We start from the raw sequence: 144,179 nt of genomic DNA, 5'->3' as shown, positions 1-144,179 counted from the left end.
AGCGCGCAGGTCCGAATGTGCGCGCAGTGTGTTCGTGCGGTGCTGACAGTCTTATGCAAGCCGCCCTACACAGAGCCACGATGTCCGACGCTGCTGCTCCAGCAGACAACAACGGGGAGCCCGGATTAAACGGTATGTACAGCCGGACCCCGTCGCTGTGTTGTTCTGACATCTATAAACTTGGTTAAAGAAGCCTTTGAGTTGTATGTATTGGTGTTTTTTGATACTTTTAATTATTTTGCTCAATGGAAAAACGCTTTTTTTAGTTACAGGCAACGCTTTTGTGTCATTAGACGGGGAGAGGGCGGAGTTTGCAGTAAAACAATTGCGTCATGTTGATTGACAAGCGTTCTTTCCAATGACCGTTGAGGTTGTGTGTTGAGGCTGGTCCTTAAAAGGTGATGGACTTTAATTTAAACCAGTAGTTTGACTCTACGTTGTCAGGAGGCTGGCCAAAGCCGATGTCAACAAGGCGAACTAGAGCAACTCGAAAAATGGAGATTGTGGATGCTCGAACCTCCTTTTATTCGTTTTCCAAATATGTAACATGTACATGTTTTTTTCTGGCGTGGTAAGGAGAGAGGGCTCTAAACAGTGTTTTATTTATATTTGTTTGACATGTGGCAGCGAATTAGTCTTTGTTTAAAAATGTGCGAGGTTGCAAACAAACTGGTTTGGCCTCTGACCACATTGATTAACATAACTAGTAGCTATTTAATTCACTTAGTAGAAGAAGAAAAAAACATGAAATGCAGTTAATATAACTTGAAAGCGAAAAGGTAACGTCTACGTTAGATCCAGACCATAAACAGAGTTCAATATAGTGCTTTTTATAGCCCATATAAGCTCATTCTGTTGGGGGAGACAAACATTTTGGTCGCAACATTAGTGGAAATTTCCAAAAGACGCGCAAAAGTTGCTAGGAGAATAATAAATCTTGCTGACATCCCTGTTATGCCTCTGAAATGCAAAGAGCAGACTGCTAAATCTCGCTGTCTAAATATTCCGACCAAGTATTGGGGAAGATATACTCAAACTGCCATAAAATATAAACAATTGATATTACTGTAATGCTAGTTGAGCTACGTGCGCGCTGTGACCAAATCACTTTCCCCAGAGCTGTGACCCTAGTTGAGTTCAGGACGCCAGTTGAAAAATTCTACTATGGAGAAGGCTTGGGTCATGAATATTAATCATGTACTAATCCAGTAAGCCTTACTGATTGGCTGAAAGGCAGACGTTAGATGTTGAACGTTATCAACTGGCCAATAAACTAATGGAAATGCCTGTTCAATGAATATTTATTAAGCTACGTGATCGAACGGTGAAGCTTCAAAGCAGTGTGAGCAGAACTTAGTTAATATTCATGAGCTAAAAATTCACCATAGCAGTATTCATAATTCTATTTCTAGCAGAGGCGCATGTGTTCCAAACTGTGTCAATGGAAAGTGTCAGAAAGTAAGTCAAGAAATAGAATTGAGAATGCTAGTTTAGGGGAATGAGTCATGTTATTTTGAGATCGTGTAGCAGCAGTTTGCTTCATGTAAAGTAGACTAATCGTGGAGACACGTCATTGGGAAGGGTGTTTGAAACTTATGTTGGCTCATGGAGAAAACTGGGTTTAAAAACAAATAACAAAGTTCATATATGAAAAATAATAAATATTCTGATGCGGTCATCTGCATTTCTCCAATAAAACACACTGAAGGGGAAAATAGTCTACAAATAATCAATTAACCGTTGTTATTTCTTAATGTAAATAATAATGTGGAATTATCAATTAATAGTGTGAAAATTACATTTTGGCTGCATTGGCCTCCAAAACATTCACTAACATTACAAAATGAATTTTAAATAATATGTGTCACTGTATTCGTGTTCATTTTGCTGAATGCGTTGAATAGTTTTGCAATTTTTATTCACAGGAGCTTTTCAGACTTTGTTTTCAAACTCTGCATTAAGGTAATTTTTCTTAATAAATCCTGTGTCCCTTGAGTTTTTCATTCACTACATTTTGAAACTTCCTTCAGCACCACAGTCTCATTATCATAAAACGTTTGGTGTCCCACAAATTAGGCAGACTTTCTTGGCCAGATCTCAATGTAGCTTTCAAATGCTATAGTGCTGAATGCTAGTGTGCTAGTGGGAGATTCTTGACATCTTGGTGTTAGCCAGGTTGGTTTGGTGTAACAGATGGCTCAGTGTTTTGCTTGGTTTGACAAATTTGGATCAGTCTGGCTCTGTACTAGACATGATGTGTACTAGAGGACGTGTGAAGAGAGGCTTGTTGAGGCAAATCTCACAAAACCTGTCAAGAACATTCGGTTAACATTTCTTCCATAAAGTGAATGGAGGAGACTGTCTGTATATAATAATATTACATATTCATTTTTATGTGATTCAATTTTACCCTTCTTCAAATTAAAAGTTGTTAATTATGTTCTCTCCTGCATAAACTAACATAGTCTGGTAATTTGCAGTTTAGTCATAAACAATAGCCTTTAAATATAACATAAATGGTTCAAATTTATTTTCTCATCAGAAGTTGAAAAATATCTATTTAATAGAGGTATTTATATTGGTGACAATCATTATTGGGAGTAACGCATTACAAGTAACCCAAGTTATCCCTTTTATTATCTGACAGCTCTCAAAGAACGATCTGATTTTACGTAATTTCGAACAAACTCAGGCCAAAAAAAATTGTTTGGATTTCGTTTCTAGAGTTTGAAACACCTTGCCAAATCTAGTAGAAGAATTGTCTACAATTCTTCTGCAGACCAGAAAGCCAGCACAGCTCAAAGGTTTGTTTGAGCTGCACCCTCTATTGTACAGGCTTGAATTTACCTTTCCTTGCGTTTCAGTTTTGGTGTGAAAAGACCTTTACATTTGCCAAAAATAGAACTTTTATTAAAAAACAAACAAACAGGCCCTGTCCAGGTGAAAAAAGTAACTTTCCATAAAAAGTAACCAAGTAATACAATTACTTTTTACAGGAGTAACGCAATATTATAAGGCATTACTTTTAAAAGCAACTTTCCTCAACACTGGTGACAATGTGACTGATTGTTTAATTATTTTTATATATAAAGTTAGTGCATAAGTCAGTAAGATTATTTTAACGAAATTAATACTTTTATTCATCAAGGATGCATTAAATTGATCAAAAGTGACAGTAAAGACATTTATAATGCCAAAAGATTTTTATTTCAAACAAATGCTGCATTTTTAAACTTTCTAATCATCAAAGAATTCTGAAAAATGTGTTTCCCCTAAAATATTAAAGGCACAAAATGTAAGATTTTTGTATTAAAATATCCACACAAAAAAACCTAGCACGGTTATATATTTTGTTGACTTGTACCTATCCAAATGTTTCCAAGAATGTTTAAATTCAGAGAAAAAAGCCATTTTAACCAGGACACGGACCATGTCTGTGGGTCGCGTATAAATGACATCATATCCCTCGATTTCTGATTTACTAGTTTAATCAATTTCTTGGTTCACCACGAGTACTGCGTTTTACCATGCCTAGTATCGATCTACTGCTAATATTTCAAAGTAGCTGCAGAGCAAAAGCACAGAGTAGCATTATAACAGGCTAACTTAGAACACGCTCAAATAATATATCTAATATGATAAACAGCGCTGCATTATCCCACATACACATGACCAGAAAAAGCAGAAGCGGACATCTGCGTCATAATAAAAATAATAAGCGACCTCTTGAGGGGAAAAATTACTTAAAGCAATAATAAATTGCTTTAAGTAATTTAAAGCAATTTATTATTGTTTTATCAATTATTATTGTTTTTTCAATTTATTACTGTTTATCATATAAGTTTAGTAATATGATAAACAGCGCTGCATTATCCCACATACGCATGACCAGAAAAAGCAGAAGCGGACATCTGCATCATCATAAAAATAATAAGCGACCTCTTGAGGGGAAAAATTACTTAAAGCAACACAACTGTTAAACGTATGCTTCTTGTATGTATATATCTATCAATCCACCCAGTATATATTAATGTAATATTATAGGGAAAATCTTACATGAATCATAAAGAAAATGCACTTACTTATTGCAATAATGAGAATTTGGGGTAAAATGTGCTTAATTGTAATCACATAATACAAAAAAAATTATTTTCTTTTTGCAAAATATCGTTTCGTATTTTTTGTTGTTGTAAGAGTCACCCATCTTACCACAGATTTTAGTGCAACATGGCCACACATCTATCACTTTTGCAGTCCTGATGTGAGCATAAGCCTCTGTAATACTATCATACATCTGATCTTTTGATCTATGTCTGTTTCCTGATGACAGCTAAAGCAGCATGTTCCACCGTTGGCTAGAATGTTCAGCTTGCCTGCTGCCAAAGCAGCTCTATTTGTGTCGGTGGATTGAGACAAAGGTCAGTCCACTCTGCACGTCCCTACCGATGGGAAGATGGAGTTGAGTAAAGTCAATGCAGGAACCATGTCACATGATCCATGTTTGCTCAACCCAGGGAAGTCATGTGAACCTTCTTTGTGTTCCTCTTTTTGTTTTCCTGGAAGTGGGGCTTTGGCTCGCTAGGCGTTCAGTTTATACTTAGCTCATCCTGGTTGGTCAGCAGCGTGTAGCTGGAGAACCGGAGCAGTGTGTTAAGCCAGTGGTAAATAGAGGATTCACTGTGCGATAACACAGAGGTTTCTGATGAGGCAGCACAGCAGATGTGGGTAAAAGGGAACACTGAAAGCTTCCCGTGTTCATCCCTATCTCATGGATGAAAGGAGTCTGTGTGTTTGTGTTTGTATTTATCAGGCCGTCTCCTGAGGAGTGTGTTCCTGCTCAGACTCACGTAGCGCATATATGCGGCGGTGAGGTCAGGTGTTAGTTATATATCAGTGGGCTTTTAATGAGCCGGAGAGGGAGGCATTTAGTGCCCTTTCACCACACAGTAAATAGAAGTCAAGCCAGACCACCATCGACTTACAGGGAAATCCCACTGTCTGCCTCGATTAGTCTCAGTGCCTCATTGAAGTGGGGATACCGTCACATTTCACCTCAAAAACATTAACAAAGATGCTGTAGAAGTGCAGTTTATTATTAGTTCATGGTGACTAAGTTGTTAACTAATGAATTAAGTTTTTATCTGGTAGTCCAAGATTTGAGGTCTTCTACATTCTAACAAAATAAATTTGAAAGGCACAATATCTAAGATTTTTTGGGAGTAAAATATTAAAAGTTCCATATTTTGTTGACTTTGTGTACTTACATTATTCTAAATGGTTCCAACAATGTTTAAATCCAGACAAATTGGCAATTTTAATCAGTGTAATGTCCGTGTCATTGCGTCGCCTGTCAATGACATCATATCTCAGTCAGCCACATGTCTGTGTGTGAAATGCTTACTCTAATGCATAGAGTAAGATTAACATAAGAGACAGTGGCGGACTGCAGAAAATAAACATAATAAAAATAGCAACCTAAAATGTCCCAGGCTCTCGGTGCATCCTGCTTCATACCACAGTAACGTTAATAAAACATTAGCTCATCCATGAACAGGAGTCCTGTCGGATTGCTTTCCACTGGCCGTTAAGGTGAAGATGACAAAATCCCATGATTCCACGTTCATTCGCAGCGTCATCAAGCTATGTCTTTGTTATTGTTTTGAATAAGCGACATTTAGCGATGAAACTTACATACTGTGCCTTTAAGTAGATGTACTACTGTCTGTGGTCGAGCCAGTAAGATTTTTTGATGTTTATGAAGTCTCTTAAACTCAACAGTTCTGCATTTATTGTAAAACATTTATATTGTGAAAAAAGGATTCTTGGATAAAGAACAGCATTTATTTGAAATTGAAATATTTTCTAACAGTATATAGATTTTTTGGTCAGTTTAATGTTTTCTTGCTGAGTCTTACTATGTTTATGCTTTTAAAATGTAAGGAAAATTACTGAAAATAATTATACACTTTTGGGCGTATGCACATTTGGGCGGATGCACAAGATCGCCTACATGAGTTTAATTATAATTTTATTAGCACATTAAATAATCAGTGCTATAAACACAGTTACATCTTTCCTATAGCTGAGAAAAAAATCACTTGTATTGATTTAAAAACTTTAGTACAATCAATCAGGACATGTTCTTGTATTTCAACGCCACTATTTAAAAAAAAAAAACGTTTATCTACATACACATTTTGTCATTTAGTCGTTACCGACTTAATTTAATTTATTAGTCTTTTGCCATGTCAGAGCGCCACATTTTTAAGATCAAGTTAAAGAACCTTTAAAAACTTTTATAATGTAACAATAACAAAAAATTCCCCCATAATGGTCCTAAAAACAGGTTTCATTTTCTTTGAGCAAAGAATGATTTTGAGGGATGAATTATGAACCAAAATATGAAGAGATTTGGTCCATACATATTTTACCATAGCTGAAAACATTTTATTAAAAATATTTCGTTTTTTAATTTAAAAAAAGTTTTATTACTGTTGTGATGTCTTTTTTAGGGTCATGGGTAGAGCTTGAGATGAACAGAAACGCAGCATCTCTCTCGTCCTCCAGCTCCTCAGTGCCGCCCCCTCTAGACCAGGTCGTAGAGGAGGATGATGGGATGGTGGGGGGGCTGGAACACGTTCCCTCATCGTCTTCCATCCACAATGGAGACATGGAAAAAATCCTACTAGATGCCCAGAACGAATCCAGCCGCAGTAACTCATCATGTGACAGGTAGATAACATATTAAATCAAAAATGTTAATTCTGTCATTATTTACTCACCCTATAAATCAAGCCTATCACAAGTTTGAGTATTAGCAAGCGTGGTTGAGTAAATTATGACATAATTTCTTATTTTTTGGTGAACTATCCCTTTAAGATATTGTTTACATAGTCCACATGCACATATGGCATTGACAAATGTTCACATCTTGAGTTTAATGACCTCATATAGATAAAAATTTGTGCTATAAACATCCATAAGAGATTACACTTGGTCACACTGATCTCATGTTGGGTCATAAAAAAACCCTCATCTCACTTAAACTCAGTGAATCATTTGATTCAGGATGTTTACTGTAGGATTACAATGTTTCTTTCTCATATGCAAACAGACTTAATTCCTCTTACACACTACAAGAACGATTCACACACACAAACAACTACATTTTACATTGTAATTCCCAATCCTGTATGACCTTTTTGTGCTGTGAAACACAAAAGGAGATGTTTTGAAAAATGTTCAAGCTGCTTTTTTTTCCATGCAATGAAAGAAATTGGTGATTCATATTGACATAAAAGGACAAAAATTTCTTAACCTACACACAATCTGCTCGCCCCCACAGCCCTCCTCGACCTCACAGTCCTCAGGATGAAGGGCAGATCATTTTCGACGTAGACATGAGGAGGGACAGTCAGGTACTTCCTCTTGCGAACATTGTGGATCATCTAATTTATGGAGCGTACTCTGGCTTATCTTCATTCCCTCTCTGTGTTTGTATTTGGGTGTGTGTTTGTGTCACTCAGGAGGAAGTCATGGAGAAGATCAGAGATGATGACATCTTAATGAAGGATTCAGATCGGGTGGCAGACTGGTCGAGTAGACCAGAGAATATTCCACCCAAGTAAGAATAGAATTATTTTAGTATCATTGTATGCTATTACAGTATGTATTAACATTTAGAGCATGGTGCAGGTGCACTTAAGGTGTGTCCAAATCTACTTATGCTAGTTTAATGACGAAAAAACAGTTGGCAAACCAGCCGCATGGTCCAAAGGGTTGTACCTAGTCTCTTAATGAGTCATGGGTGTATTTTGGGCATCATGTGCAATCAACCAATCAGTCTCATCTCCCGTTCCCTTTAAAAGCCAATTGAGCTTGCACCATGGCGGATTCGCTATTTATGGCGGAATTTGCGAAAGGAAAGATGAACGCTTCTCCAGAGAGGAATCTTTTATTTGTAATATTTAAAAATGTTTGTCTTCTGCTGTGCAGTAATAATTGTAATAATTACACACACACCCTGTGTGTGTAATAAGCAGAGTTTTAGGTTTACATCAAGTTTTAGTTGTACAGCATTTTAAACTAAATTCAAAGGAGAAATTTTGAATTTTTTTCTTAGAGTTTTTAATATTTTATGTAATTTCAGTTGATTTATTATAATTCAAGTAACAAAGTCTATATTTTTGTATTGTTTTAGCTTTCGTTTTAATTAACTATAATAACCCTGCTGGCATACAGATATTTCCACAGGTCCTGATCAAAGGTTTAAGTCAAAACTTAGTGAGCTAGTTCAATGTTTGTGCCTAAATAGACAGCATTCTGATTTTGCATGCTCTTCTAGGGTTGCAACTGTCACTCACACAGCAAGCTAATTGCGATAACCGCTAACAGTTGATGTGTCAATTTGGGTCGCATCCTATCCGATTACATGGAGAGGACGGGGTTTATGACCTATGCTGTAGCCAGTCATAACAGGGCAAGCAAAATGCTTTGGCTTTACTTTTAAGGTCCTGAGCTGTTGGAAACCACTCCATATCTACTAGTGCACTATATCAAGTGTCAGTCATTTTGTTGTGGTGTCTGAATTCGAAATAAACGACTTAATTCCCTACATTTGTTCACTACTTTATACCCGCAATACATTTTGATTCTGAAGCACTATTTCCCTAAATGCAATGCAGAGAGGGCTGAGAGAGCACGCAAAAGAGCGAGAGCGAGTGAGTTCAAACGAGAGATTACTTTACAGCTTTTCTTATTTTAACTCGCTTTAACATTTATTTCATGCTAGTTCTATTTTTTTAACCATTTTTGTATTATTAAACATTACTTGATTAAAACATCTTAAAATATAGAGAGACAATATTATATAGATGAATTTTAAAATTAAATGAAATTATATTAATAAGGGAAAAAGTTTTTGTATTACTTTAATATATTATTTAGGCATTATCTCATTTTTAATGTGTTTTACTAACAGCCAGGTGTTGTGGCCTTGTTGTTAACTCAAAAAACTGTAAGGAAGTAATGATAATTTGGTGGAAGATTTAAAAATATTGGTTAATCATCTGTAGGTAGTGTATCTATTCTAATGTATTCATAACTGTTGCCTGAGGGCACTCTTATGACCATATAGTGAACTATAAATTTAATAAATAAATACATGAAATAATTAACATTTGTTTCTGTGTGTTTATTTTTGTTTGCAGTTTAAAAAAAAAATTGATTGAACACTAATTAATCATGACAAACCTATTTACATACAATCGATGTTACCACAAAGCTGGCACGGAAGTATGTATATTACAAAATATAGTCATTATGATTGTTATTAATATTATTTTATTAAGTAATCCATTTATGCGATAGCTCCAGCTCTCCGGTGCAAAGGTCCTTGAGTCCGAAATTCTCGTCGGGAATATTTGCGTGTTAAAAATAAATACGACCTCACGTTGTGTCGATCACATTTAAACACTTACTCGTATGTCATGAGAAGTGAATTCTGCATTTTTTGCATCCGTAGCAAGCATTTTGAGAGGGTTTTTACAATTCAAAGCCACCAGATGACAAACACAAAAAAACGCATATGAGACCTTAAGCATCCGAATTCACGCTATATTTTGCTCACTCCTTGCATATAGTGCCCTTGCATTTATTATACCCTTTTGTAATTTTTACTGACTTTTATTTAAACATAATTTACAAATCTATAATTTCCCAAGCTCTATTTGTGATCATTTTCAGCTGAGCTTTTCAAAATACATTATGGGATTGTCTCCTGCAATGCTGGCAAATTTAGACAGTGCTTATGTCAGGATTATGCCAAATATATGATATATGTATGATGCTGTTTTGGTGATGATGTGTTGGATTTATCTCTGTGACAGGGAGTTTCATTTCCGCCACCCTCGGCGTTCAGTGACTCTCAGCATGAGGAAGACAGGAGCCATGAAGAAAGGAGGCATCTTCTCTGCTGAGTTCCTCAAAGTGTTTATCCCCTCGCTGCTTCTGTCCCACATCCTGGTCCTCGGTCTGGGGTAGATAAAACGCAATCACACCTCACACTTAGTATAAGCTGCTTTTAAGTAGCCTAAACAAACTCCAAAACAATTATATTGTGGACAACAAACTCAATTAACTACATCTGAAAAAACAGAATGATAAAGATTACACATCTTTCCATTGGCACAAATTGGAAACTCATTTATGACTTACAATTCCAAATTTCCCACTTGTAAATATGACTTCACTCAGAAATGCGCTATACCATGAAATTTCGTCAAATCTCGCAACAATTTTTTTCTTGAAATAGCCCAGTACCTTGAAAATACATGTCTTTTTCTCAGTGGACCAATAATAAACATAAGCACCCTGACTTCTGGAAGTTGCACATAACCAGCCTTTCGCTAGAAAACCTGCACACACTATTTTAACATTTACAGCGTTGTGACCTTGTACATGTGCTTGCGAGTGTGTGTGCGTGGTTGTATCTTGAGTGTTATTGTAATTTATATACAGTAGTTGACCATTTTATGCGGTTTTAGTAGTTACTAGTGTTTATTGGTTCGGTCCCACTTTATATGAGGTGGTCTTAACTACTGTGTGCTTGCATGAAAAAATGAGTAAAATGTACTTTTGCTGATATTGAGGTGGGATATGGGTAAAGTTAGGGACAGGTGTGGTGGTGTGGGTTAGGTGTACGGGAAGGGTCAGCAGTGTACAGATGTAATTACATGCAGGTCATTTTTAAAATGTAAGTACAATTTAAAAACATATGTACACAATAAGTGCATTATATCAAATGCCTAATTTAAATGTTAGTACATAGTAAAGGCCACCTAATATAAAGTGGGTCCATTAATTCTCGTTTGCAGTATTCAGATTTAAAGGCCCAATATGTACGAATGGTTTATTAAAATATCCGTAAACACCTAGAACAATGTTTTATAGTTTGTTGACTTGTGCACTTACATCAATCCAAATGTTTCCTATAATGTTTAAAGAAGCAATTTTAACCAGGACACGGACACGGACCGTGCCCGTGCGTCAGCTATTAATGACATCATACATGTGTTAACCTTGATTTCCGGGAAATCATAGAAACACCAAAGACACTTTAATATGTTATGTGTTTTATTAGACAGGTGAGCAGCTGTTTGGATGCATTCATCAACAGAAAACGAAACATTCTTATATAGCTCAACACAGTTAGTCTTCTTGTTTAAATCTAGTTTTCTTGGTTTACCGTGAGTACCATGTTTTACCAAGCCTAATCGATCTAGGTTAGATGGTAAACCTATTGGTCTAGGTTACTGCAGTGTGCAACAAGTGTCTCATAGTAGCACAGAGTAGCATTATAACATAACTTTCAACACACTCAAATGTATCTAATATGATAAAACAGCTTGCCTGCTGCATAATAAAAGCTCTGCAAAATCTCAGGGTCATCAAGCTACACTAAGCGAACTTTAGCAGGGAAAAATGAATTAAAATTAAAATAAATCCTTGTTAAATTGTATAAGTTTAATGATTTAAATGTATTAGACAGGCTTTTTGATTACATACATTCAATTTAACCATTAAAATGGTAGTCCAAAAAAATTTAAAACAGAATCCAGAAACGTAAAAAAAATAAAAATGTCATAGAGCTCTAGTCTAGATAATAATAATAGAATTGAATCATGAGACCAGTGACGATCCACACCCCTATTGTGAAATCTGCAAATCTGTCCTCAAACTAAATTCCCTCTCAATCAAATTCCTATTGAAACCTCACAGCGCGTGTTCATATTACACAAGATCATTCACACACCCCTAAAAAATATGTAGCTTGACAACAGTGTAATATTCCACATATAGCGTGCCTGACTTTTCAAATTTCTCTTTCTTTTGTCTTGTATCTCACACTCTATCTCTAATGCAGGGTCTATATTGGGAAAAGACTGACAACTCCCACTGCAAGTTCCATTTGAACACAAATCCGATCAAGTGCCTCAGGCATGGCCCAGGTGGATTAGGGAGAAAGTAGCAGTGTGTACGAAGAAGACTCCTGCTGCCCCTTTATTCATTCTCAGCCACCTTTTTTCAGTATTTCCTTTATTCAGCCTTTGAGAAGTATTAGTGATAAACATCTCTTCTTTTCAAGCCCTTTCTAATGTATACATTTCTGTATCCCTTTTTTAACAGGGAAGCATTTAAGTTAATTTTGAAAGTATTCAGGGCATTGCGTGAACCCAAACACACATACGCTAGCTCTGCATTAGCTCGATTCGGCTAGAAAGCGGCGGTGTGTGTGTTTATCACCCCTTTCTGTTCCGATCACATGCCCCAAGAGTGAGCCACTCATAAAGAATCCCCTCAGTTTTCCCCCTCAAATAGGATCAACCAAAATATAGTGACTTAATGAATTTATATGAGGATGCCTGAGTGATAGCTAAGATTTGATTTATTACTATAAATGCTATCCATTTAGTTTTTATTTTATTTATTTACTTCATGGACTGAATGCCGGGATGATGGACTTAGAAGTTTTTTGGGAAGGCCAGGGCTCTCCGTAGACCCCAAACTCATCTGGTGTAGACGGGAAATGAATAGCTCAGACCCAATACACGTTTATGACTGTATCGCATGCAATTTTATACCAAGTTTTGCATAATTTTTTACACAACCCTGACAGAGACAGCACATGTTACATTGAAATGTCTGATACATATATTTTTTTAATATTTCATCTCATAAAAGTAGATAAACACCAGTCAGATGGGGCTAACGGATCCCTGTATGGAGAAAAAACAAAAACGCTATTATTATTTTATTTGTCCTTGTTTTTCTATGTTTGTTGTGTCATTTTGTTTGCCTATAGTTTCCTTTACATACATATCAGGACCCAGTGATTCATAACTAGGCTTCTACAACACTGCCTGTTTCACAACACCACAAAATGTACCATTAGCATTGAGCTGGATTGGATTCAAATCTAAGAGGATCTTGCTAACAAGGACAACGGCTTTGGTGTTTTGCCATGCCGCATAGCTTTGTCTAGATTTTTGATACGCACTCTCATACTGATTTCTAGCATTTCCATCATGTTAACTTAAAAGGCAACAGTGCAAGGAAACCTTTCTTCAATTATAGGGATGGTTCACCCAAAAAACAACAACATTCTGTCATTATGTTGTCAACTTAATGTCATTCCAAACCTGTATGATTTTCTTTTTTCGGTGGAGCACAAAAGAAGCTTGAACAATGTCCGTGCTGCTCGTTTCCATACAATTAAAGTTAATGGAGATAAACTGGAATAGCAGGTACATTTTGCACTTGGACTTACATAAAGTTGAATAACGATGGCAGAATTTTAAAATTGACCTCACACACTTACAGAGACATAGTCACACACATTTAGTGAACACTAACACTCCAGCGTGTCATGTGACCGTGTTGTCATGGACACGCCCCAGTCCTCATCGTTAGAAACGGGATTTGTGTTTTCAACACTGAAGTAAAATTACTCTTTAAATTATTATTTAATTATTCTATAAGTTGTGTTTTGTCTCTTATTAAGTGTATTTTGGATGTGTGAACTTGTTTCCTTTTTGTGTTCATTATCTATTTAATTACTTCTCCTTGAACACAGCTGCCAAAATCAACTGAGAGCTCAACTCTTATGAACTTTGTGCCTCGTCTCCTTAATCATGTTTGATACGGCATCCTGTCATCATTTCCTGTCATCATGTGCGTGTTCTGTGCCACAAGCTGTTCCTTTTTGTCATTTTGCACCATCTTGATTGTGAATGTGAGTTTTGGAAGGTTTTTCATATGCTATGTTTGTTTGGATTTTTTTTATCTTTAACAGATGAGGCAAACTAGAAGAGAAGGTACAGGATAGTTAAAGGGGTTTTATTTCTTTTGTTTATATTGGCATTCAAGTTGTAAAGTGGAGATACTTTCTTCAGACTGCGATGTGTTGATAAAATTGATTGAGTTTATTGATTTGGCAGACCTTTTTTCTTCCCTCTTGGACAATGACAAAGTTTTAAAATTAAAATTTAAAGAACAATCTGCATTTCAGACTGTTATTGTGATATATATATATTTTAAATTTTTTACTTCACATATAACATTGAATGACACACAGGCTATGTAATATTTCCATAACGTTATTTAAGTCATGTACCAAAATGCATGCATGTTTTTTTTTTATTTTAGGGGTTCAAAAAAAAAGTTATGACTTTTTTTTTTTCTCGCAATTTAAAGTTTATATATCGCAACTGAGGAAAAAAGTCTGAATTGTCAGGAAAAACTAGCAATTATCTTGATTTTTTTTTTTTATTGCAAATAAGTTTTTTTTTATTTATTAAAAAGCTACCTGTTGTAATTGTTATATTTTCCAAGGATCAGCATTCTCCCCTAAAAGTGATCGGGCCGTAAGTCATAGAGACTTGAAACTTTGAGTGCTGGTAAACAGTGTTGCCAAGTCTGCGGTTTACCTGTGGAATTGGGCTAATTTAACACTGTTACCGTGGGCTGTTTTTTATGTCTGCGGGTTAAAGCTATCCCAATTATGTGATATTTAGCCCCGGGAATATCTGTCCAGGAACCCTGCTAAAAAACACATATTTACCCCCCGGAACGCAATCTTTTAATTTACCAGGGAACATCCGTGGCTATCCACGTGTATCCACAAAGTAACCACGCCCTTAATTATGCAGAACTTTAAGGTTTTATATAATGTAAACGAATAAGATATATATAAAAAATCCACCCCCTCTCAGTTGTCATGAAGGGCAAAATTAGCTGTATAGACCACAACCACAATTTGTACAAGGCTGTAAACATGTTTTTTTCTGCTGTAAAGTTAGGAATTTTGACATGGGGGCTCAATGAGATTCTGCTCCCTGCTGGAGCCTGTCCCTGTGGCCAGTCAATGAATTACAGTTTAAGTCACTTCCATATTGGCTTCAAAAGAAACTGGTGGAGGTTGCCGCTTGGTTTTGAGGAGCAATTGGGTAGGTTTCGATGTGAAAACCTGGCAACCCTGCTTATAGTATTCGCAGCCTACAATATACAACTGTCTTTATCAGGGTGCCATGTCTGTTTTTGAGGACATTTGTGTCTCTCATTAAGCATGACCGCCATCAGCCAATAAAATTTGAGCATCATTAGACAAGGTTAACGGAGGCCAGTCGGAACGAGTAACCCAGTGCAGAAATGTTCTATGGAGAATGAATATCAATAATGACCACAAAAAATAAAAAAATTCTATTCACAGTCACTAAGGGGAGCCAAAATGTTTGATGTGACTGGGGCCACTTTTCCTTAAATGGCTATAATTCAAGATCGAAAATGTGTATGAGCTCAATCTGAGGTCACAAATTGTGATGGTTCGCCACAACCATTAGTCCGATTGACTTGAAAATCGGCATGCAGTATATTTTTGGTGCCATGTCTGTCTATGAGGACATTTGTGTATCCCATAAAACATGACCGCCATTGGCCAATGAAATTTGAGCATTAATTAGACATGGTTAAGGGAGGTCAATCGGAACGAAACTTTTATCTCACAATTCTTTCTTTTTTTCCTCATTTGCAAAATATAATATGAAACTTAGAGAAATAGTCAGAATTGTTTTTATTACGACTATATCTTACAATTCTGACTTTACTTAAAAATTGCAAGTTTATCTAGCAATTCTGACTTTATAACACGCAACTGCGTCTTATGCAATTCAAAAATGCGAATTGTGCGATAGAAATGCTCGTCAGCGACATGTAAATGCGCAATTGCGAGAAAAATAGTCAGAATTGTGAGATAAAAAGTCACAGTTACCTTTTTATTTTGTGGAAGAAGCTTCCATAGTTTAAGAATAGAATTGCATGTTACCTGCGGAGTTGTAACCTCTTGGGTATTATTTTTTATGTTGGTCAGTGCAGTGAATTCACATGTTCGGCATCAGGAACGCGTGGTGAAATCTTTCGCCCTCTTGTGAAATTCACATTTACAGCACAAGTCTTATTGCTCAATTCTGATTTTTTGCTCAGATCCGATTTTTTGTTTGGCTGTTCACATTACCTTTTAAAATGTGGCCTAAATCTGATTCGAGTGTGAACTGCTTAATGGTTTCAAAATAACCCGCATGTGCAAAAGAACAATATCAATGACATCAGACGCAGCACGCTCTTACACTAAAGTTCGGGAGGTTATAGAGGAAGTATTTTCGCTTTATTTAAAAATGTTTGTGTGATGGAAGCTATAACAGTAATGAGCAGGTTCTGAAGAGTAGAAGAACAAAAAGAAAGAGAGCAAAATTGGTTATTTTGGCCTTTTGTCACCTTCCTTTGGCACTGAAGCCACGTTTTCCTGTGCCCCGTTCTTCCATTTCGTGTGCTATTTTTTCAGAAACGGAGCGATTACGGTATGATCCTTCTAGTTTAGCTTGAATTAAAGTATCTTCCCATGTACTAATTAGGTCTAACACCTCGCTCTCCCTCCAATGACTCCATCGCTGTTCTCCATATCTAGTCAAGTTTTTAATGTTACCGTCTGTGCCTGTTGTGTCTAGGGCTAACTCGCCGGTGCATAATTGTGACATAGATTGACCTAAAAGTCGCATCAAATCCGCCTTGGTTGTTCACACTGCAGTCGCATAAAAAAATCTGATCTGGGCTAGATTTGAGTGTTCACACTACCTCTGAAGAAGTCTGACCTGGTCACTTGACCCCCCCAAAAAAATCAGATTTTGGCCACTTTTGCCTGCAGTGTGAACATTTGCTGAACAATGGTAAATGTGACCACTACCGATAAGAATAATAATAAAGAAATTAAAAATCCTACAACATCTGCCACCAAGCTACACATTCTTTTCTCCGTTTATGGACATTTCCTGCCAAATCCGACACCCTCCACTCAAAATGATAATTGTAATTGGATCAGCTAAAGGACCATTTTTTTTTTTACTTATTCAGTAATATAATTTCAATTTTACCTTAGAAATAGTGCTCATTAAACTGTCATCCATGCACAATTTTGTCCTTTTTTATTATTTCAATAAAAATACAAATAAACTTTTTGCTGTGCCATCACAATGACTGTTGCTCATAGAATAGCCACCCAGCAATGCTAGCAACCAGAATTAGCCTGTATTAGAGCTGGAAGCACACGTCTGGGAATTCGACCCAAGGTCAGATCTCCCTCGGCTCTATAACAGTTCACACACCGAGCTGTTGCTGATACTTCTGTGAGATGATTACTTTGGAGCCAGACCAGACCAGAGACAGCTAGAGTGACGTCTATGCACTGTAAAAAAATATTTAGAAAAAAAGTTTCCTGGTTGCCTTAAAATTTTGAGTTCATCGAAATTAAAAATTTGAGTTAATACAATGAACATTTTTTTGAGATTCGACAACCTTTATTAAAATATTATTAAAAGATTTTGTAAGCATATTGGGTAATTTTGTGTGTTTTATTTTTGATGATGCAGTGAAACATGTCAAATAGTGCTATTTTCATGATTTATCACATTTTTATGTGGTTCAGATACAATAATATTTTGAGTTTCTATTTATTAAACAAATTTCCTTCATTGTATCAACTCAAATTTTTAATTTCAATAAACTCAAAATTTTAATGCAATCAGGTTACTTACTTTTTTAAGTTAAATCAACCAAATTTTTTACAGTGTGGTCCTTTCATCAACTATTTGTCATGTTACGCAGCTCTCAGTTATTATGATCGAACTACATTCCTCCCATTAGTGTGGCTTATTTTCTTGTTGTAATATATAGGGTTAACCAGACTCAGCTTCTCCTAAACACGAGTTTGGACCATTCCTGCAACTGCCTGGCCTTACATCTGACTCATGTTTCTTGTACAAGTTTATGCCCTCATCCTACTGTGTATAGTAAATGCCTGTTATGTTCGCTGTCATCTGAGATAATGTGGATTTTCACAGTTCCTTGATTAAGTTCCTTATGGATATCGCAGGGTTGAATGAGGGCTTCTTATATATCATATCTGTCGAAATGCTTAATATGTCCTTTGATTGGTTTTACAACAGTGTGCAGAAAAGCAATTAGCACTGAATCCATTGTAGCCATTGATTTTTTTGCAAATTCATTTGTGCTATATCCTCGAGGGGTGCTACATTTGCCTACAGCTAAGAGGCTGTAACCAATTTACCGACACTAAAGCGCCCAAACTGCCTATGTGAGTTCACCTGGTTTTAATTTAATTAAATATGAATCAAGTATAGATGGAGTTAGCAGTCTAAAGCTTTCCTCAACTGCCCTCTAGTGGCGCATATGGAAACTGAAAGGTGTGCCTCATTCTAACCGAGCTGGATATTGTATCTGTATTCCAATATCTTGTGGTATCACTGCTTATGGATACAGTTGCCTACAGATCTTTATTCAAGTTTGCCCCTGCCAAATGATGGATGAGTCAGCAATTGCTGCAGGACGTTTTCTTCAGCACAACACAAATAGAATCAACGTATTTTTCTTCTTATGAATTAATCAATGCCATATGGGAACAAGAGGTAGGCTTATTACATACTCACAATGTCACATTCACATTAGCTGCTAGGGAATAATAATAATAATAATAATAATAATAATAATAATAATAATAATAATAATATATTATAATTATAATAGGTCTAAATAATAATAATTATATATATATATATATATATATATATATATATATATATATATATATATATATATATATATATATATATATATATATATATATATATATATATATATATATATATAAAACAATCCAGTGCCCATAGTCGAATCAAAATCAGAAAACAGTATAGTTTTATCCAGTGACGTCGACTGACATAATTTTTTATTTTATTTTATTTTTATTTTTTATCCGTTACATATTCACACTGCCTAATTATTTGAGTTTAAAACTACTGAATACTTTGTCACACGTGGGAACTTTAAAAATAATAAAATAACGTATATCCTTAAAATAATAGATTAATGTAGTTCCTGTTTGAATTAGTGTAGCGTTGTCCTTTGAGCGTTCCTCGCAGTAACCCATGGCAACCGCATAGGCTGTAGGGGGAGGAGTTGTAATTGAATTTCCAGTCTTGTGATTGGCTGAAACAGGTGTCCTGAGGTTCCGTAATGAATGATGACTAAAGTATGCATGCCTGTGTGCTCCAACAAGGCCATTATCTGAGCCACACAACGGCTGCGTCTGAAACCTGGAAAATGCTGCCTTCGGAGGATACATTTGAAGGCAGGAATGCATCAATCCACGTCCAAATCTAATGTTTGCTTCACTTCCTGTCTCCTGTCCTGAGATACTTTTGAAGGCAGCATACATGTATCCTTTGCTGCCTTTGATATATACCACAATCCTGTGCTTTCCATTCAGTGACAGTTGAGATGGGAAAATAAGATGGCGTCCGAAATTTGCGTTTGCTGGTCAATTTGTGTGTAAATGTAGGCTATGTTGTTTTTTTTTACAGGTATTTTCCACTTCTGATGTAATTTCTAGCGAGAAATTATGTAGTAATTAAATATGTGTTTAGTTCTCACCCAAGCTTGCTCTATATTTCAGTAGAAGTCTATCCGAAATTAGTTTCGTGAGGTGCCTTCGTGCAACAAATGCTACCCTATTGCCTGATAAGGCAGCGAGACAGCGACTCAGCTGTTTAGGTTTTTGGAAGCAGCCAACCTCTCCCTTTAATCAGAGGAGTGTTTTGGAGTAGTTATTAAGTTTTATATTTGCAGCATCAGTTTTATGCATGCATGTCTGATGTTAGATTTGGGAACCGAGTTCATCCTTTGTTCCTTTTGTGACACAAATGTCTCACTCTTCTCTCCTCAATCCAACAGCCTGCAAAGACAGTAGCTAATGCAGCAACTCTTTTGAGCGGGTAACATGTTGTTATGGAAACTGGGCTCTCGGAGCTATTATTGCTTTGGAGAAGCGAACAGAATGTGTCTCCAACTCTCCACCAATTGTAGCCTACCAGTTGCCAGCCTACTCAGCAAAAACGGCAACATCAGATTTGTGAGCAAAATAAACTGGCTTTTTACTTGAAAGAAAACTATTTTGAATAGGATCAGTAGTTGTTGCTATAGGCCTAGACCAGAGCAGAGCCACGTGAAGCAAGGCTGAGAGAGATAGGGTATTTCAATGGTGTCCACTGTAAAAAGCTTTACAAAGCTATTTTATCACTTATTATTTTCCACAGCTCATGTTGTTTGTAGTTTTTTGTCTAAATATATATGTTAAATATATTTTTCGCAGTGTTTTGTCAGTCAAACAATCGCGGAAAACCATTAAATAACAGCACAACCCACTGAAGAGATGTCTATCCTTCATAGCCTCGCTTTCATTCCCGTTAAAAATGGCGCTGCCAGCTGTGAATACAGTGCGAAAAAATTGCGATCTGAATAAAGATTATTGGAAGAACCCTTGTGAATTTTTTTTTAATTTATTATAAAGGATTAAAAAATCACCCAGAAATTTAAATTCTGTCATTTATCACGCTCATGTCCTTACAAACCCAGACAGCTACGCAACCCCAATTTTTTGACGTTTCAAACAGTTCATAAAGAAACCGTAAAACTAATCCATATATGAATTGAGCTGTTTAGTCCAAATTTTCTGAAGACACTCAATCGTGTTATATGATGAACAAATTGAATTTAGGCTTTTATTCACATATAAATTGATCAGAGAACATAAACAGAAGTTCAACCAAACCTGTTTAAAACGAGAACAAATCTCATAGGTTCTTGCGGAAGCTCAAAAGTGCTGCATAACACGAGAATGAACCTTATTGTTCCAAAAATGAGACCACAAAGGTAGCCTAGAAATCTAGACGCACCCTAGCGGCAGCAAAAATAATCTGCCGCAAGTATCATCTAGCAACTCTCAAATCACGTCTGAGCTGTACAAACCAAACTGTGGTCCGGCCAATCACATCGTGTATAGAGTCGGTGTGCGGGGCTTAACATAATGGCCGAGTTGCGCTTTAGTAAACAAGCTGGCGAATGGCATTCTTTCGAAGACTTGGAGTTAACTTTTCTCTGAGAAAAGAACAAAGAACAGCACTGAAGTCATTCTTAAAAAGGGAAGATGTGTTCGGAGTTTTGCCGACTGGATACGGTGAAGCTTTCAACTGCTTCATCTTTGTTGCTCTGTTTGGTGTAGCGCTATCCTATCGCGTGCCGAGGGAGTTTGAAAGACAACCGTTTATCCCGCCCCCCGGATTGAGCCCTGTCAATGGTGAGTTTCCAGACCAAACTAACTATAGCAAACTATACAAGTTTCCAGACCAAACATCTTGATGTGGGTCTGGCTTGTCAGGCTACCAAAATGGACTCTCATTATCCGATTCTTTCTAGCTACACAATACCCCTATCAGTTGGATCACTCACTACTGAACCACATATTATTATTTCATAGCGTAATGTGTTTTCCTGCTTTAAATGAACCAAGAACTTTTACCCCCATTTCCCCGGTTTAAACCTAAAGCAACTTAAACCTTAAAATATTGTTTTGTTTTGTGTCAAGATGCACACCGGTAATGTGTTTTGTTCTTTGTTCTTTTTTTAAGACATCTTTATAAAAGCTTAAATGCCCTAATTGAGCTAAGGCTTAATCCTGGCTAAATCCAAGCCATGTCTGTAAATCTGGGCCTTTCTTTTAAAGATGAGGCTTCATTATAGTTATTGGCTGATAGTTTGTAAATGACACAGTGCAGTTATAGAATAATTAGACATCACATTTTGTTGTAGCAGGGGTATTTTATAGAGAAAATAAATTAATAATCAAATAAATTACCAAATTGTTGTCAAATACAGATGTGTTTTTAATATTGTGATATATTATTACAATTCCAAATATGTGGTTATTATACTTTAAATTATCATTTATTTCGTTGATGCAAAGACTTTTCAGGATGGTTACTCCAGTCTTTAGTGTCACATGATCCTTCAGAAATCATTCTAATATTCTGAATTATTATTACACAGTTCTGCTGCCTAATATATTTGATGAATAAAAGGTTCAAAATAACTGCATTTTTTCAAAATAAAAACATATTTTCAAATAATATAAATCGCCTTTACTATCAATTTTATTCAAATTAACACATCCTTACTGAATAAAATGATTTATTTATTTCAAAAAAAAAAATGACTGACCCCAAATTACTGACCAGTAGTGTATATTGTTGTTCCAAAAGATTTCTATTTTTAAAACATTTGCTTTTGCTTTTATTTTTTTATATATATTTTTTTACTTTTTATTCATCAAAGTATTATAAAAAAAGTATCACAGGTTATGAAAAAATATGAAGCAGCAGAACTGTTTCCAACTTTGAAAATTAATCATCATATTAGAATGATTTCTGAAGCATCATGTGACACTGAAGAGTGAAGGAGTGATACTGAAAATTCAGCTTTGCATCACAGAAATAAATGACAATTTAAAGTATAATAAATTGAAAATCAATTATTTTAAATTGTAATATATCACAATATTAAAAAAAAAAAATCTGTATTTTTTTGATCAAATAAATGCAGGTTTGATGAGCAGAAGAAACTTCTTTCAAAAACATTACAAATAGTAATGTGCTCGCCTAAAGGATTATTAGGAACACCGGTTCAATTTCTCATTAATGCAATTATCTAATCAACCAATCACATCGCAGTTGCTTCAATGCATTTAGGGGTTTGGTCCTGGTTAAGACAATCTCCTGAACTCCAAACTGAATGTCAGAATGGGAAAGAAAGGTGATTTAAGCAATTTTGAGCGTGGCATGGTTGTTGATGCCAGACGAGTCGGTCTGGGTATCTCACAATCTGCTCAGTTACTGGGATTTTCATGCACAACAATTTCTAGTGTTTACAAAGAATGGTGTGTAAAGCGAAAAACATCCAGTATGCGGAAGTCTTGTGGGCGACAATGCCTTGTCGATGCTAGAGGTCAGAGGAGAATGGGCCGACTGATTCAAGCTGATAGAAGAGCAACTTTGACTGAAATAACCATAACAACCGAGGTATGCAGCAAAGCATTTGTGATGCCAGAACACGCACAACCTTGAGGCGGATGGGCTACAACAGCAGAAGACCCCACCGGGTACCACTCATCTCCACTACAAACAGGAAAAAGAGGCTACAATTTGCACAAGCTCACTTAAATTGGACAGTTGAAGACTGGAAAAATATTGTGATGTCCATCCCTTTATGACCACCATGCACCCACCCACCATGATGGGTACTTCCAGCAGGATAATGCACCATGTCACAAAGCTCAAATAATTTCAAATTGTTTTCTTAAACATGACAATGAGTTTACTGCACTAAAATGCCCCCCACAGGCATCAGATCTCAACCCAATAGAGCATCTTTGGGATGTGGTGGAACGGGAGCTTCACGCCCTGGATATCCATCCCACAAATCTCCATCAATTTCTGGCACGTATACTTTAAGGCAGTTCTGAAGGCGAAAGGGGGTCAAACACAGTATTAGTATGGTGTTCCTAATAATCCTTTAAACAAGGTTTATATATTTATATATAAGGGTGATTAAATTATGGGAGAATTTTCATTTTTCGGTAAACTATCCCTTTAAATCCTTAAAGTTCTTATACATTTCCTTTCCTAAGCGATACATAATACAACTGCCAAATACTGTACGGCCATCTGATGTGTGCATAAGAAAAGCTCAGAGGGACCACGCAAGCTCGTCCACTTATAATATAAGTCATATAAACATTGAATTTATATCCTCCGTGATTGGTCGTGGCTCGGGCGTGTGGTGCTGAAAGGACAGCGCCCTTAACTTTAACCTGCATGGGCGTGGCGCTTCAACTAACGGAGCAACGGGTCTTTAGAAGAAAACAATAAACATTACGAGTCATTATCCATTCAATGACTAAACATAATACACATTGCTCTTTATTTACCACCTCAACCGCGTGTTCAACAAACAAATGGTGTGGACGCTAACAGGATATCACACAATGGGCATTAAATGACAACTCATCCGGGGAAAGAGCCCTCAGATATGGACACATTACATCTTTAACCCTCAAAAAACCGCATCGCTTCCGCTGTTTCTCCCCTCATCTCTCCAGCAGAGCGTCACCTCATCCTCCGTCGGTCTCACTCTACTGTACGGTAACATCCATGAGATTTTCTTTAACTGTCTGTCTATCTGTCGTTGCGATATAATGCTTTTAAATCCTGATGCGTTGCGTTAAATAACATAACATAGCATCATTTGCGTGGTTTACAGTTATTTGCATAAATTCTTCATGTTTTCTATTGTTCAACATGAGTAGGCATCATTTCTAAAGGGTTTTTCATTAAGGTGTTTGCTAGTTTAAATCATATTATATGCAGGACTGAATAGTGTGCATAATGAAATCTCATAATGACAACCCATTTAGTCAAATTTCTATCATAATGTTTTATTTAATTTCTGATATTTTCACCCAGTATGATATTCTTAGAGGATTCTTATTTTAATTATCTCATTAGAAGAAAAGAAAAAAAATCAATTTGCATTTAGGAATTGTAGGAACCTCCTCGCCTCACATGTGATGCTGTTTCTCACCTCCCAATGGAAAAACTAACGTTTAGTGCCCACTGAACTCTCTAACCGGTGGTTTACATGCCTTTGCGTCCATCTGACAGTATTCACTGAGAGAAATGTCTGCTGTCGGAGATTTGCCTGGGTTCTTCCAGAACATGGGAAGCTCCAGCCCCAACCAGCCACGGCAGAAATTCTGTGGCATGTTCTGCCCGGTGGAGGGTTCGTCAGAGAACAAGACGCTGGACTTTGACTCGCTGTCCTCAAGGAAAGCTCGGGTGATCGAGAGGCAGAAGGACGTCTCCAAACCACGGAAGGTGGAGATCAGAAGAAGTGCCGGAAAAGAAATTCTGCAGAACCTAAAAGACGAGGTAAGAGCTGCAGGGATTGTGCACTGTCATGTGGGTGGAAGCAGTCTGATTGCATATATCAATCTTCAAGCCTCCTATGCTTATAATAACAACCAGTTCTCAGAAAGCATATTGCTTGGAGTATATTGATATGCCTTAAATATGCCAAAATATTGTAGATAATAAGGTAAGGTGGTTAGTAGAATCCAGGTTACTATGAATACTGTTTAAAATCATTAAAACGTTTTCAAAGTGAACACCCAAAATGGTTTGTGAATGTTTTTGTTCTTACGTACAAGTACCGGTAATATTCCTTGCTCTTTTTAATTACATGATTTTTGTTATTGATCTATAAATTTGCAGTCCAAATGTTAACTTATTGCTGCAGGGATGATATCAATACCTGGAAAACTCGTTCCCTCCAGGTTTTCCTGTTGAGTTTTTATATTTCAAGTTATGAGTAAAATAAACCGGTAAACATAACTCGACTATACTATTTGCGCTACAACGCTTGGGCGCTTTGCTGCAGTGTAATTTACACACGCCCACCAAATCGGGTTTTGACCACTTCATTAGGTGCAACATTCGGGTTCCAGAAGTAAAAACTCCATTAATTTTCTCCATAGGGAAATTGATTTTCAATGATAATTTATAAACCTTTAAAGCCAGCCTTACTGTGAGCTACGAGGTTGTTAAAGCTACTCAATGTAACTTTTCCGTCCGCTAGAGGGCGCCTATTCGGGTTTGAGCGCAGAATCTTGGGACGTGGTCTTCACCTCACACTCGGTGGAAAAAAATCGGGATAGGACTCGGGCAGAAATCATGTTCATGGATGCGATTATTGACGTTACTGTAGTGTGAAGCAGAACAGAACCGAAAGATGTGGAGCTGAGCAAGGCCGCTGGAGCGATTGTTATGCAAACACACAGCTCGCGAGCAGTGGGACTTTTATTATGACGGGACACAGTCGCTGGCACCATTTCCACTTTTCCAGTCATGAGGTAACGCAGCTCTGTTTATTATATAAGATACATTTAAGTGTGTTTAAAATTATGTTATGATGTTATTCTGTGCGTTTGGTCAGCGGCTGCTGTGACACTTGTTCACACTGCTAAGAGTAAAGCGCAGAATAAAACTGCAGAATAAACTCAGTTTCTGCAGAATAAAACCGGACACCGAGGGTAACACAGATATGGTGTAATTGACAGGCGACTCCCTCAGACGTCCTGCTCCTTGGTTAAAATAGAAATTTTCTCACAATTGACAAATAGTTGGAAACATTTGGGATATTGAAAGAACTTAACTGAACAAAATATATAACACTGGCCTGGTTTTACTGCAAAAATACTACATAGTGCACCTTTAATTGATAGTATTTGCATTTGTTGAAGTCGACAGGCCATATTATTTTAGCTTTGTTTTAAAATAATCATGTTTAACAAAAAAAACTACATTACCCATGATGCTGTACAGAAAAATACACCAATCAGGGTAAACCAAGCAAAATGCAGCTCTCTTTAGCTCCGCCCACTCTCATTAAGCACTGTGAATTATGTTATGGTGTCGGTTTCCCTACACTCTCAAAATATTTCAATATTTCACTATATAAGCATATTTTGCAATAATACAATCAACATTTTTAAATGTGTAGTGTTATATTCCTCCATCATTTTTAATTTGATTATGCTGTTTGCAGTGCTTCATGGGATTGTAGTTCTTTCCCTTACTAAAGCTGTTTTGTATTTTTTTCCGATTTGCAAATAATTTTTTGCTTTAAATGAAAGTTTGAAGTGTTGCGATTTACCTCATAGCTGGTTGGTATAGTTCACGGCTTATAACTCTTTTAAAAGATGCCTTTTTTGAATCCCTATGGGAGAAATTAATAGGAAAAGCCAGTGCAGCTGGAAAAGTGGGTGGGCACTGTTGCACTCTATTAACATGTTCTCTGAAATTCTTGATTTCTGATTGGTTAATTGCAGCATCCTGTTGTCAAACATTTTGTATAATCTAGTGCTGGCAAATCGATTAATCGCGATGAAGTTTTTGTTTACATTGTGTGTGTGTGTGTGTGTGTGTGTGTGTGTGTGCGCGCCCTTGTTTATATTACATTGTGTGTGTATGTGTGTGTACACACACACACAAACATATATACACTCAATGCCAATTTATTTATTTATTTACATAGATTTTTATGATTTTTTATTGATTATTATCGTAAAATATATTAGTTCTGGATGATACAAAATGTGATCACTCTTTGTTTTTGTACAGTCAACAACCAGCTGACTGTACAATATCCCCTACTTATTTTTAAGGTTGTTGCAGGTGAATAAAACCATGAATTATTTTAAGGCTTGAATATTTTCTGTTGTTCTCACAGTAAAAAGTTCAAGGATGCATACAACTTCAGTGGTCATTATAGACCTTATGTAGCCATGCCCCTTTTTCAGATCGGCGCTTGTTGTGTTCTGTCTTCCGGTTTGCATTTCCACAGTATAAAGGTAAGATCTTTCAGATTTATGATTTAACCGCTCACTTTAAAATCGTTCTGGTCTGCTGACATTTGTTAGATATCTGCTTCAAACATTACAACGCTCATGATAACTTTGGTTAACTAATAAGTGAATCCTTCTCTAATTACTCTTTGACAGCCATGCAATATAAATATACAGAGTCACTGCAAAAACTGGTGCATAAGATCAATACTACACAAAGAATATGGTGCAGAAGGTCTATAACTCACAAAGGTTTGTAAACTTAGAAATAAGGTGCAGCCCTTCTAGTTAATTTTTTAATAAGGAAATGTACAATGGACTTTACAGTCCAGTTCTTGTTCCCAAGAGTCCAGTAATTCAAAAGGATGTCTGTGTGGGCATTGGTATCTGGATGTGGTAACCATAGCTACAGAGACAATGAAGCTGAACGATGATGAAGTATGCCCCAATAGGGCTTTGAGAGCAATACCTTGGGAACTGTTAAAAAGCTCATATGCCTGTTTTCCCTCTTTATATTTAGAATTAACCTCCTTATTCTCATAAACCATAGAAGAGAAAGCTTTATAGCCATTTCACTGAATGTTCTTACTGCTGTACATGATACTAGACAAAAAATGCTATGTCACCCATAGCAAACAGGAAATTGTTCTGTTTGGCAAGGGTGATTTAAAGCCACTCCTTGGCTTTTCCTCACTGACAGGCCGTAATGACCGCAGAGATCAATAGCATGTTTAAGTCTACTGCATTGAGACCAAAGTAGCCAGAAGGACCCGGATGTTGAGCTGTAGTCTTTGCGGATTATAAGGCAAAAGATTGAAGTTAAAAGGCATTGAGTGTGGTCTTATTACGTAGTATTCTGCATTGCCTGAGCTAAAACTGTGCAAACATGTTGTGTTACTCATAATGGCAATCTGAGGCCATCACATTTATTTTATTTGCTTATTGTGCACAAAAATGTATTAGAAAGCCATTTTCAAAGAATATATTCAAAGTAAAAAGCAAAAAGCATGATTGTTTCATGAATAGTCATTTTCTTAGGGTTTTGAATAAAACAATAAAACAAGCCTTTTAATACGGTCAAGAAATGTCAAGATCTAAACGGATCAAATGATAATCTCATTTATAAATTAAAATATAAAGATGTATTATTCTGGGCCTATATCACAAATAATTATTATGAGTTAATAATATGAAAATGCTTTACTGCTATTTTTTTCTTTTTTCTACGAGAAATTCAAATAAGATTTCTTAGGTTTCTTAAGATTATTATTATTATTATTATTATTATTATTATTATTATTATTATTATTATTATATGTAACTTTTTACAACCTTTTTAAGATTTTTAGCCTCACAAGTGTATACATGAATTTTAATTCAGAAATTGAAATGTTTATTTATTTATTTTTTATGTAGGCCTACACATTGTTGAGGCCTATTCAAATCATTATCTTTATAAATCGATTTTTTATGTATTTTAATAACTAGTAGTTAATTAATTGTCCCCGAAAAAAATGTCACGTCTTTGACCTATTTATTAAACTGCATAATCATTAGCATCCAGTTTAATATTCATTGCTGAAACAGTTTATTTTTTTCCATCAAAAATAATTGTTTTCATTTCGATCAGATCAGATCATGAAAACACTGATGTGATGTACCATTAAAACAATTGTCTGAAACATTGGTCACCCTCTCTGGACTCACTCAGAGGAGGAGCTGCTGGCTATCCAGGGCGGGGTTGTGCGCATGCGCGGTGCTCTCCGCTATGAAAATCTCTCGTTTTGTCTCAGACAGTCTGGGTGGACTTGGTGCATCAGTGGAGAGGAGATATTGGGCACAGGTCCTTTGTCCTTTACATTTCCAGCGCTTTTGCCTCTTCCGTTCGCCGTTCGTTTCTCGAGGACTACAAAAATTGTCCTAAACCAAGCCATTTCCCCTCCCAAACAGATCGTTGCATCCACTATTACTGTGATAACGTTAACGGTTCATCAGAGGGAATAGAGCATAACGAAGATGTCTGGCTATCAGGGCAAGAAGAATATTCCCCGCATAACCGTGAGTTATGGAATATCTTCTTTAATCATTCGCTAAGTATAAAGCATGTTTAGTGATATTTAAAATCCTGATAATAAATGTGTTTGATTTGCAATGCTGATTCGAGCTGAACGCAACGCTCCGCTACAGTTACGTTACTCAGGTGCTTGAAACCGGTTAACTTGTATAATTTTTAAGCGAAATTCAACTGTCAAGGTCGATAATATAGTTATTGAAGCAGTAACGTTACTGCAGCACTGGTCTGAGATTCACACCCCATCTACATCGCGACGCAACAAAACAGAAACGTTCCCTTTATAATTAATGAAGCTGTTTGCACCGTTAACTTGCTGACTGTTACAATGCATAACGAATTAAGCATATGTGTATCTAATAATTGCATCAAAACATCCCATGGTCAAATCTGTAGTCTATTTCACCAATGACATTTACGCGAACAAAACATGTTTGAGGGAGCGGTACAGGATAATGGAAAAACGCATGGCAAACCTGGGGGAAATTATCATATTTCCTTCCTCAGTACAGTAGGCTTGATTTATAATAGGTGCACTTCATGACCCATCTGCATTTTTTGTGTGTGTGTGTGTGCATTTGGCCAAGCCATGCATTGATACAACTGTGTAGTGTCACAATAGAATAGCCATTACCGTGCATCCCCACCCCTCTGATTATAACATGTATGCATGACATCACAATGCACCTAATTTGATCTGTTTTATTGTAATACATGCTGCAAATAGCTGTTTGGAGACGGTCGAAAGGAGCTCCCACTCGGCTCGGCTGGGCTGGTGGCGGGTGTGCCTTTGTTTCTTTTCAAAGGAAGCACTTTCAGCTGAGGTTTTGGGGGAGAGCTTCAGGACAGCCTTTTAGATTCTCTAAGCTATGTTGAATGAGAAGTAGGTGGGCTGTGGTTTCCATCCAGCGCGTTAGGGAAACCACATCCAGCTCTTACTAAGATCTAAGAGGCTGGAGGAAACCCAGTCCGAGGAGGCTACATCCCTATAGCACGTGCAAGATTGCATGCTAAAAGATTCAAATATGCAGCAAGGAATGCATTCGGATAAGAAACAAGGGGACATATTGCGAGAAGAATGCCCTGTTTGAAGCCTCATGGAGAGAAATGCTTGTGGAGTCTGTGCCACACCCCTATTACAGTCTTTTAGTGTTGCATCTGTGGCACATCGGAAAGTATGGGGATTGAACGTTTCGAAACAGATCTGTCGATTGACGTCCCTAGTGCAAATGTCTCCCGGTTTTGATTTTGACTTGTTGCGTCTGTTAACTGTAGTCACAGCTTGGCTCCATCAGTCATCACCTCTTGTTCTCCCTGTACTGTAGTGGAATTCATGTGCAGTCTCGACCCGAGATGGCTCACCGCGGACCTCCCAAGCACTGTGACACAAAGATCCTGTGCATAAATATTCTCCTTTTAAAAGCTTCAGCACAATTGGGTGATTTGTTCTGGTGCTAGTTGTAGAGCGCATGTTTAAAAGCAATTGAAATGGCCATGCAAATGACAGACACAAACTCAGATTGACCTTATTAGAGCTGTACTTCCTGACTTTTGCCCACCCTCCTGCATAAATAGATACAGGCGTGGTTTGATGCACACATAGTTGACACACAAGCATATGGCAGCATGGCTGGTGTGATGTAGGCTGGCTGGAATGGTTGACGGGTGGGTCTGGGCGGACCAGCTGCATTGGTCAGCTGCGCAGACAGGCGGAGGAGAGTGACTGACACCTTCTTGTGCCTCATTAAAGATGAATGTTAGCTTTAAGTCACCACCTGCCTGGTCACTTTTAGCTGTAGTTATGAGGTCAGATATCAGTAAAGAATTTTTATGGTCATAAATTCATCAACCGCATAGGTAAATTCACTTATTTTCTTGTTAATAACTTAATGGCGTTGTTGCATAATCACGTATTAATAACTTGACGAATAATAGTTCTGTTACATTATTGTTTGCGAATTTTTCAGCATAAGCAAGAAGTATTGTAAAAGACAAAAATAAATAAATTGTCAGTAAATATTTATATTCTACATTTGCTTCAATATTTATTTATTTACTAAAGATGAAAGATAAAGTTTTATTTTTGCCCTACTCAATTATTTATAAAGTAAATACATATATCCCATTTTAAAAAAATCTGTATTTAGTACATACATTTATTTAGAATGTTTTTTTTTTTATATTAGTAGTATAGTTAAATAAAGTTACCAAAACTTGGTAAAGGAAATAAAATATGAATATTTAGTGTGTGTATATAATTATTATTATTTTATATTTATTTATATTTATTATATTTATTTTAAAATGAGTCTATCATCTATATTCAGTAGGCTAAAACATTTTTAAGTAGATAAGTAATTTATTTACAATATTTGTCTATAAAGGTTATATTTTATAAAATACAAGTTTTATTTTAAATATTTATCATGGTTATGGAGTTATTAAATAAATTACTTTAGTAAAGTAAATAAGTACACATTAAATATTTGAGTAAATAAATATTTATTTATAATATGACTATCATCTGTATTTAATAACTATGTAAGTAGATAAGTAATATATTTACAATATATATATAAATAAATGAATAAATGAATATATATATATATATATATATATATATATATATATATATATATATATATATATATATATATATATATATATATATATATATATATATTCATTTACGAAATATAGATGATATTTTTATTTTAAATATCCATAATGGTTCTGTAGTAATTCAATATATTAGCCTACTTTAATAAAGGAAATAAATACATATTAATTAAAATAAAATATACGATTTATTCAGTAATTAAAAAAAAATGTATTTAAAACACAGCTATTATCTGCATTTAGTAAATCTATGAATAGTAAATAGTAAGAAGTACTGTATAAATAAACATAAGAAATGTATTAAAAAAAGACTTAATCGTCATTCTTTTGCTTGTAGTTTTTTTTTAAATGTACAGTTATTGAATCTACAGTGTAAATGATGTCCAATAAAACGTACTCGGTTACTTTCGTAACCTCGGTTCCCTGAGAGAGAGGAACGAGTATTACGTATGGGAAAAACTCCTTTTCTCGAGAATGTGAAGCAAAACTTTTAATAAAGGTATCTATGTAAAGCGCAGTGAGCTGCACGGCCATAGCCCAGCGCGAGGAGCGCTCTGATTGGCCGGGCTGCGGCAACTGCAGGAACCTATGGTGAGGCGGCTGAGAGGAACGAACCAATGGGGGGCGTTCCAGAAGCCCGCCGAAAAAGGTGCTTATATTTGCATACAGGAGGCTATATAAGACCCTAATTCGCCATAGGTGTCAGGTTTTAAGATCGACTGAAGCGATACCTGAGAAGCATAAACACGGCACGGAACGTAATACTCGTTCCTCTCTCTCAGGGAACCGAGGTTACGAAAGTAACCGAGTACGTTCCCTTTCGAGAGAGGTTCCTCGTATTACGTATGGGAACACAATGTAAAGCGCCGTGTGTGCTGACTGACCCAGTATACCCAAAGCACATGTTATAAACCCCCGAGACACCGACAGAGGCGGCTTATAAGGGGAATGAAGAACCGGAAGAGTCGGTTCGTTTGAACAGCTGATCGGACATAGTCGGATCTTATGATGAATGAATAGTGCTTAAGGACTAATGTGTACAGGCCAAAATGTAAGGCAATCTGTTTGCCAGGGTCAAGATAGAGCCTAGATGGAGAGAAGCCCTGCTTGTAGAGCTGGAACCTCCAACTTGTAGAATCTGATAAAAGTGGACGGAGAGGCCCAGCCTGCCGCCGCACCGATATCTTCCAAAGAAATGTCACACGACCAAGCCCAAGATGAGGCCATGCCTCTAGAGGAGTGGGCTTAAATGCCTGTAGGACAGGTTAGGTCCTGGACCTATATGCTAGTGGGACTGCATCCACTATCCAGTGTGAGAGACTGTTTCATGACAGCACAAACTTAGTGCGGCCACCGAAGCAATGAAGAGCTGATCCGACTGCCTGAAGGGGGCGGAGCGCTCTAGATACAATCTCAATGCTCTGACTGGGCAGAATAGGTTTGCGTCTTATTCTCTCTGAGACGCGGGTTAAGCAGTGCAAAGACCTGCATACTGAAGGGGTTGATAGCACTTTCAGCATAAAACCATGCCTCGGTTTGAGCACAACCTTGAAGTTGCTGGACCCAAACTCAAGACAGGAAGGGCTCACGGAGAGTGCAGGTAAGCCACCCACTCGGTTAACCGAGGCCACAGCCAGCAGAAAAACGGTTTTGAGTGATATGTGCTTCAAGCTCGTGTTCTGAAGTGGTTAGGAGGGGGAACCCTTCACGGCCTCCAAAACCATGGCGAGGTCCCAAATAGGGACCGAGGTAGGGGCAAGGCGGGCTGAATCTCCTGGCCCCTTTAAGAAAACACACAATAAGATCACTTTTCCCTAGTGAATGTGCCGCGATCGGAGCGTGGCTAGCTGCTATGGCGGAGACACACACCCCGAGTATGGAGGGGGGACGACCCGCATCCATTAGCTCTTGGAGAAAGCGAGCGGTTCCGCCAGTTCGCATGAGTGTGCGTCGATGTTTCGCGTAGCACATTGGTTAGAAAACCACTGACCACTTCAAAGCAGAGCTGCCAGATAGCAGGGGCTCTAGCTTCCGAAATAGTGTTCATAACTTGTCAGAGAGGTTCCCGGATACCGTTGATGGGCCATACGTGGAGGGCCCACAGCTCGGGATTGGGATGCCAGACCTTCCCTTTCATTGGCAGAATAGGCATGGGGCTGTGTCTGACAGCTGAAACAGTATGGAGAACCATGTGCGGTTCTTCCAAAGTGGGGCTATTAAAAAGCACAGGCTGCAGCTGGATCGCGATCGGAGGGAACATATAGAGGGAGTCTGGGCCAACATGGGCCAGGGCATCCCTGCGTTTGCAGAAAAAATATTGGGCAGCGTGTGCTGTGCGAGCTGAATTGTTTGCGGGTAAAGGGACCATCCCCCTGGGGACATGGGTCCTCTGGATAACATGTCCGGACCCTGATTCAGAATACCTGGCACGTAAGCCGCCCTTAGGGAGCTCAGATTGTGCTCTGCCCATAAAAGGAGATGCTTAGCCATGCACGGTTCTTATGCCGTAAGTCTTGAGTCTATGACAATGACTGTACTGATAAGCCTGCCCCTCGAAGGCGAATCTCAAGAATGGCCTGTAGTGGGGGTGGGGGGGTTATCGTAACGTGAAGTATGCGTTTTTCAGATCTATTGAGAAAACCCAATCCCCGGGGCGAATGTGCGCGAGGATTTGTTTCACCGTCAGAACCTTGAAACGAGCGTGTCATAAGTGCTTTGTTCAGATGCCTGGAAAATGGGCCTGAGACCGCCACCCATTTTCGGCATGAGGAATTAGCGACAGTAAAAACCTGACTCGCTAGCGTCGGGTGTACTGTTTTCACCGCTCTCTCCTTTAACAGTCTCAATGCCTCAGCGAGAAGCACGTGACTGACACTGCTTCTTACAGAGGGCTCGACCACGGCTTGAATCGCGGGGTCTGCGAGCAAAACTGTAGCGAGAACCTCGTTTTATATGTTCAACACCCAATATTATATACCAGGAATGGCCTGCCAGGCCTGGGCTCGTAAAGCCAGGGGTTGAATTAGATTCGGGGGCTGGCCGCTTAGTAATAGGGGCCTGTTAGCCGGGTTGCTTGTGCTGTAACACTGCTTGTAACACTGTGGGGATAGTGTTAGTTTTGGCGGTGCAGGCTTTGCAGTGGGCGCACGCCTCACATTTATATTGTGTGTGCGAGAGTGAACTTTGTGAAAAGTGCTTGGGTGCAGGAGTGCAGACTGTAAAGTGGGCACATTTCCTACATAGAAAGCTCTTTTGTGTGTAGTGTAAAAAAATGTACACAACCTACGTAGAATACCCACGGTGCAAACCAGTGAGCAAATCCACAGGGGTAAACGCACACAGCATAGTGTGCAGACGAGCGTGTTTAACACAGGCTAGTTGACTGCAATATTTCATCTCCAGTCACTTAACTTAAGGGAACTGGGAGAATGTAAGGAAGTGCGGGTGGTATGTGAGCCATTCCACAATGCCGTTATGCTCTAGTCTAGACTGAAAGCGCGCATGCAGACAAGCGTGTTTGACCACAGGCTAGTTGACTGCAATAAGGCTAGTTGGCTTTATATGGTGTAATCCGGCCGCGGCGGGATTTATTTGTGATTTTGTGAGGCTGAATTAACAGTGCTTATGTAGGGGTGCACACTGTGTAGTGGACACTTTGTCTACAGTGTAAAAACCTTTCCAGCCGCCTGAATAAAGGGGACTGGAAGTGATAGAGTGAAAAAAGGGCTTAGCTTGGCAGCCATTTTCCGACGCCCTTATGCTCTGACAGTGAGCGCGTGCTATGACGTAAGCCGCGCTCTAGTCAGCAACGCGCTGTGGAAGGGGCGCGCGCTATCATGACAAGGCAGCCATTACAACTTCCTTGGCAGTAAGCGCGCGCTGCAGCGACATTGTTCTTGACATACCCAACAGCCCGAGCTCGCTCGTCTAACTTACTCTAGTATTCTCTGTCCGCAGCGCTTCAGCACGGCGGCGGTAGAATGAGCACGGCGAGAGCTTCGGCTCGAGTTTGTTTATTCACTCTAGTATTCTCTGTCCGCGGCGATAGAGCGACAGGACGAGAGAATTGGAAGCGTGAGGTAAAACTCTGTCCGCGGCGCTTCTAGCACGGCGAGAGCTTCAGCTCGAGTTTGTTTATTCACTCTAGTATTCTCTGTCCGCGGCGATAGAGCGACAGGACGAGAGAATTGGAAGCGTGAGGTAAAACTCTGTCCGCGGCGCTTCTAGCCCGGCGAGAGCTTTGGCTCGAGTTTGTTTATTCACTCTAGTATTCTCTGTCCGCGGCGATAGAGCGACAGGACGAGAGAATTGGAAGCGTGAGGTAAAACTCTGTCCGCGGCGCTTCTAGCACGGCGAGAGCTTCGGCTCGAGTTTGTTTATTCACTCTAGTATTCTCTGTCCGCGGCGATAGAGCGACAGGACGAGAGAATTGGAAGCGTGAGGTAAAACTCTGTCCGCGGCGCTTCTAGCACGGCGAGAGCTTCGGCTCGAGTTTGTTTATTCACTCTAGTATTCTCTGTCCGCGGCGATAGAGCGACAGGACGAGAGAATTGGAAGCGTGAGGTAAAACTCTGTCCGCGGCGCTTCTAGCACGGCGAGAGCTTCGGCTCGAGTTTGTTTATTCACTCTAGTATTCTCTGTCCGCGGCGATAGAGCGACAGGACGAGAGAATTGGAAGCGTGAGGTAAAACTCTGTCCGCGGCGCTTCTAGCACGGCGAGAGCTTCGGCTCGAGTTTGTTTATTCACTCTAGTATTCTCTGTCCGCGGCGATAGAGCGACAGGACGAGAGAATTTGAAGCGTGAGGTAAAACTCTGTCCGCGGCGCTTCTAGCACGGCGAGAGCTTCGGCTCGAGTTTGTTTATTCACTTTAGTATTCTCTGTCCGCGGCGATAGAGCGACAGGACGAGAGAATTGGAAGCGTGAGGTAAAACTCTGTCCGCGGCGCTTCTAGCACGGCGAGAGCTTCGGCTCGAGTTTGTTTATTCACTCTAGTATTCTCTGTCCGCGGCGATATCGCGACTGAACTAGAGAAGAGGAAGACTGAGGAAAAACTCCGTCTGTCCGCGGCGCCTCCTCAGCGCGACGGTATAGTGACGAGAGCTTCGGCTCGAGTTCGCCTATTCACTCTAGTATTCTCTGTCCGCGGCTGTAGCGCGACGGAATGAGAGAAGAGTGAGGACAACTCTGCGGCAGCGGCGGAAGAAGAGCCGCGGCGGCGGCAGAGTGAAGAGAGCTTCGGCTTGAGTGTGCTCATGTCCTCTAACATTCTCTCTTTCCGCGGCGCTATTCAGCGCGACGGGACGAGAGCAGAGGGAGAGTGAGAAGAGCTCCGTCTTTCCGCGGCGCTTAACGACGCGGCGGAACGAGAGAGTCCTCGAGTAGAACAAGCCTGTAAGCTCTAGAAGTGGCGTTGCAGCGGCAACACATACACAAACACTTATAACACTCAACATAGACACAGTTTAAAGGATATATAACGCCGGATGGCGTAGCTGGAACGGCAGAGAAGGCGGAGAGGGAGTCCGTCGTCCTCAGCTGCAGGTTCCGCTGGTGCCTTTTCAACGGCGGTGCTTCTTCCGGAGACCAGCGAAGGTATCGCTGAAGGAGATAAAATCTGACACCTATGGCGAATTAGGGTCTTATATAGCCTCCTGTATGCAAATATAAGCACCTTTTTCGGCGGGCTTCTGGAACGCCCCCCATTGGTTCGTTCCTCTCAGCCGCCTCACCATAGGTTCCTGCAGTTGCCGCAGCCCGGCCAATCAGAGCGCTCCTCGCGCTGGGCTATGGCCGTGCAGCTCACTGCGCTTTACATAGATACCTTTATTAAAAGTTTTGCTTCACATTCTCGAGAAAAGGAGTTTTTCCCATACGTAATACGAGGAACCTCTCTCGAAAGGGAACCCTTCTCTGCCCAGTCATCTGGTTACCATGGCAACCACCGCAGCTCCAGTGCTACCCAGTGACCTGTCCCAGAATGCTCTGCTGACCTGCTGTTGTGTCTCATTTTCACGCCCAGCACAAAGCAAATCTCGGACTCGTACCTGCAAAATAACATATTCATAATGACTTCATAGGGGGATAAGGCACCGTGTACCCAAACATGCAAGGCACACTTTCAGTTTTCTTTGAAAGAGGATCATATGCGGATCAAGCTGGCAGCTAGATTCCAACTCAACTAAATCTGTTTCTAAATAAGTGAGGGATGGAACTGCAAGTTAAACCCCGAGACTGGAAGTCAGTCAACTTGGATTATTATTTCTCATGTGCGACTGAGCACAACATATCGCTGAATGATTCTGTCCTTTATAAGTTCATACTATACTATTGATATTCATGTGACATTATAATGTTATGCTAGCATGTCTGTTCAAACTCACGTTATCATTTATGGCAAGCAGTGGCCATTATTATAAACATTAACCAGAAGACTTCCTGTGAGTGTTCTCACGCACTAGATATCCAGCATTGTGACTCTGGAAAAGGTCCAAAAACAAGCACCAGTTGAGTTTATGGAGTCCTTGTTTTTTCAGACTTCCTCTAGTTAACATTATGACCTTTAAGATGATGTCACAATGCTTTAGCCCAGCATGGGTGGCTGTGATTGGTTGATGTGTGCACAGAGAATAAGGAAATAGATTGCACTGATTGTTGGCGTTATGTAATGTGTGTTATGAAGCAGCTGTTCAGTGTGGCTGATCGCCAAAGCCACTTGCATGGTCCCAGAAGCCCCTCTGAAAAGATATGTCCATTAAAAGTAGAATGTGTTCTTCTTCTGTAGAAGCTGAGGGTTTGCCTATTAATTAACTCACTAAATACTAAAGGAAATAAAGCATCGTTTCACCGTTAATCTGAATAAGTTGGTAAAACTCAAATCATTTGAGGTAATCAGTTACATCAAAATTTCAATGACATTTTTAAATAAGCAGAAGTTACATCTGTTTATTTTGTACTCGGACATTTTAATTGATCTTGAAATATTTAAGTAAGCTAGGTCATTCATTTAATTTCAAATGATCGTGTAATCTCAATTTAAATATTTTTAGTAAAGTAAACTTAGCTTTAAAGGGCTGGCTGCGTGTTTTTTTTTCTAGGCTTGGTTGTGTTTATGGGGCGCAGTATAACATGTCTTGATACGTCTTCTTTTTTTTTAACGCCATATTTTTTTTATATTTGACCTTTATTCCACACCGCTGTCTCCACTGTCCTTTGAACGGCTCATTTGCTTCCTGCTTCTATGAAGCCGATCCCTCGGGAAAACTCAATGGTCTTAGATTGGTTAGATCGCCAAATGTAGTTTCCTGTATTTTTATTGGCTAAAGTGCCAAGCACAGGTTGTCCGTAAACGCCACGCCCCTTACCATTACGGGCAGAAGTCACATCTGGGGCAGTGTTTATGTTAATAGCAAGGGTTTATGATGTCACCAACCTGGGAAAAAGCTCGTTGTAGTCCAAACCGGCCGTTTTTGTAGTTAATAAACTGCCGTAACTTTAAAAGACTATCTCCGTTTGCTTTATTCTTTCAGCGCTGTAACTCTGCAGATACTGCTTATGCTCAAGCAGCAACATTACACAACTAACTAAAGTTAAAAAATTGAAATTGCATGCAACCACCACTTTAATTAACTAATTCAGTAAATGCTAACTTGCTAGTTGGTAAGAATGCTTTGAAAACATTAGCATAGCAATTGCTGAATGAAGACAGCAATATAGAACATTTTAAAGGATTAGTTCACTAGTTCAAATGAAAGATCCTGGCTCTTCCAAGCTTTATAATGGCAGTGAACGGTGCCCTTCTTAAGCGAATCGATTGGTTTTTGTGGGAAAAATATCCATTTTTAAAACTTAATAAAGTAAAATATCTAGCTTCCGCCACTCTGCCTTCCATATTCAACTTACGGAAAAAGCTTAAATGGTGCAACATATGACGTCAGACACTTTTGTTTCATTTTGAGTTACACATTCTACGTAAGTTGAATATGGAAGGCGGTCTGCCGGAAGCTAGATATTTGACTTTATACATACTTAAATATTCGTCTTCCAAAAACCCATCAATTTGCTTCAGATGACATTTATTAAACCCATCGCACAGACGTTCTGACATGGAACTCACATTTCAAATTAGATTATCTGGCTGTCGCATTGTTTTTCTGAGAAACAAGTAGGTGAGTTTAGCATGCTTTCTAAATATTTGCAAATATATTATGGTATTTTTATGCTTTAGTACAGTCAACAACTTACATACAGCACCTTAAACATATATCTGTTCCCAAACCAAGCATGTTCCACTCGTTACCATGATGTAAACCCCCCCAAAAAAACACACAAAAAACATTATATAACACTTCATTTTAGCATTTACTCGAGTGCCATGGCAAAGCCTGCTGGGAAATAGAAATATCAGGCCAGTTTCAGTTAAATTCAAATTTGTTGAAATTAGTCGAAATAAGTTAATGAAACTCAAAGCAATGAAACAATCCAGATTACTTCAAACGTGTTGGTTTTGTGGACTCAAAATAAAAATAAAATGTCCTAAAAACATTGTTTAAGTTTGCCCTACTCAAATCAATTCATTTTTTTGAAGGTTAGGGTTTAAAGTATGTATCTGGTGTTGTTTTCTTCTAATGTTGTCCGTAGATGTGTATAGTAGGAGATGTCAGGTCACTGGAGTATTTTCTTTCATCACTAAGTGAATCAGGGTAGGGCTTGGGAAGCCACCCAGGGCCTCATGTTGCTGGGTTGCCAACAAGCACGCAAAGAGGCAGAAACGCAGACAGAGCCGCCTTTGTCCCCGTACGATGCCGAAGGCCTTGTGACTGGAATTGTTCCACTGCTCCCCTTTCAGAAAAATGAACGTTCTTCTGGGGCTCTGAATGTAAAGAGAACCCTTGGGTGGTGGCGTCCGTACCGGGGTGTCGAGCCAACTTTACCCTTCATACTGTAGAGAGGCATAATGCTGAATGAAAAATAAAAAGAAACTATTTTTATCTTATTCATTAATTGCTTGATGGGAAATTTATAAAGTACAAATTTGGGACGCTTTTGGGACTCGAGCGAACAATTATTCTTTATTCAGTACTTTATTGTACTGTGCATTTTTTTTGTTTTTGTTTAATGCAGTGTGACACTGCTTTCTTGTAGCATTTTATTGTTTGGACCTAATGAACAAATATGCCCCTTTCATTGAATTCAGTGTTTTATGCTAGATTAAGATGATAGTTTTATGTTAATATTTATGTATATATTTATTTTTGCATCAATCAAGCATGTATGTAATTAATTCAGAAAGTTTTTTTTTTTTTTATCATCTTTGTGTTGAAAATAAATAAATAAATGTATTAAATTAACTTATTTTCATGTTAATCACACTACTATTATAGTATTATTGCATAATCACTTATTAATAACTGGCTTAACATATACAAGTTCTGTTACATTTGTATTTGCAGTTTCCAGGTTTTTCAGTATCAGACAAACTGTAAAAGACCAAATTAAATACATTCGGAAGTAAATAAATCTTTTATTTTTATTTTTTATCAAAGGACAAGATTTAAAAAAAACAATGTATTTGTAAGTAAATAACTAACAACTCATTGTTGTTCACTCACTTGTACTGTATCATATTTTTCATTTACTGACACGTAAAAGACAAACCAATAGAATTCGAGTGCAGGCTGTGAAGGAGCATTTCATTGGTTTATCTGCTGAACGAACACGCCCCCTTCACAGAATGAGTCAGTGTTTTTAGTCTGATCGAGACTGGTGAATGAACTGGGACATCTCGCTCGTGAACGAACCCAACAATTGAAACATTGAGAATGATGAGTATCTGCTTGTAGTAGAGTCAGTCTTGTTACAAGGAGAGACAGTTGGTGAAGCAAATATGAATGTGTATACATGTGTAAAAATGACCATACACAATTTTGATATAAACCTAACTGTATAGGAATTTTGTAGAGATGCATATTGAAATAAGACTTCTATAATTTTTTAGGTCTTATGGTTTTATCCAATTGGTTGAATGAGTTTTATTGACTCATAAAACACAAAAGACTCAACCTACTAGTGTTACCATGTAACCTGTTGAAAGGGCCACTAAAGGAATCAGTGCATCAGAACTAATCATTTTGGTGAGCGGCTTCAAATCACTTCACTCACTTCACTTTACAATTCACTGAGATTAATCAAAATCCCCACCACTGATGCATTACATATTAGACTAGAAATAGCAGTTTCAGCTCTGGTTGTAAGAGTGAATCAGTGTCTTCAATGTTTATGTGAGCACATTGTAGCACAATGACAGATAAATGTTCCATGGTGAACATGTGTTTAGAATTGTGAAGGCCACAGAATTGAGTGATGATTCTTATAAAGAATGTGGGTGACTCTATACTGGTGCCTTATAAGCTCCGATTTACTGGCTCCTGTTAAATTAGTATTTTTGTAGTATATTACGTTTTATTCTCATAAGTGCTGACTAATGTTGAGTGTATATTTAATTAATGCTTCTAACACCATCTTCACCTTGCAGCAGTTTTTCGTCAGTGTCGTGCCAAGGTGAATCGACAGTTTGCACATGTACTTTGATAGAATACTAAGGTGACTTTTATCTTTCTTTACAGAGTGACCGTCTTTTGATTAAAGGGGCTAAGATAGTGAATGATGATCAGTCATTTTGTGCCGACATCTATATGGAGGATGGCCTGATCAAGTGAGTATAAGGGATTGCTAATCAAATGAAAGGAATTTAAATATATATACAGTGGGTACGGAAAGTATCAGATACCCTTAAGTTTTTCACTCTTTGTTATATTGCAGCCATTTGCTAAAATAATTTAAAGTCTTTTTTTTTCTCATTAATGTACACATAGAACCCCATATTGACAGAAAAACAGAATTGTTGACATTTTTGCAGATTTATTAAAAAAGAAAAACTGAAATATCACATGGTCCTAAGTATTCAGACCCTTTGCTCAGTATTTAGTAGAAACACCCTTTTGATCTAATACAGATTAATACAGTCTTTTTGGGAAAGATGCAACAAGTTTTTCACACCTGGATTTGGGGATCCTCTACCCTTCCTCATTGCAGATCCTCTCCAGTTCTGTCAGGTTGGATGGTAAACGTTGGTGCACAGCCATTTGCAGGTCTCTCCAGAGATGCTCAGTTGGGTTTAAGTCAGGGCTCTGGTTGGGCCATTCAAGAACAGTCACAGAGTTGTTGTGAAGCCATTCCTTCGATATTTTAGCTGTGTGCTTAGGGTCATTGTCTTGTTGGAAGGTGAACCTCAACCCAACCTGAGGTCTTGAGCTCTCTGGAGAAGGTTTTCATCCAGGATATCCCTGTACTTGGTTGCATTCATCTTTCCCTCGATTGCAACCAGTCGTCCTGTCCCTGCAGCTGAAAAAGACCCCCACAGCATGATGCTGCCACCACCATGCTTCACTGTTGGGACTGTATTGAACAGGTGATGAGCAGTGCCTGGTTTTCTCCACACATACCGCCTAGAATTAAGGCCAAAAAGTTCTATCTTGGTCTCATCAGAACAGAGAATCTTATTTCTCACCATCTTGGAGTCCTTCAGGAGAGGCTTCAGTCGGGCCACTCTGCCATAAAGTCCTGACTGCTGGAGGGCTGCAGTGATGGTTGACTTTCTACAACTTTCTGCCATCTCCCGACTGCATCTCTGGAGCTCAGCAACAGTGATCTTTGGGTTCTTCTTTACCTCTCTCACCAAGACTCTTCTCCTCCAATAGCTCTGTTTGACCGGACGGCTAGCTCTAGGAAGGGTTCTGGTCATCCCAAACGTCGGATCATGGAGACCACTGTGCTCTTAGGAACCTTAAGTGCAGAAGAAACTTTTTTGTAACCATGGCCAGATCTGTGCCTTGCCACAATTCTGTCTCTAAGCTATTCAGGCAGTTCCTTTGACCTCATGATTCTCATTTGCTCTGACTTGCACTGTGAGCTGTAAGGTCTTGTATAGATAGATGTGTGGCTTTCCTGATCAAGTCAAAACAGTATAATCAAACACAGCTGGACTCAAATGAAGGTGTAGAACCATCTCAAGGTGGTATTTCAGTTTTTCTTTTTTAATCTGCAAAAATGTCAACAATTCTGCGTTTTTCTGTTAATATTGTGTGTACAAGTACATGAATGAGAAAATAATCTAATTAAATGATTTATAACCAAGAGTGAAACATTTAAGGGGGTCTGAATACTTTCCGTACCCACTGTAGATAGATAGAGAGACCGACAGACTGTTCGGCCCTTAAAATTAAATTAAGATTCATCAAATTGGATAACTTGTTTAGCTTTTTTCAATCTTGCTTACAGGCAAATTGGAGAAAATTTGATAGTGCCTGGTGGGGTGAAAACCATCGATGCCCATGGACGTATGGTGATGCCAGGTGGCATTGATGTGCACACACGCTTCCAGATGCCTGACAGGGGCATGACTGCTGCAGATGACTTCTACCAAGGCACCCGCGCTGCACTGGCTGGAGGAACCACCATGATCAGTATGTGTATACAACCATGTAGTAACGCTTCAGCAAGGCCCTGTTAACCTCCCACAACACCTGAGCAAATGCATAGTAATACCCTATCACTGCCCTGAAAGCCACCAACAATCTACAACCCACAACCACCTAGCAACACCTTGGCAACCCACCACAACACATGAGAAAATGCATAGAAATGCCCTATCACTACCCTTGAAGCCACCAACAATCCAATAGTAACTAACCATAACCGGCTAGCAACACCTTGGCAACCAACCACAACACCTGAGCAAATGCATAGTAATAATGGCCCTGGAAGCCACCAACAATCAAATAGCAACCACCCACAACAACAAATTAATACTAGCAACTACCAACATAACCATATAAACCACCCACAATGCCTGTGAGAATCTATAGTAATGCGACTGCTAATATCTGGGGACAAGAATATTATAAATACGTGTGCCCAATCCCATAGCAACCACTCACAACCACCCACAACACCTGAGCAAATGGATAATATTTAGGGACCAGAAAATCACAGAAACTTGGGCCAGTAAGCAACACTCTTAGCAATAGCAACCACCTAATAATACAAGCGCCACTCACACTTTCTCCAATTTGCCTCTGGTTCCCATGGTCTTAATAAAGATAACACAGTTAAGCTTTGGTTCAACCTGCAATCTAATAACTGTGTTATACTTTTGCGTAAAATGTTATCAAAGCTGTGATGTTTGGTGGAGTCGTCTGTATCCTTTATGATGCAGCCATCATTTAGTGTCTGACAGTTTGGCAGACAGTGTGCTTAAAATAGTACAGGAAACTGTTTTAATGTCTCTGTTTGTCCTCATTTCAGCTCAGAGCAGCATTACTTAACTGATTGAAGTGATTTTTAATCTGTAGGATTAATCTTTAATATCTGCCTAACCACTGTGTGTGTGTGTGTGTGTGTGTGTGTGTGTGTGTGTGTGTGTGTGTGTGTGTGTGTGTGTGTGTGTGTGTGTGTGTGTGTGTGTGTGTGTGTGTGTGTGTGTGTGTGTGTGTGTGTATGTGTGTGAACAGTCGATCATGTGGTGGCTGAACCCGGGACAAGTTTGATCTCAGCCTTCAATCAGTGGCGGGAATGGGCGGACAGCAAAGCGTGCTGTGACTATTCCCTTCACGTGGACATCACCGAATGGCACAAGGGTGTTCAAGAGGAGATGGAGACGCTTGTCAAAGATCACGGTAAAGCACTGCCAGCATTCCCTCGTGTGAACATCTGTATCTGCTGTACAAACCCACCAGAGTTAGCATTTACTCCATCGGTCAGGAATTCTGCTGCTGCGCTATTTCACCTAATGTCTCACCGAGATTTCTCTCTGTAATTTCATACCCCGTCTTTGTGTGCAGGCATTAACTCTTTCCTCGTCTACCTGGCTTACAAAGACGTTTTCCAGCTCACTGATTCCCAGGTATGACTTCCTCCGTGAGTTGCACCTACTTACTCGTCTCTTGGGATCTCATGAAACCTGTCAAAAGAACAAAATCAAAAGAGAGAAATAAAATATAAGAAAAGAAAATGAAGCTATTTTGTGGACTAATAAGATACAGATACTTAAAGACAATGTTACTAAAATGTCAGGAAAATGTCATGATTTTCCAGTTTAGTTTTTAGTGGTATGTATGGAAGCCCATTTCTGCCACTAAATAAAAAAAATTAAAGATTAACTGTGTCTTTTTATCTCAGAATTTTGACTTTATATCACACAATTGCGACTTTTATCTTAGAATTCTGACTTTATAACTAAAATGTCGCAATTACTCTTTTTATTTAGGGGCGGAAGCAGGCTTCCATAGACATGCACTGTGGTAAAAATCATGGTATTTTTAAAGTGCATATTCTTATTTTTTGTATTTTTATTAATTTTGTGTGTGTGTGTGTGTGTGTGTGTGTGTGTGTGTGCATGTGTGCAGTATAATATGACTTTTCTTTTTTTTTGGATAAAAAGCCTTTTGGACATGTACCATTATCAAACCATGATATTGTATTTTAAACTTTATTCATTCATCTGTTCGTTCGAGTGTTCTTTCGTTCAGTAATGAATTAATTAATTTGTTATTTTGCACGTTCATTAATGAATTAATTAATTCATACATTCGTTTGTTCTCTTGTTCGTTCGTTCATTCATTCATTCATTCATTCATTCATTCATTCATTCATTCATTCAATTTAATGTGACTTCGTTTTTTTTTTTTGTTTTTTTTTTGGGAAAATCCTGCCTATGTACTTACAAAAATACCATGGTTTTACTAAGGTTTTGAATTACATTGGATAAATATATATATATATATATATATATATATATATATATATATATATATATATATATATATATATATATATATATATATATATATATATATATATATATATATATATATATATATATATATATATATATATTTATATATATATATATATATTAAAATTACACTATACAGCAATATATATATAATATATATATATTGCTGTTTAGTGTGACTTTTGCAGTTTAACCGTAACTATGAAAAATTCCATGGTATTGCCATGATTTTGGAAATGTACCATAGTAATACCATTTTTTTTTTTTTTAAGTATGCTGGAGCATGATACTCCAGTGTACTTTAAAAAAAACATGATTTCTCTCAGGATTGATCAATCATGGAATTCTGCATTTAACATTTTTACATTTTTTAAAAAGTCTTCCATCTGTTACCATCACAGTTTTAGGGGGCAAAGTACCTAGTTTTTTGAGGTTGTTTTTGTTCTATTTCTCATTGAGAATTGTGCAAACAGGAGGAAAGTATATCTAAATAGAGTCCCGTGGCAATTTATAAACAAATGATGTATTTGTTTTAAACACAGTTTATTTGTCATATTTGCCGTTCCTTTTCGAGCGAGTTCAAATGCTTGTTTCTGTGCAGATCTACGAAGTGTTCAGTGTGGTTCGGGACCTCGGGGCCATCGCTCAGGTCCATGCTGAGAACGGAGACATCATAGCCGAGGTGAGATCTTCAGAGAGTCCAGCACTGAGCTAGCTCCATTACTCAGAGTTACTATCAACAATAAACTGTTTGGAGATGTTAAATCAAAACATATGTTCCACAATGAACACTCAGACTTTATATTGGCAAGCAAAACCAAAGCAAATATTCCTACATGAAGTCGATATAATTAATCGCAGAGGACTTTTGGCTCAGGGTTAAGTGTATTTATCATGATGAAGATAAGCAAACTCTTTGTAATGAGGACAAAGTTTGGTTGTGGAGATACAATGTATTGTTTTTTTAACGTATACAGTATATACTGAGAATATATATTCAGTGATCTCATGCTACTCTTATCTTCCCATCCCGCTCTTTTTCATTCTGTCGCTCTTTCAACAGGAGCAGCGCAGGATTTTGGAGTTGGGGATCACTGGACCAGAGGGACATGTCCTCAGTCGTCCAGAGGAGGTGAATGGCAGCGGATTCTGGGAAAAGAAATGTTAATTAGTTTGTTGTCTGAAGTTCAGTAGAAGAAAACCATATTGAATTGGTTTTATTGATCATTTAGGTGGAGGCGGAAGCAGTCAACCGCTCTGTTACAGTGGCCAATCAGACCAACTGCCCTCTTTACGTCACCAAGGTGATGAGCAAGAGTGCCGCTGATGTCATCGCCCAGGCCAGGAAAAAAGGTGAATACTAAATAATATACTGTAATAGAAAACGAAATATGGCGACTCTAATAACAAGTTATTACCTAATGGAAACATCCAAGGTTGAATTACCTTGAAGAACATTCTGATGTGGTTTGATCTAATCCCACTCTCGCTGCTATTAAAATGAGGTATTATAAGTCTGGACAGGCAAGGGGGAAGGTTTTGTGAGCAGGGATGCACTGCAGTCATGCAAAAAAAAAAAAAAAACAGCATGCTATGACTCAGCTGTTCTTGGCTAGACAGCTAAAAATGACATCATAGTGGTCAGGCTACAGAATTAGGCAAGGGAATTAGAGTGAAATTATATATGCTGTTCCTAATTCAGTATCTTTGAACCATTCAGGCACCGTAGTGTATGGAGAGCCAATCACAGCAAGTCTTGGCACGGATGGATCGCACTATTGGAGCAAGAACTGGGCCAAGGCCGCCGCCTACGTCACGTCCCCACCCTTGAGTCCAGATCCCACCACACCGGACTATCTCAACTCACTGCTGTCATGGTAAGATCACTTAATGTCTGTTTATTTGTAGCATGCAATTCTGATTTGATTCATTTTGGTGGTGGAGCCCTAAGTGTACCATGAGAAATTAACTTAATTTATGAGGTCTGAGAGCGGTTCAAGAACTCTGGCTAATGTGTGTTCCAAATGAACTCGACTTTGAAGCAAACTGAACTCAACTCAGGAAGTGGTCTGAGTTCAGTTCTGTTTAAGTCTGCTGTGTGGTTAACTTTTAATGCTACATCAAACTGAAGAAATGATAATATATGAATAATAATATAATAATAACAATCCCCATGATTAATACTAATAAAAAAAATGGTTAAAAATCATGATTAATAAAAATTATGTAATATTAATAATGATTATATTATTTAATTTATAAATGTATTATGTTAGCATAATAATAATAATAATAAAACTAATGACCTAGATAATAATAGTAATATAAAATATTAAACTGATAAAATAATAAAATAATGAAATGTTAATATTAATATTAAATACAAATAAAACACATTATTATTATTATTTTTAATAATAAAAATGTATTTTTATCTTTATTTTTGCAATATAATAATAATGATAATGATAATAATAATATACTGTAGTGGTCAAAGCACCAATAAAAAATATAATAATGGTGAATGGTGAAAAATAATGGTGAATAGAATGTGGATTGAGACGCGATCACATAACTTAAACATATCAAAATGAGTTCTGAGGCACTTTTAAAACCAAAACTTGTGATTTTTAGTTAAAAAAGTGTCCATTTGATAGTTAGATTTTTTTTGTTAAAGATGTTAAGTGTAAGAGTAAGAAGTGTAAGAAGTGTAAAAAAGGGTTTGCTAAGTATATAAATGTAACTGTTTGTAGAATAGACTTATTTGTTTTGTCCTAACATGATATTTGTCTCATAGTGGGGATCTGCAGGTAACAGGAAGCTCTCACTGCACCTTTAACACCGCCCAGAGAGCTGTAGGTAAAGATGACTTCACCCTCATCCCTGAAGGAACCAATGGCACTGAAGAAAGGATGTCCATCATCTGGGACAAATGTGTGGTGAGACAGAAATACCAGTCTGCAAACAGTAAGGAGTGACATTTAATCACAATCTGCCACAGTGCAGCATCTACTCTTCTTTTAAACAAAATCAGGCAGTAAATATGTGAGTCTAAATAGTCCCAGCTGAAGACAAGCACACTCAAGTGGACACAAACACAAACAAGACAAATCTCTCCCTGTGGTCCCTGGTGTTCATAGGTAACTGGAAAAATGGATGAAAATCAGTTTGTGGCCGTCACCAGCACCAACGCCGCCAAAATCTTCAACTTGTACCCACGTAAGGGCCGCATTGCTGTGGGCTCAGATGCTGATCTGGTTCTGTGGGACCCGGATGTTACGAAGATCATCTCAGCGAAGAGCCACAATCTGGTGAGTTCTGCTGTCAGGTTTAAAACCGACATGAACTGCAAGTTCTGTCATGAAACTCTAGATTGCAATCACATCATTCTCTATAGGGCACGGATGATTGGTTCCTGCTGTATCAATAGCCAATGGGCTCGCTGCTCATCCTTAAAATAATTGGTCAGCATTTGCAGCACACTTTCAGAAACCCTCCACCTTCCCCAGCTCTACCTGTAAAGATCTGCTATGTTTAATTCATGGATGCTATATTGTACAGCAGCATGATGTCTTACTTGCACACAGCAGCATGCCGTGTGTTTATTGGCAGCAGCAAGTCCCGTACTTGCTCTTCAGCAGCATCAGCGTAGCAAATCTATTTAACTAAGACTAAAAATATCAACATTGTCATATCTATTTCCATGGCAAACACACTCAGAGAGTTATCATGACAAATCAAAATTGGCCCTATTTGCTTTCCTAACACACGTTACTGGTCTTACTGTGCATGACTCATTAACGCACATTATTGATTGTGTGTGTATTTGACTTGTATCCATGCCTTCAAATGTATGCCCCTCAGTGTAGTTAACCAGTGAGGAAAGTTGTGTTTTTAAGGACGTGGTTTGCAGTCCTGACCATAGAACATCGGTTGTGCTGACCAAATGTTGGGCGTAGGCATGTTAGTCATGCGAGTGATGTCATTCTCAGCTCTGCCTGGGTAATTGATGTCTCCCTCCTGGTTTGGAGGCGCAACAGTGTGCAGAACGCCACAATGATCTTTTTAACTTCTTCTATTTGTGTTCATGAGCTTAAAACACATCGGCTTTCAAGGGTTGTATTCCTTTGTCTTGTGGATTTTATATTTAAATATATATCTAAACATCCTAAAATAAAATTGGTGTTAAATATTATAGATATTGTATTAATGTAACATAAATATAAATATATTTGTATATACATTATTGTTATTATTAGTGTGTGTATGTATATATATATATATATATATATATATATATATATATATATATATATATATATATATATATATATATATATATATATATATATAGCTTAATATTCATTGTTATTTATAATATATTATAAATGTTATTTAATATATAATTATAAAATGGGCTTAAAATTGTTTTTAAGCAAACACATCACTAAATATTGTAATAATTACATTATTTCTCAATGGAGAAAACTGAAAATGTATTATTTTTAAGATATGTATTTGCTAAAAATACACTAATATTCAAAAGTTTAAGGTCAGTAAGATTTTTTTATAAACAAAAAAATAAAACCTTACAGACCCCAAACTCTGTGTGTGTGTGGGGGGGGGGGGGGGGGTGTGGGTGTGGGTGTGGTCAAGGCTAAAATGTCCCCCAAAAAATGGCAATATTCAAAATATTTGTTCATTTTTGGTTCCCATGATGAAAACAGCTTATAAATCAGACTAAATTATGTTTTTTGAAAATGTAAAAATGTTTTCTGTGATGGGTAGGTTTCAGGGTAGGGGCGGTACAAAAATCATAATGTCTATGTAAAGTCCACTTATGTGTATGTTTATATATGTGTGTATCCAGGACGTGGGCAACCGCTTGGTGTTTAAGCATGTGTGTGCTGATTATCAAATTCACTGAATAACCTCATGCTGTTTTTAGGTCTTGTGGGACGTCCTGTATTGCTTTTAGCCAAACGCCAGTAGCATTTAGAAGGGTGATCACACATGCCAACACACACACACCCTGTAAACTTTAATATACTTCCTCCCTCATTCACTCCCTCTCATTTCCAACATTCCGTGTTTTCTTTGTTCTGTATTTCTTCAACGGGTGGGCTGTTCTGAGTTCTGACATCTTGTCCTCGACATATTGTTTAAATGGCTGTCTGAAAGGCTCAATAATGATTTCCAACATGGGATATCATCAACCTCCATTTTCATCGGAATGTGGAAGCAACTAACGATCCCTCCGGGAGAGCAGTATTTGTGCAAATGACGTTGGAAATATTTCCCAGTCAAAGGTTTTGTTCTGTGTGATCCTGATCCTGAAACAAAGTTTCAACATGCAGCGTCTTGCCGTTGCTTCTTGTTTTCCAGGCAGTGGAGTACAACATCTTCGAGGGTACCGAGGTGCGCGGGGTGCCCCTGGTGGTCATCAGCCAGGGAAAGATCGTACTGGAGGATGGAAATCTCCACACCACAGAGGGATCTGGACGCTACGTGACCCGTAAGCCTTTCCCTGACTATGTCTACAAGAGGATAAAGGCTCGCAGCAGGGTGAGTTATGGATAAAAGTTTATTTTTTATCAGGTATTGTAATCTGAAATCTATAGATACACAATCTATCAGTGAGCATATTGATACTGTTTATTATTATTATTATTACTTTTATTTATATTAATTGTATATCATTATTAGTATAATTATTCATTGTATAAATATATGGATAATTAATATTAATTAATTATCACTAGATTATAATAACTTTTTTAATATTACAATATTATTTTTATAGAATAATATACTATAAAGTATACTATAATCATATTTTTTGTTTTTGTTTTATAGAATACCTATTTAAAATATATCTAATTTAAACTTCTGGAGAAAAATATAATAGTTAAGTTTTTATTATGTTTTCGAATGAAGACTCTTACGCTCACCAAAGCGGCATTCGTTTTTTCAACATTGATAATAACAAAAAAAATGCTTGAGCAGCAAATGTAAATTGTAATAATATTGTACAATATTAATGGATTATTTTATTTTTGATTAAATAAATGCAAATAAATGTTGGTTGTAATTATTTTAGTTTTGACTGGCAGTTTTGTTTAAGGCAGGGGTGTCTAACCCTGCTCCTAGAGAGCTACCATACTGCAGATTTCAGTTCCAACACTGTTCCAACACACCTGTCTGTAATTCTCTCTCTCTCTCTCTCTCTCTCTCTCTCTCTCTCTCTCTCTCTCTCTCTCTCTCTCTCTCTCTCTCTCTCTCTCTCTCTCTCTCTCTCTCTCTCTCTCTCTCTCTCTCTCTCTCTCTCTCTCTCTCTCTATATATATATATATATATATATATATATATATATATAATATAACCGTTCAAAAGTTTTAGATTGGTGAGATTTTTTAAATATTTTTAAAAGAAACCTCTTATGGTCACCAAGGCAGCATTTATTTGATATATTGTGAAATATTTTTTACAATTTAAAATGGCTTATTTCTATTTGAATATATTTTCAAATGTAATTTATTTCTATGATGCAATGCTGAATTTTCTGCATAATTACTTCAGTTTCACGTGCCTTCAGAAATGCTAATATGCTGATTTGCTGCTCAAAAAACATTTATTATTATCACAGTTGAAAACAGTTGTGTACATTTCTTTTTTTAGGATTCTTTGATGAATAAAAAGTTCAAAAGCACAGCATTCATCCGAAATAGAAAGCTTTGTAACATTTGTAACAAAAAAAAAGTGAAAGAAAAAAAAAGAAATTACTATTTAATTCAGCAAGGATGCATTAAAATGATCAAAAGTAACAGTAAAGACATTTATAATAGATAAAATATGTACTGGTTCTTCTAAAAAAAAAATAGCATATTGTGATAAAGTTCATTATTTTCCATAATGTAATGATAAAAATTAAACTTTCATATATTTTAGATTCAGTGCACACCAACTGAAATATTTTTTTATTGTTTTAATACTTATGATTTTGGCATACAGCTCATGAAAACCCCAAATTCCTGAAAAATTCTCAAAAAATGTCAAAATATTAGCATATTTCATCCGACCAATAAAAGAAAAGTGTTTTCCATTTAAAAAAAAGTAAACCTTCAAATAATTATGTTCAGTTATGCACTCAATACTTGGTCAGGAATCCTTTTGCAGAAATGACTGCTTCAATGCGGCGTGGCATGGAGGCGATCAGCCTGTGGCACTGCTGAGGTGTTATGGAGGCCCAGGATACTTAGCCTTAAGCTCATCCAGAGTGTTGGGTCTTTCGTCTCTTAACTTTCTCTTCACAATATCCCACAGATTCTCTATGGGGTTCAGGTCAGGAGAGTTGGCAGGCCAATTGAGCACAGTAATACCATGGTCAGTAAACCATTTACCAGTGGTTTTGGCGCTGTGAGCAGGTGCCAGGTCGTGCTGAAAAACTAAATCTTCATCTCCATAAAGCTTTTCAGCAGATGGAAGCATGAAGTGCTCCAAAATCTCCTGATAGCTAGCTGCATTGACCCTGCCCTTGATAAAACACAGTGGACCAACACCAGCAGCTGACATGGCACCCCAGACCATCACTGACTGTGGGTACTTGACACTGGACTTCAGGCATTTTGGCATTTCCTTCTCTCCAGTCTTCCTCCAGACTCTGGCACCTTGATTTCCGAATGACATGCAAAATTTGCTTTCATCCGATAAAAGTACTTTGGACCACTGAGCAACAGTCCAGTGCTGCTTCTCTGTAGCCCAAAGTGTCTTGACCTGGGGAATGCGGCACCTGTAGCCCATTTCCTGCACACGCCTGTACACGGTGGCTCTGGATGTTTCTACTCCAGACTCAGTCCACTGCTTCCGCAGGTCCCCCAAGGTCTGGAATCGGACCTTCTCCACAATCTTACTCAGGGTCCGGTCACCTCTTCTCGTTGTGCAGCGTTTTTTGCAACACTATTTCCTTCCCACAGACTTCCCAATGAGGTGCCTTGGTACAGCACTCTGGGAACAGCCTATTCGTTCAGAAATGTCTTTCTGTGTCTTACCCTCTCGCTTGAGGGTGTCAATGACGGCCTTCTGGACAGCAGTCAGGTCGGCAGTCTTACCCATGCATGATTGCGGTTTTGAGTAATGAACCAGGCTGGGAGTTTTTAAAAGCCTCAGGAATCTTTTGCAGGTGTTTAGAGTTAATTAGTTGATTCAGATGATTAGGTTAATAGCTCGTTTAGAGAAACTTTTCATGATATGCTAATTTTTTGAGATAGGAATTTTGGGTTTTCATGAGCTGTATGCCAAAATCATCAGTATTAAAACAATAAAAGACCTGAAATATTTCAGTTGGTGTGCAATGAATCTAAAATATATGAAAGTTTAATTTTTATCATTACATTATGGAAAATAATGAACTTTATCACAATATGCTAATTTTTTGAGAAGGACCTGTATGCATACTCTATGTATACTTGTGGTTTTCTAAATGTTTTAGGTTATTAGTGTTTTACTAATATTATCAGGCCCTATTGTTTCTTAGCTTGCTGAACTTAGAGGCGTCCCACGGGGACTCTACGACGGGCCGGTCTGTGAAGTCTCAGTGACACCTAAAGCCGTGACCCCCGCATCCTCTGCCAAGACCTCTCCTGCCAAGCAGCCTGCTCAACCGGTCCGCAACCTGCACCAGTCTGGCTTCAGTCTCTCTGGTGAGTGTCACAAGTAGCTTATATTAATTAGAAATCAATTGACATGCATGACCTATCAGTACCTAAATTGACTTGTAGTATTTTATTAAAATTGTTATTATTTTATATATTTGCCAGAATGTAATATCTTAAATATATGAATCATAAGGTGATGATAAATCTTTTGATTTATCTGTTTCAGGCGCTCAGGTTGATGACAACATCCCCCGCCGCAACACCCAGCGCATTGTTGCGCCCCCTGGTGGCAGGGCCAACATCACCAGCCTGGGCTAGACCCCTGTCCTCCAGCGGACAGGAGAACAGGGGGTTGGGGGGAGGGGTGTCTATAAACGGAGGTGTTTGCCGGGACCACCGTGTCACATCAAGAACCGAACCCTCCACAGGGCCTATGATTCTTCTCTCCCTAGTCTCCCAACCCCCGAGCTCTCGCCGTTTTCCCTTGTTTTTCTTTTCCCAACCCTACACCACTTCCTAAAGGAGACATCCAGAGAAAAAAAAAAGTATTTGCCTCATGTGAAGAGAGAAGGAAAAATGTAACATCCACATTTGAGCACTTCTGATTGTATGATTTTTATACTGTACTTTCTACCCACCATGAGTCATGTTATTATTTTTGTATTTAACTTTATTTGCTGTTTAAAATCAGAGGGATCAAGTGTGTATACTAGAGAAGCTGTTTAGCATTGTTACCTATTAACAAGGCATGGGTTAGAGTACTGGGTTTCTTGTGTCATTGTTTGTGGCTAAAAGTCTATTAGGACTTTTGAATCTATAACATTAGGAATGTCTATATTTTTTAGGATTTTTTTAATTACGTTTTTTTTTTATTTTTTTAACTCAAACAATCAGTTTACATCAAAATGAGCACCTGGCTGTATTCCGCCCGTGCCCTTTTTGTGGCATTTAATGCGATTATTTCTGTACCAGTCAATAAAAGAAAGCTTTTCCAGTGGTTGCTAATTAAAAACAATGTTTTGTTTCACAACCCGAGCTATTTAATTAGCAATGTTAATGTTATTTAAGAAGAAACCGCATGTAAAAACAAGCAGCTTAGCAACGGGGCAGAAAATAAGAGAGGACCACAAGTGATTCTAGCTTTGAAACCTTGCTTTGTCCTGATTTGAAAATACACTCGATCTTTCTTTCTTTTTTTATACAAGCTGCTTTAATACTTAAAGGTTAAGAATAGGAAGAAGTCAAGGTTGTATTAGGCCGTGAAGAAATAGCGGGCTGTTACATAGAATTTAGCAGGTGTTAGCTAAAGGAAATGCAATGAATAGCCGTCTCTTTTAAAGAACAATGTGGATGTGACGCTGTGAAATTAGTAACAACTTCCTAATGCACTGAAGCCTAAAGTATACTTACATTTTGACACAAACAAGTATCGTATGCATAGAGCATTTGGCAGGCGTGTGAAAATATGGCTGCTCGACACATGCGCATTAGAATGTTTCATTCCTTCTTCGTTTTCCGTGCTATTTCTTTATGACGGTTTAATTAAAAATATATATATTTCTTGATCCCTCACACAATCTTAATCCTTGTGTTGTTTTTTTGACTATGAAACATGATGACCATGGCTAGTGTTGCCATCTTGTAGACAAATTAATTAGTGAAAATAAAAATTCGAAACATGCTCGCAATAAAAAAAAAAACCTATGGAAGCTCGTTTCTGCCACAGAATAAAACATTTTTAAAGATAACTGCAACTTTTTATCTCACAATTGTGTTTACATCCCACAATTCTGAGTTATAAAGTCAGAATCGTAATGGTAAACCCAGCCTGATCTGTCGTCGATTTTGTTGGAAACCTGTACATTAATTTCTACCGCTTCTGTTACACTTTTGTGGGAACCAATCACAGACTTGCTTATCCACCTGTCGCGCTACTGCCGGGTTAAACATGATGATGGATAGAGAAGGGATGTGTCCTTGCAGTTGTTGCAGTCGTTGTTCACGCCTCTTGTGGTCTGATTGGTTGAAAGACTATCCAATTCCGTAAGTCATTTGAATAATGCTTGTTTATCTGACTTTATAACTCAAAGTTCTGACGTTATAACTCAATTGCAAATTTATATCACGCAATTCTGACTTTTTGTAAAAGTCATTTGAAAGAAAATCTGAATTGTCGGATATAAAGTCGCAATTACCTTTTTCATATTTTCATTCTGTGGTGGAAACAAGATTTCATAAAAATCAGGCTGCTCATGAACTATGTTGATGACATTTTTGTGATGATATATAAACCGAAGTATACTTTAGGCTTGAGGGCTAAAAACCCCACACAGATGTTACTGTGGGTTTGGTTACAGCCCAGTACGAATATGCCATGCAAGAGAGATTTTACAGTATTGACTAATGAGTTATTATGACGTAACTGTCTAATGTCTTTTTTGTTTACTCTAAGCTGTGCCGGAGATGTACTGATTACAATGAGTACTGCTACAAGAGCTTGTTCATGTTTTTTTTAGAACAACTGAAAGGCTGTTAAATGTAAAAATAGCCGGTTAACCGATACAAGGTGCCAGATTTTTCCTCTTAACTCGTCATAGTGCTTTTGAAAGGCTTTTTCTGAGTATGAGTTGTCAGCGCCAATCTTAATGTCGACATACATTTTAGTGGCGTAGTAAAATGGTATACTGTCGTAATATAAGAATAAAATGGATATGTTAAAGGGGATTTTCAACAGCTGTGCTGATGGCAGCTCCATGTTTATTTCTGAATGAATGAGATATTTCTGTTAATCTGTTTGTTTTTCATCAAGTTAGTCTGAAAAACGCCCTACAAGCACAAAGGGCAATGCATTGAGCAGCTAGCTCGCAAGATTAGCTTATATAGCCTTTAGTGCATTAACAGTTTTTGTTTCCCTGTGTTTGACATTTCCTACTGAGACAGGAAGTTTGGCCGAACACATGGAAAGATCATCTTTTTATTTTAAATGGCTTAAGGGTACATCATAGCCATTAATTATGATTTGGTGTTTGCTAATGCTAGCCTGTTGTGTGTGGTATTGTGGGAGGGACATTCCAGAGTGTATTTAATTGGACAAAAAATAATTTGTAGGCTAAAAGAAGCATCAATATTTCTTGTTCATTCATCCAGAAGGGCAATACTGTACATTTTAAATTAGTTTACCTGCTAACATTTATGAGTATTAGCCTTCCAACAAATAGACATTGACTAAATGCCACAAAACTGTCATATAAAATGTATGATTTTTTTTCTTTTTTAACAGTAACGATAATCCACTTTTTGTGGATGGTGCTAAACCTTATGTTCAGCCCAGATGAAGGAGGCATACTATAAAGTAAAAAGCAGTAGTTTTAATGTGCCTTGCTTAAATCTTAACATGGATTAGCGACGGCGGAACTTTTCTTGTATAGTCTGTTTTTCATTTAGTAATTCCATCCTCCAGCTGTTTTCTTTTCCCTCATGCACATCGGCAAAATCTTGGCCTGTATCATCATTCTCCATTGCTTTCCTTTTCCTCTGTGACTCAACAGAGGGAAATACACACAAACACACACAAGCTAGTTCATTCCAGCACTGACAAGGTTTAACCTTGCATATTCACTGCTGCTTAGTTGTTGTATGCTTAGTGTGTACTCAAAGACACACACTTGTTTGTTCAAAAGTGAGGAAACTACGGAGCCCCTAAAGGGACATGGGGCCGTCATGGCCTTTTGGTAGAGACTGAGAGTCGAACTTGTAACTCGATGGTTGCAGGTTTGATTTTTAATACCGGTGGGAAATGAATGAGGTGCCCTTGAGCAAGGCGCCTAACCCCCAATCGCTCCCTAGGCACCATAGCAAAATGGCTGCCCACTACTGTGTGTGTGTGTTCACTACTTACTACTCCTAATGTGTGTGCACTAACTTGTGTGGCCATCACTTTCACATGGTATAGGGAGGAACAATAATTTCAATGCTTTCGCATTCCTAAGCGTTCGTTCGCATAATTTAGTAATGTGAAGAATATGAAGTAAAACAGAAATGTTTCGCGAATGAACATAAATGCACTTCCTCCGATATAGGCCTATATTTTTCCCACCATTGGAAACTGACGGGGAAAAAATGTTTCAAGTAAATATGTCGCAACATTCTTATACGATTGTCATTATCCCATAGACCAAATAATAATAACTTTAATGTATACATGTATTTTTATTCCTCAATGTAAGAAAGATATACCGTAATTAATATCTGACGAGCATTAATATTTGCATCTCGCGTAAATGTTCTTGTTTTGAGAATGTTTATTTCTTTATTGGAAAGCACGACAAAAATATTGGTTTTAAGGAAATTATCCTCTCCTCACTAAAATGTCATTTTTTTACTCTTTTTAATCGTGTTCTTTAGCTTTGTTTAGCAAGCGGACGTTCATTAAACGGAGAAAAAAGCGAGACGCGTTATTGCCCCGCGAGGCCGTCTTGTGCGCGCGTGCTGTTGGACTGTGTAGGCTATCTCAAATGGAGGGTTATAATGAGTCATTCTGTTCGCATGGACTGATATATTAATGATGGCGGTGAGAAAGTGCCGCTGTAGACCCATAGAGCACGTATGCTAGTTATCACCTCATGACTGTTATGATTGTTTTCGCTCTTCCTGTTTCTTGTTAGTTTCTTGCTGACCTCATTGCCTTTCTACTGTTACTATGACAACTCTTTTATTTGTTATGGCAACACATTACACGTCGGAAGCACATCTATAGCAACTCTTATAGCAACCCTTCTGGGCCTGGTGCTATTAAAACAACATCAAATGGCTGCTGGATCATTTCAACTAAGCTGTGTTACAGTGCGACACGTGCCATATATGTACAGTACCCACTTTTCTAAAAGAGAAGCTGCCACATTCCTGCCTTTCTTGGTGGCATTTTTTGTGGTAGTTGTGTCTTGTTTGCCAGTAAAAATATCTATATCTTTAAAACAAGAGAAAACTATTGAAAAGGCAAACTGAGTAGCCTAGCAAAAGGTAAAAGGGAGTATTGAATTAAGTTTATTTTTTATTTTTCTTTAGTTTTAAACCTGAAGAATTTTGTGTAAAGTTGGCCAGTGCGTTAAGAAAATAAACACAATTTTAGATTTTTTTCTCTCTCACCATTTTGCTTCTCAGTTAACCTGAATGATTAGTTAAATGATTTTTATTTTAAAATCAAGACAAACATATTAAGCTAATTATTTTATTTTCATCTTAGTTGGTGTGGAAATATAGCATAAATTGAGAACAGAATTGTCCTATGTGAGATTTCCATGTCTTTTCCTTGAAACGTCATATAAGCATATGCAAGAGTTCAAATCAAACATGCCTTAAGCATTTCCTCTGACCCCAGATCTGCTGTCGGCACTAACACCACACACACACACAGACACACACACACACACACACTTTGCTATGTACGCTTGAATGTTCTTCTATGCGTGGTATGTAATCTATTTAAATGCAGATGGGAACTGAAAGATGGTTTAGTCTGAGGTTCCCAATGATTTCTAGTCCCGCCTCTCTCTTTCCCCATCAACCCCAGTCCAGAAGTGAACCTGTTGTGTGCTAGTGTTTATTCTGTTGGCTGTGCTGTTTGAGGATGTTCGCTTGCGCTGAAAAGTGTCAAATCCCTTGGATGGTGATGTTACAAAAATGGAAAATTAATAAAAGTGGAAAAAAAGGACATTGTTTCTCTACTCTTTCCTTGAATTTCATCAAATTGCAAAATCAATGTATCAGGAAACCAGCAAAGGCAATGTCGAGCAGACAAATAATCGAATAGTCTTTTAATAGTCTGTCATCATAAATATGACCAAAGACATAATATTATTCGAATCCAAGTTGTGTTGTAAAGTACAAAAACACTACTAGTGTTTTAACATCATCATCATCATCATATATATACAGTGAGGACAAGTACCCAATTAAAACATTTTGTTCAAAAACAATTCAGCAGTCTCATTAGTTAACATTAAAGTGCATTAAAGGATTAGTGCATCAATTCGATTAGTGAAAAAAATCTTCATTCGTCTTTGGAACACAAATGAAGAAATGTTTGATGAAATACGAGATCTCTCTGTCCCCTCCATAGACAGCTATTTAATTTAAGGAACATTTTTTTTTTTTTAAATAGGCTCATTTTCCAATTCCAAGTTGAATTTTTACAAAAATAATATATGAATCCTCACAGTTTTACAGTTAAATGGATAGTTCACCCAAAAAGGAAAATACAATCAGAGTTATATTTAAAATGTCCTGGCACTTCCAAGCTTTATGATGGCTGGCTTGAATTCTGTTTTGAAGTCCATAAAAGTGCATGCATCCATCATACAAGTGCTCCACACGGCTCTGTTAATAAAGGCCTTCTAAAGCGAAAGGATGTGTTTATGTAAGAAAAATCCATAATTAAAACTTTACAAACTGTAATCTCTAACTTCCGCTAACTGTTGTATGCGCGTTCACGAGCTTACACTAAGGCTGTGTCCTATGTCATACACTGGAACGGCAGTCCCTCATGAATGTACGTACGTATCCCGGAGCTGCGTGGATTACTTTTATGATGGACAGATGTACTTTTATAGACTTTATGGACAGAAAACGGCATTCACTGCCATTGGAAAGAGCCATGATAATTTTTTTTAATACACCTCTGGTTGTATTCGCCTGAAAGAAGAATGTCATATACACATAGGATGAATTGTGGGTGGGTAAATCATGGGGTACTTTTTTAGTTTGGGGTGAACTATCCCTTTAACAAAAGTGCAGCTGCATGTTACAGATGTTTCCACAAGGTGGCCCTCTTGTATACGAAATCTAGCCATATCCTTGGTAATTTCTACAGTAATATCTTTGTAAAATACCTTGAAAGGTTGTCTTTGAAGTCTTTCATTCGTTCAAACACATTTCATACAGCCTCACCTTCCGTCTTGCATATGGAAACCTGATGAACTTTAAGAGTCAGAGATGTTTCAGGTGCATTTGGAGCACTGTTGCTATGTGCAGTGAAGGAGCACTTGTTCAGTACCACAGCAGTAGGCGATGCATCAGTAGCCCTCCAGGAGTCAGTAAATCTAGATGGTAAATCCTGTGGAGATTTGGGTTCGTGCAGGGTCATAGGGTCTCGACCAGAGGCCGGAGGGCTCCAGGTCCTGTGCGTTCTGCTGAGGCAGCGGCCATGGAGAACATTCTGGAAGGCCTTATTGAACTCCCGGCTGAAGCACGGGTAGATGATGGGATTGAGGCAGCTGTTGAAGTAGCCTAGCCAGAAAGTAATTTTGAAGACAGTGTCCGGGGGTCTGTGAGATGGGAAAATGGAGCCTTTGGGGGCACGGAAAGAAGAAAAGACAAAATTACTAAATGCGGCAAGAGACCTCCAGCTTCATTCATAAGGTCACTTCAAGATGGTGGGTCAAATGGTTATGGATGTTTAATATAATTTTAAAGGCTTTGCTTTGATGTGTGCGTTTCTTTAAAGTACTCTAAAAGCTTTGAACAAGACACAAATGACTGACTCACATAATCTCAATAGCATCATAGCTGTCCAATTACTAAAAAGAAAGGCAGATAAATAAGCTGTATTTCCATAAAATGTTAAATGTAAATGCAAACGCCTGCAAACACGTGGAATCCATACAGAAGGTTTTGTTTTATGGACTAGGACTGCTGTTTAGCATATAAAAGCCTATATTCTAAGTGCACTCTATGACTGGCAGGGTTGAAAGAGCCTGCAATACGTTCTCTTTATTTCATAATTCATTCTTTCGTTGTAAACAAGCTCATTTAAAAGCAATCTCAAAGGGACCAGCAAGAATGCTGTCAATGCTTAGTCGTAGTGTGGGAGAACATTGGGTTGTTTGGAAACATGAGTGAGAATAACAAAAAAATATATATAATAATAATAATAATAGAGCATAACATCTCAAATGTGTTTAGCTTGAAAACAGCGTGTCTACCAAAAAAACGCTCATTACACATGCCTTGAAAATAATAAAATATTCAGAGCATTGCTCATATGTAAACAGACCAAGATTTAAAGGAATAGTTCACACAAAAATTTAAATTTGATGTTTATCTGCTTACCCCCAAGGCATCCAAGATGTAGGTGTGTTTGTTTCTTCAGTAGAACACAAATGAAGGTTTTTAACTCCAACCATCGCTTGTATAATGCATGTCAATGGGGTGTATTTCTATGAGAGTCACTATAAGAGTAAAAAACACATAGACATACGGATTCATATTATTCATATGGCGACACATTGATGTCCTAAGACACGAAACGATCTTTTTCTATGAGTAACCAAATAGTATTTATATTATAATTTTTTACCTCAAATACAACACCATGTATAAAATCTACGACAGTGCCATCACTTCCAGCAAGTGAGGTCAAGATACGGCTCAATGGTAATCTCTTGCGGATATCATTACGCCATACCGTGTAATTTGACCTCACTTGCAGGCAGTGATGGCGTGGGGACAGCTGATGCCCATAGTGTTGTATTTGAGATAAAAAATTATATAAATACTGTTCGGTTTCTCACACAAACTAATCGTTTCGTGTCTTAAGAAATTAATGTATCGTCACATATTTCTATGTTTTTTACTCTTATAGCGGCTACACCCCATTGAGAGTTGGAGTTAAAATATCTTCATTTGTGTTCTACTGAAGAAACAAACACACCTACACCTTGGATGCCCTGGGGGTCAGCAGATAAACATCAAATTTTCTTTTTTGGGTGAACTATCCCTTTAAGTTATTCAAATTCAATCTCATTTTTCGGCCGTGTAAATTTACGATAATATCCCCTCTGCAATAGCTTTCAAAACTCATTCGTATTTTCACATATTCAAATTGCCACATTCAAACATTAAGTTTAGCAAAATAAGACCCGTTTTACCTTTTTTATGATTTCCCCATCAATCTGCTGCCCACACTCCAGTCCAGTTGGTGGTGGTAATGCATCTTTAAATTGGTTTGCCAACTGCCAATAACCCTTCAATGCTAGCCTGGATGCCAGCTGAATTTAGCCCCGCCCACAATATTTGAGTTCAGGAAATTCGCTCTGGACTTGATCCTTTGTGGAGTAAGGCCCTGTCCCAAATGGCACACTTCATGTGCACTTTCGGTCTTCTGGACTTACAATGGCCATTGCGTGCGCGTGTCCGTTAAGTCCACAAGACCGTAGGGTGTCCCATTTGTCATTTAAGCTTAAAGAAGTGAGCTCGTGAGCGCCCCCTTTGCTGCTGCTATGTGCCCTCGATGCGCACTTCAGCTGAGCCCACAAGTTTGCGAGCTACGCAGAGGACTTCAACTCTGAAGTCAAAGTGGCATTACGTCGTGAAAGTGCGGATTCAGATGAAGACCATGAGGGTTTAGGGTGCCAATTGGGACAGGGCCTAACTATGCTCGAACCAGAGCTGTTCGGACCAATCAAATTGTCAGGGCGGGCTTTAGACGATGTTGGACAGATGGTCAACAGTACCAGTCACGTCACCAAAGAGCGCATGGGTTGAATTTGTTCTAATCCTAAACGGAGAACCTGTTCGTATATACATTCACCTTTACTATTTCTCTCGAAAATGATGATCTTATTGGTTAGTACTCCATGTATCCTTAAATTCTTTTAACAACACCGGCAAAGATTGTTTACACTCATCTTCTTCTTCTTCTACTTCTTCAAGCATGTTGTGCAGTTGAGTTCTGTTGAAAACTATGCATCGCTCAACATATGTAACTCACTTACTCTTTTGCTCTGATTAGTTGTAGGTCTATTCAATTGAGTGCAGAGGCATCTTCTTTCCAGGGTTGGTTGAAACACGCCTCCATAATCAAAGCCCAATGGAGCAGTATCAGACTCATATATTCTGACTACAATCTGAGTATGACCGTTTTGCCAATCATTATTACATATTATTAGACTGACGTGGTCATACTCAATTCTAGTCAGAATATGAGTCTGAAACTGCTCCATTGGGCTTTGATTATGGGGCGTGTTTCAACCGAACCAGGAAAGACAAAGATTAGATAGACCTACAACCAATCAGAGCAATGAAGCGATGCATTGTCAAATGTCAACAGAGTTCAACTGCACTGTGTTGCCAAGTCCGCGTTTTTTCCGCGGGTTGTTTTCTATGTCCGCAGGTTGAAGCGACTATTATGTGATATATAGACCCATGAGTGCGAATTTTATCAGGCAACCTTGCCAAAGTAACACACATTTCACCCTCCAAACACAATTTTTTACCTCCAAGCTCTCCGTTTAGGATTTGAACGAATATAATCCAAGCCCCTTTGATGACGTGCATGATTACATTACTGTTGATCATTTGTCCGTCATCGTCTATAGCCCGCCCTGATGATTTCATTGGTCTGAACAGTTTCTGTTCGGGGATAATTACTCCTCTATGGAGCAAGGCCAGACCGAACTGCCCGACCTAAAAATCTTGTAGGTGGGGCTAAATTCGGCTGGCATCCAGGAAAACATATTATATGCGTTTATGGGTTAAAACCAAAAGAAGAATAGGTAATCCCAGTCTTACTTCCTGCATGTGCCACAGTGGCTTTCCGCTTTCCTTGTAGCAGCATCTGTTTATGTCAACTCATTTTCGTATATCTGTGGAACCCATGCACGGAAATCCTACGATCGACTGGGATTGTTAACCATCAGGGAATCTTACAAATTAAGAGATATTAATCCACCAGAGATATTGTTTTCATAACTGCCCAGCAGGATTGACATTGCCCAGATGGGGCTCAAAGGCACGAGAGGAATCGAAAGCTGGGCAAGAGTTGTCTCTCTCGTGCCAGGCTCAAAGCTAAGCCTTACAACACCACCCTACAGAGTATATTTCTCCCCAATTCCCAGTCGATCGTCAACAAAATGGAGTTCTTCTCAATACATAGACAGCTGTGTGACAATTATTACAGAAATGTGGCTGAATAAAACCTCCCCAGAAGTGCTATTAATTTAGCTGGAAATTCTGTTTACCGACCAGGGCTGCATTTTCCAAAAGCATTGTAAGCTTCAGTTGATCGTAGAACAATTGCCACTAATGGTCTCTACGATCAACTCAGACTTACGATGCTTTTAGGTTTACGGACGTTTTATAACAAAGTGCATTTTGCTACAAGACATTCTGAACATTCTACAAGCACATATAATGTGAGGTCTCTGACTAAAACTGACATCAAGAAAGGACCAGATGGGAGTGCAGGGAAGGGTTTAGAAAGTGTGTGCAAAACAACTGGCATATGTTCACCTCTATATTGAATAACTCACCTCGACAGACTATTGTCCCCACTTGTTTTAAGTCAACTACTATTATCCCTGTAAAATAAAAATGCAGCAAAATGTTTGAATGATAACAGACCGATTGTTTTGATGCCTATTATCATAAAGTGTTTTGATACTGGAACACATACAGGCAGACATACCCACAGACTTTGACCATCATTAGTTTGCCTACTGTGCAAATAGATCAACGGAGGACATAGTGTCAACAGCACTGCACATAGCCTTGACACACTTGGAGCACCAGAACACTTACGTAAAGATGCTTATTATTGATTGCAGTTCTGCTTTTAATACGATAGTTGCATATAAATTGGTTACAAAATTCAATAACCTAACATTTTTACTCCAGTCTCCCCATTCACTCCTCTTACACCATAATTAAACTTGCAGATGACACAACGCTGGTGGGATTGATATCAGACAATGATGAGACTGCATATAGCAGGGGTACCCAAACTCGGCCACTGTGGCGCCTCCTCTACTCTCACTACCTTCAATGGTGGGGCGTCCAAAGGGTACGTGGAGATCCCCCAGATAGAGCATCCAGTTTTGAAGCAGTTATGCCTGTAAAGTGCTGCCATAACTTTATCACAACTGCATGCTCTACCTGGGGGATCTCCACGTACTCTGGTGCCTCCTCTACTCTCACTCCTCTCGATGGTGGGGCGTCCAAAGGGTACGTGGAGATCTCCCAGGTAGAGCGTGCAGTTGTGAGGCAGTTATGCCTGTAAAGTGCTGCCATAACTTTATCACAACTGAGCGCTCTGCATGAGGGATCTCCACGTACTCTGGTGCCTCCTCTACTCTCACTACTCTCGATGGTGGGGAGTCCAAAGGGTACGTGGACATCCCCCAGGTAGAGTGCATCCCCCATGCAGTTGTGATGCAGTTATGCCTGCAATGTGCTGCCACCTGGCGCAGTCACCCACGTCTCCATCCAGGGCCTGTAAGTTCACAGCCACTTTTGCTGCTAAGGTCTAAAACTCAGCTGGCCATGCCGCCTCCGCCCTGCACGTCATGGCCCTCCTGCAAGTCTACCAGGCCAAGGCACTCAAAAAGATACACAAGAGTTGTTCTGACCCAGGATTAATGCAGGTGCTACGTATAGCGACAGACCTCGTCCTCCAGTCGATGAAAGTCACGGTGTGGTCCCTTGGGCAGACGATGTCCACAATTGTGTTCGAGGAGCACTCTCTCTGGCTGAACCTGGCTGAGATGAGGGAAGCAGACAAAGAGTGCGTTGGGTTTGGCTTTGGTTCAACTGGGAAAAGAGCAAAATCTCCACCATGCAGAGAATTAATTTTCCCGGTATGGAGATGACTCGTCAACATGACGGCATTACTCACAAGTGAGCATGCTCAGTCAGTGCTGGATAGCTTGAATTAGTTCAAGGCCAGGATGGCGGTTCCACTGAAACTATTTCAGAGGCTCCTGGGGCACATAGCATTCACATCCGAGATCATGTTGCTTGGATCGCTTCAAATGAGAAGTCTCGAGATGGGCAAGGCACCATTGCACACACCAGGTGGCAATCACACCAGCCTTTTCAGCCTGTGATCAGACCTTGCTTTTCTATAGGCAGGAGTTTCCGAACAAGTGTCCAGGCATGTTGTTATGCTTGCACCACCGGCTGGTGTGCTGTATGCAACGGAGATGTAGCCGCGGGGTCCTGGACAGGACCTTGACTGCAGTGCCATATCAATTGCCTTGAGTTCTTAGCAGTACTCCTTGCCCTGTGCCGGTATGACTGTTGCTGCAGGACAAGCACGTACTGGTCCAGATGGACAACACATCGACCCTTGTGTACATCAACCACCAAGGTGAGCTCCCATTACATTTTGCAGCTCGCCTGCTATATTTTCCTCTGGAGTCAGAAGCAACTCAGGTTGCTAATCACAGTCCAGACAAGCTCAATCGTGCAGTAAACACATTATTACGACTCCACCCACAGGAAGTCTAGATTAGGAGATACCTCAGAGCAGGTAGACCTATTTGTCTCTCTGGAAGAGAGAGGGTCATTGGATCTGAGCTTCCAAATCGGCTACAGAGGAGAGCTAGAAGTATGCAGTGATGCAGCTCATCCAGGATACTCTCTGTTTGACCCGCTCCCATCCAGCAGACTATACCGTCTCATACAAACAGACAGAGAAGTTGTTGTTGTTTTTTCAAGAGCTGTGGCCTCTATACTCCTATATAGGATTATTGTGTTTAGACTTTTTAAGTATTCTGAATATAAAAGTCTATTTTTAAGCTGGTACCAGTATTCTTTTACATTTTTTTTATTTCAAGGTTGTGGACTTAAATTGATATGGTGACCCCGACACCATTGTTGTTCGTACCACTGTGCATCAAGTGCTCAGAAAACTCTGAAATTTAGATATGGTAATGGATGTTTTGTTTCTGATAACGCTGTAAGCAGTAAACAGACTGATCTGATCAACCAGGACAGAGTAGGCCCTCGGAAAGGAGGGTTTTTAGAGAGATCAAATCCCTATTGAACTATTTCAGACACTGTAAGAAACAAAATGATGCTACAATGTACAACCCCAAATCAGAAAAAGTTGGGACAGTTTGGAAAATGCAAATAAAAAAAGAAAGTAGTGATTTCTAAATTTACTTTGACTTGTATTTCATTGCAGACAATATGAACACAAAATATTTCATGTTTTGTCTGGTCAACTTCATGTAATTTGTAAATATGCATCCTTTCCTGTCATTCAGACCTGCAACACATTTCAAAAAAAGTAATTTAGGAGCAATTTAGGGCTAGTAATGAGGTAAAAGGGTTAAATAATGATGTGATTTGAAACAGGTGATGTCAACAGGTGATTGAAATTATGATTTGGTACAAAAGCAGCATCCAAGAAAGATCTAATCCTTTAGGAGCAAAGATGGGCTGAGGATCGCCAGTTTGCCAACAAATACGTGAGAAAATTATTGAAATGTTTAAAAACAATGTTCCTCAAAGAAAGATAGGAAGAGATTTGGATATTTCACATTCAACAGTGCATAACATAATTACAAGATTCAAGGAATCTGGAGGAATTTCAGTGCGTAAAGGACAAGGCCGCAAGCCTAAGCTGAACAACCGTGATCTCCGATCCCTCAGGCGGCACTGCATCAAGAATCATCATTCATCTATAAGCGATATCACCACATGGGCTCAGGACTACTTTGGCAAAACATTTGTCAAGTACCACAATATGTAGTTACATCCACAAATGCCAGTTAAAACTGTACTGTGCCAAAAGGAAGCCTTATGTTAACAGTGTCTAGAAGCGCCGTCGACTTCTCTGGGCTCGGAGGCATCTGGGATGGACCATCACACAGTGGAAATGTGTACTGTGGTCAGATGAATCAGTATTTCAGGTATTTTTTGGGAGGAATGGGCGCCGTGTGCTCCGGACCAAAGAAGAAAAGGATCATCCAGACTGTTACCAGCAACAAGTCCAAAAGCCAGGGTCTGTCATGGTATGGGGTTGTGTCAGTGCCCTTGGAAAAGGTAACTTGCACTTCTGTGAAGGCACCATTAATGCTGAAAAGTACATAGAGATTTTGGAGCATAATATGCTGCCTTCAAGAAGATATCTTTTCCAGGGACGTCCATGCATATTTCAACAAGACAATGCAAAACCACATTCTGCACACATTACAAAGTCCTGGCTGCAGAGGAAGAGGGTACGGGTACTTGACTGGCCTGCCTGCAGTCCCGACCTGTCTCCAATAGAGAATGTGTGGCGCATTTTAAAGCGCAAAATGCGACAACGAAGACCCTGTACTGTTGCCCTCCTTAAGACTTGTTTGCAGGAAGAATGGGACAAAATTACACCTGAAACACTTCATCACTTGGTGTCTTCGGTCCCTAAACGTCTTTTAAGTGTTGTGAAAAGGAATGGCAACATTACAAAGTTGTAAATGCTTTACTGTCCCAACTTTTTTTGAAATGTGTTGCAGGTCTGAATGACAGGAAAAGATGCATATTTACAAATGACATGAAGTTGACCAGACAAAACATGAAATATTTTGTGTTCATATTGTCTGCAATGAAATACAAGTTAAAGTAATTTTAGAAATCACTTCTTTTTTATTTTATTTGCACATTCCATACTGTCCCAACTTTTTCTGATTTGGGGTTGTATATTACTAGAAAATTTAAATGTTTTTACTTGAATGCATTTAAACCTGTTGTACGTAACCTCCAAAACAAAATTAGGGACCTTTAAAATTGCATAATTGGGGCACTTTAATTTAAATTATATTTAAGATATTGTTTGTTTGTTTATTTGTTTTTATGATGGGCATTGTTGTGTTCACAATCATGTCAAGTACTCACTTATGGGCAGCACTAGGAAAAAAGGCAGCCAGCAGAGCACGAAACAGCCCACCACAATACCCAGAGTCTTTGCTGCCTTCTTCTCCTGGAAGAACTTAATCATGAAGGTGAAGTGTGAGTGCTTCAAGCGGGTGGCTTTCTCCTTCCCGGCAGCATGCTGGGCGCTACGACAGTGGATCCGCAAAGTTACACCGTGCTCTGTTAACCCATTCTTCTGCTTGCTCTTACTCATGGAACGAGTCTTCCGCCGGGCCACCACATACACCCTACAGTACATTGCCAAAATCACCCCCAATGGCACATAGAAAGAGCATGCGGCAGAGAAGATGGTGTATCCCAGCTCTTCATTAACTCTGCACACAGACTCATCTTCCGGCATTGGATCTCTCCATCCAAACAGTGGGCCTACAGAGATGGCAGCCGAAAGGGCCCAGAGAGCTGCCACTGCCACCAGTGCCCTTCGACTTGTAGCCAAGTAAGGGTACTGTAGCGGGTAACTGACGGCGATGCAGCGATCCACAGAGATTACGCAGAGGCTGAGGATGGACGCAGTGCAGCACAGCACATCAAGCGCAGTCCAGGCATTACATAAATGACGGCCAAATACCCAGCGGCCCAAGGCTTCAGATGCAGCGGAGAACGGAATCACCACAGAGCTCAGAAGCAGGTCTGCAACGGCCAGATTGGCGATAAAATAATGCGTCACGGAACGAAAGTTGCGATGGCAGGCCACAGAGAGGATGACCAGGATGTTACCCATTACACCGAATATTATGAAGAGCATCAGCACCAGGCCCAAAGCCAGTGTCTTAGGGACATCTATGTCAAATGCAGGTATCGCAGTGCAATTGGGACAGTCCTCAGGAAAAAAGGTTGAACTTGTGTTATCTTCTGCTGGAAGAACGTTGGTCATGATGTCTCTATGCAAGTTATGAAGTTAAGTTTGAGTAGCAAACATGTTGTGCAGATGATAACCATCCATGACTTTTAACATGTTAGTGGTTTCAACACCAACATGCTTCAGTAGCCATAGCAGTCACACTTGAGGATTGAGTCCATTTAATTTTCTCAGGTATGTCTTTTGATATCAGCCGTTAGCCATTATAGTTGTTATGATCTTGCAACCTTTAAAAGAAGAAAACAAACAGATTATAACCAGTGTTTCTGACAAGATTTAGTTTTTTCACCAACCCCATGCAGCAGGCAATCTGTTTTTTGCTAACCCATATTAAACCAATGCAATATTTTTCTCTTTATTTTTTACGCATACCTGTTCTGTAATTATTAGTGGTGCTTGCCAAAGACAAGGCATCCCTATTACTACTCTGTGGGCTTATTATATATTTATTTAGTATATTATTATTCCGCATAAACTCGTATCTCTTCCCACACCGTTTGTCATACACCCATGAAAGAGGTGTCAAATCGTGTGGCTTATTGAGGAGAGGTCTGCTATAATGACCACTAAGTAAATAGGTGTTCAGTGTTAATAATGAACTCATTGAACCTTGATGAGTTATAACCATAGACTGTAAAAAAAATATGGACGTAGTGTCCGTGACGTCACCCATAGGATTCCGATAAGCCGTTCTGAAGCTTAAAGTATGGCCGAGCTGGGCGTTGCCATCTTGTGAGCGATTCATCGCGTGTCACTCCCGGATAACAGAAAATGGGCAAAAAGGCGGAATGTGCGCGGAGCTGAGGTGACGCAATAACTATAGACGGCGGATAAATGGCTATCCACTTGTAACCACGCCCTTAATTATGCAGAACCTTAAGGCTTTATATAACGTAAACGAATGAGTTATAAAAAAATTCACCCCCCTCAGAGTTGTCATGAAGATCAAAATTAGCCTTATAAGCCAAAATCACAATTTGTACCAGGCTGTAAACATGTTTTTTTCTGCTTTAAAGTTGAGAATTTTAACATGGGGCTCAATGAGATTCTGCTCCCTTCTGGAGCCTGTCCCTAGTGGCCAGTTGAGGAATTGCAGTTTACATTTCTTCCGTATTGGCTTCTAGAGAGATCGCGGGAGGTTGCCGCTTGGTTATAACCCCAAGTGAGGATTTCGTTTCCCCACATTTCAAGAGGCTGGCAAGCCCTGTAGAACATACCTCAGGGGCGCAAGAGCTTTCCAAAGTTGCCCCATAGACATACTATGGTGAAGGGATGGCGTTTAATAGGCCATCCTATCACCATAGTATGTCTAAAGGTTCCAACTTAGCAACTGCTTCAAAGCACCCTAGCAACAGAGTGCCGAGTTTTACCATTGCAAGCTCCACTCACATTTTCTTTAGGAAATATTTTTGCAGTAAAATAACCAAAAACCACTAGGCCAGTGGTTTATATTCTGTTCAGTTGAGTTTTTACAAAATGCCAAATGTTTCCAACTATTTGTAAATTCTGAGAAAATTGCTTTTTTAACCAAGGAGCCGGGACGTCTGAGGGAGTCGCCTGTCAATTGTGTTACCCTCGGTTTTATTTGGCAGAAACGCTTTACTCTTAGCACTGCGAACAAGTGTCACAGCAGCCGCTGAGCGAACGCACAGAGTAACGTCATAACATCATTTTAAACACACTTAAATGTATCAAATATGATAAACAGAGCTGTGTTGGGGACTCACGACCTGAAAAGCGGAAACATTCCTTTTTTATTGTTTGCTAATTTATATATCAGATCTGAGCAATTATGTCTCTTATTGAGTTTGGTTTTAATAACTCATAAGTAGCCATAGGAGCCACATTTAGGCAGAGTACGTAAGCACTTCTTGTTAAAGTCATTCAGTGTGGTGAGTCGTCTGACTGATTCAGTCCATATCTTAATATGGCAGAATTAAGGGTCGTGAGAACGTCCTCTCCTATGTGGGATGCTAGTATGCTATTCTTAATTCAGCTATTGCGATCTGTTCAGTCAAAAGGAACAATATAGAATGACTGCTGTTGCAGACTGTGGTGTACAGTATGTTTGCTTTTGCATGCAGTCAGTTAGGAGATCACAATGCTGCATGGCTTCAAAATTCAGCTAAAATGTATGTTAACATATCTTAGTATCTGGCTGTGAAACATTTATAGCTCCATATGACTGATACTTACCCACTCTGCATTAAGCAATAAGATTGAAAAGTGCTTGTTCCAAGTTATTTTGTGAATTGTTTCAGTGTAGTAGTTTTGCCTCAATTCACAAAAGCCAATTAGGATTGATATATTTGTCAATATGGTCTAGTCTAGTGAACTATAACTGCAGAAGCTCATATACAGGCCAAATATACTGTATTTTTTTCACTGAAGCAGAACTAATAAGTCTCAAAAGCCTTTCATGGTGCAGTGATTCTTTTACTGTTCAAAAAGCCAATTCAAGGTGAGTTGCCAAAAAATTATATAGAATAAAAGGCTTTCAAGTTGATTAAGTTAAGCTTGGGGAAATTTATAGACAAATTTATAGACAAGCCATATCTTGGCAAGAGCAATATTTCACAATCCATGACATATTGGATGTAAATATGCCTTGTGTGTACAAACAAAACCCAAGGTAGTTTTGTTTTGTTTTATTAGATGTGTGCTGACTCAGAGTCTACTTATCATCTGGTGAACTACTGACTATGGGCCAAAATATACAGTGCCAAAAATGAGAGGGATTTTTTTAATGGATAATGATTTTATAATATTATTATACAGTGTAATATTTGACTAATTATGTAATTGGATCAAAAGACATCCTATATTTTTTGTTAGAATCATAGATATTATATGTAAAATGGCACAATGGAAACTGGCATTGAAGTAGTATGAGCTTTTCAGCTGAATACAAAAACCAAACAACATAAATCTAGAAGGTAAGTTTCCCTTTCGAGAGAGGTTCCTCGTATTACGTATGGGAAAAACTCCTTTTCTCGAGAATATGAAGCAAAACTTTAATAAAGGTATCCATGTAAAGCGCAGTGCCGCTGAACGGCCATAGCTCAGCGCGAGGAGCGCTCTGATTGGCCGGGCCACGGCAACTGCATGAACCTATGGTGAGGCGGCTGAGAGGAACGAGCCAATGGGGGGCGTTCCAGAAGCCCGCCGAAAAAAGGTGCTTATATTTGCATACAGGAGGCTATATAAAGCCCTGATTTCCCCATAGGTGTCAGATTTTATCTCCTTCAGCGATACCTTCGCTGACCTCCGGAAGAAGCAACCGCCGTCGAAAAGGCACCAGCGGAACCTGCAGCTGAGGACGACGGACTCCCTCTCCGCCTTCTCTGCCGTTCCAGCTACGCCATCCGGCAATCGTATCCTTTTAAACTCTCTTCTCCTAAAAGAGCGCGGGGCGTTGTTTCAAATGCCTCGCATTTCCTGCGGCTCTTGCAGAGCTCCTCTCCTTGGCGGCGACCGTCACGTCATCTGCGTGGCATGCCTTGGACGGGACCACGCGCAGCTCGCACTCTCTCAGGGCGGCTGCCCCGAGTGCGATGAGATGGCGCTGCAGACCCTTCGGGCTCGCCTCGCCACCTTCGACCAGGTCCCTCCTCCTGCCGCTGGGCCGCGCCGCAAGAAACGCCGCGACCAGAGGCTGCCGGAACGGTCTGGCGACTGCACGCCGGATGACTCCCCGCGTGCCTCGCCATCGCCGGTCACCTTCACCCAGGAGGAACAGCGTCCCTCTCATGCAGCGGCCTGTTCGGTTTCCTTCGGTGGCCCGTCGCCAGAGGATGATGAGGACAGCCTCTCCACAGCCGCTTCTGGTAGCGAGTGGTCAGCTTCTGTCTCGGAGCCCCCCGCTTCGACGCAGACCGCCACGAGCGCCAAATCTAACGTCGACGCGGAACTCATCCGCGTGCTCTCCAGGGCCGTGGAAGACCTCGGGCTCGAGTGGTCCCAGCCCGATGAGCCAACGCGCAGCAGATTGGACGAGTGGTTCCTGGAAAGCCGCCGCCTCTCTTCTCCTCAGAAGCCCGCGCCTTTCTTCCCTGAGGTACACGACGAGCTTACGAAGTCGTGGAAGTCGCCCTACTCTGCTCGCGCCAGATCCGCCTTTTCCCCAGCGCTCTCCGTTGTCGACGGCGCTAAGGAAAAAGGCTATGAGTCTCTTCCACCCCTCGAGGAGGCTGTCGCCGCGCACCTCTGCCCGCCCTCCTCCTCCAGAGGATGGCAGTCCAGGGCTCAGCACCCGTCCAAGCCCTGCCGCACCACTTCTGCTCTCGCTGGCCGGGCATATGCCTCCGCTGGCCAGGCTTCCGCGGCCCTTCACACCATGGCTGTCCTTCAGGTGTTCCAGGCCAGACTTCTCCGCTCCTTGGATGAGTCTGTCCCCGACTCCGATGTTTTGAAGGACCTCCGCAGCGCGACGGACTTGGCCCTTCGCGCCACTAAAGCCACTGCACAAGCCATCGGGAAAAATATGGCTAACCTGACGGTCTTAGAGAGGCACCTTTGGCTGAATTTGACCGAGATGAAGGACGCGGACAAAGCCTCCTTTTTGGACGCCCCCATCTCCACTACCGGTCTCTTCGGCCCGTCAGTCGTGGGTTTCGCGGAGCGTTTCACTGAAGCGCAGAAGGCTTCACAGGCTATGAGGCATTTCCTGCCTAAGCGCTCCAGCTCGTCTTCAGGCCAGGGACGCTCTCGAGGTAGACCCCCGCCTTCTCAACCCGCTAAGCCGGCAGCACCACCTTCCCGGCCTCGCTCCTCTTCTGGACCGCGCCAACGTTCCCGCTCAGCGAACCGCAGCAGTCGGCCTGAACGCCGGGGACCTCGACCCAGGATTGTGTTGAACCCCGAGCCTCCGAAGCCGTCCTAGCCGCAGGGATAAAAAGGAGATGGTCAGGTCTCGCCTCGGCCGGACCCCCATCTCTCCCTCCCGGTCTCCCAGTTCCCTGCACCCAGGTGACTGCCGACCTCAGTTTAGCAGCCAACGAGCCCGTTGTCAAACGCACTCGCCTGCACACAAACGCCGTTATCACGGCGACCCAAATAAATCTCAAAAAGAGCTTTTTCTCTGTAGTAAATGTGCCCACACATCAGTCTGCACTCCTACACTCATTCACCCCTCCCACCCATGCTATAAATGTCCCGGCGCCCACTCCACAGTGCACGCCGCCACACATAAGCACTACCCCCTCTATGTCTCAAGCACAAAATGGCAGCGCTACCGAGTTCCCTCTAGTAGGCGACCCTTATCCGCGCCGGCTCCAGCCGCTATCGTGTCGGGCTCAGGCCTGGCAAGCCATGCCCGGGGTATCAAATTGGGTTATGAACATAGTAAAAAGGGGCTACTCGCTACAGTTCGTTCGCAGGCCCCCGCGCTTTCGCGCCGTGGTCGAGACCTCGGTGAGAAGCAGTGTCAGTCACGTGCTTCGCACCGAGATTTTGAAACTGGTAAAGAAGGGAGCGGTGGAGCCCGTTCCCCCTTCCAAAAGCGAGTCGGGCTTCTACAGCCGATACTTTCTCGTTCCGAAGAAGGACGGAGAGCTCAGGCCCATCCTAGATCTAAGGCATTTGAACAAAGCTCTAATGACTCGCTCGTTCAAAATGCTAACGGTGAAACAGATCCTCGCGCACATTCGCCCTGGGGACTGGTTTTTCACGATAGATCTGAAAGATGCGTACTTTCATGTGCAGGTAGCCCCCCACCACAGGCCATTCTTGAGATTTGCCTTCGAGGGGCAGGCTTATCAGTACACGGTCCTGCCATTCGGCTTATCCCTGGCGCCCCGCACGTTTACGAAATGTATGGACGCGGCATTAGCCCCGCTCAGGCTGAAAGGGATGCGGGTGCTCAACTACCTCGACGACTGGCTAGTGATAGCCCAGTCTCGAGCAGAACTACTAACACACAGATCCTGGCTCCTCAACCATTTAGACTGTTTGGGTCTCAGGATCAATATCGCCAAGAGCTCGATGTCACCCACTCAAAAGATATCTTTTCTGGGCATTGTTCTAGAATCGAGACTCATGAACGCGCGGCTGACGTCACAGCGCGCGCTATCCGTCCAGAACATGGCGACTTCATTCAAAGCCAGAACTCGGGTTCCCCTGAAACACTTTCAGAGAATGCTCGGCCTTATGGCCTCGGCATCGTCAGTGCTCAGGCTGGGACTGCTACACATGCGTCCCCTCCAGCGTTGGCTACGCGCCCGTGTCCCTCCTTATGCATGGAAATGGGGCCGTTTTCCCGTCAAAGTGAGCCACAGCGTTGTCAAAACTTTGGCTCCTTGGACGAGGACAGAGTGGTATCGGAGGGGCGTGCTTATGGGCACAGTCACGAAGTTGAAAGTGGTCTCGACAGATGCCTCCACTCGGGGGTGGGGAGCCCTGCACGAGGGCAAGCCGATCTCTGGCCTGTGGGCAGAAACAGAAAAGCGGCTGCACATAAACTGTCTAGAGATGAAAGCGGTCGCCTTATCGCTGAGAGCTTTCCTTCCACATATAAAGAACCACCACGTCTTGGTTCGTTCAGACAACATGTCGGTGGTAGCGTACATAAACCGCCAGGGTGGCCTGAGATCATATTCCCTTCACCGCATGGCGAAGCATCTCCTTTTATGGGCAGAGCACAACCTGAGCTCCCTGAGGGCGGCTCACGTGCCAGGTATTCTGAATGTGGGTCCGGATATGTTATCCAGGAGAACCATTCCCCCAGGGGAATGGTCTCTTCACCCGCAAACGGTTCTCTTAATTTGGAACACCTTCGGCAGAGCGAAAGTGGATCTCTTCGCCTCAGAAGACAACACTCACTGCCCAATATTTTTCTCCAAACGCAGGGATGCCCTGGCCCATGTCTGGCCCAGTCTCCCGCTGTATGCTTTCCCCCCGATCGCGATGCTACCACAAACCATCAAGAAAATCAGGGAGACAGCATCCGCTGTGCTTTTAATAGCCCCGCTCTGGAGGAACCGAACGTGGTTCTCCGATCTGATCCAGCTGTCAGACACAGCCCCATGGCCCATTCCGCTGAGGAAAGACCTCCTCACGCAGGCGAAGGGGGGGATCTGGCATCCCAGTCCCGAACTATGGGCCCTCCACGTATGGCCCATCAACTGGTATCGGGAAACCTCTCTGACAGAGTTATGAACACTATAGCGGAAGCTAGAGCCCCCTCGACGAGGCGGCTCTATACTCTGAAGTGGTCAGTGTTTTCTAACTGGTGTGCCGTCCGAAATATCGACGCACGCTCATGCGAAATAACAGAAGTGCTCGCTTTTCTCCAAGAGCTACTGGACGCGGGTCGTTCCCCCTCCACGCTCAAAGTTTATGTCGCCGCCATAGCAGCTAACCACGCTCAGGTCGCGGGACATTCACTAGGGAAAAGTGAGCTCATTGTACGTTTTCTTAAAGGGGCCAGGAGATTGAACCCCCCTCGCCCCCCTTCGGTCCCTATTTGGGACCTCGCGGTGGTTCTAGACGCTATGAAGGGTCCCCCCTTCGAGCCTCTCCAGACCGCGACCATAAAGCTTTTATCATTCAAAACTGCGTTTCTGCTGGCTCTGGCCTCGGTTAAACGTGTGAGTGACTTACACGCACTCTCAGTGAGTCCGTCCTGTCTCGAGTTCGGGCCCAACAACTCCAAAGTTGTTCTTAAACCGAGACATGGTTTTATACCCAAAGTGCTTTCTACCCCTTTTAGAGCACAGGTTATTACTCTGCTTCCTTTACCCGTATCTCAGGGTGAACAGGACGCGAATCTACTCTGCCCGGTCAGAGCTTTGAGACTGTATCTGGAGCGCTCCTCCCCCTTCAGGCAGTCGGACCAGCTGTTTGTCTGCTTCGGCGGCCGCACTAAAGGTTGTGCTGTCACGAAGCAAAGACTCTCACACTGGATAGTGGACGCTATCTCGCTGGCATATGAGTCTAAAAACCTGACTTGCCCTATAGGCGTTAAAGCCCACTCCACTAGAGGCATGGCCTCATCTTGGGCTTGGTCGTGTGGCATTTCTTTGGAAGATATCTGTGCGGCGGCAGGCTGGGCCTCTCCGTCCACTTTTATCAGATTCTATAAATTGGAGGTTCCAGCTCTACAAGCAGGGCTTCTCTCCATCTAGGCTCTATCTTGACCCTGGTAAACAGATTGCCTTTAGTTTTGGCCTGTACACATCAGTCCTTAAGCACTTTTCATTTATCATAAGATCCGACTATGTCCGATCAGCCGTTCAAACGAACCGACTCTTCCGGTTCTTCATCCCCCCTTATAGCCGCCTCTTCGGTGTCTCGGGGGTTATTTACATGTGCTTTGGGCATACTGGGTCAGTCAGCACACACGGCGCTTTACATTGTGTTCCCATACGTAATACGAGGAACCTCTCTCGAAAGGGAACATACTCGGTTACTTTCGTAACCTCGGTTCCCTGAGAGAGAGGAACGAGTATTACGTTCCGTGCCGTGTTTATGCTTCTCAGGTATCGCTTCAGTCGATCTAAAAACCTGACACCTATGGCGAAATCAGGGCTTTATATAGCCTCCTGTATGCAAATATAAGCACCTTTTTTCGGCGGGCTTCTGGAACGCCCCCCATTGGCTCGTTCCTCTCAGCCGCCTCACCATAGGTTCATGCAGTTGCCGTGGCCCGGCCAATCAGAGCGCTCCTCGCGCTGAGCTATGGCCGTTCAGCGGCACTGCGCTTTACATGGATACCTTTATTAAAGTTTTGCTTCATATTCTCGAGAAAAGGAGTTTTTCCCATACGTAATACTCGTTCCTCTCTCTCAGGGAACCGAGGTTACGAAAGTAACCGAGTACGTTTTTGTGTTAGTTTCTTACACAATGGCTACAGCAAATATATAATGACACAATTCAGACTGACTTAAAGGAGTAGTTCACTTCAGAATTAAATTTCCTGATAATTTACTCACCCCTATGTCATCCAATATCAATTACCTAGTCAAAAAGAAATGAAGGTTTTTGAGGAAAACATTTAAGGATTTTTCTTCATATAGTGGATTTCAGTGGGGTTGAAGGGCCAAATTACAGTGTGAATGCAGCTTCAAATTAGCCTGACAAGCCACACCCACATCAAGATGTTTGGTCTGGAAACTCACCATTGACAGGGCTCAATCTGAGGGGCGGGATAAACGGTTGTCTTTCAAACTCTCTTTGCACGCGATAGGATAGCGCTACAACCAACCAGAGCAACGAAGATGAAACAGAGCTAGTTGATAGATTAAACATTCACCGTATCCGGTCGGCAAAACTCTGAACACATCTTCCCTTTTTAAGAATGACTTCAGTGCCGTTCTTTGTTCTTTTCTCAGAGAAAAGCGTAACTCCAAGTCTTCCAGAGTCGCGGTCAAAGCTAATTCGAAAGACCGCCGTTCGCCAGTTTCTGTGTTTACTAGAAGCACGCAAACGCAACTCGGCCGTCGTCGTTATGGCCCCGCCCACCGACTCTATACACGATGTGATTGGCCCGGCAAGCGTTTGGCGTTTACAGCTCAGAAGGGTATTGAGAGTTGCTAGACGACACTCGCGGGCAGATTAGATTTGCTGCCGCTAGGGTGCGTCTAGATTTCTAGGCTAGCTTCAAATGGCTCTACACAATCCAAGATGAGGAATAAGGAATAATATATATATTTTTTTTTTTCTGTCTTTGCAAACTGTAAACATTTTATTGGTACTTCCGTCTACGCCATGCATGACCTTTCCAACATGATGACATAATGCGTGGCGCATCGCAGATCTGAGCAAGACCTGCATTTGCGGTTGAAAAGTATATACTTTTTATATGTTTTAGAAAATGACAGATCCTTTCGCTAGATAAGACCCTTATTACTTGTCTGGGATCATGTAGAGCCATTTTAAGCTGCAGTGAAACTGGAATTTGGACCTTCAACCTGTTGGACCCCACTGAATATAGAAAAAAATACTGATATATTTTCCCTCAAAAACCGTAAAAAACTATTACTTTTCCACTGAAGAAAGAAAAGACATGAACATCTTGAATGACATTGGGGTGAGTAAATTATCAGGAAATTTTAATTCTGAATTGAACTATTTCTTTAATTTCATGTAAACATTTGTACATGGTTGCTGTAAAGTCAAATGACCAGACCTGTTTAATTCCAGTTGGTGCCTCTGAAAGATGTCTCTTTAAAGGTCCATAAAACATGCTACACACACACACACACACACACACACACACACACACACACACACACACACACACACACACACACACACACACACACACACACACACACACACTACCATATTTGATACATATAATATTTAAAAAATCAATAAAAAACACAATTGCTCATGATCACAGACATATCAGTGGTCATTTTTGTGAGACCCATTTTAAATGGTTTGAGACAAGAAATATGAATTAATTGAATATGCCTGATTAAAGAAAACATTAAGGTAGCCTATAGCCTATTACTTGTTTAAAAAAAATACAACTCTGGTTTGCCCTCTTTTAATTATTGCCAGGATAAACTTCGTCTATTCAATGAGTGAAATACATGTTCTCTCACTCATCTCTGAACATTTTGGGATTAAAACGAGACAGATTGAACGAGCGTTTGAAACATACAACGTAAACAAAACCACTGCACGAGGAAACGAGCATTTGTGTAATTAGACGTAGGACTTAAAAACTTGTTAATTCTCTCGGAAATGTGGCCAATTATACACCAACACACTGCTCCATTAAATAATAGACTATACTTTCAAACGAATTTGAAAACGAGTATTTAAAATGCAGCTCTTCAGGGTAGACAAACAGGTTCTTATTATGATTCCATAAGCGCATGCTGCGTTCGCGATTATAATGAAACATTTTTCTTCAAATTGCTGATGTTTTTCATCATTCCCAAATATCCTTTAAAAAAAACTAAATTACACACTTACCATCATCCAGAACAACATCTGTAGCCTAAAGAAAGATTAAGTTTTGTTTCCACTCGCTCGTGATCTTTGGGAAAACCAATAACACGAATCTGATGGGATGCAACAATGTTTGTGCATACATATATCTCTCTCTCTCTCTCTCTCTCTCTCTCTCTCTCTCTCTCTCTCTCTCTCTCTCTCTCTCTCTCTCTCTCTCTCTCTCTCTCTCTCTCACACACACACACACACACAGACAGACAGACAGACAGACAGACAGACAGACAGACAGATAGTACAAATGGACTGTACGATATTATTTTCCTAACATATTTAGATAAAATTATTTTAAAAACTTAAAAAGGTAAAGTACAGTATAGTATAGTATAGTATAGTATAGTATAGTATAGTATAGTATAGTATAGTATAGTATAGTATAGTATAGTATAGTAGTAGTAGGCTACTATGAAATAAATACTATTTTATTTACTAAAATTGTATATATATATATATATATATATATATATATATATATATATATATATATATATATATATATATATATATATATACTTATACATTTCTACACATTTCTGACTTACAATAAAGTGAATTATTATTCAGAAAATTACGTTAATGTATTTTAAGCAAGAAATCTGCTATGTTGAAAAAAAAAACAGCTGCATGTTTTGAAGCATGGCAGCTGGTTTGATCTGGATTAAGCTGGTCCTTAGGTGGTCATAAGCTGGTCTAAGATGGTCCAGCTGCAGCTCAGGACCAGTTTAAACCACCTCATGACCAACTAAGGACCAGCATAAACCAGCTGCTATGCTTCAAAACACACCCAGCTTATGCTGTTTTTTGTTTTTTTGTTTTTTTTTATTATTATTTAACTGGGCATGATCTGACAAAAAAAAAGTATTGAAGCACTTGCCTGAAAGCTGCAGTCTCAAGACGTGCTGTGAATGTTAAGGGTCCTTCATTGTTTCGCTGTAGGGTTACTCTGGAAATCAGCCAACGTCAGCAGTCGCACAAACCATAAAGAATATGGAGGAAAGAAGGAAGCTAACAACCAACAGATCAGAGAAATGAACACAAACCATTTCACGTACAGAGGACCCACAGTGGACAGCTATTCAAAAAGTAATTTTCTTGCATGACCTTTTTTTTTGTCCGACCAAAGATAGGTGTTGGCAGTCCAAAAAATAAATAAATAAATAAATAAATAAGTAAATAAAGGAACGTCCCTAAGGAGTCATATCACTGTTACAATTTTCATGTATGGATTTTAGATTGGTATAGGATATTATTATTAATCATCTGTCCACTGAATTGGACATCAATATTTAAATTCATACTATTACCATGACTATTGTTCTTAAAAAGTATAATAACAGTAAATTATGCATAATTACAAGCAACTAAACCTAAACCAAACCCTAATCCTACCATAACCCTATAGTTACATGCATGTAGTTACTTATTACTCAGTACTTAAACATATAATTACACTGTTACAACGACACCTTAAAATAAAGTGTAACCATTATTTCATCTGCAGAAACCTTTTTGACTGTAACTAAATGTATTTGTTAGAATGTAATTTGCAATTACTTAAAAAAGTAATGCTATTACGTAATGCATGTTACTTTAATCTGTTACTTCACTTGTTACAGTACATCAAAAGTAATCTGATTACATTATTCATGTTACTTGTAATATGCTACTTTACTTGTTACATATATATAATGCAAATTATTAAGTGGTTGTAAATCTAGCTGTTTTACTGATGCACTGTATTTTTTATTATTTAGTAGGCTATATCCATTCTAAATCAAATTTAATTAATTGTGTTATTTATTGTTTGTTTGACTATTTATTTCCCTTCTGGTGCATATAGGCTATTTATTCTAATGATTTATTTATCTAATTATTTATTTCCCTAAATGACTGTTTAAAATCAATTTCATGCGTAATTATTTTAATGCATAGAGCAAAATTCGTCGTTTATTTATTTTTTTCGTTGATATTCTGACGTTAGCATTAGACCCGTTTCTATTGGCTGCCGCTGATCCTCTTTCCTGCGCGCGCAGGTTGGAATGTGGGAAATAGGGAAGTAAACAATGTCCACAGAGGGACAAGTAGTGTTTTCAGGAGGGGAAAGAAAGTTAATGTAGTGCTGTGACAGTAGCAGATCAAAATTCAGGTCGTCTCCTCGAAACGACGTCGGCGGCTTTGTCTCTCTCTAGTGAAATAACATACGCTTAAAGGCACGATTGTGTATTAGCAGGTGAGTAAGCTACATTACAAACGCCAAACTGAACAACTCAACTACAATGTAAAAATCATTTTTCGAATTTGTACATAAAACAAGATTGTTGGAGTACATTTCACAAGAAAATCTTTCTCACTTTTAATTCAATATGTTACTTGCTGTTTATTTGTAGTTATTTTTGAATAACTCAAAGTAAACCCTACAAATTTTTTTAGTGTATTACGCAGATTAGTTTAAAACGGTAATACAATATTTATGTACAAAATAACCCTTTTGGCGATATTAAATAACCACATAATAGCTGATATTAAGTAATTATCTCTCTTTAAACAATATATAATATCACAATGATGCTATCAAAGGACTGTTGTGTATTTAAATTTGTAGTAATTTCAAATAAAAAACAAACAAATCCAACATGACTTTTATATTAAATGCATTGCATTTATTATGATTTAGAACCTTCTTTCTGTTCTCCCACACTAACCCACATCAGGAGCGGATGCACTCTCAGATAGTCTCAGTATAGTTTGCTGCTTTTCATCATCCTCAAGTGTCAAGAAGAAAAACATCATGATCGCAACTCGAAATAACACAGCCAGTGCTGCTCCAAACAATAAGGTGAAATACTCCAGACTGGCAGATAGTGATGAAGGCTACATTGATCTACAGGTGAGAACACTTGATGCGGTCATTTGAAAAAAGTTTACCCTCTTTGAATGTTTGGTTTTATAAAATCATCTGGTCATTAGCAGGTCTTAAAATTAGGTAAATGCAACCTCAGAGGAACAACATCAATGCATGACATAATCAATGTCATTATTTAATTGACAAAATGTAGAAGCTATGTGTGAAATACTAAGTACACCCCATGACTGAATAGCTTGTAGAACCACCTTTAGCAGCAATAACTTGAAGAACCGGTAATCTGAATTTTGGCCCACTCTTTTTTTCTTCTTTTTTTTTACAATGTTGCTTCAAAAGTATTGATGTTTACGGGCATTTGTTTATGCACAGCTCTCTCAGGGTCCTGTCAGAGCATTTCAGTCGGGTTGAGGTCTGAACTTTGACTTGGCCATGGAGTGGTGTAGGGATGAAACGATTACCGGTTTAACGATAAACCTCGATAAAATGTACTGACGGTTAGTAATATTTTTTAAAATGTAATTATTATTAAAACCGTCAGTGATTATCGCGATTTTGAAAACTCGCGGTAAATCCTGTCCAGTCTGGTGCAGGCGCGCGCAGCACATGACGCCACGCTGAGAAAGATGAATGAACCTGTTCAGACACACGACTAGGGTGACATTTAAGGAATAATAATCAGGGCTTGACATTAACACCCGCCGTTTTTTTGGTGTATTATGGCTGTGGGGTGTAACACAGTCACTCACATCGCTGTTGCTATAGTCACCTACCTATTATAGGCTTCTCAAAAGCCATCTGTTATAATCGCGTTGCGCATTTTAACCCATCACACGTGTTTCTATTCAAGTTTATGAATGCAATGTCTAATAATCAGGTGCGTTCAGACTGGCCAGAGTTTTGTTCAGATCGCGCGCTCACTCACTGAAATCTGCACTCAAAGCAGAGATGAATGTGCGATGTACGCAGGAGATTCATTCAGCATACGGTTGAATGTTTTTGTTCTAGACTATTTCAGCAGCGAAAATAGTTTAAAACTAACACCGCAGAACCCTAGCGCATCTGATATAACTGGCATAAAGTTGGCTTGACGTCCGAGATTCGCAAATTTAGGGACCATCTCTAAAGTTACATACTACATTGGTATGCACGTTTGTATAAAACTGACTGTAAAGTGTTCATCTAGGTGTCTGGTAATGCACACCTTTTGGATTTTTGATATTTAATAAAATAAACTGTCAAATCATATGAAAATATGGATATGATTAATTTTACTGGGATACTGTTTGGGCTACACGAAATATGCTAGATTTAAATGCGTCATAGCTGTTAGGACACTGATGAGAATATTGCTTGAACATATTTATAGAGATAATATTAGACAGTATATTTACACCAAATTATTATTTATGCATTATTTGTAAAAAAAAAAAAAAGGTACAAATATGTCCTTTTAAGGGTACTGCCCCAGGCAACTGTCTTGAGTGTTTTTCACTCGAATAATCTTAATCACTGTAGAATGATGGACTTCAAATTGTTTGGAATCGGTCAACCCTTCTCAGATTGATGGCAGCAGCAATCGCTTCCTTAAGATCATTGCTGTTATTTTTCCTCTCGGCATTTTCTTGACACACTCCTAAGTGCTGCAGACCAGCAAACTGCCAAAACGTATGCTTTTATAGAGTTGGTCAGTCAAATGTATTGATTAGCAAATAGCAATACCTTACTGTTACTCACCCTGTTAATTCCTGTGGAAGCAGTAAGGGTGTACTTACTGTTTTTCAGACATGGCTTCTCTGTTTTGGCCGAGTTTTGTTAAAGGGTACTTAAAAGGGTACTTAAGTGATTTAGCATTAAGCTTTGTATTTAAACTGGGTTAAAATACATAAATGTAGTAGAAATGTGAAATATGTTTTGAATTTGATGCCTTCTAGACTGAGAAAAGACAGAACATGTATTTTTGTCTCATGTGGATGAAAGACAACTCCCAGAATGCACTTGCTCCACTGCCACTCCCAAAGCCACCGCTACTGGATTACTGTATCACTTTCCCTTTGCGTTCATTTTCATTAAATCAGTTCAGTTAAGAGAACACACACTACAATTAAAAACTTGATGTATGTTCAATATAATGTGAGTGAGCCGAACGAGTCACGGCACAAATGCAGCAGGAGTCAGAATACATTCATCACGAGAGATGAGGTAAGCGTGTGCGCGGCATACATTCACAGCGCGTGTTCAGTCTGGCGCGTTTTCAGTTCATGCCTTTGGAAGCTTAACTTTCATGGGAATTCATTTGAAAAGTTGAAACACTCACTTTACTCCGCACCCCCCGCAGCTGCCCGAGTCGAGCGCTGTGAGTGTGATCCCACCCCCCCATGGATGGGTTGAAAACATGCGGAAATAGCTCATTCTACTGGCTGTATACTTTAGCCTCTGGCCAAAAAATCCTCAGATGATGCAAAATGACGATATTTGTGTCGATTATTTGAATATACTCCAGAGTTTCTGCTGATACAAAGCCATATGCTAATCAGTGAAGTAACCCTTTAAATAAATAATACCATGGTGTAATATGTAATGTTGTTGTTCATCCGGATTGTATTTACCTACTTTTAATTAAGACCTGCTTACCACCAGATGATCTGTATTACGTCCTGATACGTAAAAACATATAATTTCTTTTTGACATGACTCTAAATGTTATTACATAGGTATCTATTGTGTCATATATTAAATTAAACACTGTTTTATAGTTCAAGAAAACCCCACCTAAAGTACCCTACAAGGCCATTGTCCTGGCAACATTCCTATTTCTGATCGGCTCTGTATTGATCATTGTTGGATCGCTTCTTTTGGCAGGATACATTAATGTCACGGTGAGTAGACTCAAAACTGCCGTGTTGCAATTGGAAAAGCTGAACTGTATCTCTCACTATGTTTGTCATTTCTGTCTTTTTGTAGCACCCAGATCGCACAGTTCCAGTTATTATCATCGGCGTGCTGATCTTTCTTCCTGGATTCTATCATTTGCGGATTGCTTATTATGCTTCCAAAGGTTACCGTGGTTATTCTTACGATGACATCCCAGACTTTGATGACTAAACGGATGTAGTCATAAATGCTGTTACTTCTATGTGTCGTTCTGCAGCTGCTTTGCATGATTTGCCTTCAGAGTTCAGACATTAATTCTCTGTTTACTATAAATCTCTCTAGGAGAGAAACCGTGGCACACAGTGGCTTGGATGAGCTTTATTGAGCTGAATACCTTTATTTTACCAAAAGAAGTGCAATATTAAGAGTATTTATTTAGCTAAATACATAAAAGGCTATGAAGAAATATACTGATATTTTCCTAGCTTTTGTAAAACTATGAAGAAGTATCATTTTAAACACTAGAAATGTATGTTTTCTGTAATGGAGTATCTGTTATTTACTGTAAAACATTGGACATCAGTGAAACATTTGGACATCTAAATAAATTAGATTTTTACACAAATGGAAACTGATACAAATATATGTTGTTGTTTTTTTTTTACCTGGATAAGTTAGTCTGGAAACTTTATGATTTAAAACAGTGTAGTAGTTGCAATCTAGATGAAGGCTGCTGACTTATAAAGTACATAAAAAATATGCAAGATAGATATAAGATCATTAGGATTTTTTTAACTTTTTTACTTTTCACTACATTTTTTCCATATACTTCTATTTGTGTTCTCATACTTCCATGTGTTGTTTTATAGTTTTAATTACATTACTATTATTTTAAAATGTGGATAACAGTAAAAAAAAAAAAAAAAAAATTGAGGTAATGTGTCCAAAGTTTTACTGTTAGTGTAGGTGCTGTGGCAGTATTGTCTTGTGGAATAAACTGGTTTCATTCAGCCATCTGTTTGGTTTAAAAATGACTGCTTGAAGGATTGATGTTCACCTTATTGTGCTGCTTAATTTTGAGGGAGTAACCACTTAAGGACATGAGAAGCATGATTTTTTTTTTTAATAGAATTTAAAATAACCTTAAAATAATATATATATATATATATATATATATATATATATATATATATATATATATATATATATATATATATATATATATATATATATATATATATATATGTAAGCCAAGGCAATCTGTTCTTCACTCTTCTTCACTGAACTCTTCTTCATGTTCTTAAAACGTTCCTAAACATTATCCCGCTGAAACAGGTCACTTCCACCAGAGTCATTAAAGGGTGTACCTGGTCTGCAACAATGTTTTGGTAAGGTGATTTACATCCTCGTTAATGTCCGGACTCAGGGTTTCAGATAACAGACTCATTGGACTCTGGTGCTCTGGGCAATGTTCTCCTGGGAACACCTGAGTCCGGACATTCACGAGGATGTAAATTTGACACGTGCCACCTTACCAAAACTTTGTTGCAGACCAGTTATACACCCTTTAATACACTGGTCTACTCTGGTGGAAGTGAGTTTCAGCGGGATAATGTACGCTTCCACACTGCAAACATTGTTTAGCAACGGTTTGAGGAACATGATGAAGTGTTCAAGGGATTGCCTTGGCTTCCAAATTCATCAGATCTCAATCTGATGAGCATCTGTGGGATGTGATGCACCGACAAGTTTGATCCACAACGGTTCCACCTCGTAATCTACTACTTGAAGGATCTGTTACTAAAGTCTTGGTGCCAGAAACCACAATGCACCTTTTTTGGCAGCATGCAGAAGACCAACAGCATAGGCAGGTGTTTATAATTTAAAAAAATGACAATGAGAAATGTTAAAAATAGCTGAAATTAAAATTTCAAATATCAATATTTTATTTCCCATGTATTTCAAGCAGCAAAAAATGTTTTAGTTTAACTTTAATAACAATGGGTTGTACTACCTTGCCTCTCATACTTCTCTTAGTGTATTCCTGCAGTATAGTCTGGAAACCTTTTCTATCCTTAGAATTTATGAATGACTTTCTGCATTTGCCACAATGTGATCTAACAGAAGACACGGAACTGGGTGCTGTATCACACAAAAAAATTAGCTGTACTATGTAAATATTGGGGGACATAAATGTAAAATACTATTGTTAAAAACGTTGCATAATGCAGGCTATTGAAAAGTTTATACTGTGATAAAGTCAGTAGGGCAGAAAAAAAGCAGAAGAACTTTACTGTCCTCTAGTGGTAAATAGTTTGAAGTTCTGAACCCACGGTAACAAGCAGTCCACTACCGCTAGGGGGCCCGCAAACAGTTTCATCCCATACCAGGTTTAAAACACTCATTTTTATACAGCATGTAAGCATTTGGCCTGGTCATATTTGAAAACTTGAGTGAGCTCCTCAAGGTAACGGAAAGTTAACGATTTTATAGGGATAATTCTTTAGGGATATATTTTTAGGGAGAGATTTTAAGGGAAATAAAAATATATGTATTTCTTCTGCTGAACACATATTTTGAAGAATGTCAGTAACCTTTATGGACCAGATTGACTTCCATAATATTCCCAATACTATGGAAGTCAATAGGTGCCTTCAACTGAACTCTCCCTTTGATATATTTTACATTGTCTATAATAGCCTAATAATAACAACAAGAGCATGTATTATTATTACTATTGATGGTGATAATAATTAATAATTATTAACTATTGCAACTGCAAACAAACACGATTTGTGAGTCTTCATTCGTTAGTTTACTGGGTTGCTAGCCCAGGAGTGATTTACGTGTGCCCAGATGACAAACAAGATCTGAATATTGATCAAAGTACAACAGACACACCTCTGTATTATGAGACTTATCTGTAGCGAAATTAGTTTATGCCTTTACAAATGTAGGGCTGATGAATAATCGCATAAATCAACAGTTTTTGGTAATGCTTTACAATAAGGTTTAATTTGTTAACAATAGTTTACTACTTTAGTTAACACGAACTAGGCTACGAATCAACAGTATTTCGACAGCATTTATTACTCAAAAAATGTGGACTATTGCTCATTCGTGTTAAAACAATGTGAATGAGCCCTTATTGTAAATATTACATGTTAAAAACATTTAAAGTGTTCCTTTGTAAATAAAACGATTCTTCCCCCCCTTCCGACGTGTTTATGGACAGCTTATGTGCAAATGTGTGTATAGGCTACTGGTCAATTTGTTTCTCCTTGTGCTTTCTGCGCATGCGCGCCCATGTTAGCATTAGTTTAGTGAAACAGGAGCGGGAGGAGTAAACTCAACGCGAGAGGTGCGCTGATGCGCGAGCTCAAACCTCCCATAGAGACAAAGTTTGTGCTCGGTTTTCTTCACCTCGTTCATAGAAATAAGAGGAAAGTAATTTATTAATTGTAGAGTTTCTGAAGTTAATTTTGATATCATGGAATTAACGCATGAGAGGATATAATTTCTTACTTTTGGAATTATTGTCTTCGTGTTATTTCCCGTCATCAACGCAAAACAACGCTCCTCACTACAGTTGATAGATGAACTGACACAGGTGAGTAGTAAAAACAACACAGTTTAGTCTGTCACAGGTTTCATTCTCTAAGATTGAAAATAGGAAACATTTTTTTAGATTAAAAGTGTAATGTGTAACACTTTGACATTTAATTGTGTTGTTTGTGTAATGATAGTTTTCAGAGTACGTTTGAAGTCGCTTAATTGTATCTTTAAGCGCATACACAGCTAACAAAAATAGGTTACGCTACACTTTATTTCAAGTTTTAGTAGTTGCGTTATATTACTCACTCAAAAAAGTACTGAGTAATATCAATGAACTACTATAGTTAGGGTCTGGTTTGGTTAGTTACTTGTAATTATGCATAATATCTAGCTACTGTTATTACTGGAGTACGCAGTAATGTGTAACTACGTCACCTTAAAGTCAAGTTTTACTAAATCTATCTATCTATCTATCTATCTATCTATCTATCTATCTATCTATCTATCTATCTATCTATCTATCTATCTATCTATCTATCTATCTATCTATCTATCAATTTGTCTGTCTGTCTGTCTGTCTGTCTGTCTGTCTGTCTGTCTTTGTGTGTGTGTGTGTGTGTGTGTGTGTGTGTGTGTGTGTGTGTGTGTGTGTGTGTGTGTGTGTGTGTTTAAAAAGTGTTATCTAGCTTTGACTGCCAGTTGCAGTTCAGCGTGGAGGAATTAAAGGGGTTTGTCGCCCACGCAAGGATCCATGTGGATTTGTGGGGGCAGGTCAAGATAGGGCAAACAATTTTCCAACATCTACCCAAAACAGTCTTACAACATCCAAAACAGGCTTAGGCTGTACGTAGTTAAGTGTAGAAATCTGTAAATCTAATGAACCGTAAATTTCTGACCTGTTTTTCTACAACAAAACATACTATATTTAGACATTTAATATTTTTTCCCTCTTATGTAACTCATTTGCCATTACTGACGTTCATCAAGTGTTTATTGATCAAACGTTCCTGAGTGTAAACAATAATTATTGAGTGTAAACAAAGGTTGTGACAATGGATTTTCCTTTTTGTCAGAGTTAGACCAGCGGTGACTCATGTGTAGATCCAGAGTGAGCCGCATGCGTAATGTAGTCAAATTCACCAATATACCACAGAGTAAACGCCGGTCAGTGGCATCGCACTTATTTACTGCGATATTAATCTGTCGTTTTTTCCCCTAGGCTCACTGTAGTCAGATTATCCTGGATTACATTGAGTGTCTGATCCCAGCTCCCATGTCAATCAGTGAGCTTTCATGCACAGCACCATGCAATTATGATACTTGCATATGCAATGTTGTTAAATGATTATCACAGTTTTGGAAAATCTGAAATCAACACCGTCATGGATATGGCACTTTCTCTGTTCACCAAATGGCTGATTGTTTGACACTTTTAAGAATCCGTACGTGCTTTTTTTTACTGTGACTGGAAATGTTTTGTTTGTGTTGGCACCATGGTGGAAAATTTGCATGTTGGTGACTGACAGGTCAGCTTTTGGTTTCACTGACATTTTTTCTTATATGATCTAATTTCTTTCATTTTTAGATAATTTGTACTGATTTTAAGCAAAACAATCCATCTATAGCAGCTAAATCTCTATTATCTTACTAAAATGAGTTTGCAATAGTTTTTAAAGTACACATGTGGCTTCATCGTCTGTTGAGTTCATAAAAAGGGTATTGTTGGTATAGCTTTGTAAAATAAGGAAAGTGGGTTAACATTTCTGACCTCTACAAATCAATGGTTAGTCCATTTGGCTGATTAAATCCGTGTGCTCGTCAGCAGGGAATCTGCGTTTCAGGTCCAGCTGCTGCAGCTGATCTGTTTATTTGCTCTAATGAACAAATGCTTTCGTAAATACAGCGCTCACTTTCACAGTATGACGTGACTTCTGTTTTAAAGGCTTTTAACGAGTGAATAGTTCTCTTGCAGGTTGCTAGTGTGAACGCCTCTCGTTTGTTTCATCCTTTACAATGTTTGCTTTGCTTTTTTGAAGCTTGAGTTGGTTTATTGCTTTGCCACATCTCAGAGGAGCACAATCATGTGTTGTTTTGTTACATCTTTGGCCTCATTTAAAGTCGTCACAAATCTCATTTTACTTGCATAATATGGACTATGAATTGGGATCTTAAATATCAAAATTTGGCGTTATGTAGAGCGTGACAATGATTACTTTAACGACAACTTGGTTCCCTCGACAAAACCCCAGAAAATAAACTATATGACCAACAAATGGTTATGATTCTTACATTTTTTTAAATTTTATTTTTATTTTATCTTCTTCTTCTTCTTTCGGCTTTTCCCTTTAGGGATCGCCACAGTGAATCATCTGCCTTCATCTAGTCCTATCCTCTTTATCCTCTTCTCTCAGACCAACTACCTTCATGTCCTCCTTCACTACATCCATAAACCTCTTCTTTGGTCTTCCTCTTGACCTCCTGCTTGGCAGCTCTAACCTCAGCATCCTTTTACCAATATATTCACTCTCCCTCCGCTGAACATGTCCAAACCATCTCAACCTGGCCTCTCTAACTTTATCTCCAAACCATCTCAAGTGCGCCGTCCCTCTGATGTCCTCATTCCTGATCCTATCCATCCTCGTCACTCCCAAAGAGAACCTCAACATCTTCAGCTCTGCTACCTCTAGCTCTTCCTCCCGTCTTTTCCTCATAAAAATCCATAAAACATTGCTGGTCTCAGTACTGTCCTGTACACCTTTCCTTTCATTCTTGCTGGTACTCTTCAACAGACCTGACACTTTTCTCCACCCATTCCAACCTACCTGCACACACTCTTTTCCACACTCCCCATTGCTCTGGACTGTTGACCCTATAAGAACTTAAAGTCCTGCACCTTCTTTATCTCTTCTCCCTGTAACCTCACTGTTCCACTTGGTTCTCTCTCATTTACACACATGTATTCTGTCTTGCTGTGACTAACCTTCATTCCTCTTCTCTTCCTTTTTTAAAATGTATTATTATGATAACTTTTATTAATTTTGAAGTGTAAGAACAATAACCCGAAGCCAAAATCTGAACACAGGTTATAAACGTCACCACCATCACTAACTTTCTGACAACTCTTTCAGTCTTTTTTTAAAAAGCTTTTTTCCTGAAATTCAAGTTATAATAGTTTGCAACGATGTGATTATAACACCGTGAGTGTATAGATTATAGAGTTTACCTGTTCGGCCTGATGTTGTTTAATCTGTTGTCGATAACCTCTGCAGTCCCATTTAACCACTTATCAGCAACAACCTTTTACAAGACAAGTAAAAGCTTTAGAAAAACCTACCAAAGAGGTAGGCCTATTACTGACGCATTTTTATGTAATGAAATAAAGCATGAAAATATCTTGAGCATGTGTGGTTCACCACAAACCTCATTTCAGGCATTTAACCAACAACAACAACAAAAACATTCAAAAATGTTTTTGTTATTTATTTGTAATAACACAAGACCAATAAACCGTACACAATTAGACTGGAACTATATATATATATATATATAAAATCAGTTTGGATTCAAATTGACCCCAGCCATTCATATATAACGCATTTACATACAACTTGATTAAACTAAACTTCAGAGTGTATTGTCATTTTCATTTAATTGTATATGCAGCATAGGTCAGATATGAATAATTGAATGACTGCTGATCCTTTCACATTAAGGCTAAGCTTATAATGACTGGACTATATTTAGTTTTCACGCTCGATTTGGCCCAGTTCCTTCACAGCACAGCCAGATTTATTGACTGAGAGAAGTTTGCAACGTGAGTTTGGCCCGTCCTTTGTAAAAACCAAGAATGAATGGACGACTCAACTCTTTCAGTGATTTGAATTAGCATAACTGACAATATGGTCCCAGTTTGGTGTATTCATAGACAGAAAACGGTATAATGCAACGGTTGTTTCCTGGTTATATATAATGGCCAAGTACTCTGACCCTTGCCCAAAGGTTAAAAAAAGGATTTTACTGTTGGTTATTGAAACTACAGTAAAACAGTAAATCAAAATGACAGCTTTTGTGTGCTTGGTAATTTATGTAGGACTTTGGTCTAGCTGGGATGGTGCTGCCCAGCTTACAAAATATGTTCCAAGAAGGTGTTGCTAATGTTCACATGAAGATATAAATATTTTAAATGTTTTAAAAACCTTAGAGAAAACATTAAGGGATTGTTACTCCACATTCGGAAAAGAGTAGTATGTAGCAACATTTAAACAATATTTAGACAAACGTCTTAGATGAACGCCCGACTTGTTCAGGGAACAACATTTGTGCTTATGTTTTAAGAATGTTATTAAAGGCTAACTTTGAGCAAACGTTCTGTAACATTAACCGTAAGAACCTTTGTTTAGAAGAGAAACTGGGTAGGACATAGCCAAAGTTGTGAGAACTGTTCCCTGCCCATACTCCCAGCTGGGTGTCTACCCTTAGAAGTAAGCGAACCGTGGCAGAGCACTGACCTACCAGCTTATGAAAAAAACTGGTTTATCAGCATCCCATAGAGCTGATGCGTTGCATTTTACAATTTCCAAAAAGTACTACTCAATTACTCAAGTTCTCAGTTTTCTGTACCATAAGTTCTCTGAATCGCTGAATAGACGCTAACAAAGTGAACAGACTGGTAGCCGAGTGTTCGGTGAGAAACGTGTGACCTGTGGGATTGTCTTGGGACCCCTTTCAGTGGTCTTTAAGAATAGCTCTCCCTCATTGCACACGGGGGGTAATGAGCGGGCGTTTGCATTGTCACTGGTGCATAGCACAGGCTCACAGTGAGCTAAGTAGAGTGCTAGCGTTACCCTTCGAAAGGAGTCACGCTTTAGTATTTACCTATTGCTTCCTGATGTGTTAATGATTTACCATAGACCGCAATGTTAAACTAATGACATTCGGCTGTAGTTGTGTATGTTCTCTGAGGGCGTTTTATCAATCGTCTCGCAACTTCCTGTCAACCCACATGACCATTATTGATGGTATACGCACTGTAGTCATATTTGCACAGTTTAAGTCTATATAAAGAAAGTTGACATGACTTCAGGCAGTTTCAAAAAAGCTGATTCAAAAATAGTGTCAAAATGTATTATAAATGTGTACTGTATATATGAATAAGTATATGTACTGTATATGTGTATAATGTACTATACATATGTACACTGTATGTATAAAACATTTAAATGAGAAAATAAAGGCTTTTCATGGAATTACATCCTAATGCAAATGTTTAATTTAGCATAGATTGGTAATAAATGAGAGGCTGTTTCATTATTCCCAGTGTATTTAATCACATTTATAGCTGGGAAGGAGTGTCCCCTTCTGAGTCACATGTTGTACTGGAGTTTGACTCATACTGCATGGATCTCATTTTACATCCTTTATACATTGTTTAAGTTTAACTGTAAATCAGAATAAGTTGGAAAAACGTACAAAATTGGGGCAATCAGTTGCCTCAATCTTTTTAAGTTAAGAAATGTAAAGATTAAGGAAACAGATCTTGCAGATTTTATTTTGTAATCATTCATTTTAATCGCTTTGAATTTTGTAGTAGTAGAAACCTGACTAGCTTAAACTAACTAATTCAATAAATGTTACCTTGCTAATTGGTTACACAATATTTTGGACAGCAGAATGAAGCTGAATGAAGGCTGCAATATAACGTATCTACTCTGAAACTAAGCTCATGTCCCATTTGTTAGCATGATGGCTCCCCCCCAAAAATGCAAAAAAAAAAGAAAGAAAACTAGACAAAACTAAACTAGCATAACAAAACATTAAACACGACTTAACTTTAATCTTGTACACAAAAAAAACGTATTACAACTCTTTATTTTGGCATTTACTGTCTCTTTTGAGTGTAATGGCAAAGCATGCTGGGAAATTGAAATCCCAGCCCAGTTTCAGTTAAATTTGAGTTAGTCTTAAAAGAAACAAGTTCATAAAACTCAAAACAATGAAACAATTCAGCTTAATTGTAACGCAAAAGAAAAAGAAAGTTCTAAATACTCATAAAAGTTAAATTGTTTGAACTAATTTATTTATTTTGAGCGCTAGGGTTTACAATTAGTTCAATGCATGTAGCTGAGCTTACAGTGGTCATATACAGTATACAATACAATCTATAAATAAGATCCCATAATCCTCCTGTGTGCTCTGAGATTATAGAAAGAAGCAAAGCAAAAGAGGTGTGGATATGTTTATGACATGCTATGCTTTTTCTGTGGTTGAGGTTTGTTTGCCGGTTGTCTGATCTTGTATGTTTGATGTTCCGCAGGTATGTGAATCTGTATGAATGCCCATCATGCTACTGAAGAACCTTCCTCTGTTGGAAGTCCTTGTTGCGGTATTGTCCCTATTCAGTGAGTCTTTTACAGTAACTACTTTACAACTGACGTACGCACAAACATGCATGATCATGTTTTAAAGTCACTGGTTTAAATATATATGTATATTAGTATAACTATATATTAATATGTATATATTATACATAAAATACTCATAACTTTTCTTTTTACTTACGAAATTTACATTTTAGTTAACACAAGTGCAGCTGAAGCTCACATCCGTGCCAAGAAAGGGGACACTGCTGTGTTGACATGCAGTCTACCAGACCCGGACAAGGGCAGCACTGCACCTCAGCACGTCATAGAGTGGGTGCGTCAGGGCTATGATATCCCCATCCTAATGCACTTTGGAGTGAACAATCTTCGAGTGCATCCCAACTATGATGGTAAGTTTTAAAACCCTGTGACAAAAAAACTGAATTGCTAGATGTAAAATCAGAATTATGAGAAAAAAGTCATAATTGTAAGATATAAACTTGCATTTGTGAGAAAAATGGTCAGAACAGTCAAAATAACTACATTTTTCTTTTTTCTATTCCATCTTCTTTACAAGTATAATGTATCAAATTTAAACTAGAAAGTAAAGTTCATTGAGACAAACTTTTATAAAAAGTTTTAAAAGTCTTATACGTTTCCTGACATGTTTGTCATATCGTTAGCATGTCTTAGCATGTGTCAAACATTATTTTACATTTTGCTATAATGCTTTATCACATTGCTAATGTGTATTAGCATGTTGCTAACATGTTTTACCACAACGCTAGCATGTTTTAGCTCATTGCTAGCATGTTTGCAAACTTTGCAAACATGATTTAGCATGTTAATAGCATGCTTTAACATATTGTTAACATTTTGCTAACATGTTGCTTGTAGCGGTGCAACAGATCGCAGTTGATTTGTACGGACCAGGCCCCACGGTTTCGGCAGACGTGATTTGCGGAATAATTGCCAAGTTTTACCATCATAAAGTTTTTTTTTTTCTTGACAATTTACACATTGTTATCTGCACATCTCCTTACAATAATTGAATGGGCACATACACAAAAAGCATTTTGTTAAAACACCAATATTTGCAACTATTCTCATAAACTATTGGTTTTATATTTTACAAGATGTAATATAAGTCTCAGGTGTCCCTAGAGTGTATCTGTGAAATTTCTAATAGATCATCTAATATACCATTTTGAAAATGGCAATTTTTGTTGAAAAACTAAAACTAAAAATAGCTGTTTTGTGTATCTCTTTTTAATGCAAATGAGCTGCTGCTCCCAACTCCAGAGGAGTTCTTCATCATCATGAAATATCATCATCTGCATGCGTTTTAAAGCCATATCACTCTCAACCTTGAGCACACACCCAACGCATGTGCACAAAGAGCAGCCATATTGGACTTTGTACAGCTCTCTGAGGGCTGAGTCTTTGCTAATACGTCAGTGTCCATTAACACTTGTGGGCGGGGTCTGTAAAATGTGACGTCACATTGCCCAGAATCTGCAAATGGCTTGTTCTGAGACACTACTTATGATTTATAGGGATTAAAAAAAGGAGGGGTGGGTTTTTACCATTTTAGGGTGGTTATTGTACACACATGGCCAACCCACATTTATGTTCAAAATTTTGCATAATAGGTACCTTTTAAGTCAACGCTAAACAGTTAAGACAGAAATCGGATATTTATCATATTGGATTTGTTCATTAAGGTTTAAAGTGACAGCAACCAAAAAGTCCAAAAAGAACAAAAGTCTTGACCCCCTCATTGAAAGTCTGTTACTTTTTGTAGTTTTGATCGTCCATTTAACAGAAATTGTAAGTCGGTTTGGTTAGAAAACATTTAGCAACTCGAGTCAGAACAGACTGAATTTCTGTCCGAGTTTGGTGGTTGTAGCTTGAACGCCGTAAGAGTAGATAGTGTTAAATATTAGTCTCTGAAAAAGATAGTGGTTTTAGGGAGTAACAGGTTTGAATGGGTTGAATGCAAAATTTGGGAGACAGCTAAATATTTTATATATATATATATATATATATATATATATATATATATATATATATATATATATATATATATATATATATATATATATATATATATATATATATATTAGGGGTGTAACGGTTCACAAAATTCACGGTTCGGTTCGATACGATACACTGGTGTCACTGTTCGGTTCGGTTCGGTTCGGTACTTTTTAGATACAGCAAAAAAAAAGGCAGATAAATTACCTTTTTTTATTTTTTAAAACTAACAAAGTATGATTTTTTATTTTTTTACATTGAACAAAGATGAAGATACTTTACCCATCTTCTATGTAGTTACAGAAATAGACATTAGCTCTTTACAATAGCTCTCTCCACACTTTTTTCACACACTACTGCTTCTGTCATCCCTTTGGCCAAATCCTGACTTGTGTGACTCTCAAGGGGCGTGTCTGAAGAACGTGGCTGTTCAGCTCCCATTCATCGGTAATGTAATGTGCCGTTACATTCAGGTAGCTTTGTGTAGCCGTTGACGTCCAGCCGTCTGTTGTCAGATCAACCGCTGTTGCTTTGGCCAATTGGTTCTCTATTTGGGCTTTTGTTTTTTAGTACAAAGCAGGAATTACTGGCTGAAATGGGCTCGTGAAGGAACATTGCAACGGGGCTCAGTTACTTTAAGCACGTTCTTAAAACTCCGTCTGCAGTGCGTATGCGGTGCATTTTGCGCTGCGTATGCGGTGCAGGAGCCGCACGCCCTGTTGTCCTTTCACATATGTTGCGTTTTCAGTCCGCAACCGTTAACATGGGTACAGAAAAAATACGCACCGCATAGGCTACGCACTGCAGACGGAGTTTGTGTGAAACGGGCGTAAGGTCTCATATCCGCAGCTATAAATGTCTTTTGCCATTTGAATAAGTTGGAAATGTCGGTCTAAATGCTGCGGGGATAGTTTGTGGGATAATTTGTGGCTGTTTCTTCTTTTTATCGTCTGGTTGTCGGCGTAAATGAGTTGATTGACATGACATGAATTATTCCCGCTGCTGTAGGCTACCATCATGTAGCAAATGCGACATACCGTTGCTTTTTAATCCATCACTCTTGCCAACACCATCATAGTTTACAGAGAATCCAAAGTTCACCAACACACCAGACCCGTTGGTTATTGGAGGATCTTCTATTTCTGGTCTGTTAAACGCAATAGCCATTTTGCAATGAGCATTCAGCGTGTACTGAGTAAGCGAGCACCTGACGAAGCAATCTAAAAAATATTTGTTTTTTGTTTTTTTTCTCTTAGTCAGGGGCATTGCCTGTTACGTCGTTTTGGTTATTGGCTTCCTTGTTGAACGCATAATATTATATTTTACATACTTTTTTATTTTCCAAATCTAATTAATTAGACCAAGAACCGTTCGGTACATAATGCGTACCGCGTACCGAACCGAAAGCCTCGTACCGAACGGTTCAATACGAATACGCGTATCGTTACACCCCTAATATATATATATATATATATATATATATATATATATATATATATATATATATATATATATACTGGACTCAATTAATTGAATATCAGGTCTGATATTTTTTATGTTAGATTTTAATTTGTATGTTGTTTATCGAAAAAGTCAAGACCTCTAAGTTGGGACAGGTATGGCACAGTGGTTAAGTAGTTAGTAAGAAAAAAAATGGCACTGTCGAAACGGCTGCTGACCGGGGCCTGCCATATTTTAAACCACATCCTACTATCCACAATGCGGTATCTCTCACCTCTTTCATAATTGGTTCTCCTGAGTGCCACTTCACTCACAGCGTGTCTCATCTTACAGTAACCCTGCTCTTTTGTGTGTTCTGTGGGACCTGCTAGTTTCTCCCCCTCTCATTGCAGAAGCCCCTATTGTGTTTCTGGAGCTGGAATACAAAGGGTGTCTACAGGGAAACTTCTTTCAGTGGCTGAAAATACTTTTCTTCTCGTTCTTAAAAAGACAATGGCTCTAGCATAAGGAAAAAACAGGCAGGCTTGGTAATACTGCAAGTTTCTGTGCTTGGATTAGTCCTCACCTTCCACACAGAGTGGATGACAGGTTCAACACTGCAATTCATGCATGTCTCCCTTTACAATTAAACAAATTCTAGAAGACAACACTGCACCTGTTCATCACGATGTTGCCCAGGCGATGGAATGCAAACCCTATTGAGCATCAGCTAAAACAGAAAAAGGCTACTTATAACTGGGTTTATAACCAAATTAGTTTACTTATGCAATAAGCAATGGATTACATGCTAATGAATAATAATTGTGAATTTGTTTTGTGAAAAGCAACATTTTATAAGTGAACTTGTTTACTTGTGCGACATGCAAGTGATTTATGCACAAATTTGTTTACAAGTTCAACAAGCAACATCTTTTACATTTATAAGTAAATACATTATACGTAAAAACAGGCAACAGTTTTTAAGTTAATTTATTTACTTGTGCAACATGCAAACGGTTTATATACACATTTGTTTATATGTTCAACAAGCAACATATTTGCAACACTTGAATTGCAACACTTAATATGTTTATTTTTATACTTGCATGACAAGCAACATTTTATAAGTAAATTTGTTTCCATGTACAACATGCAATGATTCATACTCAAATTTGCTTACACATGCAACAACGTTTTAAGATAATCTGCAATGCTTTAAAAGTGAATATCTAAGTGAATTTGTTTATGACATGCAACAGGACATGCACAAATTTGCAACACTTTATGAGCGAATTTAGAAGCAATATTTCTAAACATGAATTTGCTCTTATGATAATCAGTTGTTTATTGGTGAATTACATGACAAGCAATGAATTACAAAGAGATTTGTTTACTAATTCAACAAGTCATGATTTATTAACACATTCATTTTCTTGTATGACAAGCTATGATATGTAAGCATATTATCCCATTTTAAGCAAAAAACAAGCTATTGTTTTCAGGCAAAAGCTCGGTTGATAATGGCTTCACATTTTAAGCATGTTTTACCTTTTTGTAGATAATATGATATTTTATCCACATTTGTTCATGGGTTTACCATTCCTTCCTTGTAAACTAATGGCAGGAATGAATGGTTTCATGCAAACCAACAGCCTAATAAAGGTTAGAGGGCGTCACAACTGTCGCTTTATATAATGTGGAACAAAGAAAAGAAACAAAAGATGTAAAGCCGGGACTTTTTGAGCGGTGCTAAACTGCAGGTGGGGTTGAGGGGGGCAGGTGCAGCATGGGAAGAGGTGAAGGGTGAGCTCAGTGTGAATTTCAGTGCATTAGGCCATATCCCAGTTAGCAGAGATCAAGGTTCTTCCAAAGAATATATGTTATTTCAGTAACGTTAATAGGATGTTCATTCAAAGTTATCTGGTCTTTAAAAATGTTCTCAAATCTTTAGCACAAAATCATTGTTTATACATCATTCCTGGATTTTTTTTCTTTCTGAAACACTTTAGTTGGACATTTGTTGAATATCTTTTAAATGTTACAAGATTCATAATGTTCAGAGAACATTAAACAAATAATGTTTCCATAATGTTTGCAAAATTATAAAATGGAATTTCCCCTTAATGCTTTTTTAAAACTTAATGTAACCTTTATTTAACCAGGCAAGTTACTTAAGAATATGTTATTATTTTCAACAACAGCCTGGCAGGAGAATTAGAACTCCTGGAAGACATACAAACATATTCTGCAGTACATACATAATGATCATTTCAATCAAGAAAAAAATGGTTTTAGAACATTTAAAGAACTGGATGTTTTGAACTATCAGAAATAACATACGTTAGCTGGGATCATTGGCTGGTGTCTCATGTGTCCACTCTGTAAAATTGTCACACTCAAAAAAAATAAAAAAAATAAGCACATTTAGCGTTTGTGGAGATGATTTTGTTACACCTTAGATGTAAAAAACAACATCTTTCTAGAAACCTAAAATTACATTGACCACTTGCAGTGGTGGAATTTATGATACGAGATTACTTGATAAAGTAGATGAGATCTACCCATTGCTGTGAAGTGTAAGGCTCTATTCCAAATGACTGACCACCCATCCCCCTCATCTGCTAGCATTCAATGTCAAAACTCTTCATGAGCAGCACGCTATCTTGAAAGGCCATTGGTCTGATCAAACCAAGCAGCTTCCCAGGAGCCCGTCACAATGATTCAAATTTCAAAAGATAACAGTGTCTTAAAAACACAATAAAAAGAATACAGATGACGAATATGGTGTGAAACCCGACTCTTGCTTTCCTGAGCTGAAACTGGAGAGTCCCTATACCTGGGAAACCTGTGCCAAGGGGTGACACAATGTCTTTGGGATACAAGGCAGCGGATAGGATTTAGACTGCAGGTTTCATAGCCTCAAGTCATTAGACTGGTTGAAATAAAACTGCAACTCGGTGGAAGTGGTGACTTGAGTGATTTAAACACGATTTTACAGCTGTAACTTAAAACACTTAAATAATTGTATGTTTCACAGCATAAACTTGCTTTAACATTGGTTTCGAATGATAAAGCAAATACAGTGGGGCAAAAAAGTATTTAGTCAGCCACCAATTGGGCAAGTTCTCCTACTTAAAAAGATGAGAGATGCCTGTCATTTTCACCATAGGTACACTTCAACTATGAGAGACTGAAGTAAAAAAAATCCAGAAAATCACATTGTCTGATTTTTAAAGAATTTCATTTTTTTTGTGCAAATTATGGTGGAAAATAAGTATTTCGAATTTGTTCAAAAAAAGGCAAGATGTCTGGCTCACACAGACCGTTAACTTCTTCTTTAAAGTCCCACTGAACCGGAAGAAGCAAGTGAGTTTTCTTCAGTGCTGTGATGTATTTCCAAGTGAAACGAAATTTTGAACAGAGGGCAGGGTTTTACCTCATTGCAGACGAACGGTTGGAGGGGAGTGGTTACGCATTTTAAAATGCAAGCCGTCAAACTGATATCAGCTGAGACGGAATGCCGTTTCCAGACCGGAAGTAACTTTTCAGATTTTGATTAAAGATTACCACGGCAAACACTTTTTTTCTGTGTATTAACTTGCATGGATTAATTGTTCACCCTAAGACCTGTAATTTGTGCTAACAAAGTAAGTAAGATCAATTTTGATTTCATGAGGACTTTAAGAGGCTTCTCTGTCCTCCACTTGTTACCTGTATTAATGGCACCTTATACTGAACTCCTTATCAGTATAAGACCACTGATAATCTCGCTTGACCTGAGGCTCCACCCAAGACCTCATCCCGTGGGGTCAAAATGATTACAAGAACGGTGAACAAAAATCCCAGAACCACACGGGAGGACCTAGTGAAGAGGGTCAAATCCTGCAGCGCCAGACGTGTCCCCCTGCTTAAGCCAGTACATGTCCTGGCCCCTCTGAAGTTTGCTAGAAAGCATTTGGATGATCCAGAAGAGGATTGGGAGAATGCCATATGGTCAAATGAAACCAAAATAGAACTTTTTGTTAAAAACTTGTATGGTTTGGAGTAGGGCTGCACGATTTGGGGGAAATATATAATTGCGATTATTCTGGGTAAAATTGCGATTGCGATTTAAAATGCAATTATTTTTATTGTTATTTTTTACAAATGAAAAGTGTGTGTATATAACTTTGTGTTTTTATATTAATGTGACTAATGATAATTATTATGAATATTATTACTGCTAAAATATATATAAAAAAGACATATTACCATTACAATAACATTTTTATAAATACAAATAAAAAAGAGTATGTCAGAATAAATATAACAATATAATACTAATTATTATTATTGTAATATTTTACAGAAAACTTATTTTACAAAAAAAAAACTGCTGGGTTACCTATTAATATGCAGACAGTCTATGACTAAAAAACATTAGACAATTCTAAGCCTAAGGAGTTATTGTAAAAATAAAAATAAAATAAAATAAAAGATTGTGTGTGTGTGTGTGTGTGTGTGTGTGTGTGTGTGTGTGTGTGTGTGTGTGTGTGTGTGTGTGTGTGTGTGTGTGTGTGTGTGTGTGTGTTGTTTATCTGTGATATCAACTTCTTAAATATGAAATATATGAATATGAAATATGAACCTCTTGTGCATCCACTGTGGGGGAAAAAACTCCTGTACATTGAAGAAAAACATGGATTGTCCAATAAATAATAAATAATGTTTTAAGTTTAATAAGTTTTAAAATGTATTAAGTATTATTTTCTTATTATTGATTACCCAAAAGTTTTTAATTCATACTGAAAGCCAGAGGGCGCCCTCGAGCGGAAAACGCCACATTTGCCTCAGAGAAGTAATGACGTTTGTTTTCAGGAAATTTCTGATTGTGAAGCTAAAGCAGTGTAAACAGAACATAGAGACGCTTTATTAAACATGACGACAATAAACACGACTGAGTTCTTCAAGCCGTCAAGGGTATTTATATAATAATAAAGTATAATGCAGTAATGATTGACATAGAATACTATAAAATAACGCATCGTCTGCCTCACTCTGATGAGAAGCCACATCAGCTCACAAACACTCGACTGACAATATGAAGTGAGGTAAAGCATGTTATTAAACGTTGTCTTTTTTTTAACAGGTTTATGAACGCTTTACTAGTTTGTGAAGATGTTTGACTCCTGTTGCTTTTTCAAACGCACGTTATAAGCGACTCAGACTCGCAGTCTTTCAGACGGAGCAGCGTTACTCCTGATCACAGAGCCGCTCTTTGCTAACACACAGGGCATTTATTTATTTTTATTTAAAATCGCAGCCTTTGAGCGTTGATAATCGCACACAGGCCAAATCGCGATTGCGGTTCGATTTTAATCGTGCAGCCCTAGTTTGGAGAAGAAATAATGCTGAGTTGCACCATACCTGTTGTGAAGCATGGGTGTGGAAACATCATGCTTTGTGGCTGGTTTTCTGCAAAGGGACCAGGACGACTGATACGTGTAAAGGAAAGAATGAATGGGGCCATGTATCGTGAGATTTTGAGTAAAAACCTTCCATCAGCAAGGGCGCTGAAGATGAAACGTGGCTGGGTCTTTCAGCATGATAATGATCCTAAACACACCACCCGGGGAATGAAGGAGTGGCATTGTAATAAGCATTTCAAGGTCCTGAAGTGGCCTAACCAGTCTCCAGATCTCACCCCTTTGAGAATCGTAGAAAATCTGTGTGGCCCAGCAACAGCCCCAAAACATCACTGCTCTTGAGGAGCTCTGCATGGAGGAATGGGCCAAACTACCAGCAACAGTGTGTTTGAAAACGTTTGATCTCTGTCATTGCCAACAAAGGGTATATAACAAAGTATTGAGATGAATTTTTGTTATTGACCAAATACTTATTGTCCACCATAATTGGCAAATAAATTATTTAAAAATCTGAAAATGTGATTTTCTGTATTTTTTCCTCTCATTCTGCCTCTTATAGTTGAAGTGTACCTATGATGAAAATTACAGGCCTCTCTCTTTTTTTAATAGGGAGAACTTGCACAATTGGTGGCTGACTAAATACTTTTTTGCCCCACTGTACTTACAAATGACAGCATGTGTTACGCCATACATTAAGGAGTCTAATATTAGTTTCTCCTGGGATTTGACTCAGCGTCGGCTAAGCAACGGAGCAAGCGTGTGTTTGTTCGGCTGTGATCTGCTCAGTGGGAAATGGTTAGTTAGTCATAAGTAAACAAGTGATTTAACACTTGCATGTGAAACTTCAAATAAATCTTTGCTGAACCAGGAAATAGGTGAACAAACATAGATAATGTTTTTTTGTTTTAATGTATGGTAATGCAATGAATATTAATGTTTGTTAAGAGAAACAGTCCCAGTCCTATTTTTATTATTCATAAATGTGAATTTTTCACATTCCTTTTCAGAGTTAAGGAATTAAGTTCTTTATTTTGTTTAATGCAAGTATTAGATTTTTCTCATTTAGTTGCTTAGGAGAAATAAGAATGACATCAATTGATAGCATAACTAATATAGATAACATAACCTGATCATTTGATCTGGATAGAATTTGAGGAGAAGTATTTGAGTTTATATTTAAATCTTTTTTTCAAATGCAAAGTTTTGCAAATCTGAGTGTGAGACATTTTTTAGATCTCTTCTGAAACTCTTAAAGGAGACTTGTTTATCTAGAGTAGGAGTGTTTACCCAGGATCTCTTTCTCAGGAGACAAACTGAAGTGGGAGACTTCAGTTTGCTCTCCATTGGAGAAACAGTTGAGATACTAAACTCTCATTCGTGATATCCCTGCTACTAAAGCTGTTTTTTTTCTGAAATTTTGAAACAGTTTACTTTCTCCTCAGCTTCTTTTCACTAGTATCGAGTAACTCGAGAATTTAAATTCCTTCTAAGCTCCGCCCCCGAACTGATTTTAATCCCTGTCACCATGGCAACTAAATTCAAATCCACACCACTGGCAGCAGGTACCATGGTAACATTTTAGTGCTGGCTTGTGGGTGTTTGGGCTGGACAGGAACACATTATATAGCCCAAATCCTCTGGGATGGTGTCCATGTCCCTTTTTCCGTGACCTCTGGCTGCCATGTGGGTAAAATAAACAGAGGCGGATGGACCATGATGCTCTCAGCTGTTATCTCATGCCCAGTTCTGTTTCCACAGTCTCTTCTCTTGGGAGCTCAGTTAATGATTGCTGTCACCGCCTATTTTCATAAATACATCATAGCTATACACTATGCATCAGCCGCACACGAGTTTGCAGATGATGGATTTTCAGCTTAAGTCAGTTTTATATTTGATGTGGCTTCTGTGGTGAAGATTTTGACCGCTGGTCTCTTTAAATGACTATAGATTTTGAGAAACAAACAAGTCTTTGAAAAGCTCATTTCGCTGAATGAAAGCGAGATAAAGAGAGGGAGAGAGAAGACAGAGGAGGGGAGGGGTGAATCAGCAAACACCGTCGCTACAGGGCGCAGTCACCTGGCAACTGAGAGATAGAGTTTCAAAAGCTAAAAAGATCTAGACTAAACACTCAGTCTATCTCAGCCTTGTCCAGCTAAAAGAGATTATATATTGGACACTTAACTGTACAATTAATTTATTACATTTAAAAAAAAAAATGGTGTTAAATTTTTTATTTTAGTTGATAATGAAATTGTGAACTCTAAATGTTTTTAATGTATTGAAATAAAAATAATACTGATATAAAAACTAATAATACTCATAAAAAATTATCAAATTTTTAATGTAATTTTATGTAATTTTTTATATCTAGCTTATTTATTATAGTTAGCTTGTTGAAGTGTGTTGAAGTATTGTATAATTCATATTATATCTACAGCGTGTATGCTTTGTATTTGTTTTGTACAAACTCAAGTGTATTTTATTTAATTGTGAATTTTATTTCAATTTACTTTTAATGTAACTAAATAAAAATAATAATATAAAAAACTAGCAATACTCATAAAATAAAATTATATATATATAAAAAAATCAAACACATGTACTCTTAATTTTTTTTTAATATTTAGCTTTTCTGTTCAGTTATTGAAATAATTGTTCAAAAATTTGTCTGCAACAAATATGTAGTATTCTTTTGTTTTGTACAATTTCGTTATTGGTTCTCTGACCCTTCCCTCTCCTGATCATGCCCAGGCCGAGTGTCACTCAGGGGTACATCACTGCAGATCAGGGGGCTTCTCCTAGAGGATGAAGGCTTGTATGAGTGCCGGATCCTCCCGCTAGACAAAACCACAGACGAGGCTGGAAGCAACGGGAGCTGGACTCTACTCTTCGTTACAGGTGAGACTCACTATATCCAATGAGAAGGCCTGAATTATTTATCATAAGAAAGGATATCCAATTTTACATGTAGTCTGAATCAGAACCATCAAAGCATTTCTCTTTATGTCAGACCAGTGACAATGCCATTATGGCCATCCCATGACTCATTGAAACATGCAGTGAACAATGAATGAATACACAACCCTGCCTGTTTTCATGCACCTGTTAGCAGGCAGTGGCCTGTGCACCTGTTCCAGAGGCAGCTCGGTATCTGTCGGCCACACCTTAAGGCTGTTCTCTGATCGCTGTAGACGCAGTGTTGGCCAGATTAAAGAAGCCATTTGAGGCCTGTGCTGATATTAGGCTCAGTTTTCAACTTGTTGATTGTTTGAGCCATGGGACGCCAAGCTGAAAGAGCATCTTGTAGGCCTGGCTGAACTCAACTATGCCTTTCATTAAAGTAAAGAAAAAAGAAAAGAAGAAAATGCATGGATAAAATACGAACAGTGCTGAGGCCATCTTTAACTTTTAAAGCTACAAGCTATTCTTGATTTAAAATTGTTTAACTATTTTCAGATTACTATTTTGAATTAGTTCTTAGCTACAATCTGCTAATAAAAAGGGGGAATATATTTTATATACATATACTGGACTCGGGTTGGGGTGGGGGGTCAATATTTAATTTTAATAATAATACTTTTATTGAGCAAGAACATTAAATTGATCAAAACGGACCATAAATACCGGTACATCTATAATGTTACAACAGATATCTGTTTTTAAATAAATTATTTGCTTTTTCAACTTTCCTATTGATCAAAGAATCCTGAAAAAATATATTGTTTTGCATGTGCTCTTCATAGCGTCACATTTGATCGTATGTATCTTTGGCATTCTTTGAAAGATTATGACTGTTTTCTTTGCTTACTTTCATGTCTAGCACCTCCCGTGCTTACAGAAACTTCAGCTCCTGCCGTTGAAGTATTTGTAGGTAGATCAGTCACCCTGAAGTGTGCTGCACAGGGAAATCCACGGCCTTCAATAACCTGGTCTAAAGATGGAGGACCAATAAAACATCAAAACAAAGTAAAGGTGGGAATGTGTAACTAGTTAGTCACATCTACTGATTTTGCATTTAAAAACCCAATGAAAAGGGTTGACAAATGCTGTTGTCTTCCCCGTGCTGATTTATTTCCTACTTAAGGTTGGGGTGGAGACATTTCAAAATGCTTATCTTTTTTAAAATTGCCAATAACCTTTACTTTACATTGCACACACAAAAATATGATTTGCTAGTTGCTATTGTTCATTCTAGAGTGCACTTAAATGGACACAAATATGCAAACACCCCTGCAAACAACATGAGTCATCTGCATTTGTCATCCACTTTCCTGGAAAAGAAAGAAGTTTGTTTTGTCAACTTTTCAGACTATACTCCCTTTGGCCTTAAATCTAACGGACATAGATTAAAAACCACAAAACCTCTATATTTTGATTTCATTGACTTAAATACACAAATGCAATGGATCCAATATAGAATATGGTTATCCTCTACTCTCTCTTCCAGGCTTTAACAAACTCTCATATCCCTCATTTCAACCCTACAGATCTTGAATGGAAGTGTATCTTTCCATGCTGTAAGCAGAGAAACATCAGGCCAGTATCAGTGTCACGCCTCCAACATTGAAGGAAATGTAACTCACATCACAAATGTCAAAGTCATTGGTAAGTCAGGATTGATGTTTGATTCGAACAATCTCAAAAGCATTGGGGGAACCAAAAATAAGCCACATCAATCTTCATCATTAATATTAATTAGGTGGCACAACTTTTACTCAGTTCTGTTTTGGAGAAAATTGGGTACGTGAATGCAAGCCATGTTAGGATTACTGCTAACAGAGCACATTTATTTGATCAGCTGCCATGTAACAGATTTGCAGTAGCCTGTTTTGGGCTTAAAATATGATTATTGCCCAAAATGAGAGGTCAGTTCTCCTTAGTTGTAGTGGTTTCTAAGCCCCCTGGGTCATGCCATTATGTTCTAAATGTCATCTATAAGCTTTTCTAAATGAATGGCGCCACCTAGTGGTGCTGTTGCATTATATTACATTTAAGTGCCCTTTTCTGTCACAAGGGTCTATAGCTCAAACAGTACAGTATGCCAGCAACAGCAAAGTCATGTGTTTAATTAGCAGGAAATTAATTGATAAAACATATACTTAAAAAAGTAATGCAGTCATGCAAGTTTGTCAAAGGCTTATTCGTTTTAAATGTGCATTTGTGGTATACTATTTCAAACTACTATAAAAATATTCATCATATTAAAGAAACAAAAAATCACTTAATTATGCATAAATAAAGTAAACTATAATTACTGTTTCTACACTTAAGTATTTTTAGTGCAATTTTACAGGAGTACTAAATTGCACCCTCATCTCGTGACATTACAAATTTATTTCAATATATGAAATACACGTTTCAATAGAAATTACATTAAAGTATATTTCATTTTACCAAATGCTTGTCAGTACATTCAGCAATACAAAAAATGTGTACAATAGAAGTAATACTCTAATTATATATACTTAAATCCTACATAAGTGGGTCAAAAAGGAATCGTCAACTAATTACTTATATAATTAATATCCTTTTAAACTTTAATACAATTAAATTGAATTGTAAATAAAATCTGAAAACATTCAGAAATATTACTGAAACATTACATTCACAAATATACATTACACATTACATGCACAATTATATATTTTTTAAAGTATATTATTTCCATATTATGTACTCTTTTTAAAAGCATGCTAAATTGTCTTTAAAAAAATTCAGTAGGAGAAGCAGGTGAAAGTATTTTTTTATGCATATTGTACTACAGAATATTATAATTTTTTTTCTAAAAACAGGCCCTCCGGTGATCATAATTCCTCCAACCGACACCGTTCTCAACATGTCCCAGGATGCCAAGTTGAAGTGCCAGGCTGAGGCTGACCCACCCAACATGACATATGTGTGGCAAAAACAAGGAGAAGACATTTACCACATTGAGTGAGTTCTGTTCCTTAAATGTCAACATCCCTCTTAATATTTATGAAAACAGGTAGCTCATGCATTATTATTGATCTGTGTGTTTGTTTTTAGGTCTCTGAAGTCTCGGGTTAAGATCATAGTGGACGGTACACTACTCATATCGCGTTTGACTCCAGCAGATTCAGGGAACTACACCTGCATGCCCACTAATGGACTTCCTGTGTCTCCCTCTGCCTCAGCCATCCTCACTGTGCAGCGTAAGTGTTTCGCATCATGGCGCAAAATGAAAAGGAATGTGGATTTGTCTGCACTTCTGTAAGATTCCCTACACTAATTCTAATTTAACTAAAAACTACACTAATTTCAACAAAGTTTATGATCAAAGTTATGTATACATGAGGTGTAGAATATAGCACATCCAGGTGATATTAATGAATTTCACCTTTCATCTTAATTTCACTTACCATAAGTGCAACATTTTGTGCAAAATGAAAAATTATAACTAGTATAAACATTTTTTTAAACCACAACCACGTGCCCCCTGAGATTTTTGAGCCAAATGGATTTTGAGTTAATTATTATCAATGTTATTTTTTTATCATTAATTATATATTGACACTAATAATATATATATATATATATATATACACTCCTAAACAAAATCTTAAGACCAGGGGATGCATTGCAAGTTTTACACATTTCGCACAAGTGGATCATAACCGGGTTTTAAGTGCTGCTTCAAAATGCCAAAAGAAGAAACAGGAGCAAGAGACAAAAAATAGAGAGTAGGCAATTTATTGAAAACTGCATTTAAACTGAAACAGGCCGTTCATCAGCTGATCAAAAGTTTAAGATCATAGCCCAAAAATAAACGCACAACAGTACTAAAAGTGTCAAAAAAGGACTCACTAGTGAGTAGCCCCACTGTTCTTGTTGATCACTTCAAAAACTTGTTTCGGCATGCTTGATGCGACTGTTTCCAGGAGGCTGGTGGGAACGTTGCTCCATGTGGTGAAGATGGCTTCACGAAGGGCATCCACAGTCTGGAACTGACGTCCATTTTTGTAAACTTCCCTTGCCATCCATCCCCAAATGTTCTCAATGGGATTTAGATCAGGGGAACATGCAGGATGGTCCAAAAGAGCAACGTTATTCTCCTGAATGAAGTCCTTCGTCAGGCAGGCTTTGTGAATTGCAGCGTTGTCCTGTTGAAAGACCCAGTCATTACCGCACAGACGGGGGCCCTCGGTCAAGAGGGATGCCCGCTGCAACAGATCCACATAGCCAGTCGCCGTTTGACGCCCCTGCACAACCTGAAGCTCCATTTTCCCATTGAAGGAAAAAGCACCCCAGATCATGATGGAGCCTCCTCCACTGTGCTTAACAATCCTGCCACGTTCAAAGAGAGAAAGCCTTTTTGCCTTTGCCATCAGGAGATCTTGACAGTATGACTGCTTGAAGAACAATGACATGAAAGCCATATTTTTGTGCAGATTTGATCTTTTTATGGCTATGGTCTTAAACTTTTGATCAGCTGATGAACGGCCTGTTTCAGTTTAAATGCAGTTTTCAATAAATTGCCTACTCTCTATTTTTTGTCTCTTGCTCCTGTTTCTTCTTTTGGCATTTTAAAGCAGCGCTTATATATATATATATATATATATATATATATATATATATATATATATATATATATATATATATATATATATATATATATATATATATATATATATATATATTCATTTCAAAATATATTAAAGTAGAAAACCGTTATTTTAAAATGTATTATTTCTGTTTTTACTGTATTTTTATCAAATGAATGCAGCCTAAAATAACATATATGAATACTTGGGTACATATGAAAATGACTGTGAAAATAACCCTATAGTAATAACTGTTCTCCTTTAACAGACCCAGCACAGGTGATGGAGATGGCCAGTCTGACCTTCCTCCCCACTGGCATGAGGGGTGTCATTGCGTGCCCCGTCAGAGCTGAACCACCATTATCACATGTAGACTGGATCAAAGATGGCAAACCGCTCGATTTAGACATGGTGAGTAACTGTTAGTTGCTTTTCTCACTATCCATACAAAAAACTTTTTAACCTTTTATATGTACATTTTTATAAGCACACTGATGCTTCTAAGTGCTTCCCTAAGTGCTTTTTCTCTTAACTACTAATGCTTGACATATTGATTTTGATTTGGTGACACCATGCTGTGCTTACACTTACTCCCCTCTCTTCATGACATACTTTAGAAAACTCTCACATCTCTCCAAAGAACATTATTCAAGAAAATTACTCTTTAAAATTCTTTCAACAGTATCCTGGATGGACACTGACCTCAGAAGGCTCTATCGTCATAGCAACAGCTAATGATGACGCTGCAGGTGTATACAAGTGTACTCCCTACAATAGCTTTGGGACAATGGGCCAGTCTGAGCCCAGCACTGTTATATTACAGGTGGGGCTTTACTGAGTGTTGTCATTTTTTTATTTGCAAATCACTTATACACACACACACACAGACATGTGGTTTCCATGTTTTATGGGCATTCCAAATATATTGTTATTTTTATATTGTGCAAACTGTAGATTTTATGTACTAACCCTAAACCTACCTATCACAGAACACTTTCTGTATTTATAAATATTCAAAAACATCACTGACACCCCATCTCATGGAGACCAAAAGTTTTTGGATATGACCTTTTCCATCTTTGGGGTAACAATATGTACCCAGAACATAGAGTATACCTGAAAAACTAGTATCACACACACACGCACACACACACACACATTTGTTTTTGTGACATATAGGGACATTCCATAGGCGTAATGGTTTTTATACTGTACAAACCGTATTTTCTATCCCCTTACACTGGCCTAGAAATAAAATTAAATATGGTCAGTGTGAGTTTTTGAGCTATAATTTAGGAGCCTTAAACTTTGTGTTTTCATCTTTTAGGATCCTCCGTCATTTAAAGTGTCACCTCGTAAGGAGTACAGACAGGATGTGGGAAGGATGCTTGTTATTCCATGTCAGATGGATGGTAACCCTGCTCCAAAAGTCAGCTGGAAAAAGGTGAATGTCATTACAATCTTCTAGCACAAAGTCAAGCACAAATCCCTTGGTTTACCTGTCGGAGTGAAGATATTATACCATGTTTTAGCGCACACAAAAGAACAGTGTTTACAATGAACAAAATGAACCATTTTTAAGTTATTATGTTATATTTGTAATTAAAGTAAGTAGTCTGTGGTGATCTGAATGTTTAATCAGTAGAAATACCATGTTTGATTATCAATGTACCCTAGATGTTGTTATTGCGCTAAACACATATTTAACTCAAAACATTTATGTAGTGTTAAAAGGTATAATGTAATGTTCAGCAGCTGTACATTACAACTGCCTAAAGGAAACAGTGTGGATTAACATATACAATCATAGCATCAAGCCTATGCACAAAAACTGAGAATTTTAATTTTCTCCAAATATTATAATGCACCCTCTTACAGCTGGAAATCAATTTTCAATTAAAATGGGTGTTTAATCTTATTAAATGCTTCATTATGGCACTGCTCCTCTTAGGTTGGTACAGCCTCTCGCTCACTGTTCACTCTAGCAGCAAATGGCTCCCTCATTTTAGACCGTCTCAGTAAAGAACACCAGGGGGAGTGGGAGTGCAGCTCCACAAACCGAGTGGCTACTGTATCTGCCAGAACAACGGTCTTTGTACTCGGTAAGACTTGAAGCATCTAGGTCAACACTACATGCAACTCTTTGGCCATTTTGATGTTACTGTCATGTTTACTATAACAGTAACCACAGACATCTTCTAAATTGTAATAATAATAAAAAATAGTATTTTCTTTACAAGACATATAAACAGGAATTATGACATGGTTAAGAAGCATTCAAAACATTTTGGGTTTGAATTGCAGCCAAATAAAAGCCCTTAAGGCAATCTTGCCTTGTTGAGTTGAGTAGTCATGATATAGGTTGATTCTGCAACTTGCTGTCCCACGTCATGTGTCACATATTTGTCACACTTCATGTCACACATCTTGTTTTCTGCTCAACGTTCTGATTCACAGGTACAAGCCCTTATGCAGTGTCGTCAGTATCTGTGATTCCAGGAATTAACCAGGCCAATGTCTCCTGGGTAGCTGGCTTTGATGGGGGATATACTCAGAAATTCACTGTCTGGTTGGTGTCTGTTTATCACAGTAAATGTTGAGAAGCTATTTTAAAATGGTGATCTGTCAGATAATATTTGTAATAAGAGCAGTTTTTGTGTATACATCTATACAATGCAAAGTTGCAAATCTGCCTGCACAATACAAAATTGATGTAGCATTTTGTCATGCTACATTCTGTTTGTCAGCTAAAACATTACTGTAAAAAAAGTTGAGAGAATTCCATACACCTGAAAAAATGTTGCTAAGTTAGTAGCCAAGTTTTCACTGGATGGTTATACCCGTCTTCATAAATCTGTTTTTAAAAAACTCATGTGAACATTCTTTTTCCAGGTATAAGCAGGTGTCAGCAGTAAAGATAGAGGAAAAACAAGAATGGTTGTCTTTCTCAGACCTCTCTACTGAGAATTATCTGTTGGTCACCAATCTTCTTCCTGCCACTGAGTATCAGTTCAGTGTCATGGCCCAAAATAAAATCGGCTCTGGGCCCTTCAGTGAGATCACCACCATCACAACTATGGGTAAATGTTAGCTGTGCATAAGAAACTCTAAAAACCCTATTAAATTAGTTTACCAGTCTACTTTTCATGACTATAAACCATGAATTGCCAAATTATGTTGCTATAAGTTGGCATGTGGTATTAGGCGATGGCATTTTATTAGACAAATATTGCATATAGAAAGATTTTATTATTTGAGTTAATTTAGTCAACTTTAGGAGTACACTAGCATAATCAAAGCTAATAGACATGGTATAAAAGCCACATAACTTCAAATTAGATTTTATTGGTCTTTAAAACAATTAGTCTGTGTGTTGGCCACCTCATGGTGACCTAAATGAATATACCATCTGTGTTTATGTTCACACTGTGGATAATTGAATAAAAAGCTGTTCAATTCAATCCCTCCCTTATTTAATATTTTACTACAGATGCACTTCCCGCTGTGGCCAAGCTGGAACCCCCTACAGATCTTTCAGTGAATAAGAGTTCAGAGGGAATTTTTCTGTGGTGGTCAGCACCTCAGTCCCAGTCTCCACCCATTGACAGTTTTGTCATACAGTCACGCCTTGAGGGTGGGGAATGGGTTAATCTGAAAGAGGACATTAGCCCAGTTGAGAGTCAAATCTTTCTTCCAGGGTTATGTAAGGTAAATATTCTTGAAGACATGATCTGTGATTTTCATGAATCTGTCAGCTTGACATTTTTGATAAATGCAACCCTTCCTTCATTTTCTTTCGTTTTTATTTTGCCGATGTATCACTCTCTGAAGGACTGCAAATATGAACTGAGACTTCTTTCTCGGCATGGAGATCAGCTAAGCATCCCCAGTCCATCAATCAGTGTCTCCACCATCGGTCAGTGCTTCACACATACACATTCAGGCTTGTTCCCCAGCCTGTAATATTTTCTAAAGAAATTGTTAGAATTTATTTATTGCACTTTACACAACACTTGAACTATTTTCAAGAAAACCTGGGACTCTTTTAATCCATCCAAACATTAAAGGTAAAACTTTCTTTGGGCTCCACAGGAATGAATATGCACCCAGCCAGTTCCCGCCTCCTAGACTTTCCTGATAGTCTAATGGCTGGTGTCATGGGTGGAGTGGGAGTCCTTTGCCTTGCTCTTATCCTGACCCTGGCAATAGTTTGCTTCATTTTTCACAAAAGGGGCCGGAGGCACAGGCAGAATATCAAGGGTAAAGAAACAACACTTTGAACCACTTAGAACTGTTTGTACAGTCTTCCTCAATGTGTCCAGTGTAGAGGATGCTCTCACACCTAAAATTATCTTTCATGCATGATCAGTTATCCTGCCACTCATTCCATTGTAAAATTGGTTCCCTCCTTTCAGATCTCCCTCCTGCTATAAAAAACAACCCATCTGTAAAGTAAGTGCACCACCACCATGAAACCTTTTTTCTTTGTCCAAAAGGTTTCGATTCATTGTAGAATGTACTAAATTCTTATCCATTACCTTAGCAGCCCTGACAACACCCTGAAGCAAAGGCTCCTACCAGCCCGTCCACTCTCCTACTCTTCCTCCTCTTCCAATCACTCCTCCCTTGACAAGTCCAGTCGCAGTGATTGTCATGCCCAGCGCCAACATCTCCTTCCTCAAGCTAAGCCTCCCTCCCACCATTCCCTTCCTGAGAGCCATCTCCAACAGGTATCGCTTGCCCCTGTGTCATCTGTGGACTTCATCCAACGAGACTCTGATGGACGCTTTATTGTCCATGCTTGTGAAGATGACAATATTGTCAGTTCTCAGATCAAGAGGAACCCAAGTCAAAACTCCCATCTGTCATCAGATGGAAACAGGAGCTTCAGAATCCAGAAATCCCAGTCTTTAAGATCCTACAGAGATGAAAGAAAAAAACCACCATTTGTCCTCTCAGTAGATCTTCCACCTTTTAGATCAGATATTCCTTCTTCCAGCAGAACACGGGCTATGGCTAAGCACCTTTCGTTGAATGGCCATTACATGCCCATTCTGGAGCAAGAGTTCTTGAATGGACCAGACCAGACAAGTCTTTCATCAGTTTGCAGTAGTTCTTTTCTCTATCCCCATTCGGAAAGTACTCTGGGTCAACAGTCCCTGAAACAAGGTACCAACCACTCTGCGGCCAGTACCCTGGTTTTGCAGATGGAGCATGAGAGAGAACAAGGAAACTTAAGTCGCTGTTTGACTTTGGCTCGTGAGAGAGAGGAGCTTGAAAGGGAACTGCGCAAGTACACTGTTGATCGAAATTCACCTGGCCTTGAGACAGATGAGGAGTATGAAAAAATATGGAAAATGCACGAAACTTCAACACCTCAGATTAACTACCAAGCCATGAAACAAAGCCTTTTATCTCAGAATACCAGCATGTTGAAGGGAAGAGCTGCATCTTGCATTCCGTGGGAAGAAAGACACAGGATTTCCTCTGCAAGCTTGGTGCCCCTACATACCTCTTATGAAAAGGATATCAAGAATAGGCAGAATCAACAAGGCTATCATTCCATTCAGAGATCCAACTACCAACGGTCTCGAAGTCTAGACAGAGGGGAACACCGAAAATCACAAACATGGGACAGAAGACGAAGCAGGACGCCAGTTGATTCAAGTCTTGGTCGTGTAATGAATGAAACTTTAATCTACAATTTAGAAAATAGCCAAACTGCTCTAGGACATCGAGCCCATCACAACTCCAGCAGAAGTCAACACTATTTTGACCCATATATTTGTTCATCCTTAGATGATCAGCAGGTGCGGGCCATAGAAAGAAGCAATAGACAGATGAATCCAACTGCTGATTATTCTGAGATGAGTGTGGATGGACCTGATCTTGGGAGCCAGTCTACATATTCAAGGTCCATACTGGCCTCTGACCACAGTTATGAGACTCTAGACTATAACAGACCCAAGTTATCAGAGCTTGAAAAGGACAGATCCAAAGAATCAGGACATGCGAGTACAAAAAAGCCAGAGAAGTTGAACAACTGGTCAAACAAAACTATTTCACCAAAGAATGTCTCTGGAACAATGCCCCGGAAGACAAAGAGTCTGGGACCAAACAACTGGAATCGGCACAAGAGCATGCAAAGTTTAGATTCTAAATTATACAAGGACCAGTTTTTGACCCCTGATGCCTGGGTAGATTCGCTGACACTTAGTCGAGAGTCTACAATGTCCCCCTTTGCGCATAGACACAACACTGTGGCAGATAAGCCTAAAAGTAGTCCCAATTTACAAACAGATTCACCTGTGCCTTTAGAAAGTCAAACCCAAGACCACCTTTGTCAGGCCTCTAAATCCTATAGTTGCTCTACCAATGACTCAGAATCCAGCAAAAACCTAGGATCAGGACATAGCACACATACTGCCTTATTATCGCCAGGGGGTTCTAGCTGGCCGCCGTCTTATTGCCCCTCTTTGCCCGCCTTGCCATCTGAAAGACGAAGTCAAACCCAAGAAGTGGAAAGAGAGGAGGAAGATGATAATGGGCAGGAGGTGGATGTGGAAATTCACAGATACAGGAAGAGTTCAGAAACGGAGGGAAGTTATAGAAGTTATGCAAGCCAAAGCAGTGGCAGAGGCAGTATGGATGCCCCTAACAGCAGGCAGTTTTCTCTTAGCCCCCCTCTCACCATCTCACCAGAGACCACAGAGGACAGTGACAGAGATGAGGCTGCTCTACAGGACCCTGAAAGGCATGAAAGGTAAGACTGACTTGTCTTCTTTCTCAAAATATTTATCTTAAAAGCAGTTTTAAAGATTTAAATGGATTATTATGGTTTATGGATTATTAATTTTCTTAAAGTGGGGGGCAATAGTAATAATATTTGTTTTTGGACATGGTACCATGTACCTGTCCCATTGCCCCAACGCATTTATGTAAAGATATCCATGTCACATTTGACTCAAAGAGATCACATATGACTTTTTCTTCTTCTTTCTTCTTCAGATCTAGAAAAGGCTCTGTGGATGAGGTTTATGAGTGGGACTCTGCTTTTGTCCAAATGCATCCTGTGGACCAAAAAGTATCAATGAGCAAGGCAGGTCTACGAAGAGATCTTCAAAGTCAAAGGAAGCAGAGCAGAACTACCAAAGATGATGGATGGCCAGATTTAGACCTGAAGCAGAAAGGTAAGATAAATGTTTGCTTTGTATATTGTAACTCAGCTCAAAGTTGTTCCTTCACTTACTACATTTTTGTTGGACATTACATTGTTAATACCATGGTTTGTGGGCGTGTACCATGGCAAATATATATGAGTATGCTAATCATTACCTAATACAGCATAACTGTACCTTGGTAAAAATTCTGCACTTTTTGCGAGGGTTGTGGCTGTGAGAGTTCAATTAGACTGGTTCAAAGAATCTGAACTGTAAGATATTCAAAGCATTTTTCTCTTTCTGGTTTAAATAATTTCCATTGTTTTTTTGACCCAAGATCTTTACCCTCCGGCTGGTTTAAAGGAATCTGTTCCACTCTTTGAACATCCCAGTATTCGTCCTCCTCACTGTGAGCATGAAACACTCCTTGCTCAGGAGATTCGGAAGAGCTTCACGTCATTCCCAAACCCAGAGCCTGACACTGTGCTTTTCTGATTACTAACAGTAGGTACACCATTCATGCTGATCAGCCTGCACTGTTTTCGTTTAAGCGCTTACACTCTTAAGTAGTCAGAAATTGTGCTGATGCACTTAAGATGATTAGATGTGATTGTCAAAACGGTAGCTAAATGTTTTTTTTATGTTCTCGAATCTAGATTGAACACAGCATGGTTCCCCTCAACACAGATCTGAATAGTCAGGATAAAAAGGGACACTGGGTGTCACCATTAATTGGATGTCTCAGGACCACTCAAGCACGCTGGAACCTAAGAACACACACTCCTCTGCCCAACTAATGGAAATGACATTATTTGATGGATGGACCAAACCACAGTGAAGAGAAGTGTAGTCTAAAGAGCATTATGTGCTGGAGTTGCAAATCAAAAGGGGAATAAATAACAGTCCTCTCTGCACCCTGCAGTTCCTGATGAAACTGAATTAGAAATAAAAATAAAAATGTTAAAGCTGTTACAGTGAACCCCGTCCAAAATGTTTGGAGTGTCGTTTGATTGTTCTGTAATTTCTATTTTGACAGAAAGAGCACATGATGATTTAGAAACCTCATCAAAGCTATTATCCACGGTTATAGGAATATTTTATCATGCAAAACAGGATGCTGGAAAAATTATTGTCAAACTAATTGGAGATGCATTTAAATATGATTGAAGCACAAGATTGCACTTTTGACAATCTTTGGTCCTCACCACCCTCGTACCTACCTCATACATGCTATGATCCCAATGGCACTATTCATGGAAATTTTACATTGTCATTCACATGGAGAAAAAACACTGCATACTGATCAGTATATGGTTTTGCACCATCTAGTCCTTGACTGACAATCGATAAAACCCTTTGAAGGTTCAAACTTTTCAGGATAAAAACCTCCAGGGGGGAAGGCTGAAGCTTTCTCTTCATTTTTGGCAATGTTTTACAGGCTTTTTGTTTTTAATGTTGCTGGGCGATTCTCATCCAAAGGAGTTTTAATGAGCTGTGGTGTCTGACGAAGACATTTTAGCCATTTAATGAGAAATAACGTGTAAAATTGTTTGACTATTTGCATCAGTGTATTTTTTAAGGAGGCATCTACATACACTCTCAGAGGAAATGATTAAATTCACTGCAGGCCACAGGAGTTAATTACTTATCACTGCGCCCTGTAGTCTGGCCAACGATGAGTCTGACAATACAAAGTTACAGTAATGAACAGACCATAACTGCTTACAGTTAAACCAAACATTTCATTTCTTGTTTAATATTTTTTTAAAGCAATTAAAATCTTCTTTATATGGTTTTTATTGTTACAAAATGCTAGAAAACACTGTACTATAATTGCACTGACATAAATTCCCTCTAGTCTTCATTTTCTGTATGAAATGTCTTTGCAGCTACTGCCTACTAAGAAATTCATTGAATATGGTATCTTTGCAAATATGTCTATATGTAATTAATTGTTATCTTTTAGCTTTTTAATTAAAGCCTATTCAAACAAGAATGTACAAATAAAGGTCCTTTTCATAGTAGAAAATGAGAATTGTTCCAATTGTTGGCAAATTATGATGTTTTAAAAACAATTTGTACTTATGAGTTTTATTTCAAGTATGTGGATTTATATACTGATTAAAGACAACAAAACATTATTATTTTTTGTTTGTGTGTAGATTCTACAAAGCCAAAACCGAGTTGAATTCCTCTGTATCCACTAGGATGTGCTGCACTTTCACAAATACTTTTTTTTTTCTTCAGAATTAAAAAATCTTGAAAGCAACGAAAGCATTCACTAAACATTTGATTTTCATTGATATATATTTCATTATATATATATGCCTCTGAAGGAATATCTGACATTTAAGGAAAGGAATAGATTGTCATTATTGTCATTTCTGACCACAGCATTTCATCTGAGTGCTGTGAGCTGTGTTGAAGCCAAATCCATTTCTTTTTTTCTTCTGTTGAGCAGCAAGATATGTACTTTCCATTTTCAACTCTATTTTAGTGATAGAATGGACTGTGAAATCCTGACAGGTTACAGGCGGTCACATTAGCGTGTGTAGTGAACATAAGGAGCATAGGAGCATATTATCTAAAGCTTCCAGCAATGCCCCATGCTGCATTAATCACAGCTGAGGTGAAAAGCAGGGATGTGTCAAAAAACCCCACTCAAACAGTTTCCACTTCTTCTATTCCACCTTTTTATAAATGCAGTGTAATATGGCACTCATAATTAGTCTGCTTGACTTGTATACAGCGTTAATAATTAACCACAGACAAAATGACTAAAGACCTCTCCTTCAAACATGTGCCATAAACACCATCTAAAAAGATTTACAGTCAAACGAAGACTTTGCTATTTAGGCACGCCATAAATTCACAGCACTACATCACCCAAACATTAAAATTATGTCATTATTTACTCACCATCATGTTGTTAAACCACTGCACTTTGACTTTCTTCAGTGAAAGAGAAAAAGAAAGTCTGCTGATTGCTATTTTCCTTGTAATTACATGGGGACTAAATCATTCATTCTTCCTAAATAATGCAAAATAATAAAATAAATAAAAGTAAGGGTATAGTTGTAACACTAGCAATTCCAGAATAACGGCTAAGATAGGAGTCATACGACAGTTTCAGTTTCCTCTGGCTTCCTTTACAACCCCACATAGATGTTTTCCAGTCGGTGTTGCTATCTCTCCTGAAGCAACAGCAAAAAATCTAATTCCGAGGTAAGTTTGTTTAGTACTTCTACCGTTGTAGATAATGTTGTATGAGTTATATCAGGTCAAAATGTAGTTTCTCTACAATTATGTATGAACTTCCTGCTAATTTTAAAGCACCATGCTTAATACAGCTAAACAATGAGTGACAATGACGGGGTAGGTGTAACAACCATACACTTACATACAACTAAGTACATTTTGTGATTTTAATAATTCTACAAAATGCCTGTTTATTTGCTCTTCCTCACACACACACACACACACACACACACAAATTTGCACGTATAGACATGCACAAATAAATGCATATGTGTTTGTTTGTGCATGTATATACGTGCAAACACACACAATATAAACATAAACACACAATATTCACACATTTTATTGTTGCAGCCATTCATTTAAAAGAAAACTTTTGTTGTGGTATATCACTTGAAGTACCCTTAGTTTTTTGCATTTTGTCTACTTGTTACAACTTACCCCAGTATGTGTTACAACCTACCCTAGTAGGCTAGTGGGGTTAGGGTTAGTATTGTCATCATCTTACAAAGTCTGTGAAATAGTTGAAGAAATTTAAATCGTTGCCATTGTAGACAAATGTGGGTACTTTGCCTGAAAGTTTCAGTAGCTAAAAAAAATGAGTAGTTTTAGATGCTGAAGAAAAGTGTTACAACCCGGTCTCCCCTATTGTAAAATGTTCCAAATTAATTGTAGTCAAGGTTACCAAACAGTTGATGGGCCTCATTGACTAGTACCCCAATCTCAGTCAATGGGGCTCATCAACGGTTTGATTACTGACTTTCTTCAAATTTATAATATCTTCTTCTGTGTTCAACAGAAGAAATAAATTAATACCGGTTTGGAACAACTTGAGGGTGAGTGCTGACAAAAATTTTATTTTCAGTGAACTATCCAGAAATATTCATCTTACTTAGTCAGTGAGTTGAATTTGAGACTGAGTAAAACTAAATTTCAATCTGTTTCTAACACTATACTGATGTTTTATAGCTTCAGAAGACTTGAAATATCAAACACAGATCATAACTAATCGAATAGTTTTTTGGTTATCCTTTTTTATTAAAAATAATCAGTCCTCATTGTTATTCCATTGATAAGAGATTTTTGTCCTGCATAAAAAAGAAAGTCATACAGGTTTGGAACAACATAATGTGAGAGCATAATGACAGAGTTTTCATTTTTGGGGTGAACTATTCCTTTAAAATGCTGCAGTTTGTGCAAGTTTCAACGATCATCTCCTTTAATATAGAGATCCTTCTGGAAAGATGACTCATTGGACTCCAGTGTCATTTCACAAACTCTGTGAAGATTTGATCTGTTCTGACCCTGGTCTTTTGTGGTCATGTTGGCTTAAATGCAATATGTCACTAAAGTGGCATTTGCCTTTTTTCCTCTGTGCCCTATAGCCCTTACTGATTATCCAATCACATTGTGACACATCATTCATAGGCAGACTGTAAGTGGCTCTAGAGTAGCCCTTTCTGCCTGCATCAGGAAAAAAAGCGAAGGCAATCAAGGTGTTCAGGAAGTTGTTTCTTTCCTTCTAGCCATTCACATATCGATCTAGTGTAGAATAAATTACTGTTGCGACTTTGTATTGGGTCATGTCCAAGAAAAGTTCTGTGTAGCCAGACTTTAGACCTGAAATTTAGTCCACCTTGCGACTTCTTTTGGCCAAGAACTGCCCACTTAGATAGGAAATGACTGATATTTAAAGCAATTTGTTTTATTTTTATGTAACTAAGCTTATTATACGGTTATGCTAGAGAATAGCGATGTTATTTTAGCATCACTAAGTTAAAAATATTCAGTTTTTGTGCATGTACGTATCTTTAAATGCAAATGTTTGGTTTTGATTATCATCTCTATCGTGGTCACACCCATGTGACATTACAGTTCTTCATCATCATGAAAGTTTATTATCTGCATACGTTTCAAAGCCATATCAGTATACACTTCGGATATATGATTTTCTGAGCGAACACACATTCGAAGCACGCGCACAGAAAGATGGCTGTCAGGTGGCACGTCCTGTGAGTATTAAACCAAGTTCTTTTTCACAGCTTATTGAACTTAAACTGTCAAAAACATATTAATACACAAAGTTTGTCTACATAAAGACAAGTAAACAACTCACATGTGCACATTAGATATAGTACTTACTGCTGAATATGATGTTAATATGAATCAAAGAACAAAATAATCAATCACTGCTCTTGATTGAATAACTTTAGTAGCGTTAATAAGAAAACATTTCTTACTTAAATCGTGAGCGGGCTTAAATTTGTGACGTCACAAATGCTACAATATGCAAATGGTTTATTTTGAAGCATTTATGGGGATTAAAAAAAGAGTGGGTGGATGTTTATCATTATAGGGTGGTTGTGTACACACACTGTCAACCCATTTATGTTCAAACACCGTGCAAAAGGGAATTTTGCATAATAAGTCCCCTTTAAATGAGTTGTGTCATTTGTTTCTGTTTATTGGCAATAGTATATTTTTATTATTCTTTTTTATTTTAGATTTAGTTATTTTTATTACATCATACATTAAAGGAATAGTTCACCCAAACATGAAAATGTGATGTTTATCTGCTTACCCCCATATCCAAGATGTAGGTGTGTTTGTTTCTTCTGTAGAACACAAATGAAGATTTTTAACCGCTGCTCATATAATGTATGTCAATGGGGTCTGATTAGATTTAGACCGCATTGACATACATTATACGAGCAACGGTTGGAGCTGAAGAAACAAACACACCTACATCTTGGACGCCCTGGGGGTAAGATACACATCAAATTTTCATTTTTGGGTGAACTATCCTTTTAATATGAGAAATGTTGCCTTAGCAATCAGCTGATTTGAATATTTATTTATTTTTTTCAGTTAAAGGTATACTATGTAACCTTTTTTTTGTTCATAAAGAATCAAATTAAAACAATGAATCATTAAATCATCAGTCCTTCTTCCAAAATCTGTTTTTGCCTTACCCTGATCCACTATGATAAGCCCATTATAAGTGTTTATATTTTAGACCGGGCATGATGTCTTTCAAGGGAGATTGCATACATACATCTTTTTACTCTTACGTATCTCATATCTGTAAATAGGTGAAAAGTTGCTGTAGCTAACCTAGTGAAATAGGTTAGTTGTCACAGAAAAATAAGAAAGGTTGACATGGAGAACGCTAAATTTTGAACCTCTGTGGAATCTGCCTTTTAAAATGCAGAATAGAGGAGATTCTCCTGGCAAAAAAATAGAATGCGACATAGATTGTAATAAAACAAGAATCAACATCGACTTGGCTTTAGAAAGGAAAAACTGAGGGATTTGAAATGTTGTAAACAGTGACACAGAGATGCTGTTTTTATACTTAATGCATTAGTATTAAGATACCGTACTCAGATAATGCTGAGTACAGTATTTTATTGAACAGACAAACTACCATGTGTAACTCCAACAGAGTTTATTGTGAAGCATTATCTATGGTTAAGGATCAAATGGTTAATGTTAGCCTAGAAATCTAGAAGCACCCTAGCGGCAGCAAATTTAATCTGCCCGCAAGTGTCGTCTAGCAACTCTCAATACCCTTCTGAGCTGTATTCCCCTAACTCTTGTCGGGCCAATCACATCGTGTATAGAGTCAGTGGGCGGGGCCATAATGACAACGGCCGAGTTGCGTTTGCGTGCTTCTAGTAAACACAGAAACTGGCGAACGGCGGTCTTTTGAATCAGCTTTGACCGCGACTCTGGAAGATTTGGAGTTAAGCTTTTCTCTGAGAAAAGAACAAAGAACGGCACTGAAGTCATTCTTAAAAAGGGAACGTGTGTTCTGAGTTTTGCCGAACGGATACGGCGAATGTTTAATCTATCAACAAGCTCTGTTTCACCTTCGTTGCTCTGGTTGGTTGTAGCGCTATCCTATCGCGTGCAGAGGGAGTTTGAAAGACAGCCGTTTATCCCGTCCCTCGATTGAGCCCTGTCTATGGTGAGTTTCCAGACCAAACATCTTGATGTGGGTCTGGCTTGTCAGGCTAGGTTATTGTAGCACTGTGCTGGAATGTATTTTCAATGAAGTACCATGTCTGTTTATGGGTATAGCTCCAGTAATTTCTTCAGCTAGTTAGCTTGGGATCCTTTCTATCTAAACAGGTTATATCTGTGTCCCAATTCAGAGGCTGCATCCTTTGAAGGTCACGAAAGCAGGACCGGGTGTTGTTTAATGGGATGGTCCAGCCTTTGAATTTGGACAGTGACCGCAGTGACTCTATCAGCCTTTGAATGCAGGTCAAGAGCCTCTGAATTTGGACGCAGCTACAATCTCTTAAAGCTACTGTGTAACTTTTAGTTTATTCTTAGCTAAAAACACTTAGTTCTTTCAAAAATATATGTGCTCATTAATGTATATTTACTTCTTTCAAGTAATAAAGTATTCTCGTAAGTTTATAATATGCCATTGAAAATACATACGGGTGAGGGGTTCGGATGGCGGTCGCCATGTTGCCCCTCCATCTTGAAAAGTACATTAGCCAAAGAGGGACATACCCATAAATTCAAGCTTCGCCTTTCGCGTTTTTACACTCGATGGCATTGTGTCGAATGTGAAGAGGGGGATTGCCATGTTAATCTTTGACTAAATCGGCCACCGTAGGAGTTAAAACGAAAGAATTGAGAGGAACAGAAATTATTATTCACTGGATGGTCATATAGCTTTTCACCGCTAGATGGGGGGAAATATCACATAGTGTAGCTTTAAGCCAATAGTAAATGTTTTTATTTTACGAGGTGGCTAATTCGTACAACCTCACTTGTGCGATTTGTCTAAACCCCAGTGGCGGGTAGGTTTAGGCGTGGGGTTAGGGCTAGGTCATTCGTATTGGAGAAACTCGTAAAATACAGTACGATCTTACGAGTGAGGTCATACAAATTAAATACAAACAAAAAACTTAAGAATTAGCCCAAATTGCCATGAGATCGGGATGGTTCTTCCACAAAATGCATGTTTTCTTTGTTGTTGTTTTTTACAGTGCTTTAGATTTAGTTAACTATGACAACCTTGCTGAATATCTAGCATGCTTGCCTCAAAATTAATAACATTCCTCCCAAATCCATCCCTTTGATATTGACATACCTCCTGACTTCATAAGCAAAGAAACCAAATTTAGAAACAGGAACAAACGCTTTAATTGTACCACTTAGCATGATGTCCCCAGAGAGATTGTTTGATTGACTGAGACAACGAAGTGTGATTATGTCAATCATTCTTAAAAGGGTCAGGTTAGTAGCTACTGCAGTAGGCAGATTTTATAGTCCAATCATTTTCATAGGAAAAAGGTCTCGCTGTCTATAAATTTCCTTGTGTGTTTGCCGAGATGTAGAACCATTCGCCATATGGCTCATTGTAATTATACTTTTCTGAGCTGCCTTGGGTCTTTTCTAAATCACCATGTGTCAAGTATGCATATGGCATATTGTAAGAAATAAAATATAGTCTGAGCTGTCACTTAACACGCTGTTGTATTTGTTTATCGTGATTTACTTTTCATTTTTATTCAATTGCCTCTGTAAGTGCATCAAGCACGAGCAGATGAACAGCTATGAATATCTTGAGCCTTAATTTCCTTGCATACGTGAAGTTTATTTCAAGACTGTGAAGAACTTTGCAGTGCAACTCTTTGGTCAAGAGCCAGACTTGTGTAAGTCTGTGAAACTGCCTCTATAAATCCAAATATAGTTACTTGCATGTCAATATTCTCCTTCCCGAGTTTTGTATAGTTAAAGCTATAGAAAAAATTGGCTCCCAGTATGGGGCATCCGGGTTCTGGTGTCCTGTGGCTTAGCTGATTAAATAGGGTTGGAGAATGACAGTCCGTCTGTTTCTTATGATAGCAAACCTCATTCAATGATTATTTGATTCACAGAAATACAGAAACTGCATCACATATAGCAGATCCAGACACTCTTCTGATAACATATTCGAAGAAAGAATTGGTACTGCATATAAATAAATAAAGAAAGTGGGGTTTTTAAGAGAGCAGTGTGTGAGTATATTGCTGGAGGGAGGTCAGTTGCTCTGTTGCAATGAATCTGCAGTAAGCAGTGATTTTTTTTTCATTATATTAAATTGCAGCAAGAAAAGAGGCCATATTATTTAAAGGTTATTCAGTTAGTTTCAAGCTGACCTTAATTTTTTTGGTAACAATCATGAGGAGTGAGAACAGGTGCATTTTGAGATATGCCTAGAAAAATGAGAAATTCATAACAGAGGTAAATTAAGTTCACAGGCTGTAAGTGTAGTGTGACAGAAAATTATACAGATTTGGAATTGAGAAATTATGAATTTGTGAAGTCTCTTTTTGTTATTTGAACACTCTTCTTCAAACTTGCACATACCTGTATAGTCTTTTTGTATTATTATTTATTTTAAGGGGGAGAGTGTGTCTTATCCAACATAACTACTATTACTAATACATCTTCATTATGTTTATGCTTGTATACGTGCATTTTATATAGCATACATTAAGTTCACAGCTGTAAGTGTAACAGAATTATACAAACTTAAAGTTGTGCAATCATGAACGCATTTGGAACCACAAATCACAATTGGAATCAATTGTGGATTTTTTTCAGTTGTATCGTGTATAATCAATATGCAATATGAATATTAATAATAATAATCATAATAATAATTGCAATAGGGTTTGGTTTATGGATAGTTGCATCTAAGTCATGCAAGCAACATGCTAATTAATGTTAAATCACGCTAGCTACCTGCTAATTTATGCTAACAACATGTTAAAGCATGCTAGCAACATATTTAACTATGTTAGAATATAAATATGTTAACTCATTTGAACGTAAACACATGCTAATTCATACTAAAACATGCTGAATCATGCTAGTAATATGTAAACCATGCTAGCAAGATGCTAATTAATGCTAGAAATGTTAAATCAATATCGCAATGTGTTAAATCATGTTAGCGACATGCTAATATTGATAGCAACGTGTTAATCATGCTAGTAATGTGGTAAATTATGCTCGCAAGGTGTTAAATTATGTTAGCAATGTGTTCAATCATGCTAGCAATTGACATACTGTTAACATGTTAGCAAAATGCTAAATACATGCATCTTGAGTCTATGAAAAGCAAGGACTTGAAATGACAGATGGGTGTCTGAATGAACATATGAAGCATGTTTGTTTGCTATTGAGTTGAGCTTCATTTCCCAAAGGGACTGTAAAACTGTTGCTTAATTGGTGCAGGAAAATAAACTGATTTGTTTCCAGCACATTCTCTCTCGTCACACTCCAAAAAAGTTTTACTTTTAGGAGAACTGCAGATGTTTTAGAGTACGCATATAACGCAACTAAATTAACAGAACACACAAATTAAGCCTAATTAACCAAAATAAACACAGTCTGCCAAATGCATTATGCATTCAGTCCTAGACAGAGGTGCTTTTGAATTAAATTTTATATTGTTTGCTGCTTTGAAGGCTTTGCAGAATAAATTATGATAGAACTTGTAGAAAAATTATTATTGACAATTGAACTTGGATGTACACTTGAATGAAAATGCAGTTTCTGTAACCCATCATTAAATTAGCTTGTGTTTAAACATGTATGTAAAGTAATGATTAATATGCCTATATGTGAATCATTTTAACATAAAATCTTGTTAGTTTGTTGTCAGTTTATGCATCAGCTTCCTTCATGGAGTGACATGCTGTAAAAATAATAATAATAATAATAATAAAATAAAAAAATTTGAATCCTCTCTTTATATGTCCCATAGTAACATGAGAATTAAAAATACAGATTATTTGAATACATTAGCCTACTGAGATTTGGCGACTAGAAATAAGTCGCATGCACTCCTACACGAGTCTCAGCCTGTCGGTGAACAATGGTATCTCATTATCGCTGTTGTTTTCTCACTCTGTTGACATCCCAATGCTGTCCGTGATTCCTCAGCTGCACGTCAGATCTACTGGCACACACGACGGATGGCTATTGCGTAACGGCGTAGTCCGTTCTGTCACCTCAGTTCTTCTCCCATCATTCCCCACGGAGCCACAGGGGACTGGCACACATGCCAGCCGAAAAAGTAAGCGACAGTACCATCCTGTGGGTGTACCTTTCTCTCCGGTCTCTCCTCTCTATTTTGGTCCCACAGCCGGATTGTTTCAGAGAGAGGAAGGCCTACGTGTCGTCTTCTGAGTGGGATCTCAAAGTAAAGCCTGAAGATTTCGGCGCGAGTGCCCTCGTCCCTATGGCAAGCCGTTTTGACTTTTATTTATTCACATGATATGAATTCTTGATATCAATTTTCAATAATTAAAATGCTAATTCTTGATATCAACAATTCAGTTCCAAGTAGTAAAAACTATAATTCTTGATGTCAGTAATTGTATTTTCACTTTTTGAAATGTCACCATAGGCTGCCATTTTAATTCAGCTGTTGATATCAGAAATTGTTGAATCGAATAATTAAAGGTTTAGTTCACCCAAAAATGAAATTGATGTCATTAATGACTCACCCTAATGTCGTTCCACACCCGTAAGACCTCCGTTCATCTTCAGAACACAGTTTAAGATATTTTATATTTTAGTCCCAGAGCATAATGCAGTCAATGCCCACTGTCCATGTCCAGAAAGCTTATAAAAACATCATCAAAGTAGTCCATATGTGACATCAGTTGGTTGATTAGAGTTTCTTGAAGCATCGAAAATACATTTTGGTCCAAAAATATCAAAAACTACGATTTTATTCAGCATTGTCTTCTCCTCCATCTGCCTCCAAAAAGAATCAAACGGTTAATCAGTGAATCGATCAATGATCCGGGCCGCCAATGTCACGTGATTTCAGCAGTTTGCCGCTTCAGAACTGCTGAAATCACGTGACATTGGCGACCCGAATGGACCGACATTAGGGTGAGTCATTAATGACATCAATTTCATTTTTGGGTGAACTAACCCTTTAACATGTCTGATATCAATAATTTAATTCTTGATAGCAAGAATGGCTTTCTTATAGGCCTAAGTAACAATCACATTCATTATATCAGAAAGGAATACTCAAAGATGCCATGGTACTGATACACTTGCTAAAATTGAACCATCATAACATGGCTTTATGGCGAACATATCTACTGACTCTGATTCAAATTTTGCAACACTGGCATGAAGCACTCAGTAGCATTCCTAAATGTGATATTCATGCTGTCTTTGTTGATTTTACTCGAGCTATTGATCATTGTAAATTGTTACGATGTGGAACAACACTGGGGTGAGTCATTAATGAAAGAAATTTCATTTTTAGGTGAACTAACCCTTTAAGTTTTAATTTGAATGACATAATGCATGAATATCTTTAGTATCTAAAGTGTATGTTTAAAGATAGAGTTATTGTGACAATTCCTCAATGTGACAAACTCTAGTCTTCTCTGCATTTGAAAGCCACAAGGCAAAACTTTTGGTTTTCTCTGTGAGGCTGCTTGTGTTGACATTTACAGTGCATACTAACAGCTTTAGCTCTCTAAAGAGATAATCTCTGTCCACATTATGAAACCTGTATATATACAACCAAACATGTGGTTAGTAGTGTTTTTACAGAAAGTCTGCAGCAAAGGTATGCTCTATTTCCCCCTTTGTTACCACGGTTACACTAGCAGTTAATTGGCAGCAGCTAATTTTTGACCAGAACGCCCACCACAAACCAGCTTATTCATGGAGAGAAGACAGGGTGACAGGCTGATCAGTATATGGGGAGGATTAGGAGGCCATGATTGACAGAGGTCATTGGGCTAATTTGGGGGGATTTTTAATGAACACAAAGAGTCAGGACCTCTGTTTAACGTCTCATCTGAAGGACGTGCTTGTTTGTCCCCACACAGACCACAGGGTGAGCGCCCCCTGTTGGCCTCACTAACACGTGTCCTAACTACACGCGACGTGATAAGATTCCAGCAATAAGCAACTTGTCTTGTATGAATGGGATGTCATTAAAGTTCATGTGCATGTAAAGGCAGCCGTCACAAAACTTTTGGCAATATAGTGTGTCTGATTAAATGGATTCTTTTTTCCAAAAGACACCAAGGACCATGATATTCTCACAATCACACATATTTTTTTTACCCCCACTTTCTAAAATGACATTGGCTGACCTCTTCTATATTTTCTTCCACAATCTCATGTGGTATTATATTGAATTGTGTGAAGTAACATAAACCTTGTCTCATGCAGAGAACGATGCATTAAATAACAGGAAGGCCCACGCAGAGTAAAACATTCCCTGTGTGTCTTGGCTCCAGTTACACCGAGCCTGATTCCATAGAGCGATGCTACTTTAATTGTCTCTTCTCTGAATAGCTGTCATATTTAGAAGCATTTACATAATCAGAGTCATTTGCATATGGGGCAATGGAGTTTGCCGTCGGAGAAGAACTACAGCAGATGTGAGTTTACAACACTGTTGTCTGCATAGCTGTTAATTTAACTCAGTATGTGTAAGTGTTGAAGATGGGAAACACTCTAACCCTCCAATGGATACCTGTAATTTGGAGTGTAATTCTAGATGGCAGCATCTTGGGAAAAATAATTGCTTGAGCCAAAGTGCAGTACATTCTTTAAAGATAGCTGGAAGGAAGCTCTGTAACATAAGCCTATTCATTAAGTGAAACTCCTCTGCTAAGGGCTAATTTTATCACTGGTAATTTTTAGTGCTTACACTTATATTCTTATGAGATAAATTGACTACTTCATCTTATCATAAATAAAATCACTAGTTATGCTAATGGACAAGAAATCCCAGCACTGCACTTTTACGGCTTCCAAGAAGTGCTTTGTGAAACTGTGAAGATAACGCTAAAAGTTCTTTGATGATACACACAAGGTCCATTCTGCAAAGATTATTATGTAGCCTGTTGTTTTGAATAAAAGGGATGAATTAGACTCAGGGTACGTTTACACGACAACGATCGATGTACTAAAAAAGTTTTTTTGTGTGTGTACAAACAAGGTCAAAAAAATCCCGTTCACATGAAACGACTAAAAATGCAGTATGATGTCATTTTGTAAAGAAACCCTATAGACTGAACACACACACACACAGATGATAACGATGTTGCTTTCAAAAACTTTAAAACCATACTTCAAAAGTTTGCATTTTCAGGCCTCCAAATCACTGTTGTTGTGTAAATAAATGGCCAAAATGCATAAAAGGTTTTCCATTAGTGATTGCTATCAGGATGTGAAGAGACTTTCAACTAGCATAAAAAAAAATGTACCCTACCTTTAAGTAGATAGCACATAACAATTTTCACAGTGGAGGTAAAAAAAAGCCTTGGAAAATGATGTTGTGTTAACAGCCCCTGAAAATAATCACTTAATATATGGTAAAACGGCTCTTTTCATGTTATTCTGTTCACAACTGTCAAGATCTGTCTATGATAAGTCTCTTAAAATATCAGATAATTATAGCAGTATTTGCCCTAATTATTAAATTAAGGAGATATAAAAAGATCTATAAAAGCGTCCTTTTATAGCCATTTTTACAAGATGAAAATAAGTCTCTGATATCCCCAGAGTGTGTATGTGAAGTTTTAGCTCAAAATTTGTATAGCATGTTAAAATTGTCACTTTGTGAGGGTGTGCAAAAACGCATTTTTGTGTCCCTTTAAATGCAAATGAGCTGCTGCTTCCGGCCCCCTTTCAGGAAGAGGGGGTGGGGTTCCAAGAGCTTGTGTTAGCAGCTCTGATAACGTCACACAGATACACACTGAAAAGGTAAAAAACTGTTCAGCCTCTTTATGTTAAAACTGGAGTATGACAAGGATAGAGAGACTCAAGAAGTGACAACATGAATGCAACCATACATTCCTGAATAGATAGTTGATGAATTTATGGAATTCATCGAATGTTCTGTCATGGTAATCTATAAATCGCTTGTGGGGGAACTGTTGTAAGTTGCCTATACAGAGCCAGAGAATATATGCTGCATGAAGATATAACGTGTATAGTTTAGTTTAATTATGGTTATGTTGTTTTCTTGCTTTTGTGACATGATGTTGCATTTGCGTTACATACTGTATTGCAATAAATGTGAAAAGATGGATGCGACAACTTGAGCAGATTCCTAAATGTGCTATACGACAAAAACTTTTACTATTTTCTAAAGCAGCCCAACATGGGGGTAGGGTTTATGTAAATTTTAGGGTTAGTGATGTCACTATCCCAGAAAGAAGCTCTCTGTAGTCCCTACCAGCCATTATTGTAGTCCTTAAAAAGCGATTTCTGTAAAAGAAGATATCTCCCTTTGCTTTCATCTTTAAACGTTATAACTCTGCAGATGTTATTTATGCTCAAACAGCAGCATTACACTAGCCTAGAAATCTAGACGCACCCTAGCGGCAGCAAATTTAATTTGCCCGCAAGTGTGGTCTAGCAACTCTCAATTCCTATCTGAGCTGTATTCCTCAGAATCTGGACGGCCCAATCACATCGTGTAGGTAGGCTATAGAGTCGGCGGGCGGGGCCATAATGATGACGGCCGAGTTGCGTTTGTGTGCTTCTAGTAGTAACACAGTCTTCTAGTAAACACAGAAACTGGCGAACGGCGGCGGTCTTTCGAATCAGCTCTGCCCGCGCCTCCGGAAGACTTGGAGTTAAGCTTTCCTCTGAGAAAAGAACAAAGAGCGGCACTGAAGTCATTCTTAAAAAGGGAAGATGTGTTCGGAGTTTAGCCGACCGGATACAGCGAATGTTTAATCAGTCAGCGAGCTCCCCTTCACCGTCGTTGCTCTGGTTGGTTGTACCGCTATCCTATCACCGCTATCCTATCCTATCCTATGCAGAGGGAGTTTGAAAGACAGCCGTTTATCCCGCCCCTCGGATTGAGCCCTGTCTATGGTGAGTTTCCAGACCAAACATCTTGATGTGGGTCTGGCTTGTCAGGCAAGCATTACACACTTACTAAAGTTAAAAAAGTGAAATCATAATCAACCACCCCCTTTAAGTTTAATTGTATAAGTATTAACCAACAATACCAATGTCATTGACTCTAATCGCTTTACTCTCCTGAGGCACACAACAGTTTTAAGGCAATGGATGCTTGTCATTTTACATCATTTGTAAAACAAAAAGAATGAGACAAAGCTTACAACGTTCAAAAGCAACATACTTGCACACCACTATAATTGCGGTGAGAGTTTTAGACCAGCCATTTAGCTCCAGTTAAAGCTGTGGAAAGATGTGCAGTGCTCCTGAGTCCCAGTGCATGACAGTAAAAACCTGAATCAAATCAATTGCAGAATGGAAAGTAGGGAAGTCAGTTCGACTTGTTCCAGACATTGCTTACCCAGATTGCTGATCGATAAAATGTGCACACACAGAAGCAGCTAACAAAGGCAAAGGTGGCAGAAGTCTGCAAAGATGCCTGGAGTCATCAGCTCTACCCCGCTAGTTAACATATCCCCTAAACAAAGGTGGCAAGGGCTGGTGAAGCATGAGAAAAGTTTAAGTCAGAAAGATGCATTTCAGCTACTTTTCCATGATTCTTGTTGTTTTGGCAGACAAAATAAATCTGGAAAGCTAATTTGACAAGCAATTGCAAAACTTCACTTTTTAAAAAGAGATTAAAGGAATAGTTAACCCAGAAATAAAAATATTAAATAGTATCCTGGCTCTTCCCAGCTTTGTAATGACATTGTGTCAGAGTTTTTGAAATTTCAAAAAGCACATATATCCATCATAAAAATAATCCATACGGCTCCAGTGGGTTAATAAAGACCTTCAAAGGCAAAGCGATGGGTTTTTCTAAGAAAAATATCCATATTTAAAACTTTATAAACTGATCACTGGCTTCTGGTAACGGCCGTATGCACCTTCATGAGAATCGAGCTCTGGATGAAGGGGGACCTCTGACCCAATGTATGAAAACTCATGCTCATCTTCTCTTATATTGAAATCCTATAACGTTTGAAAACTTTCCATTTTAGACTTCTATTTTGTGACCAGCATTTTGTTTTGCTATATCCTCTGGGTGGTTGCGTTTGTCAAATCTCACCTAAGCTTGTGCTACACCTATACGTCGTATGTCATACCATGGCGGATTTGCTATTTACATGGCGGAATTCGCGAGCGGAAACACTGAACGCTTCACCAGAGAGGTATCATTTTAGTTTTAAAGCGATACATTACCGCTTTTTTATATTAAACTATGTTATTCCCTTGACTAAAATGAGTTGATACATACCTTTCTCGTCTCAGTGCGTGCACTTAATCGCTCTGACGTGCGGTGACGATCTGATAGCATTTAGCTTAGCCCACTAAGCCCAGTTCATTCACTATGGTATTAAACTATTAAACTTAAAGAGATCAAGTTAGAAGCAACCAAACACCTCCACGTTTTCTCTATTTAAATACAGTTACACAAATATTTGAACGATTAAGAATGATGACATAAAATAAAAAGTGGTGCTTTTCTAAGCGGATTAAAAAGGAGAACTATAATGTATGGTGGAATAACACTTCTGAGTGCTATTCTCCTCAGACTGTTGCTTTTTGGATCTAGTCCAGTTCAGTGTTTGATGGCTAAACCTTTATCACATTTACTTACATTGTTTGTTCCTCAGTAACCAAGATATTTGTTTGTAAAGATTAGGCTATTATTTTTTTTAAGGCATTGCTACAAATGCTTTAAAATTAAGTAGTTTATCTTTTTACACAAATATAATTACTTGCACTATTATATCACATATCCACCTTTGTAACTTACATTTATTTTGGTCCCCCTTGATTCATGTTTATTTTCATCAGCATACAAAAATAATTTAAAATAATTAAAGAAAGATGCAAATTAAATAAACTTCTTTACATTTCGCAGGTATTTTTTTATGACTGCTAAAAATGCTGTTAAATTAAGCTGTTTGTCTTTTTAGACAAATATATATATGTGTGTGTGTGTGTGTGTGTTTGCAATTATTGCACTGGCTATATCACACACCCACCTTTTGTAAAAACATTTATTTTGAATAGGTTTCCTTGATTCATGTTTTTTTATTGCAGAAGACAATGAGAACATCAGCATACAATAATAAACAATACAATACAATTATAAAAGAAAGATGCCAATTAAATACACTGCTTTAAATTATAAAAGCTGAATGGAATAATCACATGAAAAAATAAAATAAAACTGCAAGGCTATTCTTCACTGTGTACTCCACTGATTCTTATATTAGGCAGATGCTTACATTCACTTAAGACAAAACTACTTGTTCATGTGAAACTTGTGTTTTTGACACTTTAAAATAAATGCAGTAAGATGCTAAAGATTCCGTTTTGTAGTAGCCTACACGTGCAGTGACAGCTGGCTTCTGTGCATGCGCTTTAGGCGCTCATAACACCATATTAAACTGGCAAAGTTTAAAAGGGTAACACATTTGAATCGTCTCTCTCACACAGTTCGGAAGCGGTTGAAATTGCAATAAGTGTAAGTTGTGAACAAATAATTTGTAGAGATTTGCCAAAAGAAGCAGCCATGATAGACAGCTGATTTGTACGGAGGCATTTGATGAACACACTACATTGGAATTTGTGAACAGAAAAAAAAAGTGAGCCCAGAGCGGTTTGTGTTCAGCGTGTTTTTAGCGAACGTACCATAAGATGAGCTTGAACCGTACCCAGACCGCCCGTGATGGTCTCGGCTCGGTTCACTTTAAAAGGGTCTGAGATTGTGTGGAGTTTTCAGATATAGACCAAAAATCACGCAAACCATGTTCAGACTGCTGAAAAGGACCAAGTGTGAAATTAAAACACCCTTAAATGTCCTAATAAAACTAAGGCCTAATGCTGGGATTAGTCTAAGTTCTGTCTGCAGAACTGGGCCAAATGTCATTCTTAGTAACTACAGCATAAGAAATATGAGACGTATAAAATAAATAATGCATCATACTTTGTCTTTTATGTGAAGGTAAATATCTCTTAAAAAAAATAAGGAACTTGTCCCTTTGACCTGGAGCTTTACAGACTTATGCCTACTCATAAAACCATTTATCAGTAGCGGGGAGGATCAGTTGATATGGTCAGTTATTTTATTTTCCATAGAAATCATTGTCTTAAATGTCAGAATGATGCCACACCAGCCGCATGAATCATCGGACTGGAATAGCCTACATGTTTTATTCAGGTCTATATTCACATATTTATGCAAATACATTTGTTACAAGCTAATGAGCAGTTTGAAATGAAAAATCGAATTATGGATGTCTATCCAAGCTTGCATATGGATTTGGAGTCAGTCAAACAGATTTCTTTTGGTAACAGCCCACATGTTCATATGATCAATTGCATGTTTGATATGGTTGACATGTCTTGTCTAATTAGCCATTTTCCTCTCTCTAATTAGAGTTATCAATCTAAACTGAAATGAAAATAGACTGAGAGAAACCACTATAGAGCTCCCCGTCAGTATGAATTATGAAAAGCTTTTCTACAGGCACTAAATCACAATCAAAACGCATACGAGTGCATTGTCAGTTATGTGGAGAGAGCATCCTGTTTCCAAAAATAAAAAAGGAGAAGCATTCATTGTGGGAGATGTTTTTAATTTAATTCAAGCTTTGCTGTTACTTACAGTGTTAAAGACTAACTAAGTTAGCAATGCCACAACATTCATTTTTAAACAGTGTAACAGTAGCTCAGCTGTTGTCAAAACATAGTAGCTTTACATGTAGGAATATATTGAGCCAAATGTGTTCACCTAAAATGAGCGCTCTCATATGACACATCAGGGACTTCTGTTCATCTGAACTCCCCGATGTGTCATATCAGAGTGCCCATTTTAGGGTGCCGTCTTGTTTAGATGGATTAAAAAATATATATTTACAAAGATAATTATACAAAATATTTAGGGCAATGGTGCTGTTTACAAAGTTATCTCTTTATTTAATACCAATAACTCTTACAAGTTTGGGGTCACTCATTTTTTCTTTTCTTTTAAGAACTTGATAATTATATTCAGCAAAAATGCATTAAATTGATCAAAAGTTACACTTCTATTTCAAATAAATGCTGTTCTATTGATTTATAAAGGATTATGTGACACTGTAGACTGGAATAAAGATGCTGAAAATTCAGCTTTGCTGTCACAGGAAATTACATTTTAATATGCACCGATCAGGCGTAACATTATGACAGGTGAAGTGAATAACACTGATTTTCTCTTTATCATGCCACCTGTTAGTGGAGGGGATACACTGTCAGAAAAAAAAGCTACATTGCTGCCACTGCGGTGGTACCCTAAGGTACAAAACCAAGAAGGTACTAATATGTACCTTTAAGGTACTAATATGTACCATTTAGGGGTGAGTAAGGTACGAAGATGTACCTTTTTACTTTCGTATCTGCCCCAGTGACAGCACTGTACCTTTTTTTCTGAGAGTGTATATTAGGCAGCAAGTAGACATTTTGTCCTCAAAGTTGATGCCTCAGAACAGGAAAAATGGGCAAGCGTAAGGATTTGAGAGAGTATGACAAGGGCCAAATTGGGATGGTTAGTGGTTTTCTAACCTGTCCTGTGCTGCGTTCCACTCCACTATTAGACACGCACTTGCGAACTTGCCTACTTCCCCTTGGGGGAATCCCCGGCGCCATTTTGAAGTGCTTTCCACTTTGTCAAGTGGACAAGGGAAGTTTATATGGACAGACCCTTGCTCCCTCGATTTTGACCGAGGGAGCGAGTCTACTTCATATATACACTTCAGGTAACTTCATATACCACAATGCAACGCGATTGTGACGTCACCACATATCGCATGTAATTTACCCCACCACAAACAACTCTATGATATTTTTAAAAACATTTAAAACAACTCAGACACATCCATATACACATAGAATGCTGCATTAAACAATTTCGTTAAGGAAAATAAAATAAAAAATCAACTAGATAGTGGATTCCAAGTGATCAAGAGCTTAGGGCGTTCCAGTTCAGTCCACTGCAAAGTTTCCACCAGTAGTGGGCACTCATGCAACGTAAGCAATGACGCACATCCGAGTGAATGAAACGGAGGGAAGTTCGCGAGTGAAGGGCATAATTAAAACAAGCTGGAACACAGCACTGGAGGCACCCCAGCCCCTCATCTATCACACCTGATTCAACTTATCAGCTCATTATAGACACTGCAAGAGCTAAATTGGGTGTGTCTGATAAGGGAGACCGACAAAATGTGCATGGCTGGGGTGCCTCCAGGACAGGTTTGAAAACCATTGGGCTAGACGACTGGGTCAGAGCATCTCCAAAACTCCAGCTCTTGTGGGGTGTTCCCGTTCTGCAGTGGTCAGTATCTATAAAAAGTGGTTAAAGGAAGGAACAGTGGAAAACCAGCAACAGGGTCAGCAATCCAGGGCTTATTAATGCACGTGGGGAGCGAAGGCTGGCTCATGGGATCCAATCAAACAGACAAGCTACTGTAGCTCAAATTGCTCAAGAAGTTAATGCTGGTTCTGATAGAAAGGTGTCAGAATACACAGTGCATCACAGTTAGTTGTGTA

The 144,179-nt window shown here is 38.5% G+C and overlaps 5 protein-coding genes across 10 annotated transcripts in view; 4 read left to right on the top strand and 1 right to left on the bottom strand.

Moving 5' to 3' along the window:
- Window positions 1-14,056, top strand: part of bnip3lb (BCL2 interacting protein 3 like b) — a 14,199-nt gene extending 143 nt beyond the window's left edge. Inside the window, exons 1-6 of the mRNA XM_067434279.1 lie at window positions 1-132; window positions 6,513-6,732; window positions 7,346-7,418; window positions 7,527-7,624; window positions 9,888-10,037; window positions 11,924-14,056. The exon at window positions 1-132 is cut by the window's left edge and continues 143 nt beyond it. Of these exons, the coding sequence (XP_067290380.1) occupies window positions 54-132; window positions 6,513-6,732; window positions 7,346-7,418; window positions 7,527-7,624; window positions 9,888-10,037; window positions 11,924-11,972 (669 nt within the window). The 5' untranslated portion in view covers window positions 1-53 and the 3' untranslated portion in view covers window positions 11,973-14,056. The remainder of the gene's footprint in view (window positions 133-6,512; window positions 6,733-7,345; window positions 7,419-7,526; window positions 7,625-9,887; window positions 10,038-11,923) is intronic.
- Window positions 14,057-23,612: 9,556 nt separating this feature from the next.
- Window positions 23,613-57,463, top strand: dpysl2b (dihydropyrimidinase like 2b). Of its 3 annotated transcripts, XM_067434273.1 has the most exons (15): window positions 23,613-24,153; window positions 24,678-24,944; window positions 42,733-42,821; window positions 44,447-44,631; window positions 45,679-45,843; window positions 46,009-46,070; window positions 47,563-47,643; window positions 48,025-48,093; window positions 48,194-48,314; window positions 48,682-48,838; window positions 49,759-49,900; window positions 50,102-50,272; window positions 52,347-52,526; window positions 55,495-55,660; window positions 55,842-57,463. In XM_067434273.1, the coding sequence occupies exons 2-15, from the start codon at window positions 24,693-24,695 to the stop codon at window positions 55,931-55,933; spliced, it is 1,932 nt and encodes a 643-aa protein (XP_067290374.1). In that variant the 5' UTR covers window positions 23,613-24,153; window positions 24,678-24,692; the 3' UTR covers window positions 55,934-57,463. The 3 variants fall into 3 exon arrangements, with proteins under 3 accessions (XP_067290374.1, XP_067290375.1, XP_067290376.1); XM_067434274.1 differs by lacking the exon at window positions 23,613-24,153 and having other exon boundaries at window positions 24,279-24,944; XM_067434275.1 differs by lacking the exons at window positions 23,613-24,153; window positions 24,678-24,944 and adding an exon at window positions 29,191-29,476.
- A 3,950-nt stretch (window positions 57,464-61,413) lies between these two features.
- On the bottom strand, window positions 61,414-83,219 carry adra1ab (adrenoceptor alpha 1Ab). 3 transcript variants are annotated; one of them, XM_067434277.1, is made up of 4 exons: window positions 83,094-83,219; window positions 71,270-72,394; window positions 68,017-68,146; window positions 62,699-62,959 (listed from the first exon to the last, which is right to left on the bottom strand). In XM_067434277.1, the coding sequence occupies exons 2-4, from the start codon at window positions 72,180-72,182 to the stop codon at window positions 62,839-62,841; spliced, it is 1,164 nt and encodes a 387-aa protein (XP_067290378.1). In that variant the 5' UTR covers window positions 72,183-72,394; window positions 83,094-83,219; the 3' UTR covers window positions 62,699-62,838. The 3 variants fall into 3 exon arrangements, with proteins under 3 accessions (XP_067290377.1, XP_067290378.1, XP_067290379.1); XM_067434278.1 differs by having other exon boundaries at window positions 68,053-68,146; XM_067434276.1 differs by lacking the exon at window positions 68,017-68,146 and having other exon boundaries at window positions 61,414-62,959.
- A 1,944-nt stretch (window positions 83,220-85,163) lies between these two features.
- Window positions 85,164-89,427, top strand: tmem230a (transmembrane protein 230a). 2 transcript variants are annotated; one of them, XM_067433165.1, is made up of 4 exons: window positions 85,164-85,359; window positions 85,841-86,016; window positions 88,746-88,868; window positions 88,954-89,427. In XM_067433165.1, exons 2-4 carry the CDS (start codon window positions 85,918-85,920, stop codon window positions 89,092-89,094), a joined length of 363 nt encoding a protein of 120 aa, XP_067289266.1. In that variant the 5' UTR covers window positions 85,164-85,359; window positions 85,841-85,917; the 3' UTR covers window positions 89,095-89,427. The 2 variants fall into 2 exon arrangements, with proteins under 2 accessions (XP_067289266.1, XP_067289267.1); XM_067433166.1 differs by having other exon boundaries at window positions 85,804-86,016.
- A 2,805-nt stretch (window positions 89,428-92,232) lies between these two features.
- igsf9a (immunoglobulin superfamily, member 9a) lies at window positions 92,233-124,522 on the top strand. Its single transcript, XM_067433729.1, has 22 exons — window positions 92,233-92,473; window positions 98,732-98,816; window positions 98,993-99,187; window positions 110,411-110,557; window positions 111,480-111,631; window positions 112,147-112,264; window positions 113,452-113,593; window positions 113,687-113,832; window positions 115,490-115,632; window positions 115,904-116,044; window positions 116,549-116,665; window positions 117,173-117,323; window positions 117,679-117,790; window positions 118,114-118,301; window positions 118,712-118,929; window positions 119,053-119,137; window positions 119,314-119,481; window positions 119,637-119,673; window positions 119,765-121,984; window positions 122,230-122,411; window positions 122,719-122,885; window positions 123,038-124,522. Exons 2-21 carry the CDS (start codon window positions 98,750-98,752, stop codon window positions 122,874-122,876), a joined length of 4,887 nt encoding a protein of 1,628 aa, XP_067289830.1. The 5' UTR covers window positions 92,233-92,473; window positions 98,732-98,749; the 3' UTR covers window positions 122,877-122,885; window positions 123,038-124,522.
- Window positions 124,523-144,179: the final 19,657 nt, after the last annotated feature.

The sequence above is a fragment of the Pseudorasbora parva genome, chromosome 23 (genome assembly GCF_024679245.1).
Source record: "Pseudorasbora parva isolate DD20220531a chromosome 23, ASM2467924v1, whole genome shotgun sequence".
Taxonomy (NCBI): Eukaryota; Metazoa; Chordata; class Actinopteri; order Cypriniformes; family Gobionidae; genus Pseudorasbora; species Pseudorasbora parva.
The sequence above is the reverse complement of the archived record's forward strand: the minus strand, read 5'-3'. Positions and strand labels throughout refer to the sequence as shown.

Coding starts and splice junctions, on each gene's coding strand:
- dpysl2b (XM_067434273.1), top strand. CDS start 24,693: ATGTCTGCTGTCGGAGATTTGCCTGGGTTCTTCCAGAACATGGGAAGC. Junction 52,527..55,494: donor GGATAAAGGCTCGCAGCAGG/GTGAGTTATGGA, acceptor ATTGTTTCTTAG/CTTGCTGAACTTAGAGGCGT. Junction 55,661..55,841: donor GTCTGGCTTCAGTCTCTCTG/GTGAGTGTCACA, acceptor TATCTGTTTCAG/GCGCTCAGGTTGATGACAAC.
- tmem230a (XM_067433165.1), top strand. CDS start 85,918: ATGATCGCAACTCGAAATAACACAGCCAGTGCTGCTCCAAACAATAAG. Junction 86,017..88,745: donor AAGGCTACATTGATCTACAG/GTGAGAACACTT, acceptor ACTGTTTTATAG/TTCAAGAAAACCCCACCTAA. Junction 88,869..88,953: donor CAGGATACATTAATGTCACG/GTGAGTAGACTC, acceptor GTCTTTTTGTAG/CACCCAGATCGCACAGTTCC.
- igsf9a (XM_067433729.1), top strand. CDS start 98,750: ATGCCCATCATGCTACTGAAGAACCTTCCTCTGTTGGAAGTCCTTGTT. Junction 116,666..117,172: donor CAAAAGTCAGCTGGAAAAAG/GTGAATGTCATT, acceptor TGCTCCTCTTAG/GTTGGTACAGCCTCTCGCTC. Junction 122,412..122,718: donor TTTAGACCTGAAGCAGAAAG/GTAAGATAAATG, acceptor TTTTGACCCAAG/ATCTTTACCCTCCGGCTGGT.
- adra1ab (XM_067434276.1), bottom strand. CDS start 72,182: ATGACCAACGTTCTTCCAGCAGAAGATAACACAAGTTCAACCTTTTTT. Junction 62,960..71,269: donor TTTCCTAGTGCTGCCCATAA/GTGAGTACTTGA, acceptor GTGCCCCCAAAG/GCTCCATTTTCCCATCTCAC.